Genomic DNA, 135,479 nt, shown 5'->3' on the forward strand with positions numbered 1-135,479 from the left:
TCCTTTTTCTGAAGCATTCTTTAATTTCTCCTCTTGTAGGGTTTGCTCCCCCTTAATGAAGCAACTATTAACAGCAATCATAAAATGATAATACCATAAAGAGAAGATAATATTTCACAAAAGAGAATATATAACCAAAGTAAGATAATCATCATTCCAAAGGTAAAGCCATAATTGTTTCAGTACATAGATTGTAACATAAAAAGTAACATACAAAGTCAATTAGCTCATGTCAATACATGGCCCCAAAAATACAGATCCTAGAGAGGACTAAACACTAAGACCTAGGATCTAGAAATGATCAATGATCAGAATCATCAGAAATGTGATAAGGATCAGATGGATCTGGATCTGAGATGCGTCCTCGACCCCGTCTGCCTCTGGCACGAGAGGAAGAACTGGCACGAGCAGGCGAACGGGAGGAACTGGGTGGCTGAGAACGCTGAGAAGCTAGGGACTGAACTGAAAGGGTAAGTCTGATGGAGTCAAGTACAGTCAGTGCCCTGGAGACAGCCTGGAGAAGTGCAGTGAACTGAGTAGTAGCTTGCTCACTTGATCCTCTGATCTCCTTCCTCAGTAACTCATAACCGCCCTCAAGAGCTCCTCTGAGTCTGCCGGCCTCTGCAGTGAGATCAGTGACCTCAATCGTAGACTCCTGAGGCTGAGGGTGTGCCAAATTGAAGACCTGCCCCTGTAACTCGAGAACTCTGCCAGTCAGTCTCAGTACAGTGTCCTCAAGCTGCTGAATCCTCATGGACTGATCTGCCATCATCTGATATACTGTGGAGATGTGGGGAGTCAAAGTCTGATCAGTAGAAGTAGCCCCTGGTACAAATGAAGTACTGCTCATCTGACTCGACATCAAAGAGACCATACGCTGTGCAATCCGCTCAATCTGATAATCGGACAGTGTGAACTCTGGCGGAGGTGCTCTGCTCTCTGGCTGATGCACAGGTGTGGGTATCCTGGTAAACTCAGAAGGGCCAGCCTCTGGATCCGGAAAGAACTGTATATCTGGTGAAGCTGCCCTGATGTCATGAACAGGAGATGATGGACCTTCTTCTTCTTCAGCTCTGACTTCTGCTGTATCCTCAGCTCTTTCTTCTGCTCTCTCTTCTGCTCTTTCTTCTGTTCTTTCCTCAGCTCCCCTGATCCAACCACCACCACTTTTTGTGAACCCCATTCGATGCAAGGTGTGTAGGTTGAAGGTATCAACATGAGACAGTTTGGTGGGAGCCTCCCCCTCACAACTAACTCCAAACCTCCTAAAAATTCTAGTCAGGGCCATACCATAAGGCAAATGTGCCTTAGATCTGTTCAGAGTTTCTCTCATGGCCTCAATCATAAGTGCCGGGAGGTTTAGGGGGGTTTCTGTGATAATGTGAAACATAATGCATATGTCCCTGCCTGACAGAAGATCGTGCCTACCACTCCTAGGGAAGAAAAGTTTTGTGACCATTTGATGTAAGATTCTCATTTCTATAGGTAAAATCTTGGCCTCTAGTTTATTCAAATTCCCTTGGTAGGTTCCTCCAAGTATAACACTTATACCTTCTTCTTTCACGGGGAGTTCCATGTATGCATAACCTTCACTAGGTAAGTGTAAAATCTCCCCTAAAATGACAGGATCCAGACAGATATCAATCCCTTTCACAGTTGAAGTTACTGACCCATTTCCATAAATAAGATTCTGATAAAACTCCCTAACAAGGTCAACAAAGGTGACTTCTTTGAGTGAACAGTAAAAGCTCCATCCCTGATTTTTGATCTTACTTGCTAAAGAAAATCCCTCACTTTCAAAAAATCGGAAGTCAATGTTTTTCCCAGTTTCTACTTTTCTATCTGAGAGAGGGTTCTTACTGGGAGTTTGAGAAGACTGTGAAGGACCTTGAACTGAAGCTGGAACGGGAGCAGAGGAGGACTGTGCCGCTTGGCTTTTCCTTCTGACACTTTCTTCAAGTTCCCGGATAGACTTTCTCCTTTGGGGAAGTTTCATTTTTGGTGCCATACCCTCTTCAATAGCAGGCGAGGAGACTTGAGGAGCAAGTGAGAGAGTGGAGGAAGGATCACAAGAGAGTGATTTGAGGTTTTGGAGAAGAGAATGAGTGGATTTGAGAGGGACGGTGGAGTGCTAGGGCACGCTCCAACCGTGAAGAACAAGGGAAGAGGTCACAAAAGAACCTTTCCCGGAGTGGCTATTTGCGGTGGAGAGGAGGCGGGAGGAGTTCCACTAGCTCAAGCCTTGGAAATGGAGCAAATGGGAGAAGGGAGAATGGATTTAGGAAGGAGGAAGACGAGCGTGAGGGTCGGCTCACGAACAGTAATTCAAGATATAAACCCTTCAGCCCGTTGGAAGTTGCTGGGAATTACAAGTTTGCCATTGAGTCGACTCATGAGTCGACTCATGAAGTTCAGAAAATCAGGAAAAATGTGAATAAATTCCAGAAAAATTTGAAATTTGGGGAGAAAGAGTTTAGCTCTAAGATGAGTTTTTAGAATGAAAAACTTGAGCTTTTGGGACCAAGAAAGGTGTTGGAAATTGAGCTCTTAGGAAATTTTGATCATAAATCATTGGAATTTGAAAATTAATTCAGGCAAATGGATCAAGAATTTCTAGATTTCTCCTAATTTCACAGAATCTATCCTCACTAAGGGCCTTTGTAAAGATATCAGCTAATTGATTTTCGGTGCAAACATATTCAAGAATTATATTTTTGTTTTGAACATGTTCTCTTATGAAGTGATGTCTTATTTCAATATGTTTGGATCTTGAGTGTTGAATAGGATTTTTAGATAGATTTATGGCACTTGTGTTGTCACATCTTATTGGTGTTTCATTAAGTTTAATTCCAAAGTCTTCGAGTTGTTGCTTAATCCACAAGATTTGAGCACAACAACTTCCGACTGCAATGTATTCGGCCTCAGCCGTAGACAGTGCTACCGAATTTTGTTTCTTGCTAAACCATGAGATTAGGTTAACTCCAAGAAATTGACAAGTTCCACTTGTGCTTTTTCTATCTAGTTTACATCCAGCAAAGTCAGCATCAGAATATCCTAATAAATCTATTTGTGAGTCCTTAGAATACCATAACCCTAAAGTTTGAGTACCATTTAAGTATCTAAGGATTCTTTTAACAGCATTCAAATGAGATTCTTTAGGATTAGATTGATATCTAGCACATAAACAAACACTAAACATGATATCAGGCCTACTTGCAGTTAAATATAATAATGATCCAATCATACCTCTATAGTATTTTAAGTCTACACATTTACCTTCATCATCCTTGTCAAGCTTACATGAGGGACTCATTGGTGTGCCAATGGGTTTGGAGTTCTCCATTCCAAATCTTTTGAGTAGTTCCTTGGTGTACTTGCTTTGGGTGATGGAGATTTCCTCTTCTGATTGTTTGATCTGGAGTCCGAGGAAGAAGGTGAGTTCTCCCATCATGCTCATCTCGAACTCCCCCTGCATAAGCTTAGCAAAGTCTTGACAAAGGGATTCATTAGTAGACCCAAAAATTATGTCATCAACATAAATTTGTATAACTAACATATCATTTTGATTTCTTTTGATAAAGAGGGTTGTATCTACATTACCTCTTGAAAAACTATTATTTAGTAAAAATTTGCTTAGTCTATCATACCATGCTCTAGGTGCTTGTTTTAATCCATATAAAGCCTTATTTAATTTAAAAACATGATTAGGAAAGGCATGATTTTCAAATCCAGGGGATTGTTCTACATAAACTTCTTCAGCAATAAATCTATTTAAAAATGCACTTTTAACATCCATTTGAAACAATTTGAATTTCATAAAGCAAGCATATGCAAGTAGAAGTCTAATGGCTTCTAATCTAACTACTGGTGCAAAGGTTTCATCAAAATCAATCCCTTCTTCTTGATTATATCCTTTAGCAACCAATCTTGCTTTATTTCTAATAACATTACCATGCTCATCTAATTTATTTCTAAAGACCCATTTTGTGCCAATTATTGAACAGTTTTTAGGTCTTGAAACCAAAGTCCAAACATTATTTATTTCAAATTGATTAAGTTCCTCTTGCATTGCATTAATCCAATTATGATCTTTTTCAGCTTCTTCAATAGTTTTAGGTTCAAAATGAGATACAAAAGCACAATGATTAAACACATCTCTAAGTGAAGAGCGAGTTTTTACACCATGCATAGGATCACCAATAATTAACTCCTTAGGGTGGTTGTGAACATACCTCCATTCCTTGGGTAGGTCATTTGTACCTTGAGGTTGTTCTTGAATTTCCTCACCTATCTCATCTTGTTTGTCTTCTTGTTCCTTGTCCTCTGGAGTGGCTGAATCTTTCAGAGTTATCTCCTTCATACTTTCTATTAATGGATCTGCATCATCAACACCCTCATTCTTCCTTGAAGGAAGATCGTTAGATTCATCAAAGACAACATGAATGGACTCCTCAACTACTAAAGTTCTTTTATTAAAAACTCTAAAAGCTTTACTAGTAGAGGAGTAACCCAGAAAGATTGCTTCATCTGATTTTGCATCAAATTTACCAAGTCTTTCCTTGCCATTATTTAATACAAAACATCGGCAACCAAAAACATGAAAATATGCAATATTTGGTTTTCTTCCTTTCCAAAGTTCATAGGGGGTTTTCTTAAAAAATTGTCTAATTAAAGCACGATTTAGAATGTAACATGCTGTGTTAATAGCTTCCACCCAAAAATATCTTGGAAGGTTGCTTTCACAAAGCATGGTACGGGCCATTTCTTCTAAGGTTCTGTTTTTCCTTTCAACTACCCCATTTTGTTGGGGTGTTCTAGGAGCAGAGAAGTTATGGCCGATTCCATTCTCATCACAAAATTTTTCAAAGTCTTGATTTTCAAATTCAGTTCCATGGTCACTTCTAATATTTTGAATTGAAAATCCTTTTTCATTAGTGACTTTTCGATGAAATTTAGTGAAAATATGAAAAGTTTCATCTTTGTGTGCCAAAAAGAAAATCCAAGTAAAACGTGAATAATCATCTATTATTACAAAACCATATCATTTTTCTCCTAGACTTGTGGTTCTAGTTGGTCCAAATAAATCCATATGCAAAAGCTCTAATGGTCTAGAAGTTGAAACAATGTTTTTGGATTTAAATGAAACTCTAGTTTGCTTACCTAGTTGACATGCATCACAAATCCTATCTTTTTCAAAATTCAGTTTAGGCAAGCCATGAACTAATTCTTTCTTAATTAATTTTGAAAGAGAATGCATGCTAATGTGAGCAAGTCTACGATGCCAAAGCCAACTAGTCTCATTAACTTTAGCATTTAAGGATACTAGGCATTGCATGTCTAATTTGGCTAAATCATTTAGATCTACCATATAAACATTGCCATGTCTATGTCCTATAAATTTGATGCCATCATTAATAGGACTAGTCACAATACAAACAGATGATTCAAAAACTACTTTATACCCTTTATCACAAAATTGACTAATGCTAAGTAAGTTATGCTTTAAACCTTTAACTAACAAAATATTTTCAATATATTTGGAGGGAGTGATACCAATGTTACCTATCCCGATGATCTTTCCTTTGCCATTATCTCCAAAGGTGACCATCCCTCCATCCTTAGCATCAAGCGTGATGAATTGTGATTCATCACCAGTCATGTGTCTCGAGCATCCACTGTCCAGATACCATTTCCTGTTTTCTCCATGGGATGCTAGACACACCTGCAAACAAATATCAAGTTTTTATTTTAGGTACCCAAGCTTTCTTTGGTCCTTTTTGGTTAGTCAAGATGGTTCCTTTTGGAACCCATATTTTCTTTACAGTTATGTTTGCACAAGTGTAAGATTTATGTCCTATTCTACCACATTTAAAACAAGTAGTATTGGTAGGCTTGTTACTTGAATAATTTACATAAATATTTTTCAGAAATTTTTGTTTCTTTAAGGGGTTATAGCCAAGTCCGGCCTTATCATATACGGCCTTTTGATTTTCAAGAATCATATTTAGTTTGTTTGAACTTAAGGTGAATTTATCTACTATAGGTTTCAGCTTATTAATATCATTCTTTAGGCTTTGGTTCTCTTGAAGCAAAGTAGATTTTTCAATTGAAAGATTTTCTGCTTGTTTTACTAAAGACTGATTTTTCAATTTTAGTTCTTTGTTTTTCATTCCTAGTTTCTTCAATTCATCAATTAAATCATTGAAGGCTTCATGCAATTCTTCAAAGGTAAATTCACTAGGGGTTTCAGAAATTACCTCATTTTCGTGTGCCATAAGGCACAGGTTGGCTTGTTCTGTTGAGGTCTCCTCATCGGAGCTTAAGTCGTCGCTCGCACTCCATGTGGCCATCATTGCCTTCTTTTTGAACTTTTTGGGACCTTTCTTCAATTGTGGACATTCGGATTTGAAATGCCCCGGCTTCTTGCACTCATAGCATATAAGGGGTTGATCTTTTTCTTTTTCTTTGTTTTGTTCCCCTTTTGTGAAAGGTCTCTTTCTCATCCCTTGTTTCCTCTTTCTTAGGAACTTCTTGAATCTTCGGGTGATGAGTGCCATTTCTTCATCCTTTTCTTCATCTTCTGTATCGTCAGTTTCTTCATCAGGAGAGGCTGTGGATTTGAGGGCAATGGTTCTCTTCTTTTTGACTTCATCCTCTTGATGTTGCTTCATGCTAAGCTCGTGAGTCATCAAGGATCCAAGAAGCTCTTCTAGAGGTAGAGTGTTCAAGTCCTTTGCTTCTTGGATAGCAGTCACCTTGGCTTCCCAGGTTCTTGGCAATGACCTGAGAATCTTCCTTACAAGTTCACTGTTAGTATAAGATTTGCCAAGACTCTTCAAACCATTAATTATATCAGTAAAGCGAGTAAACATAGCAGTTATGGACTCATCATGCTCCATTTTAAATAACTCATATTTATGTACAAGCATGTTTATTTTAGACTCCTTTACTTGATTTGTTCCCTCATGGGTTACTTCTAACCTATCCCATATTTCTTTAGCAGATGCACTGGTAGAAATGCGATTAAATTCATTTGCATCAAGTGAACAGTAAAGAACATTCATAGCTTTAGCATTTAACTGTGCCAATTTCTTATCAACCTCATCCCATTCTCTTTCGGGTTTGGTTGACTCCTCACCATCTATTATCTTGGTGGGTGTGTGTGGACCGTTCACTATGATACTCCACATATCATAGTCTAGTGCTTGTATGAAAATCTTCATCCGAGCTTTCCAATAGGTGTAGTTAGACCCATTGAAAAGTGGAGGTCGGTTGGTAGATTGCCCCTCGGCTAGAGAAGTGCCGATGTGGGTTGCCATAGATCTTTGGCTCTTTGATTGTTAGATCAAAGAAGGGCTAGAGCACCGGGCTCTGATACCACTTGTTGCCCAGCTATGCAACCCAAGAGGGGGGGTGAATTGGGTTTTAAAAATTTTAGGCTTAACTAATTACTTGTAAAAATTATATATCAAAAGCTTGATGAATGAGGAGAGAGACTTTAGTTTGAGATTAATTACTTAAAACAAGAATGCAAGGATATAATGGAGAATTAAAGAGAAACAATAAAGCATGCCACAAACAAAATGATTTATAGTGGTTCGGTGCCAACCTTGCACCTACATCCACTCCCCAAGCTCCTACTTGGAAATTCCAATCCACTATACTTTGTATTCAACCCGAATACAACCGTCGGAAACTCTGACACTAGCTATCCCAAGCTAGTCCACTTGTTTCTCGGGTACAAGCCGACCCAAATACACTCCGATTTCAGGTTCGGATCAACCTTTCCTTGTTTTGGAAACCCTCCAAAACAAAAACAATTACTCACAAGATAAAATCAGTTTAGAGCACAAATAAGTACAAGAAAAGCTCCTTAAGTGAGCGAATATAACAATAAATACGCTTTACTCAAATGAAGAAGCCCCTCTTGGATTTCCTCAAAGTGGATGAGAGATGAAGTAAATGCTTGAGGAGTTGGTGAGCTTGATTGAAGGCTTCTTGAAGGCTTTAAATGAGCTCTTGAATGAGGTTGAGAAGTTGGCTTGAGAAACTCTCTCTTGAATGCACTTGAATGCCCTCTTGAATGCTCTTGCTTTTCTCTTTTCAAATCACTTGAATGCCTCTTGGATATTTTGATCTCTCTCCTTTTTGTTTTCCACCTTTTGAAACCTTTTATAGCCTTAAGAGACAAGGAAAAACAAACTAGGCAGAAAAAAGAGCCGTTAGAGCACAAAAAGCAGCATTAAAAAGCAACCAAATCTGACCAAAAACTAGCCGTTACAGGCAAATCCCGTTATATGAGTCGACTCATGAGTCGACTCATGCCTCAGGGGTCGACTCATGAGTCGACCTCTGTTGCAAAGTCCAGAGATTGGGTTTCTGGATTTTCTTGGCTCAAAACAGCAGAGGTCGACTCATGAGTCGACTCACAGGTCGTGCCAAGCCAGAAAACTAGCGTGCCATGGCTAATCTTTGCGTGCCAATCAGCTCATAGTTTCATGAGTTGACTCATGAGTCGACTCATGAACTTCAAACCTTCATAACTCCAAAAATATAAGTCCAAAAACCATGAAACTTTCACCAATAGATTACATATCATTTGTTCTACACGATGATGCTATCAAATCAGAGTTTTGATGAAATTACGATTTTGCCCCTGTAGAGCATAAGGTCTTTTTCACATAAAAATTATTTGTATCCCTTCCAACTGTTTTGTAGTCATCAAAATCAATCTAGGAGCAACAAATTTCAAAAAAGATCATCTTCCGATAGGCCATGAAATTTTATCTTCGAAGAGGGATTGTTCGACAACCCCTCAAAAAAGAAAACGTATGAGTAGGATTCTAAATGTTTCAGCGATGGAATCCATTATGTACACCATGACATGTACGAGATCGGATGTTTTCTACTTACTAGAGGTAGTGAGTAGGTATCAGTCTGATCCAGAGGAGAACCACTAAAAGGTTGTGAAAATCATCTTTAAGTATTTGAGAAGTACTAAAGACCAGTGGCTCGTCTATGAAAAATCTGACTTGAAACTTATGGGGTTTACAAACTTCAACTTTCAGTCAGACCACGATGATAGCAAGAGCATGTCAAAATTTGTATTTATCCTAAATGATAGAGCATTCTATTGATAAAATTTTAAGCAGCACACTATGACTGACTCAATTTGTGAGGTGGAGTATATCGCGGCATCCAATACTGTGAATGAAGCTGTATGGTTGAGAAAGTTTATCAACGAGCTCGGAGTGGCACCCTCCATCGATGGTTCGATCCTACTGTACTGCGACAGTACTGGCACCATTGCTCAAGCGAAGGAGTCGAAGTCTCATCAATGCACCAAGCACATACTGCATCGCTACTACCTAATCTGGGAGATCATGGATCAAGATGATGTCGAGCTTCAAAAAATCGATGGAAAGAAGAACCTAACCGACCCATTTATTAAAGTCCTCAGTGTCAAAGAGTTCAATGATCATAAATTGAAGATGGGTATACGATACTGTACTGATTCACTTTAGTCCAAATGAGAGTTGTTGAAAATTATGTCCCAAAGTCAATCGTCAGTCAGTCGACGGTTGTGCTCATTTTATAATTGTATATAAATTATTCAATAAAAATTATTTAGCTTATTCATCATAAAATTGTGTACATCTTCTTTAATGAACTCTTGTGTTATGATGAAGTCCTTAAGATTATTTTAAATTGATAAATAAGAATTTATCATTTAGTCCTTAAACTTGTTTACGATCAAATGATATACTATTATCAGAACGATAGCTATATCAAGTATAGTTCATTGTGTACCATATGGATTAGTTATCTTCTTAATCAAAGAGTGTAGAGATACTGGTATGACATACAGATGAGACGTAAGAATACATCTTACTGAATGTGACCAACTATGTAGCACTCTACTGTCAAAAGTAGCTCATGAAGGGTATGGGTATAAGTATCCTTCCGATCTAAGATACCACGGTGACTTGTAAGTAACTCACTATGCTTTGGTGTCAGACTATCTGAATTTTTAATTTAGTGATGGAAGATTTCTAGTTACAGTCAAGTACTTGTTAAGTCGGTATGTAACTCAAGGTAGGATTGACCCCTCTAGATTATAGGAGTTAATGCATCACTGTATTTTAATTTAGTAAAATCTAAGTCTAGATAATCTATGTGATAGATTTGAAAGATTGAAATACAATATGGATGACTATTTCAGGATTGATAGTTAAACCCCAGGTTACCTTGAGCATTAGGATCAAAGAGATAAATTATACGATAACCATATATCAGTAGGTTCTTGAATATTACTTTTCAATCATTCGATCTATCCAGACATCGAGTTCCATTACTAGATGGTCATATCGATTAGTACAGAAAGTTATTTTCGTGTTATCGGCTTAGGTTCAAACCTATAGGGTCACACTCAAAAGAAGTTTCTATCTGATCGAGTGGTTGATCGACGATTGAGAATCATTCAAGGGTGTAGTAGTCAATACATTTGATGGTTAACCTGATGCAAAAATTATAATGAATTAATTTACTAAGGATTAATGAATTATAGGAGAATTGATATGCAATTGGATGGTTAATTAGCTCAATTTGATTAAGCAATGTGGTTTGATTCAAATCTAATTGAATTAGATTCAATTAGGTTTAACCCAATTAGGTTATGAGATGACCTAATTGTCAAGGGTGATTGATTTTTTATTTGACCAGAACTTGAACTTGATTAAATTTTAATTTGATTAGCATTTAATCTAATTGGTTTCGTATCTAATTAGATTGGGTTTGAGTTATCTAACTGGGTTTAACCTAATGTGATTAGGATGAAGGCCTAATAGATAAACCCTAGAGTCCAAATCAAATTGGACTCTACCTAGCCAACACCCTTGCTCATGCCCACAAAGTTCTCAATGCAAATTTTGATCTGTGTGAGAAATTTTCACGCATAAAGATATTTTGTCACCCCACCACAACGCCCGAAAGGATAAGATAAAATCTGATTTAAGTAGATTTCAAATTGGATTTGAAGTTAACTTCAAACCTGACTCTTATCTAAGTTCGAATTTGATTTGAACTTGATCCTTATCTCTCCATCCACACTATCTATAAAGAGTCCTAATTTTTATGCGACAAAGATCAGATTAATTCCACTGTGAGTTAGGATTTTTCCTTGGGCGCGAGGTCTTGGGGTGGGCGGCCTTTCTAGGCATGAGAGATCAGAGGAGATCTTCCTCCTCTTGGATGAGTGAAAACCTAGATCTGATCTAGGGTTTTGGGTGGATCTAGGGTTTTGGGTGAAGGAAAAATAAAAGAGAGAAGAGGATCTTCTTCCTTCCTTCTATCACCAGATCCACCTTGTCCATCTTCATATTCTGAAGGAGTCCGTAAGATCCAAAGAAGGATGTAAATCCATCATCAGAAGATCATTGTACGAGCTAGCACTTTCGGGATGATCGATCAGTGCAGAACTTCAAGTAGACCAACCATAAAAGCCAAATACCCTGTGCAACTGTGAGCAACCAACGAGATCTCAAGTCTTAATGACACAGATGCAATGATCTGCTACCCGCGCTAAGGTATTGAGTTCTGAACTTGATATTAATATAGATATGATCTATATTGTAGATATGATCTACGGATGCATGTTTAATATGATCATACATGTATGCAGATTTAGTTTTTAGATCTTATGCATGCATGATATCATGTTATGAATTTTAGGATAGGACTTTAGATTTGATCTAGAAGCATGTTTATTAGATTAAAGTGTTTAATCTGATCTATTTCACATAAAATTTTTGAAATTGCCTGCTTGAAGCCCTACCAATTTTCCAACAGAAAGAGACCAAGTAGATAGCCGTATCATGAAAACAACACAAGGCCCTTCATGTATGGTAAAGTACTACAAAGGATATTTTACAGATGACTTCAACTTTTATATATAACTACAATAAGAAAAAGATACAATAAACAGTGGTGTTTGTGTGAAAGAAAGTTGCTATAATGACTATGAACGTGACTACTATGATATGTTGGTTGAGATATTAGAGCTGGAGTATTTTGATATTGAAAATAAGGTTGTTTTATTCAAATATAATTGGTATGATATAGAAAAGAGGTTAAAAGTACATCCTCATTATAGTCTAGTCAAAATTAAATATAAATCTAGACTATCTATAAGTGAGCCATTTGTATTGGACCAACAAGCTCAATAAGTATACTATATGAGTTATCCATCAAAAAATAGAGAGACGAGAGATTGGTGGGTAGTGTGCAAAACTAAAGCTAGGAGTAGAGTTAATCTTTCTTTAAGTAAAATATAAGACGAAGATATGATTTTCACAGTTGAAGCGGTCACCAAGAAGATGATATGTCTAGTTCAAAGTCAGTTGTACCAATAATTGACCTTGATAATCCAAATATTCTCATTGATAGGGATCATCTAGATATTGTAGATGAAGAGAAAGAGCATAATTTGGCACAACCTATGGAGGAAGAAGAAGAATTTGAGGAGCTTGAAGATAAGCTTGAAGAAGACAACGGCGAGACTCAATTTTCTAGCACCGATGATGACATGCATAATTGACTAGTTTATACTTTTCTTGTAACTTTTTTGTATTCATAGAATGGATTTGGATTATGATTATATTGTGTATCTATCACATTGCCCGCATGTAGCATTTTATCTAGCATATATTTTATTTATTTGCTTATTTGGCTACTATATGTTGTAATTGGTGCTTCATAGAATGGATTTGGATTATGATTATATTATATATCTATCACATTGCCTGCATGTGGCTTTTTGTCTAGAATTTATTTTATTCATTTGCTCATTTGGCTACTATATGTTGTAATTGGTGCTCTGCTTTTTATTAATGCTAGATTATTTCATCATGAAGTAGTTTACTATCTTACTATGAATATTATCTCTTCATGCATATAACTAAGAATTTTGGACTTTAAGATAAAATAAAAATCCACTAACATATTATACAAATTTTATTTTAAATTGCAGGTATAATGGTTAGAGGTGGTGCTAATAAATGAAAGTCAACAAGAAGTAGAATGACAAGTTCAGAATCATAAGAGGGACATGAAGAGGGATCCTCAAACTCATCACTGACACTATCTATACGGTTGCATATAGAGACGGCCATTTCTCTATATCAACATGGGGAACACATTAATGATGATAATGTTCCATCGATCTTGTCTAGGATGAAAGGTATGAATCAGAAGAACCAAGTACATGTCAATCTTGTAAATCGACAATTATTAGAAATGATGAATGGAAAGTATTTTTGAAATTTGATTTTATATATATGTGTGTGTATTATATTAATATATAAATTTATATATTTTAAATTATATTTTATAATTTACTTGATTTCTCATGGCTTTGTTGATCCTTCGATAACTCATGCCATTATTGTGACGATGAAGTAGTACTTCTCACAACCTTAGAAGAAATAGATGATGGTGCCAATAGAGGTTCATGAATTTTTGTGGAACAAATTTTAGATAATTTTTTATAGCTCAAAAGCAAAAGAAGTAGAAAAAGAAATGAAAAAATATTGATGTAATTTGGCAATATCTCTAAATAATTATGTGTAATTAGGAGAAGTCTTTCATTTTAATTTGAAAGATGATCCATGTGATGAGAATGTGTAATATTTAGGATGTGAATACATAATCTTTGAGTTTGTGAAATTTTGTTGTGTTTGAGAAATTGGTTAGAAAGTATTATGTTAATTATAATACAAGTTTAAAATTTAGTAGATGTTCATATTTTAGAGGAGGTTCTACTAGAATTTCATGAAATAATGGATTACTTAGTCAATTTATATTTAGATAAAGTAATTATTTAGTTTCTTTCATGATATTTTTTTTAAAGTTAAATCTTTTGAGTTTTGTCAGGAGAAATACACATGACTTGAGAACCAAACTTCTGAGGTTAAGCATGTATGGGAGCAGACTTCTGAAGAGATGATTCTCTAGCATGCTTAACCAAGCAAGGAAGAATGCCTTAAAGAAGGCTGGAGACAAAGAGGATATTTTTGAGGCCAAAGGCTATGGACCCATTTGGATTGCACCAGATATTTGAAATAAATTAATTGATATATGAAATTCTCCAAAGTAGAAGGGTAAATCAGAAGCTGCACATAAGAACCAGATGATAGAGAGAAAGATGGTAGAATCACCAAACATACGGATGGTTCAATCACATTTTTTACACATAAAAAAAGAATGATACATTAAACTATATGTTCTTTACATTATAATATTTATCATTCAGTTATTTATTTATTTATCTGCACTTTCTCATAATTTTATTATTTCTCCTTTTTAGACTATGGAGTTGGGTAGGCCATCAACACAACTTGAGATATTTAAGCGAATCCACATACAAAAAAGAAGTTCGGATGACTTTGTCGACAACAAGTCCAAAAAAGTTTCAATCAGTTTACTTATTCTACTTAATGTGAATTTGTTATTTATCAATATATTGCAATGAGTATTAAGTTAATGCATTTTTAATGATTTCAGGAAGAATATTCTACTACTCTCACTGCTAAGTATGGGTTTGATGTTTTATCTCAATCTGAGTTTGATTAAGATGCATGGGTCCAAGCAACTGGAGGTCCAAAGAAGAAAAGATTATACGGATTTGGGCATAAAGAAGATCCTAAGCTATTATTGAGATTTGTGGCTAATTCCTATTCAACAATATCGAGATATCCTAGTTCTTCAATGCAGCACTCCATTGATAAGCAAGTTCAATACTTGATTATACAACAACATGACCAATGATGAGAAAAGATACGTCAGGAGGTACATTAGAAGCTGCAGCAGGAGATGGTTCAAATATGAAAAACAATGATCATGACTATTCAAATGTATGACTTATTTTGGATTGTAAACTGTTTTATTATGAGATATTTTTAAAAAAAATTAATGTAATATTTTGCTACTATGGGATATTTTAATTTTTATCTTAATGTTTGGAGTTTTTGAGATAAATATGATGTTATGAATGATTGAATTTATTATGAATTAATATTTGCATTATATTTATTGTGAGTTAGTTTTATATTTATCATGAATTCATAATTACTAAATGAATTAGTTGTATACAATGAGTGGTTTATTGGATATTTTAGGATTATGTTTAGAAAAATAAATTTTAATGGTGAATCAATGATGGATTTGTGATAAAATTTTGTGATGGATTTGTGACAGATTTGTTTTGAATATGGTGATAGATTTGTAACAGATCCGTGATGAAATTTTATGACAGATTTGTGATGGCTTTGTGATGGATTTGTTTTGAATATTATGATAGATCAGTGATAGAATGTTGTGACAAAAAATCAGTCACAAATTTTCATCACTGATCCAACATAAATTTCTATCACAAATCAGTCGTACATCTGTCACAAATTTTTGTCACAACTCCATCATAAATCCGTCATAATTTGTGATAGATTTTGTTTTGAATATTGTTTACTATTTGTGCTGGAATTTGTGACGAAAATTTCAGTCATAAAATTTTGTGACGGAAATTTTCGTCACAAATTTTTTTGGTGACTAGGATTTTAGTGATAAATTTTTTCATCATAAAATCTATCATAAAAATTATTTGTGATGAATTTTTAGGCTTTAGTAACGAAAAAATCTATCACTAAAGCCTTGTTTTCTTGTAGTGACCAAAAAATTTCCTATTCACCATCCCTTGTTTTGGCTAAATTTCTATTCTTTTTTCCGACCATCGCCTCCATTGTTCTCCATTGATGAGTCTCAGATCGAGCTCCTCAATATCCCTACCTTCCTCCATGGTGGAGTCATGGCCGCTGATAAGTAGCCAACAGCCAAATATAAGAAAAGACCCCGATTCTCCTATTTTTTGGATTCCTTTTTCCATGATTTCTCACCCATCAATCATTATCACCGACTGTCTACCACCAACCATGCCCCCTAGCATAGTCTCTGATGATCCCAACCTCCCTTTCTTCTTCTAGGACAGACAAAGACTCTCTCTCTTCTTTATCTTTCTCTCTTTCTTGGTTTCTCTCTCTTATTTTCTTCTCTTATTTCTCTCTTTTCCCTCTCTTTCTCTCCCTAAGAAGATCCATCGACCCTAGTGCTGAGTCTCATCTCTCTATCTTATGGATTCGAATTAACTCCAACAAAGAGGCCTTAAACTATGCTGGTGCTTGGGCAGCCTATCGGACCAATCATCCCAACCTTGTTGGGTATCTTTGACATCCATTTTTGATGAATCCTATTGAACGAACTTGGCTTTAATCGAGTAATTACTAGAATGATTCATTAATCAAGTCACTTAGATCTAATCCACCTAAAGCCATCGAATGCTATCACATAATAAATCATCCTCTTTTGTTGTTATTTTAATTCTATTAAAATCATCAAATAGAAATTAATTTTATTTTTATTGTTTTAAATAGGTTTAGCAGATTAGCTTAGTAAGTTTGAAGGTCTAAAGTGGAAGAAGTAAGTAAATCTTATACTTCTTATTAATTTTTAAATTATTATAATTTTTCATGCAGATGATTTGTCATTGATGATATCATATTTTTCTTAAAATAAAGGATCGGTATGTGATATGAAAAATTATGTTTTATTATGAAAAATAATTTTAAAATTATTTTTAATGAAAAGAACATATTTATGAAGCAGAAACTTTATCATATCATTTAATATTTTCTATCTATTTATGTATATATTTTTTAAAAAAAGATATAAATATTTTAAAGAATTTTAGATAGCTATGTATGACCTAGGGGTGGCAATCGGGTCGGATCAGGTTGGGTATAAATAGGTTGGGTCAGATACAGGTCGAGTGAAAAAACTTTGAACCCGAATCTAACTTATTTATTAAATAGGTTAGGTTTTAAAATTCGAATCCGATCTATTTAATAAATAGTTTACCCAATTCAATTTGTTTATGTTCCATTTATAACATAGTTTAAAAAAAATAGAACCTGACCCGTTTATGATCCTTTTCAAAAAAATAAAGAGAAAATTAAAAATCTACAAAAATACTTGCCGCCTCTCCAATCTCTACCATCGTCGCATCTCTATCCAACCCACCTCTCTGCCCTTGCTATGCTCATAACCACCTCTTTGCCAATCTATGCTCTCGCTATCTCTGGCTCCGCCTGACTGGAGCTCTCAGCTGCCTCCAGCTCTATCCTTGACCACACTCTTGGTCACCTCCACCCCACTAAGAGCTCTCAGTGGCCTCTAGCTCCATCCTTGACCAAACTCTCTAGAGAATAACCGATTTACCTAATCAAATCTGACCCAATTAAAAAACAAAGAAAGAAAGAAAAATAGGGATAAAAATTATCGAAGAAGGGGGTAGGCCTTTATCGGTGAGTACTCACTGCTCCGAGATGAATCCCGTAACTACCTAACCTCCACCACGTCTATCCTCCTTCCTCTCAACTTTCGCCATCCGGTCGTCATCAACTCGGAGGTCCTCATCTACAGCAGCTGCCCTAGAGACTCCTTCAACCTCTCCGCCCTCAAGATCTTCATCCCCATCGTCCATAGCTATGGCTGCCTCATCATTGGTAAGCCCAATGCCACCTAGTGCATGGAGCAGATGCCAATGCCACGCACCACAGGCAACATGCTACTACTGCCCAACATCAAAATGCTCATCATCAACGATGCTGCCAAGGGCTCCGCAAGATGGTGGCAGGCAAAGGACCCGGTGCTCACACCACTGCTCTACCACCCGAAGCTTATGGGAACCAACCGGTTCCGTGTGCTAGCCCCCTCCACCACCCCACGCATGTACCACTTCTCCACTACCACAGTCCTACCGATTGACGGTGCCGAGCAAGGGAGTCTAGGTTAAACTCCACTAAATCATGGTGCCATCATCATGCGCCGCTCCTCCGGCTCCATCTAGGCCTTCTCCAATAGGGCGCCACTCCTCTGATTGGATCTCAAGCTGTCTCCAACTCAGTCCTGTTGATGTCATCATCCCTCCAATACCTTCAAAACCCTAACCAACAAAAAAAATAAAGAACGAGAGAGACTGATGACTCTCAAAGATCTCCCGAGCCGTGGATTAAAATCACAAGCCACGACTCTCGAGCCGTGGACCACGTGCGCATCGATATGCATGTTGGTTTCAAATTTTATACAGGATTCAGAGCGCAATAGGCTTTAGGACCTTAGGAGGGCTTTATATGAATTTTTTTATAATTTATTTTAGATGGATCATGGATATCTAATTTGGTCCCACTCATTTAATAAATAGGTTAGACAAGTTAAATAGGTTAGAAAATAAAAATTTAAATCTGATCCGAATAATCATACAGATTAAACAGGTTAACCCATTTACAACCTGAACCCATTTGAGCCAAACCCAAACCTACTAAAAATGGATCGAATGTGGATCAGATCATATTTTGCCAACTCTAGTATAACTCTTAGAATTGGATAAGATCGACATTTGGAGCTAGCATCTATACAAAAAACGATCTTATCAGAGGATGGTTGGCATATAAAATATAATACTTTATCAATTATGAAATATTACCCTATCATAGGTGTAAGTGACCATGAATATCTATGAGCATTGCTTTGAATTATGATATGGATAAATGACAAAAATATAATTTATGAATTTATTTACAATATAAACTTGAAACTATGTTTATGAAATATGAATGATCTGTCCATGCATGATTTACTTTATAATTTGCTCTATCATATTATACTAAGAAATGTTTTATTTTTGTAATATCTATTATTTTCTTTAAATGATGCATTGTCATCGAAAAATCTATATTTGATCTGAGAAGATAGTGTAAGTTTACTTACTAAGTGTGTACCTCACATCTTTATTTTTATTTAAAGATGACCATGGTCATTAGGAATGAAGGATGTTACAGATTTGGAGTTCGTGCTAGCAAACTTTGGTGATTTTGTAGCATAATTTTAATTATTTAATTAATTGACAATAAATTTATAGTTAATAACTATTGTGGGGAGAAGGACATCTTTAGTCTTATATCGATTGTGAGTCAAAAGGGTGTATAGCTTATATGGATTGAAACATTCTTTCTCATGTGAGGTACCTTTTAAAGGATAAAATCATGAGGCTTCAAATGACCATAGACCCATTGAAGTCTAAAGATGGTTAGAGTTAAAGTGGACAATACCTCATATATGCGGGTGCGGAGGCATAAGCCAACCATCTGAGCCATTCAATCCCTTGACCCTTGACCACAATATTGATGTCATCTATGGGAATGCCTCCTGTCCACACATACTTCTTCTTGACTAGGGGCTATGTTGTAGGGGGAAAGACATCTTTAGTCCCACATAGATTGTGAGTCAAAAGAGAGTATGATTTATATGGATTGAAATCTTCTCTCCCATGTGAGGCATCTTTTAAAGGATAAAATTGTGAGCTCCAAATGGCCATAGACCTACTGAAGCTCAAAGATAGTTAGAGCTAAAGCGGACAATACCTCACATATGTGGGCGTGGAGGCATAAGCCAATCATTTGAGCCATTCAACCTCTTGACCCTTAACCACAATAATAACTTTCTGAATTTTGAGATAATAGATTTTGGTATTTAAATTTGGATTTAATCATTCTCAATTAGTGTTTATTTAATTATTTACTAGGTGATGGATTTAATTCTTTGATTTTTATTTAAGATTATGACTGCTGACTTTTATCATGGATTGTATCTCTCAATAGCATGGTGCTATTATATCTTGGATTTGGAGCATAGAGAAATTCTTTATGCACCGCTCCTGGTGGAGAAAGATACACCGTCCATTCACACTGGGCCACATAGCATAATTAATAATAGAACAGATATTTAATACTATTCAATTTTTTTTCTAAAATTTTTTCTAATAAAAATATCTTTTCCCTCAATAAAATAAAAAAAGAACATTATTATTGCTTCCTGATGTCTTATATGACTTTTCATGAGTATATATGATATCTTGAATAATATATATGACTTTTTGTTATATGATATCTTATTAGTTATTACAATTTTTTATTGTCTTATATAACTTCCTAATATGTTATATGATTTTCTGAATAATATGTAACTTCTTATGAATATATATGACATCGTGAATAATATATATAATTTTTATCTTTATATGATATCCTATTAATTATTATAACTAATAAAAAATCATATAAAGCATCAGGAAGTCATAATAACTATGATAAGTCATATATATTGTTCAAAAAATCATATATATGATTCAGAATGTCGTATATATTCACAGAAAGTCATATATATTACTCAGAATATCATATATATTCACAAAAAGTCATATAAGGCATCAGAAAGTAATATATATTGTTCATGATGCTATATATATTCACAAGAAGTAATATATATTATTTAGGATATCATATATACTTGCAAGTAGTCAGATAAGATATCAGAAAGTCATATATATTATTTAGGATATCATATATATTTATAAAAATTATATATATTATTCAGGATATCATATATATTCACAGAAAGTCATAAAAGACATCAGAAAGTCATAATAACCAACATGATATCATATAAAGACACAAAAAGTCATATATTGTTTAAGATATCATATATATGTATAAAAAATCATATAAGGTATCAGAAAATAATGATACTGTTCTTTCTTTATTTCAAAAAAAATATATTTTCATCAAAAAAATTTATAAAATAAATTAAATAATATTAAATATCTATTTCATTATTAATTGCATCCGTAGCTCAATATGTTTGGATCGTATATTTTTGTTCTTCATCGAAAATGATGGACCAAGAATTACCTTGCAGAGTTGCAGCATAACAGCTGACATGTGAACATGGATAGAATAAAAATTTTTTATTTTTATTTGAGATAAAATTATCAAAAGTAAAAGTATAAAGTGAGGTCACTATTCCACTTACCTTAGCTAACGGCCGCTATGATAACAGCAAGAAGACCGGTTCTTAAATTTACAACCACCTCAATGATAACTAATGAGGGCGTTGCTAGGACCAGCTAACGTTTCCTTCCATGTAATGATGCCAACTCCGCAGCCGTCGTCCGGGTTTGTCCTATCTGGCCGAGTACAAACAAAAGGTACCTGACGACACGTGGCGAAGTCGGCGGCTTTCCTTAGTGCGATGCTGCTGTGGGCCCCGCATCGTCTCTGGATCCTACTACTGAGCCCATCTTGTGGTCCCTGATCTGTTGGGCCTAGACCTGGGGCCTGCCCAGCCAACATCAGTCCCACTCTATGGACCAGCCAGGCCATTTGATATCTTCTAGCATCACAAAACTTGGTCCTTCCTCTTCCACAGCCACCATTCCCTCTATATTTTACAGGTGGATGCTTGTGTTGTGTCAGCATCTGATCAATCGATCAAGACTGTCCGTATCATGGCCCACCATGCCGGATGATCGTAGTCATCCAATGGCAATATGATCGCCGCTTGTGTCCATCTAATTTTGACTGGATCATAATGTTTAGATTTTCGGTTAGGCTTAGCATTATGGTTAGGGTTTGGGTTTGGGACCATCCTAACTTCCATTTGGTCCATGCATCTGAATCTATCCTTGTCCTTGAGCCATTAGTGCATGGTCATGTGTTCCATATTAGATAAGGTCCATCAAAAAAGAAAGATTTTTTTTTTTTTATTATTTTTTAGTGTATCCATAGATTAGGATCATCCGGTTTGGGTTCATCTCTAACATGATATGTCATCAGAAGTCTTTCAGGTGCATTATTGGAATCAACAATTAATCACTGTCGAGAAAAAAGAAGTATACAAATGCTGTTACAAGATCTAGTCATGCATTAAAGATGGAATCATAAAATTTGCATAAATTATAGTGAGCTTTGACAAATAATCAATCATACATCAACTGACTACCGCTTTCGATCTTTCATATCCATCATGTTGGACTAACTGTTGTAAAATTAGCCTTGAATAAATTAAACATGCATTTACTCTTAACAAAATGTACATATTTATCTATATCCATTTATGTGTTTGTGCCAGCATGTATTTGTCTTAGGAAAGTTGGATCTTCACAAACTGGATTATAACCCAATATTTGCATTCATCCTTCATCATCGGAAAAGAAAAGAAAAAAAAAAAAAAGAAGATCGTGAACTTCAAATCATTTTAAAAAGAATCAAAAGTTAGAAGGCAAGTGTTCTGGCTAGTCACCAAATAAGCAGAGTGATCAATATATTACCTAGGTGTTGCTACGCCCTTTCTTTTGGAAGAGGCTATGGATTTGAACCTTAGGGGCGTTTCTCCAAATATTACCGAGATAATCAAATATCATTTTTCTGAAATGATTAATTGGCGATCACCTACTATCATTCTCAAGGAAACATAAAGCAAGCCTTAGATGGTTGCAGAATTAATTAGCATTTAGCTAGTCTGGGATGATAAATCGAAAGCACGTACCAATGCTTATGTCCTAAGCATTTAGTATACAATTCATGATGCACTAATTCTAGATATGTCCTCCTTGATAGAATATGGCTTCTGACGGATTGAACCAACAAAACCAGCATGAGCCGATTACCATTTGAGAGATGGAGTTGAAGGTCCAAAAACGCGTGAGATGCTCAGAATGGTGCAACATTTGGGTGCTTGGACCTAACCTTTTGTGCTGGATGCTACTTTACAGACTTGCAATATATCGCACATGCATGCATCTAATATTATGTGTGACTTCATTCTCTACCAGAATCTCCTCTTGCATATCCATATTTCAATCATGCCACATTTGGAAAATGTTGGATATTTTCAAAATAAAAGAAATAAAATTTTATTTTAAATCAAAAGCAACCATCTGTTGTCATGATTGGTTGGAATTTTGGAGAAAAAAATCAAATAAATTCTTTTAAATTTTAAGACTCACAATTCTAACTTGTATTTCTGCATCTCTTCGGAAAAAACTTGCTAATCATATCAACTTGATGATTCTTTGGGCAATAATTTTAGGATCCAAGGACAGTGGCAGTGCTATATGTCTTAAAGAAGATTTTCAAATTTTTCCTACTTGCTCCAACAAATAGAGACAGGATTTAACATAGATGTATCCTCCATATCGAATGGAGACATTGTCTAGGCTAACCCACGATTATCATATTTGGTATAATGATAGATATTAAAGATAATTATAAGCAGACCATTTCTCGAAAAAATTAAATTCATAGAAATAAAATGGATTCAAGTGAAATTAGTATTGAAAATTTTATTTTGTGAATCAAGAGCTTCTTCTTGTTAAAAAGAATGCAGCTAGATATTTGACAAGGAATTCAAGGAAGTAGGATATATCCAAACACATATATTCTGAGATTGGCTTCTCTGAAGGGTCCCATTTGCTGGAGATAATTATAAAAGCCAAAAACAGAGTTGGATGGAATTATTTTCTAAAGGGGGAAAAAAAATCAGGATTGGAGCACCATGCACCCCACGTCATGCTCCTAGTGTATTTTGTCTCCTAGTTTTTGCCCCTCCCTACTATGAAACTGATATATCTTGAAGATGATGGTGGCGCATCTTGTTTTATTCCTCTATCTCTACATGAAAATTGTGAATCTATCATACTCCCTGCTTCTTTTTTCCCTATTTAGTCGTTCTCTCAAGTAATAGCTTTCAGTAAGAAACTCCATTATAAAATGCAAAATATTAGAATAAGAAGGAATATTCAATTAAATCATTCCAGATTTTAGGATTGAAGGCCATGTTGGTTAAGCAAGAAGTCTTGATAAATTTTAGTTAAACAAGAACAAATCAACCAGTAACAGCACTGTTTTGTACATTTCAAACCAGGAGTCATGTAGATAAAATGATTCAATGTAACCTCACAGGAACCTTACGGGAAATAGTCGAGGATCATGCAAATGAAAAACAAGTGGTCAAAAGTTCCATGATGAGAACGATGCTGACAATTTAGGGCGACTTGGGCTATGAAAACTAAATGAATTTAGTAGCAACTATATTCCAGAACTCTAAAATTTATTTGCTAATCCTCGCACCATGTAGAACTTATGAGATATGAAAGAAAGAAAGAAATAGCTCAAACTTTGTTAGTAATTATGAAACAAATTAAAAAGCCTTCAAAGAGATAATGACGACGTAACATCATTTTTACAGGTCAGCTTATATCAATTACCTTTACAGATTCAAGTGTTTTTAATCTGACAAATATAAACGGATATTTTTTCTATTAAAAAGTGTTTCTACCAACCCTCCAAGACCATTTAAATAGAAATCCGACAATTTTGTACATCACTCCTTTACTGTTATACACTGAGGAATAACAATTGGGAAAAGTAGTTCCTAATTCCCCAACTCAACCATGTAGAGAGTTGAAGGTCTGAGTTAATAGCAGTAATATTTCTGCCTCCACTGATAGCATGTACGTTCAAAACACACAATCATCGTTGGACCATCGCTTTCACAATAGAGAACGGATGTATAAGGTGATGGTAATATATTTACGTGCACTCAAAATTGGAATCAAAATTGGTTAGTATTTAAATTAAACTAATTAAAATTTTTTGAAATATTTGATTCATGATCGGAATTAAAATCAAAATAAATATTTAATTTTTTTAAAAAAATAAAAAATAAATTTTAAATAAATTTTTATTCTATCTCAAAATCAAAATTAAAATAAAATTTTTTCTGACCAAATATCGTTTACCGCTGTGAAGCAATTCCTTATTTCCAGTCAAATGCCTTTCTATTGGGAATTCGCTGATATGTTAACAGAGACCACTGGGCCGACTGGGCGACGTACACTGTGTAGGACTTGCAGTACAAATTGTGTACACTAATAAGCGTGGGAGTTGAATATTTGTCCCATGCAACGGAAAACTCGTTGTCCTTTCCGTTCCGTTGTCATCCACCTTGAGACTAAAACTTTCTGGTCATGGTTCCATTCATTCCCTGCCATGTATATGTCTCCTGGATATCATATCATAAGGACAGCTGCTCATCCAGGCTAGTGGATGGAGGGTTCCTCTTCCTTTCCCCCTTTGCCATTCCTTTACTAGCCTTCCCCCTCTCTCTTTTGGCTGCCAAGTCCCTTTTGAGATGAGCCCCCATTCCATGTGCGCCCATCACCCTCACTCATGGTGGTGGATCACTTCACATGAAAGACAAAAAAAAATGAAACAAAAAAGTGATGGTGAAAAGCATTTGAGTGAGGGAGAGAGTGGTAGCATGTCACACTTAAAAAGACTTGGATAAGAAAGGTTCCACAACAACACAAAAGCTTGTCCAAGCGTGACAAAGACAAAGCGATGTGCCATAGAGAAAGAGAGAAAAAAAGAAGGGAGAGAAGGGAAGGATCTAGAGGAGAAGGCTTTTGTCCACATAGTTATCTGCTCTCTTTTCCCCTTCCTTTCTCCCTTTAGCAAAGCTAAGCCAAAATCATTAACAAGGTTGGGATCCTTCAATTTGGGCCACATAAAGGTTGTGGCAAATGGGCTCTGCTTTGTTGCTTTATTGGCAAAGTCCCTTGGGAGAGCACAAAGGAACCACAAACACACCATGTGATGCCTCCCTATTATATGCAAAAGTCAAAACAATGGAATCTTTGGCATGAGCTCCTCTTTAATTGCTTCTCAAAAGAGCCCCATGTCAGCTCACTAATCTCTCATCAACTTCTAACTCACTTGAAATAATGAAGGTGATGTGGTGACCAGAGACCAACCTTGAGGGTTGAAGGCATCTTGCAGCTATAGTGATGAACTTTTGGTATTCGTGCCTCATCTCTAAGTGATATCTGGATGCTCAATATATATACGTACACATGGCATAAAAGTTTGTCAACCAAATATTCAGCTGAAATGATGTGTTTGGATGCCTAATTATGATGTTTGGATCTCGGTCTCTCCACCTACATCCATACACAGATCACCCAAATAGCATTTGATGCCTGTGTCATCTGGTTCCTCCTGCCTTAGCCTTACCCGGTAGGATAGCTATATATTTATTCACCTTAACAATGAATATAATTCCTACTCCCTAGTCCTGAAAAAAATGATGGGATGTATGACTTTTTCTAGGGAGGATGCAACAAGCTTCTGGGCTGAATCTTCTACTCTCCACCTGTTTAATTACTTGATCAAATTGAAACCTGTGGTGGCTTGTCACCTTTTGGATCATACAAGCACACGCATGCACATAAGCGCACACAGATATTGTTGAAAGTTAATTGGATATCCTCGGCCTCCACCTCATTTGCATCCCTTATTCTGTGTACTATATCCTTTGATTTGAAATATGAAGCAAAACAACCCAGCCTTCAGAAGTTCAACACCCATATGAACTTTTTGCTTCTCACTTGGGCTAATGAGGGCCACTGGAGTACAAGAATCAAGGTCATACCTATCAGCACAACCAATATAAGAGGATGGAGTCTGCGGAGTGACCATTATCTAGCCAAACAGAGCCTCAATAGAGGCTAATGTGGAATTCCATTCAGTATCCAGTGGCTAGCTAGTTTGTGGTCCATACCTTTGATTGCATTCCTTCAGCCCTCTCTACCAAGTGGGCTTAGAAGGCATATTACAATCACAATTTGTTGGTTTAGAAAATATTCAGGGCAATCTGAGCAAACTCGACCGGAGTGTTGAAGATGTCAATCCTAACTAAATATATATACACCTAAGTGAACCCAAATTCTGTGCATCAATGAACCTACTTTGTTCAAATCCTAGCCTTAAACCACTCCGTGTCGGGTTCCTTATTGCAGTCAAATTTGCCTACAAGGTGCCAACAGGACTTGACTCAGCTGGTCCAACCCCTCTTCATGCAGGAGAGGTTCCAAATACAAACCTAGATACCAGCATCCCTGTTGTGTGTTCGGCCTTAAAAGAACTGCTTACTGGATGCGAACTAGGTTTGTGATATCCTGGTAATTTCATTTGGGCCTCCACAATTGCATACGGCCTAGTTCGTGCAGCTCGCTAGTATCTGTCACTTCTACAATTAATACTTTGAATTGCCAACCAGCTAATGTCAAAGATCTACTAGGTCATCCAAAACATTACATATGAGACTTGGGGCTCAAATTAAAAGGTTAAAATGCCCGAATATTGGTGTTCTTTATGAATGCTGCTAAATTGGAGCTTGAAAACTTTTGCCAATGTATAGTTTTTTTTTTAATTTTGGACCAATCATAGAATGGTGTAGGGCTAAAAGCCCATTTGTGGCAGCAGCGGGTCCCATCTCTGTATTGACGGAAAGCAATTAAAACCTGCTTAGCTTTGGATCATTGGACCTAGACTTTTGTTTTGGCGGTAAGCAGAATGCGGTTATTTTGGTGCTTTACATACCAAAATTTAAGATTCCAACATGGAGCGTAACATAAAATCTCCTATCAGTAGAGCATGATTTTGTGTGATATTTGACTTGTTTAGAAGACCTAAACCAACACCGCTTAATTTGATAATGTACGGGATTGAACAAAAATTGTTAGTTATTAGGGACAAGGTCATATCTTTCGAGCGAAAGAAGAATTCATTTTCCTGCATGTGAATTCACCATTGGATCGCACGATGGTAGCTTCCAAAGCTAAGCAAGTCGATGAATGAAATAACTCGAGTGCTTTGAGAGCTGTGTATAGCACAATTCAAATGTCAACGTCGCGAAAGAAGATCAATCATTCTTTCACACGAAAGATACAATAAACCCCAATTATTAATATACGCGACATAAATCAAAAATGTCATAATATGATATAATCCAACTGCCATCATCAAGAAGATCAATCATTCTTTCACAGGAAAGATACAACGGACCAGTTATTGCTATACACTACATAAATCAGAAATGTTATAACACCAGTGTGTCGGTTAGCCCATCGTTTACCGTTATTTAGAATCAATGGTTTAATTCGTTACCCTGGAAAAAAAAAAAAAAAAAAAGTTGAACTGGACTTCCAATTCCTTACTATAAATAAAAGATTAAGCACTCACCGGTAAATGCTGGCAATAACACTGCTAGAGAGCCTAAGAAAAACTACCTTGACCCGACCTTCCCTCCCTACCGTCAGCCTCCAAACTATCTCCCTTCCCTTCCCAACAACAAAACAAGATCAGAGAACACCAAAGCCAACAACCTCCTCTTCCCATTCCCTAAAACCATCCTCCTCCTCTCCCTTCCATCTTCCCCCATAACACTCCAAAATGCTGACCAACATGATAACGAACCACATCTAGCAATACCACAACCATGACACCACCAAGGCCATGGTGGCGTCGTGCCGTCGCAACTCTCAAGGACCACCGCAGCCTGTGTGCTACGAAAATGACCGTGCCATGGCGCCACTCCGGCGGCGACAGCAACCTTGAGGCTGCTGTCATCCGGGCGACGAGCCACGACGAGCGGTCCGCAAACCAGAAGCAAGCAGGCCGGCTCTTTGCATGGGCCCACAGCTCCCCGACCAGCTTTGACCTCATCATGCAGGCCATCACCCGCCGGGTGTCACGAACGCGCAGCTGGCCGGTCGCCCTCAAGGCCCTCATGCTCGCTCATGGCCTCCTCCTGTGCTGCTCTGCCTCTGCCGCCACCAGCAGCCGCCTTGGTCTCCCATTCGACCTCTCAGGCTTCTGCGACCGCTCCGCCAAGCCTCCCAAGGCCGAGCGGTTCTCTGCCTTCATCCGGGCCTACTTTTACTTCCTCAATTACCGGTATACCTTGCCGGAGGAGCAACAACAAGGAGGATCGGATTGTTATAGTTTAGAGAGGTTGGAGACCATGCAAAGGCTTTTGGACCTCATGATGCAGATCAAACCGACACCGGAGATCAAGATGGAACTGGTTTTGGAAGCCATGGACTGCGTGCTGGTCGAAATCTTCGAGGTCTACAGCAGCATTTGCAGTGGAATTGCTAGTTTCCTTGTGGGAATTGTTGGGCTTTCTTCGCGAAGGAGAGGGGGAGAGCAGGAAAGGAGGAGAGCCTTGCAAGGGATAAGAGTGCTGAGGAAGGCAGGGGAGCAGTGCTCCCAGCTCTCTGCCTACTTTGAGATGTGCAGGGAGCTGGGAATTTTGAATACTGCCGAGTTCCCGCCAGTGGAGAGGATTCAAGAAGAGGACATCAAGGAGTTGGAGAAGATGGTAATGGGCAGCATTCCAAAAGGTGACTTGGAGGCTTTGGGTGGGAGAAGAGATGGAGGGGTCAGAGAAGAAGAGAAGAGGTGTTTGACTGGGCGTTCAAAGACAATAGTTACAGAGAAATGGGAGGTGTTTGAGGATGACAGGGGGGTGGAGGAGGAGTATCATGGGAACCCTTTTGTGGGCTCCTCATGGGAGGTGGTGCCATTAGTGAGCAAGAACTCAATAGAGGGGTTATGAGAGAGTACAACTGCTGCCTCTCCATGTATGCAATTCCAGCTTTAGCTCAGCACCTGCCTGCCTCCTGAGGTGGAGGTTACGTGCTTGTTTCCCCATGAGGCGGCTTCAGAGAAACTTGAAAAGACCATGTTGACGTGGGTGGAAGCATGATGAGAGCATGATCGACCAAATGTCAATAGGGATGCAGCCAGCCACAATTTTTGGTTGATCCATGCCCACTGGGGCTCGCCCGCACCACACCCACGGCGATAGGTGGGATATGGAAACTGGTTGAACTATGTCGCAATGAGCCCGAGAGGGTCCATATGTAAACAGAAAAGGATTAAAAATAAAGGAACAGTTATAAATAGCTTCCCTGAGGCGCAAGTTGAGCATGTTCTACAATTCTGTCCAACTTGAGTGCTTAGCATTCATTTACCACTTGGGACTGAACTACTTATCTCGATGTGTACTTTTGGTATCTGATCATTGTGATCACTTGGATAAGCTTCAAAATATCCCTATGGTCCTCGAACCTTGGCAGTGGCAATAACAAGGAACACTGTATGGGCTAAATCTACGGCTGAAGCAGCACAAACACACTGCATCATCTAGGAATGTTGTTTACCACAAAAAATTCTCGAGTACCATAAATGAATGCCATAATTTTGACCCCAGAACCTTCCTTCGATTGGACTTTGGAGGAACTTGCCAGCTGAAAGAACCTTTGCTACTTAATGGAAGAGTTCAATGGCTTTTCAATTGCGTTTAACAGTCAGATGCTTCACATAAGAGTCGGAAGGGAAAATAAACCGCAAGCAGAGAGCCAGAATGAGCAACCTGTGCTACATGAATAGCTAGCATAATCCAAACTACAGCCATTACTGATTTGCCATGGTAAACAAGCAGCAGTCAGAAAAAGAGGGGGGAAAAAGGATAGATTAGAACTAAGCACGAACAGATCAAGCGCACTAGCACAGAAACAGGCTACTCCAGTCCCGGCTAATATCTGTGACAAGTGGTGATGAGTAGGTATCTACAAAGCACCATATACTGTAAGCTTCACTACACTGTAAGCTTCACTACAGAAACTTGTAGAGACATGTCAAAGAAAACCCTCCACATCATTAACCAGAGCTCTCCATTCTAGTTAACAAATCTGTTTATAATCCATCATAACTATCATCAAAATATTGACTTGTAAACTGTCTACAATACATACACTAGTACGGACTTGAAATACAAGCACAATCATCATAGAAATCCTTCCAATAGAGCAAATCCCAAAACAATCATATATTAGAATACTGTGCTGCAAAATTTTCACCGGAGAATGTCTTATATTTATCAACTGAGTGCTGTCAAGCAGGGTATCATTCGAAAAGTAAGCCATAATCAATGGGTATCCTGATGGATTTACAAAAATTCTCGATTTCAACTTCTGTGCAAGAAATAGGTTGTGAGCAATTTAAAGTAGGGGCAGGGCTATTGGAAAAACGAAGCTCGGTACTAGAAAATTTTGGGCAGGAATAGACTAGGAATATTGCATAAAAACCAGACATTTGATTTCACAGTTATTATCGTAAAAACAAGACCAACAGCTCGTGTTTTCAGAGCCACCATTGTCTCGTAGTCTATTTAACAGTTCTTTCCCCAACAGCATCACCACCATTTCATTATCTGAGACTCATAAATCCTCCAACATACTTATTAAACAGTTTCCTTAGACGGCACATGAAATCTGTGAAACGAACATCATGCGACATATTTAACAATACATAATAGCAAAACTCTACATCCAAAATAACAATCTAGTTCATATCAAACAATCAGTATATAACTCCACAAAATCACAGAAAGTTATATATCATTGCCATATAATTTCCACTCTTTGTTTTTGCTCTGCATTTTCTTGATAGAATCTAAAGACTTATATATCTCCATGGAATCTTGATAAAACCAGAAAACAAATCCACTCCTGCTTCTCTATACTTACATCACCTTATCTGACCTTCCAAGAAAAACCAGAGAGCATCACAAAAACACCAGGTCTTCTTATAATTTTCCATTTAAATTTTTACAAATCTGAAGCTACAATTCTCATTTCAATCATATCTCCATGTTTGTGTGGATAATGAACATTGGAATATGTGAAAGCTTTTTTCTATTTTCACTTTTGAAATCACAACACAGTTCCTGCATTTTCTTCTAAAGATCCCGCAGACTTTACAATATCAACATATTGCATTAATCATTAGAAGATAGCTGATATGTATAATAGTGTTGTACATAATCCAGGTCATAAATAATTGCGATAAAATGATTCTAAGATACATAAAAGTCATCTAATGGTTTCTTGACTCTTGAATCAATCTGCAAGTGTACTCAGTTTTTCACTGTTGGTTTACACCCAAAACATGAACAATCAACCATCTCTTGTTTTTGTTGGTAAAGTTGACAAGACATGCTCTCATAATTAATCATGAAATTGATCGTGCCAATGTTGCTAATTGGTATGCAAACTACTCTTCAAATTGAATTCAAAAATTATACTCCCTTTCCACATATCGCTGTCCAATATTAAAATTTGTTTTGCCCTTTAGATAATGATAACCAAGCCTATCTCAAAAACATGTCATGATATTTCACTTTATATAATTAGAACTACCATCAGTGATTCTTGCTCATAAAACATAACCCCTGTAAACTTTCTAATATCAATTAGCATAATATCCTAGTGAGTAGAAAGCATGCCATAATGGCCCATAAGTAAGCATTTGGGGCTTAATATATGGAAAAGGTTTAGGTCACTGCACCTGGCGACTGCAAATGTTGATAGGCCCCTGAATTGCATTCAGAACGGTGCAATACATGTGGTCCATCAGATCTTATCCCGTGCACCCCATCCACCATTCTCCCACCTGCCGTATTCACCACGCGAGCCGGTTGGTGGGGGGTGGGGGGATGTGTTGGGGGTGGGGGGTAGTGTGTGGGGAGGGAAGGGGGCAAGGGTGGGGGGGGCAGTGGGGGAGGACGGACATTAACCAGTTCCCTTATAAACCAGATGAATTTCTCAAGTATAAACAGATTGGAGACCAGATCAATTACCATCCTACTTCAACATCACCAAAACCAACCTAATGTCAGTACAATGCAGCAGAGTTTAGGCATCAGAAGTGTAGGAAACACTCTGATGATCAATAATTTGAATTTGTTGAATATGCAGATCATATTAATAGAAGAACCTGGAAGTACCAAAAGGCCGAGCAGAAGGACTCTGACCCAACAAAACAGAAGGAATGGTGATTGCTAGCAGCTACTTATAATGGCAGAAAGCAAGGGAAATACAGTTCCAAGAGTATTGCTGCTCTATCAAAAAAATTAGTATATGAAATGCCCAACCCACTATAAAGAAATGAGATAGACATATCTATAGATTGTTGCATGGTTCGCTTGTGAAAAATGGTAACATAAGATCAATCTTATATGTGACAAGCTTAGCAATTTCCAATAAACAATACTGCATGTCACTCAGAGTGAGAAGGAGCACAAATAGAAAAGTAACAGATACATCATTTTCTGAACTCCATCTTTCGCAAGTTGGTCCACCATTTTATTAAAAATATGCCACACTAGTAAGCTTCATACAATCAACTTGTAAGACAATGTAGGCATATTACAACCCACTAACACCAATAATACTCCTGGAATCACGTTGACTATAGGAAATGGCCTGATACAATTTTCATAAAATTAAGACTACTCTTTGGAGCAAAAAACATCATATTCCATCAATGATCAATAAACAATGGTTCAACCTACGAAAGGACAGACTGCCAACTGGCATCCTTACACATACTGCAACTGACAATTCCTATAGAGTATCAAACAAACTTGCAAAAAGACTTGGTTCATTCATCCAACTACAAAATGGCAATGACATTCTCTGAACATGCAAATAACATATGCTAAGAAACTCAGCTTCCATGGAAGAAGGAAAAAAAAAGGGAATCCCTAGGATATGCTGGTACTAATATTATTTATATTAGTATTCTTTATAACTAGCATAATGGCCGGACGATACCCAGATCTATTGATTTTGCAAATACAAAAGAATAACCAACACAATAATAGATTTCAACATAAAGCAAACTTACAATTTAATTGGAGCAAACAGGAAAATAAATCAAGCATTCATGCGCAGGATACAATTTAAACCCAAGCCACCCATCCGATTAAAAAGGCTAAAGACGAAAAAAATAGAGAAAATATGCTCCAGAAAAAACCATGGATTTGGTATCACATACACATTATCATGATTTGGTATCATATTCATATTATCATGAGAACAAAAATCCAAAAATTGAAAATTTTGTAGCCAAAGAAAGATCTTTTGGATCAATAATCCCCAAACCCTACAAAATATCATGCTTCTACCAAGATTAAGCCCTCAAAACATCAAGGGACCAACTCACACCCCCACATCTCGCAGAAAATCCCATATACTTCAAAAAAACCTCAAACGGTTATCATGAGAATAGAAATCCATAAACTGAAAATTTTGTAGGCAAAGAAGAATCCTTTCGATCAAAAATCCCCAAACCCTACGGGATATCATGCTTCTGCCAAGATTAAGCTCTCAAAACCTCAAGGGACAAACTCACACTGCAAAATATCATGAGAACAAAAATCCATAAATTGAAAATTTGGTAGCCAAAGAAGGATCTTTTCGATCAAAAATCCTCAGACCCTACAAAATATCATGCTTCTACCAAGATTAAGCTCTCAAAACCTCAAGGGACCAACTCACACCGCCACACCTCGCAGAAAATCCCATATGCTCTGGAAAAAACCCCAAACGGTTATCATGAGAATAGAAATCCATAAATTGAAAATTTTGTTGGCAAAGAAGAACCCTTTCGATCAAAAATCCCCAAACCCTACAAAATATCATGCTTCTACCAAGATTAAGCTCTCAAAACCTCAAGAGACCAACTCACACTGCCACACCTCGCAGAAAATCCCATATGCTCTAGCAAAAACCCCAATCTGAACCTAATTTTGAATGTTGAAAAATAAAGAAACCGAGGAACACTGAACATACTGCAAGTGCCGCTGCATTTCTTTCAAACAGTGAACATGAATGGTGTGGCCACATTGCAAGACACTGATATCATTTGTCAATTCAAACAACCAAATATTTGAACCTTGTCTCAACATCATCCATCGCACCACACTTGCCATCCATGTTGATAAGAGCATTGCCCATGTATACATTCCAAACAAATCCTTTCTTCAAGACAAAACCATGCAGACCCTTGCCCAAGTCCGGTGCACTCAGCCCAGCACTTGATTTCAAGACCACAGGAAAGACGAAGAACTCCAACCCAACTCCCTCAATCAGCAATTCCTTAAATAGAAAAAAGGCTTCCTCAAAGAGCCCATAATCCACATATACAGTCAAGAAGCTAGCCCATGAGTATATGCTTCTTAGAGGCATTCTCTCAAACAGTTGGAGAGCAGGTTCCACCCCATTGCAGCGGCCGTACGTACAAGAGAAGCAACCTTGTCTCAAGGAACTCACAGCAGCCACAGATGTCTCGAATGAGGGCGTGGGCATGGATCTGCAGGCCCAGCCTGGGGCAGCAGCAGGAATCAATGCCAAGGGAGTAATCAGTCGAGTCTGGGGAGCAGTCCTCCTGAAGAAGTGCTTGAAAGGTGTTGTGCAGGTGGGGAGATGTTCTGCCTGAGTGTTGGGGGATGGGATTTTGTTTGGGGGGCTTTGGTGGTGACAAGGAGGATTCTATGGTGAGGTGGTGTTTAGACGATAGTGTGTTCAGCTTGTGCTGTCCAATTGATGTGTGAAGCGAAGGGGATCGCTGATGGTGAAAAAGAGGTGACACAATAGCAAGGGCTATTGTGGCGGCCATCGTGCAGCCAGCAGCAACGTAATCGTAGAGTCGAGCCTTTAAAAATAACAGCCATTGCAACGGCTCCAGGAAGCGGTTCTTGTGGTTGTGATTCCACATTCGCCACTTCGGATCCTCCATCAGGTCTCCTATCCCCCTCATGGGCCTCGTCTTCTCCGTCCCCCTCACCATCTTCCCCAAAGTTGAGACTTTTAAGGAAGAGATCTTCTGAGGGGTCCAACACAAAACCCCAACCATCGTCTGAGCTTCCATTATGGGCTCGTCGTGGTTCCACATTCGCCGCTCTAGATCCTCCATCGGGTCTCCTCCCCCCCTCGAAGGCCTCATCTTCTCCACCCCCCTAACCATCTTCCCCAAAGTTGAGACTAAAAAGATCTTCTGAGGGGTCCAACACAAAACCCCAACCATCGTCCAAGTTTTCCTTACGGGCGCTTCAAGCCTCCCATCCGATTGAGACTCCTCGTCCCAACACGTGGCATACTTAAAAAATATTCTAAAATCCTATGTGTCAACACGGAGATGCTCGTGTATTGCTTTATTATTATTATATAGATCTTCGAAACTACAAGCAACATATCCAGTCTATCTATAATGCAAAAAGGTGATATTTTAGTTTTACATCTTATCTACTCATGAGACCTGAAGAGCATTTTAAAATAACACTCAGGAAGACTCAGTACATGGCTGTTTAAGCACATATCCAGGTCTATCTGTAATGGAAAAAGGTGATATTCTAGTTTTACATCTTATCTACACACGAGATCTGAAGAGCATTTTAAAATAACACTTAGGAAGACTCAGTACATGGCTGCTTGGTAATGAAAATCGTCCACCTTCAAGCATGAAAATCCATTATAAACCATTGAAAAATTGCTAAATCAATACCAAGTACCAAGTTTCTGAAGAAATCTTTAAAATGAAATTAATGATACTGCTAGCAACTTAGGTTCATATAATGTATGCATAGGTAGGATTATATTTGGGACCAACTTAGGGTGAAAAAAATACACTGTCGTACCCCTTGATACTGATCAATCATCATGAATTTAAAATCTAGACCACGCACTATGGGACATTCAGTGCATCCATGAATGCTTCCATGCATATTACATGCACTTTCAAACCCAGTATTTCTTGAATCCACACAGCATATGGGTCTCTGTCTCCATTCAACATCTCAAAATGTGGATACATCACTAGACAAACCAAATTTATGGGGTTAGCTAATTAGCATAGATGTTGTATATGTTTCTTAAACTTATATCAATCTGATATAAGTTAGCTTACTGATTATGCTATTGCATTATCTCATTCTCTTCCTCTTATCTCAAGCAAAATCCTAGTTATTTCAAATAACTAAGACAGATTTAAATGTCGTCAACCTTCATCATCTAAAATATCTAAATGTGCATCTTCACTTTTCGCAGTGCATTTTTTGTCTATATAATTTATGGCACCACAGAGCGGGTCATATTCCCAGTCATGAATAAGGGCTTTCATATCAATCAGGTATTGTAGGTGCTTGATATACTTTCTACTTAGCATGGTTCTAGGGGTTGCTATACAGTTGGCAAAATACTTGGTCATACTTTTCCATCTAGTTAAACAACTTTTGGATTTTAACTTAGTTAGTTTGCACCAGTACTCAAAGACTGATACCATCACATAATCTATGTTTCAGCCAAAACTCCAAACACGAAACTGGAACATTTCAGTCTTGTGTTTAAGGAGATTTCAAACTTAGAAGGTTACCTCAAAAGAAATTCTTGTGTTTGGTATGCACTGGTTTGCTTCTTTGTTGAAGAATGATTAGTCTTCTCATTTCCAATAAAGGATTGAAGTATTGCATCCTAGTAATGTGCTGGCCTGCCACTGGCTTGGTATGTACCACGCCAGTGTTTGGCATGCATTGGTACCGTAGGACTGCAACAGGTAAGGCACTAGCACATTGAATATCAGTAACGTGCTTGTTGAGTGGTGCTTCAGGTTGAATGGCTTGTTACTTTGAATCCTAAATTACATTATTTCCATGCCCAATCTACACAAGTTGTATTTTGATCTAGTTTGGCAGTCTCAATTGTTTACCACTTTCTCATACTCCTGACTGGAATGACCATCCCAAACCATTACCGAACCATTCATCCATGCCACCTATAACAGGAAACCTTCTCTTCTAAGGTTTATGAACTCAAGTAGAAAACTTAAAGGGGTTTGTGAACACAAATATGGGCAATTTTGGAATGCAGAATGTGATGGCTTGATCATATTTATAAGCAAGAGGAGAATAGTACGAGGACATGGACACATACAGGTAACACAGGAATAAAGGATAAGTGTATGATTGCATAGCCTAGAAGGTCATGAAAAGCCTAGAGAGACCGAATAAAACCATGACAATTGCTCTGCCCATCACTAAAAACTTACTGAATCCCAACACCCGATGAACGACCAGCCACAAAAACTGAACTCCTTGTATGATACTGAAAAAAGGTTTTCTAGGCTGATTCAAGCCGAAGTCCCAAACAACTCAAAGATGATCAATCAGTGAGATGACTGAATCATAGCAATGCTCCAAGGGCTGGTTCCAACAAGGCAGAATGAAGCCTCAATTGGGGGGAAAATAACTTCTATATACAGTCATATGCAACAGTTAAACATGATACATCAAAAACCAATATATATCACTAAAAGCATCAAAACTCTGAAATATAAGTTATTTGAATTATTTCACTTCAATCAGCATGACTTCCCATAATAAACCATCATTAAATCCTCAAAGGCTTCTACTTATAGATCCATTTCATAAAAACCTTATGATATTCCTCAAGGTGACTAACAGATGTTTTGGTAACAAGCATGATGGCTAGAAAAGATCTTCATCTCCTTTAGATTTTTTTTTGCCAAATAATATCACAGATTGCAACGAAACAGTCTGTGCACTTCTTGGTTGTGCTAATTTTGTCTATTTTTGGAACAGAATGGCTGCATCACTTAACCCATAACTAAAGGCCGTCTATATTTAAAAAAAATAAAAAATAAAACTATCGAGTGGTGAGACTCAACCATATTATAGTCTCACATAGTGTATCCAACTTAGACCATTTTTGACTACATAACAGACAAGTTGGAATTAAATATCAATCTTGGTCTAATTTGAGTAAACAATGAAGCAATGATCATTGAACCGACCCAAACTAGGCAGTTTGGCCCTTACCAAATCAAACCGACACCAACTCAGGACAGTTCAGCAATGTCGATAGGTCCAGGTTATAAACCCCCTCAGGTGCAAACCATCGAGCGGTTAGGAGCCTTTGAAAACTCTCCCCTCCCGTCCATCGGATGCTCGCTCAAAGTAAGCCTTCCTCCTCTCCATCGAACACTCACTCGAGATAAACCTCCCCTCCCTTTCCCCTCTCTCCACTCGACGCTTGCTCAAGGTAACCCCCCCTATCTCCATTAGATACTAGCTCGAGGTAAGGCTCCCCTCGCCCCACCCCCCCACAACGCACCTCCCTCCCTTCCTCTCCCTCTCTCCTCTTTCCTCTTTCCTCTTCTTCTCCCTCTCCCTCCCCATGGTTCGGCACATCCTAGCTCGGTAAGGTATATACCGGCACCATACTAAACCAATCACGAGCCTTAGTACTGGTCTGGCAGATCTTGCATTGAAGCACTAGTCCTAAGTGACCTCTATTACCTAACAGGATGCTCTAAGAAAACGTCAAGACATCATCCACAACTTAGTGACTCCGATATAACTCAACCAAAACATCAAAATCAGGGAAAAAGAAAAAGGAAGAAGAAAGTGAATAGACTTATCCATAAGGAGAGGGGATCCATCAAACAACAGAAGCTAAAGATGATACTAAGTGCAAGACTCTCATAAAGAGATATTATTCTCAAACTTTAGCTACTTTTCTTCTCACCTCATCAACATGATTGTCAAGACTTCCACCCACAATGTCAGTTAAATCTGATTAGTACAGCAGTTAATATTCTTGATGACAGTTAATACTCAAGAATGATTGAAATTTTTTAAACTATATTATTCATATACTATGTAAACACACTGGCTCTTGATTAAAAGCAACACATGTAATCAGCATGACTCATTAGTCAATGGCAAAACCAGAAAATGTTGCCCATAACAGGTAATTATCATAACCATATTGGGTTTTAAAACAATGATGGTTCAGAAATGCAGTTGATATCCTAGCAATAAACACTACTCAATCTGTCACTGACTATATAAGGGGGGAAACAAAATTCAAGATAGAATCATATGGAGGATTCAAAAATATAACATAAACACTGAAATGACATGAAACTAACTGGTTATACCATCATGACTAGAAGAGCCTCTCATCGCAACTTTATTAAGACATATACAATAAAACACTTCAGGGTGTGAAGCCACAAAGAATTAAAACACGATCATAAAACCCTTTACAGAATCTTCCCATCAAAAGTAAGACCTTAATTCAAGGAGTGAAAAGAAGGGAAGAAAAATTTTTCTATCCATTCATTGAAAAGCCATCTAAATTAGACAGCACTGTCTCTTAAACCTACAAGCTGTAAAGAGCAAGGAAGACACCAACATGTCCATATAACTCCAACATCTGAACCTCAAAAAGCATGTAAATATGGATGATAAAGAAAACTGGCTACAAGCTATCCAGAGTGCCTCTGCAAAAGGACACAGATATATATACACAGGAGAAGCAGACCAAAAGCAGAGGTGAGGCCTCAAAAAGCCAGACAGTGTACATCTTTACCTGATAGTCACAAACTTATTGGTACCATGCTTGGCCCAGAAAGTCCTTAAGTCAATTGGATTAGAAAGATTATACCCTTCTCCAGCAAGCTTCTCCAGCACCTTCTTAAACGCACCCTGGCTCATCTTCCGGCCAGCAATGCGTGCCCCTCGCCTTTTGGTGCTCATTGGGAGGGGGTAACATGAGATGCTAGTGGTGCAGCACGCTGATTGCCAGCCTCCCACACCCCACCGATAGCACTGTTGCAGTTTGCCTGTGCAAGAGCATACCGGAGTAGGAATTCCCGAGATGTCCAGATCAATCCCGTTAATAACCAACCCAGTGCTCTTCTTCCCGGCCTTGCCACGTGAAACTGAACCATTGGTGGCCTCATCTCTAGGAGCAGAGACTTTCTTTGGCTTCTTAGGCTTCGGAGATTTGAGTGGACGACCCTGAGATTTCTTCTTCAAAGGAGTCTCATTTCTAACTCCAGGGTCCTCCATCACCGGGACCTTGTCATCCTTTGGTGGCTCGGGCGGCTGCAGCATATGGAGGGTGTGGGAGCCCGGGGGGTCAGGGAGCATACCATAATTGGGGTGGTGATGGCTCATCGGCAGCACATGGAGGATCTTGTTGTCCCTATTGTGGTGGATCCACCCATCCCTCACGAAGTCCATCGGCACCGACGGCTCAGCGATGCTGCATTCCCGATGGAGGAACCCCCCGTTTGATAGCAAGGGCTTCGTCGCATCACGCTCCACCATCGAGGACATAAGCTGCAGCCCTAGGTTCCCCTTTGACGGCTGCTCATAGTAACCCCAATTCCGAATACCCAACCCCCCATCATCATCCATACCAGCCGAGTCGAAAGAAGCACCCGGAGATTCAATAAAAAACCCCAAAAAGATCAATATTTTCCACCGATTTCAATCAGTCCATCTACCACATTGCCTTCTCCACGCCACTACTAGAAAACCGATCATGCAGAACGAATAAAAGATCAGAGAAAACGAAGAAAATCAAAAGAGAAAAAAAAAAACCCAAAAGGAGCCATCTTGGAAGAAACCCTAATTCCAAAAACCGATCAGCAAAACGAGAAAAGGGTTGGAACAAGAATCCAATGCCCGCTGAAAGAAACCCTAAATGTCCACATTCTCGCGCGCAAGATAAACAATTGCGACTTTTAGGGTTTCAAGGGGATCTTTGCGTCCGAAGAGAAGAAACGCCAGAAAACGCAGCAGAAAAACCACAAAAAAAAAAAAAAAAAAGGCAAAAATGGAGATTGGGAAGGATTTTTGATCATTTTCAGTGGTAAAAGGAGGAGAGGAGAAGAAGAGGATAAAGGGAACAGAGATAGCTTACCTTGAAGAGAGTTGCCTCTAGGGTTCTTTGCCGCGGTGTGATGGAGAGAGAGACAGAGCGAGGAGAAGAAAAAGGAGATCTTTTTCTATATATAAGCTTGTAATAAATTAATATTTTGTAATTTATTAACCTTTTAGAGCGGCGTCAGGGGTTTTGTATCTATTTGAAAAAAGAGATGCTTTTTAAAAAAATAAAAAATAAATAAAAGGCTAAAAATCAGGATGGAATACTTGTTTCTGAATAATATTAATTTAATAAAATTATAAAAATAATATTTTTTAAAAAATATTTATTAAAATAATATTCAAAATAAAATCATCTTATGATAGGATGATTTTTTATACTGACTCACCATCATTTATGTTGTATAGAAGATGGAGCCAGCAACTAGTAAGTCGTCCTAAAATAGAATGGTCCAATAAATCATTCTATCATAGAGTGGCTTTGTGCTTTTTCCAACAAGCTCCCACGATCCAACCAGTACAGATTTTTTTTCCTTGCATGCGATCATAGCAAATCACATCTTCAAAATTTTATATCTTAACATTACTTTCTATATTTACTATTTGATCAAATATTTTTTTATATCTCATATTTAATTTTTTTAAAATAATTAATTTTTTTTTTTATCCATAAGTGTCAAAAAAATAATCCAGATGGAACTACAATCCTTTCAATCATCTATATCTCTTCATTTTACAAAGAAGATTTATCCAAATATAAAAATATTTTCTTATTGCATTGCAAAGGTGGGGACAAAGTAAGAAATCTTTTCTTATCCTCCCCTCCCTTCCCCTTTCTCAATACTAGAATTAACAATCAATGCTACTCTTCTTCTTATCCCATAGAGGAGTCCCCACACCTTTGGATTATTAAGAGAAGCTGCTGAGGCCTCCTTGATCGAGATGGGAGGGCGAGAGGAGGAAGAGCAGGGGAGTGGGGAAGGCGACAGAGATAGTTGGATCGCAGAGGCTTATGGTTGGAAAAAGTACAAAATCGTTCTATCATAGGGCAGCTTTATAAGTCACTCTACAATAGAATGACTTATATAGTCGCTCTATTTTAAGACGATTTACTAATTGCTGACTCCACCTTTTATATGAGGTGAATTGTGGTGAGTCAGCATATAAAATTACTTTATGATAGAACGATTTTATTTTGAACCATATTTTAATAAATATTTAAAAAAATATTTTTTTAATAATTTTTTAAAAATTAATATTATTTAAATAAAATAGTTGCACATTTGGTGTTTTTTTTTTTTCTTTTTTTTATCCTCCCTTGATTTAAGGGAACTTTTGTCCCTTCCATGGGCCAAGTTCGGGTGCACTTGTTAGTGTTTGAACCTTTTTCCCCCGCACATGACAATCCTAAGAAAGGGTAGCATGGAATATCAAGATCTTTTCTTATATGTCAAATGCCAAGAAGATTAATTCCAGTGCAAAAAATATTAGGTTGTGAAACCATGTCACATCTGTCACCTTTCAAATAATATATTTTATGTTAGGCCTTGTAATTCCACATCAAAACCTTTCGTGTGACATGCTAGCAATAGAACTAATCCAAGTAACTTACTTGTATCATTCCATATATTAAATCAGCTCATATTTTTTTGGTCATTAATTGATTAAAAGTTGTATGGTTAGCATCTTGCTATCCTAAACTTGTTGGTAAAAGCAGCATGTATGCTTCTTAAGTATATACTAAAAAAGTTTTATAAAATAATTTGTCTGGAGACTTTAATGAGAGATTATCATGTTCTTACATATTCAGATAACGATCACTCATGTCAGCAAATCTAGAAGGATTCAAGAAAAGATAATAGAAGGTACAGCATTATCTTATATAAAGACACGTGGATATAAATTCTTCATGCCACATGGCATAAGGGGGATAATCGTAAAACTTGTAAATTAACATGACATATCTAGATGCATCTAAAGTTATCACACCCACAAAAATGAACCAAATAAGTCTTTTATGTGCACATAACCAGCGTCTCCCGTAGCACTTCCTCTTTTTTTTTTTTTCAACTACAAGTGTGACATAGGATGTTTTACACCAAAATATGAGTCATTGCAATGCTGACAACTTTCAGTGGTGAGTAAACCAAAATATTAATAACTAGTATAGATTACTAATGTTAATTGGTCCAGTATTTTTAATAGTGAGTTTCAGAGGCGGCTCAACATATTTAGAAGTCTAAAGTTAAATATTAAAATATAATTTTTTTAAATAAAATTTATATAAATTTTTTATTAAAATTTTATTTTTCTAATTTTTTGAGATGCAAAATTTTTAGTTAAATTTTTATAATCAATTTTTTCTAACATTTCTTTTTCAATTGATAATATAGCCAATCCATTTAATCTTTCTTGAGACATTGTTGATCTTAAGTAAGATTTTATTAATTTTAATTTTGAAAAACTTCTTTCTGCTGAAGCAACACTTACTGAAATTATTAATATTGTTCTAAAAGTAATATATGCATTTGAAAAAGAGTCGAGTCATTTTATATGATTGAGTATGTCCATTGGATTGTTATCTTCTACTTGTATAATTTTTTTAAAAGTTTTTAGCTCTAAAAATAAATTTAAACTATCAATATCAAAGTAGTTATTATATTTTAAAAAATATTCAAGATTAAGATAATATTCTTTCAAACTATCATTGTCTAACGACTTCAATTTTTACCACTAAATAGAAAATCAAAAATATTTTTATATATCTTAAATTGTTCAAATATATTTAGAGTGAAAAAATTGCTTGATGTACTATATATAAGAAATAATCAATTCTAAATGATTCTTCAAAAGATTTTGTTATTTCATTGTCAACATCCTCATCAAATTATTTCTTTCTATATGCTTATCATAAAATTTAGGTTCTATTTTCACTTCAGATGCAATTTCTTTAGAAAAAATTATAGCAGATACAAATTCATCTTCTTTATATTTTTCAAAAAAAAAAGAAGACCTTTTAATTCTTCTATAGCAACATCAATATGCATATCTTTTGATTGTAAACTTTTGCTAACTAAGTTAGCAGCAAATAATATATCATACCAAATAGTCATATCCAATAAAAATTTAAATTTTTTAAGCTCATATGTTGCTAAGCAATTAGCTTCACTTTTAGTTTTAGGATCTTCATTAACTTCTGCTAATTTTAATAAAGCATCTCTTATTTGTGGAGCTTAAAATCTTATTACTTTAATACTTTCAATACGACTTTTCTAAAATATTTGTGATAATGGTTTAAGAGTTAGACCGAAAATATTATCTTATAAAATTTTTTATCATTTAATAGAAGAAAAAAATAGTGAATATATACATTGTACCACTCCAAAAAATGATATAGCTTTAGTACAAGAACTAGCCATGTCACAAAGTACTAAATTTAAACTATGATAATCACATAGTGTACAAAAGGATCTAGAATTTATATCTAAAATTTTTTTTACATTCCTTGCTGTTTGCCCTTCATATTAGATCCATTATCATATCTCTGTTCTCTTAAATTATTAATATCAAGTCTAATATATTTTATTTCATCCATAATGACATCAAAAAGATCTTTTTCGATTGTATCATCTATTTTTAAGATTTTTAAAAAATATTTTATAATTTTGATTAGATTTGATAAAATATCTACACATCATAATATAAAAGATATTTGCTCTTGATGACTTGCATCTGGAATGCAATCAAGTATTATTGAAAAATATTTTACTTCTATAATTTTTTTAATAATTTTATTTTTAATTTTACTTGCTAACAAATTTAACAATTTATTTTGTATATTATGTCCAAGGTAATGAATATGAATTTTATTATCTTTAATACGTCAAATATGTTCTTGCATCATCGGATCAAATTTTGCAATCATTCCAATTAGACTTAAAAAATTTTCATTATTTTCTTGATAGATCTTTTCATTTTTTTCATAAAAAGCCAAATTATTTTTTTCAAGAGTTTTTACTACAGAAAGAATTCTTAATAATATCTTTTTTCTATGTTCTTCATCTCTATTTATTTGTTCTTGAATACTTTTATCAATTATTTTATTTTTTAATAATTTTATTTCTAAATCAATCCATGAACTCATATTAATAATATACTCATTACTCATCTCATGACTCTTAAGCTTAGCACTAAGATTTCTCCAATCTCTAATACCAACATTAGCTAGTTTACTTATATTAAAAACAGAATTAAATAATTTATAATAAAAATAAAATACTCTGTCTAAATTTTTTGAATAAACTAGCCATCTTCTTTCATGCTTCTCTATATTTGTCAACTTTTGAATATAGTATGTAGTAGAAAAATATCTTGAGAATTTGTCTTTAAAAAAATCTATATCATCAATTCTAATTGGACCTTTTTCTACTAATAAATCTCTCAAATTTGTATCAATATTTATCTATTGACTTGGATCATAAATATTTTTAAGAATGTAATTATTTAAATTAACAGATTAGTTCTCTTCACCATGACTTTGAGGATCATTTTGAATCTCTTCATTGACTTCTTCTTGTTCTAATATTTTATTATCATCTAACTCTAAAAAAATATTAACTTGTTCATTTAAGAAACATTCATCAATATTTTTTGATTTATTATTTTTATTACTTGTAAAAAATTTATCAAGAGCTTCTTTTTGAGATTATATTAAACTTTCAATTTTTTTTCCTTTTGGAAGCTTTGAATAATCAGATTCATATTTTTGAGTTGACATATTTAAATTCTTGTTACAAATTATCAAAAAAAATTAACTATTATAATTATCTTATTTTTTTAAATAGCTAATACAAGATCAACAATCAAAATTTTTAATTCAATGAATCAAGTATTAAATAAAATAGAGACAAAAATATAATAATATAATATAAATTTTAAATTAAATAAAAAATATATAAAAATTAAAATAATAGTATCCGATTATTGAATACTGATTGCAAATGAGATGACTAATCAACTAATTTATAGTATCCGATTGTTGAATGCTGTTGTACGAGAGCGCAAATTACAGAAAATATGAGTTAGAGTTATTATCAAGAAAGAGAGTAAAAAAATAATAAAAAAAATTAAAAAATATATATTATAAATTAAAAAAACTTTTTTTATAAAAAAAGAGAACTGTATTAATTTAGAGAAAAAATAAATAATTCTGTTAAACTTATAAATATAGAATAATTCAAACTACAAAACAGCAAATACTTCCCAGTCCTAATCAATTTTGAGAATTTACAAACCTTCTGAAGAAGTACAAAATCAGATAACAAAAAAAAAATTCAAAAACTAAACAAGATTCTATACTTTTATGGAGCTATATATGCCATGTAAAATATGAATCATTAACAATATTTTTATCGAAATATAAAAAAAATAAAAAACAATCTATTTTTATAGAAGAAATGATCACCAAATGATCGTTGGTGCTAGCCGGTAATTGATCAAATTTAATGATACTAAATAACCGTTGGCACTAATCGATAATTATCCAAAATTAATGAAGCAGGCCGCCCAATGACTACCTTTTTTTTTTTTCCCACGCTGCCACGCACAGTAACCACAGTCCGCCACATATTCCTGAGAAATGCAAAAAAAAGGGGCGACTGACCTTTCATCTTCTACTCTATCGATGACCGATCGATCGACCATCGGCGATCACTCAGTCGCTAAGGGCCTCCGGTGAGCGCCTGAGCGACGCCGTTCATTTTCTCGCAGGCCGAGCAGGGGGGAGGACCTGGGGGCGGGGGTCTTCCAAAAAAACAAAAAAAAAATCATCCGTCGTTGCGCCGCTCGTGGAGAACTTCGCGCAGTACCGACGCATCTTCTCGCGAGCCAAGGGGGGGAGGGGGCCCTAGGGGAGGGGCTTTTCGGAAAACAAAAAAAAAAAAGGGATCGTCCGTGGTGATCGGCCGATCATGCGCTCGCGGAGACCTTCGATTTCGTGACCCGTCGTTCTCGCCACTGGTGATCGGCCGACCGCGCGGTCAGCTATTCTTCCTTGCCATGGCATCGTTCATCTTCGGGCCGAGCGGGGTATCAGGGCCGCTTGGGGGCTGGGGGCAGCTGGGCGGAGGCCTCCTGTCGTTCATTTTCTCGAGGGCTGAGCAGAGAGCCTGGGGGCAGAGCCGTAGAGGAAGATCTTGTCGGGATGGAGGCCGTGAGGGGGAGGTAGTGGAAGGTCTGTGGGTGGAGTCCTAAGACAAGAACTTCGGTAGTCTTGCCCTTCAGTCGCCTTGATGGGTTATTGAGTACTTTATCAATAGAATAAAAAGAAGAGAGAAGAACCGTTGTTGAGTTATGATAGTATCAACAACCAATTATTCTGGATGACATGACATTATTTGGCTAACAATCTATAGAAACTCGATGCATGTTCCTCCAGTCATTCCTTGACATCATTTGGTCCGCTTATGAACCAAAATTTAATATTGATGCTTCTAATTTTAAATTTATGTGCATGGGAATATTCCCAGAAGGTGATGCAAAGTTATTACCAACTTCTACGGGAAACACCTTAAAAAATCTCACAAAAGAAACTAATATATATAGTGCTCATGGAAGGAAATATTAAATTAAAAGCCCCACCCAAAACCGAGCGGCATTGGTGCTCATTCTTCCTTATAGGACTTCTTATCCAGTTCTATCGATTAGCTTGTATATTTGGTTGCAGTAAGACCTGCACTGGGCCATATTACAAAACTTTAGGTCTAAACTTGGGATCAATACTTAATCCATGACACCATGTCAAAGCAAATGTTGCTCCAAAACCAAATAGGAGAGTTTGAAGTTCGTTGAATTTTATTTTTATTAAGACGATTCAGCTGACTCCCCGATTCCAACTTTCAATCGGCCTGATAAGCATGACCTGTCAACTATCAATCGGTTAGCCGACTGACAGTCAGCTATCCTCAAATTTGACAAATTTCAACTATGACGACTCAACTGATTTCAGACCGATGACCGTTGACATATCAAAATTACCGATCGATGCTCATTCGGACTTCCATAACTACCAACATACAATTGACATATTTTGATTACCAATATATAATCGGCTTACCAGAAACTGCAAGTACAGAAAGTGCATAATAGCCAGAACATAATCAGTGACGGATATAACCATCCATCCCACAATCACATAATATCGGAACAAACGAGACCCACGTGTCTAATCGTTACAGAAGACGGTTACCAACTACTCATTTATAAAAAAAGATAAATGAACAGCATTTGGTAAGATCTCTTAAGAGCTAAAATTTTACCTCTTTGAATATTCATCTGTTGTTCACCATTCTCCACTGACTTAAGCATCAAAAGATCTCTATCGGACATAATTTCGATCAGTATGGACTTCATTTTGCAAGTGCTCTTCACCGACAACGGACGCAACATGAGATTGATCGCCACAGATTGGCGCATCAGGTAGGGGGAGATACGAGCAGTCATGGCAAAGTCTAGAGCTCAAAATTCTACAGGATCCGTGAGGTAATCTTCTCGTCGGGAAGATCCCCCTCCTCCTCCATTGACAGAGCTCAGCTCTTCGCGTCCAGTAATTACTACGACGCATAAATTACTACTCTAATGCAGCAAATGAAGATGTTGACGGAGACGGTCCACAGCCTTCAACAACAACAAACACAACAACAGCAGCAACCTCCGGTGAAAGAGCCAGTGGCTCACTTAGTGCCATCCAGGCACAGCCGCCGTCCTCCATGGCACTCATCCTCTTCATCTCCAGAACGATGACAGTCTTGACGCTCTCATCGAGTCGAGCAACCGTATTCTCCGTATTCCCATCATGCCGCTGATCCTTCACGGTGATCTCTCTCTCCTTCCCATGTACATAGTATCAAGAAAGAGAAGAGGCTGCATGTACCTTCTGCTTCTCTATCTTCGAGTTCTTCAGAAGATTCTTTCCCTGAATTTTTTCAGCAATGATGGCTCAATGATTACGAGCGCAAGTTCAAAGAGATCGACCACCAACTTATCCGACTTTAACTGGAAGGTCGGAAGTCCTCCAACGACTACAACTTCCACACTGTCCAACCTCTTTCTCAGTGTATCTTGGATGAGCCGATCCCATCTCGGTTCAAGATACTGTAGATGGAGCCATACGACGGCTCCACCGATCCAATTGATCATTTGGAGAGCTATAAGGCTCTCATGATGATCTAAGGAGCAACCGACGTTCTCTTATATATTAACTTTTCGACAACTATTTAGAAGGCTGCTCGAGTCTGGTATTCTGGACTTCAGTCGGAGAGTATAAATTCTTTCGAGCAGCTCGAGTATTCTTTCGTAGCTCATTTTAACACTAGTCGAAAGATACCACGGACATCAGACGGTCTCTTCTCCATCAAGAAAGGTGAGACAGAGACATTGAGAGATTTCGTGGCTCGCTTCAACGTGACCATACTTGAGGTCAGGGACCTCAATGAAGATATGGCCATATCGGCCATAAAGAAAGATCTGAAGAGATCCAGATTCACTTATTCTCTGGATAAAACTCTCTTCTGAACCTATGCTGAACTCTTGGAGCGTGCATACAAGTATATTTGTGTAGATGAAGGTGCTTCTGACCGACATCAGACAGAAGAAAAAAGATCAAAAAAAGAAACAAAAGAAAACTGAAGCTCTTACCAGACTAAATCGGCCGACTACCAATAAGCGACCTTCACCTCTTCAATGGAGTCCAAGATTGAATAATTTTGGCAATAGGTATGACTTCTATACTCATCTTTTTACTCCTCATGCATAAATCTTAATGGAGATTGAAGAAAAGGAGTATCTTCGACATCCCTCACTGATGAAAGCACCATCGAAGAGTCGCAACAAGAAGAAGTACTGTCAGTTTCATCGTGATCACGATCACGATACCGAACAGTGTATTCACTTAGGGACGAAATAGAATTCCAGATCCGATGTGGCTACCTCAAAAAATTTCAACGAGATCGCCTGACTCAACCTCCCACCGACCAATAGCCTCAGCCACAAATTGAGAAAACGATCAACAATCGACCATCGGCAAGAGTGATCAATATGATCTCTGGGCGATCGAAGGACTAGAGGGCAACTTTCAAAGAAGAGTCTGCAAAGAAACGATAACTTGATAATATAATTTTTTTTTCGAAAGATGATGTTAGGAGAATACAAACTTTCCATGATGATGCTGTCATCGTTTCGACGATGATAACAAACTATGATGTTAAAAGAATTCTAGTAGATAATGGAAGCTTCACTAATGTTCTCTTTTATTCGATTTTCTTCTGAATACGGCTACCGACTAACCGACTCAAAAAATTTTTGACGTCATTAGTCAATTTTACTGGAGATGTAGTTATCATGGAAGAAACAAATACTCTCTCATTAACTACAAAAATAGATCTACAATAAAGCACTGTTCTCCTGATATTCACAGTCATCCGAGTTTCATCGACCTAAAATATCATACTTGGACGATTTGGACTTAATGCCCTGAGAGTAGTAGTTTCAATATATCATTTATTGATCCGATTTTCAATAAAAAATAAAGTCGGAGAAAAATGTAAAGATCAACAACTTGCTCGACGTTGCTTCATAGTCTCTGCAAAGAATAATCAATCTGAAGGCTCTTTGTCCATTGATAAATTGGACCAAAGAGAAAATGAAAAAAGGGATAAACTAGTCGAGCAACTAATTTCTATCCCATTAAAAGAAGAAGATCCTGAGAAGACGGTCCAAATTGGATCGTAATTATCTGATCCGGAGCGGCAACAACTGGTGAATCTACTAAGAGTAAATGTCGATATTTTTATTTGGTCAGCAACTGATATGTCAGAAATTTTTATAGAAGTAATAACCCACCGACTGAATATTGATCCTAAAATTAGACCGATGAGACAGAAAAAAAGATATTTTGCTCCTGAAAGATAAAAGTTCATCGACGAAGAAGACGATAAGCTCTTTGCGGCTGGCTTCATCAGAGAAGCTAATTATCTTGATTGGCTCGTCAATGTAGTGATGGTGAGAAAAGTCAATAAAAAATAAAAAATCTGCATCGACTATACAAATTTAAATAAAGCTTATTTGAATGACAGTTTTTTCTTATCAAAAATTAATCAATTAGTTGATGCAACTTCGAGACATCGATTTTTGAGCTTTATGGACGTCTTTGCATACTACAATCAGATTTGGATGGCATTTGAAGATGAGGAGCACACTGCCTTCATAACCGACAAAGGCATCTACTGTTATAAAATAATGTCATTCAGTTTAAAGAATACTGGAGTCACTTATCAACGGCTAGTTAATAAACAGTTCAAAGTACAAATTGGACAAAACATGGAAGTCTACATTGATGATATACTGGTGAAAATTTTTTAAATTTTTTATTATGTTCGAGACTTGGAAGAAGCCTTTGAGATACTTCGACAACATCAGATGAAATTGAATTCGACTAAGTGTGTAGTCGGAGTAACTTCCGAAAATTTTTTTGGATTTCTTATGTCACAACAAAGAATTGAAGCTAATTTCGAGAAAATAAAGGCTATCATCAATATGAAGCATCCAAGCTCTAAGAAAGAGATATAATAACTTAATAGAAGGATTGCCGCACTCAGTCGATTCATCTCAAAGTCGGTAGAAAGATGTTTATCCTTCTTCAAAATCTTGAGACAAGCAAAAGATTTTTTATGATCAAATGAGTGCTGATAATTCTTCGAAGATTTAAAAGGATATCTGACATCTCCATCATTACTTACAAAATCAAAGATGGGAGAAATTTTATATCTCTATCTAGCGACTTCGATCGAAAAAGTTAGTTCGGTACTCGTCCAGGAGGATAAAAATTGAATTCAACGATCAATTTATTACACCAGCAAGATGCTTCATAATACTGAAATAAGATATTCAATAATGAAAAAGATAATCTACACTCTAAATCATATCATCACAGTGACTTTGTCCATAGTTCTAAGCATATCTTATAGTCGTCTTGATAGATCAGCCATTAAAGATAATTCTATACCGACCTGATACTTCAGATCTAATGACGAAATGGGTAATAAAACTTAGTGAGTTTGATATTCAATATCACCTACAACCGTCAATGAAAGCACAAGTTTTGATCAATTTTATCATCGAGTGTACCATATCTGACAATAATCATGAGGATGGATCCAATGACAAATTAAAGCAAGTTGCAACTCCTGAGGTCGACTTAGCATCGGTGTGAGTGCTACATACTGATGGAACATCTAACGCACAAGACAGTGGAGCCGGTCTCATCCTCATCAATTTCAAAGGGATTGTAACCGAATATGCCCTTCGATTTAATTTTAAAACTTTAAATAATTAAGTCGAGTATGAAGCTCTCCTAGCCGGCTTGAAGATTGCTAAAGAGCTTAACATTGACAACTTGAAGGTCTTCATAGACTCACAATTAATCACTAAGCAAGTCAAGGGCGAGTTTGAAGCTCGAGACCCTGTTATGATGAAGTACCTTCAGAAAGTGAACGATCTTATATCAACTTTAAAATATTTTGAGATCCCTCATATTCTAAGAGCTAAGAATTCTTGAGCCAACACACTTTTCTGACTCACAACTATTTTTTTTAGCTCGCTTGGTCGAACGTTCATCGAATGTCTTGAATAACCGAGCATTGATGAAGTCGAAGAGTGCTACAAATTAATGACGGCCAAGCTGGATGGACTAGATCATCCAATACTTGACTGATGGAACTCTACCTGTAAATTTTTCAAAAGCCAAACGACTACGATGGATGGCCTCGTAGTATATTTTAATGAATGGACAACTTTATAAAAGGTCATTCTCTTTTTCTTTACTAAAATACTTGAGACCAATGGATATTGACTATACACTTCGAGAAGTTCATGAAAGAATTTATGAAAATCACTTGGAGGGTAAATCTTTAACTTATAAAGTTTTACGACAAGGATATTAGTGGCCCATCATGAAGAAAGATGCAGCTGAACTTATCCAAAGATGTGAACCATATCAGAAGGATGCTAACATACAACATCAACCGGCCAGCCAGCTGACATCAATTGTTCCACCATGGCCCTTCTCACAATGAAGAATCAACATACTTAGTCCTTTTCCTCCGGCATCCAATCAGAAAAAATTTATAGTAGTTGCCATTGATCACTTCACCAAATGGATAGAAGCTGAATCCTTGACACAAATCACTGAAAGTAAGATGGAAGATTTTATTCAAAAATCAATCATATGTAGATTCGATGTGCCACATACCATTATCACTGATAATGGTCGATAATTCGACAATCAAAATTTCAAAGAATTTTGTATAAATTTCATATTACGCACAAACTCATATCAGTCGGCTATCTATAATTCAATAGTGAAGTGAAACTAACAAATCGAACAATCCTACATGATCTCAAGATCAGACTGAATGAAGCTAAAGATCTCTGGATGGAAGAATTATATCCAATCTTATGGACATATCGAATAACTCCTCGTATATCGATAGGAGAATCATCATTCAATCTAATCTATGAGACGGAGGCGATGATTCCACTTGAGATCGGATTACTATCAGCAAGAGTGAAATAATATAATAAGTTGAGTAATTCTGAATGCCAGAGAGCCGACTTAGACTTACTTTCGAAAGTCCGACAGTAAGCTCAAGTTTGGATGGCAGCATATCGACAAAGAATAGACCGGTATTACAATGCAAAAGTCAAGACAAAGGTCTTTTATCTAAGAGATCTGGTCTTAAAAAAAGCAGAAGTTTCAAAGCCTCTGGATCAGAAAAAATTATTTCCAAACTAAGAAGAACCCTACAAAATAATCGAGATACTTCGACTGGATGCATATCGGCTAGAAACTATCGATGGAACGACTATTTTTCGAACTTGAAATGCCGATAATTTGAAGCTATACTATCAATAAAGTTGTTCACACGCACGATGTTTGGAATGAAATATTGGAATTCAAAATCGTGAAAGCTTTAATCAACTACAAGTTATCTACAAAATGATATTAGATCGATAAATAATTGATCAATTTTTACTGACTATATCTCAATTTTTCATTGTAAAAATCGACTTAAGTCGAATGACTACTCATACCGACTTAGTTCTAGTTAAGCAGAATATTATGCCAACTCAACTCTGATCGAGTAGAAAATATACCAACTTGACTACGGTCAGTCAAAAGATATTCGACTTATCACCGTTTATCAAATACCTAAAGTATACAAGCTAAGTCGGCTGACACCCGACTAGCGGACAAACTCTACTACAACTATTGGTCGATATTCAATTCATTGATGGATGATCGAAAATTAGATTGTTATTCAACAACATTGACAGTACAAGTATAAAAAGAGATTCCTTAGAAATTTTTATTTCATTTATTAAAGAAAGATTACAAAATTGGATCCAAGGTCCGATTACAAAAAGAAAAATAAAAAAGTATTACACCGGTCACCAGTCGGCTTCTTCTTCACCTTACTTCGGTACAACTTCGATGTTTGGAGCAGGTTCTGGTGCAGTCGGTGCATTTCCTTCAGTCAGCACGGTGGCCTCCTCAGCAATCTCTTCTCCTGAACTAGGGGAGATGATGCTGCTTAGGTCCAGATTCGGATACAATTTTTCGATTGCATCTCTACCATCCTTGTATCCGATGCAGTAAGAGGTGAATCCACCTTCAAGAATTTCATCTTTGAATTCTTATGAATCTTTGAAATTCTCGATGGCCAGACTCAGAGCACCTCTCACCGACTCAGCTTCTTCCTTGATGGAGGCCGACTCTACATCGGTCAGTGTCAACCTCTCCATGGTGGCCTGATGCCTTTCGCGCTTCGCTTCAAGCTCCTCTATGCATCTATCTCTCTCTCTGGAGCCGACTGATGGAATGCTTCTTGCTTTTGATCTGAGATTCGAAAGATGCGATATTCTGTTGCACTGACTCTAGTTCGGCTCTAGAAGACTGCAGTTCAGTCGTCACGCAGGAGATCTCTTCTTGGAGCATCTTCTCCCATTCGACTGTCGCCTGAAGTTGTTCAACAGCAGCAGCTTTCTCGGCATTGGTGACCGCTACTTTATCCATCCATGCCCGATCAAGCTCGATGATTTTCAGATATCCGCTCTCTAGAACGTACATATCGTGTGCCTACTGAAAGAAAAGGACAAGTCAAGTCAGATCAAAACAAAAGGAAGGGGGAGAGAAAATATCGTTAACTTACCCCAAGCATCGTCGGATAAAATGAAAAAAATATTTTGGACACTGTCTGATCTCTCCTGTTCTCCCTGTCAGTCGAGAGAAGTGCACCTTTGATAAGTCATTTGGCCAATGATGGATTGGCCAAGGCCAACTCACTGACAGAGATTCAGATATCAAAAAGAGTAGGGAGACCCGCCAACGACCCATTGTCGGTTGAGGTAGCTAGCACCTTTCCTCGCTCTGCAGTCGGCGGTCATTTGCTTGAAATTGTCATAAAATCAGTGCTCAACTGTGCCCAAGATCGAGCTACTTGCAGAATAGCTTGCGCAGTAGTAGATAGTTCTGGTTTGGCTGTAGATTCGGCCTGAACTCCCGCAGATGGTGCCGCTGATGGTTCTGGTGTGGCGTCTTCACCTCTTGCCGTCTCAACTCTAACCGACAGCACTTCAACAGAAGGAAGCATTGTCAGAGCTGACAATGCAATAACCGGCTCATTGCTGAAAACTGTTACCGATGGAATGTCGGCCTCCCTTGTCGGTACCGACTAAATATCACTCCGACTTCTCTTCGATGGTCGGGATGGTCCAGCATCAGTCGTTGCTCTCTTCTTAACAGCATGAAGATAGATGTCAGCAGCTGAGATACGCACCGTCGACCACATGGCTGCAATCAAAAAACAATGTTCAGTATAAAGTTCAGAAGCAAACAAAAAAAAAAGCGATCGATTATGTTATACCTAAAGAGGTTACCAAACTAAATTTGGCATCATAAAGAGCCTGCCCTATTATCAGCTCTCGTTGTATTGAAACTTCCATATTTTTTAGTCAGAGAAAGTCTTCCTGATCGATGGTGTCAATTCGACTATGCTCATTGGGGCCAGTTCTCGGATCGCCCTAGTATAAAGAAAAACCCTAAGGAGATGAAAAAAAATGAAGAAAAATTAATTCTTCCATCCATGAATGAACGATGGAAGACTAGAAATGAAAGAAAGATCATTCCTCGGATTGAAAAACCACCAACCCTTGATCTTGGGATGAGGACAAAAAATAAAAAAAGTCCGAAAAAGAGAAGGGCGAGGGTTGGTCGGGATAAGAGGACACAACAGGGCAAAGCTGATAATCAATCAAATAGAATTCAGAGCCAGTTGAGCAGGACAAAGATGATAATAATCAAAAAAATTTCGGACAAACTCCGGAATCGAAAATCGAAAATCGGTCCGAAGGTCCTCGACATAAAAAGCAACCTGATCTAGAAGAGGAGAGTTCACCTGACCATCCAGATCAGGAGCAGAGAGCTAATATTGCTCCGGGATACGGTATCGTTTCTGGAGCCGTTCGACATTGAGCCTGGATAAGGAAGAGACTTCCATCCTCGGATCCGAAAGAGAATCGTCGATCGGATTCTCCAACCGACTATCTCGAGAAGTTGAGGCCTTCGCCTTGTTACCTCTACTTGCCATTGAAAATGAAAGAACCTAGAAGAAGAAGAAAAGAAAAACCTAGAAGAGAAAAATGAGAACTCGACCTGAAGAACTAGGAGATGATGTGAACAAGGAAAACTCTCAGCACCTAGAGGATAGAGCCTTCTGTTGTAGAGAAAAATGACTAATGCAAAAGTGGAAAGTCCAAATGAAAGGGACACTAGATATATACGACCCCTCAACGGTCCGGATGAAGTTATTCAAATCAGGGCTCCCCCAGACTTCGACACGTGACTACATCAAAACCGACCACTGATCAGATAGTTTGACGCACCTACCCTCAGATCACGTCACCTCATCACTATTCGCGTGAACGACACAGAGCTAATGATATCTAGACACGTGGTCGAAATCGATTAGTCAAAATCGAATCGTCCGGATTCATCGAACATCGGACTATCTTCTCGAAGCAACACCTCAATGATGATTTCGCAGTTATCAAAATGACAAAACGGCTAGAGACCCTTCGTATTTCAAAAAATCTTTAATGTCGAATCAGGGCTCGAGACAACACATGACAACTCCCTTCATTCAATGTGACAGACCACGTGACAACATGCATATCAGACTATTTTGAACTTAAGAATGGGGGGCAACTGTTGGGGCGATTCAGCCGACTCTCTGATTTCAAGTTTTGATCGACCTGATAAGCATGATCTGCCGACTATCAATCGGTTAGCCGACTGACAGTCGGCTATCCTCAAATTTGACAAACTCGAACTATGACAGCTCGACTGATTTCAGATCGATGACTGTCAGCATATCAAAGTTACCGACCGATGCTCATTTAGACTTCCACAACTACCGACATATGATCGACATATTTTGATTACTGACATATAGTCGGCTTACCAGAAACTGCAAGCGCAGAAAGCGCATAATGGCCAGAGCATGATCAGTGGTAGTTATAACCATCCATCCCACGATCACATAATGCTGGAACAAGCGGGATCCATGTGTCTAACCGTTACAGATGGTTGTCAACTACTCATCTATAAAAGGAGGTAAATGAATAGCATTTGATAAGGTCTCTTGAGAGCTGAAACTCAGCTTCTTTGAATATTTATCTGCTGTTCATCACTCCCCACTGACTTAAGCATCGGAAGGTCCCTGCCGGACACAATTTCGGTTAGTGTGGACTTCATTTTGTAGGTGTTCTTCATTGGTAATAGACGCAACAGAAAATTGACCGCAATAATTTTATTTAACAAAAAAAGTTCACCAAATCCCTTCAACCCCTATTTGTTTTACTGGACCTGCATGGGCTGCAATGAAGGCATAAAAATAACAAGCCAAACTTGTCTGGATCTCGACTTAATAACTCTCAGCAAGTATCCAAATTTATGGAAACCAAATAGTTCATCATCACTCATGATCCAGAGTCCACAACAATAATTTCCACTGTCATGCAAAAACCAACTTTGCTTGATTTGAAGATTCCGATCTACTATTAACAAAGACAATATTAGAAAATCATTTTTAGCGACGAGAAAACTTTGAGGACATCTATATCATGCTATCTCTAACTCACACATAGCAAAGGGAATAAACAGATGTTGTTTAACCTATAATTCTCTTCTTTCTTGGTCACAACTCATCTAATGATCCAAAGACAGCACAAATATGAGGAGAGTGATGAAATCAATGGGTAACAACTCAAAAAAAAAGTCAAATTAATAATACGTTGTCCAACAGCAAATCAACGCCATTAATAAATCATATGTGAACACCTCTTGCTTTTTTTATTTATTTATTTATTTTTATTTTGAACTGCTGTATGTGATTCAATGAAAGAAGAGTGCATTGATCAACATAAGTATCAGCTATATATATATTATATTTGTCCCCCTAAACTGGATCACTAATTTTAGCCTCACTCTGATGTGCAGCTTTGACTCCTCATTCTTTTTCCATTTTAGAAATACTTAGAATTTGAATTCTGGATGTTCTAAGGGAGAAGCTGTTGGAGAGGAGATGCCAATCAACTGTGCTACCAATTGTTGGGATCAATTAATTTTTCTTAAACTGTACTTTTGGTAGCTGAAAGAAAAATCTTTGACAAAATTTTGATTTTTATCGCTTAAGTAAGGTGCATTTCATAAACATAACTGATCAAGTGCTCTAGCATACTTCCAATAGCAATGGACATATTTATGGCATCACTCCATATGGTTGATTCTGACAAAGCTGCTTTAACAAAACATTGTGATCTACTGCAATCTACTATAGATGGTATAAGATCAGTATACCCCAAAGCAATTATCACATGAGCTCGGCCCCCTGCAGAACAATTCTCATGGTAACATTTTTCATAATCGTGTTGATGCTCTCAGCATTCTGCTTTGTAATTATTTCTCATCACTTGAAATGAATCCATGGGGGAAACCCATGCTTCCTATCAAAAATATATTTCATAACCAACTAGAGCCTAGGGAGGAGACAATCCCTTTCTTGACAAAGTCTCCAAACATTTTCTGAAAGGACGATTTATTTTTGAATTTCCTCATAAAAGCATGCAAACGCTCCAACATCTCTATCCATTGAGTGTCCAGCGAGCGTTTTTTATATGTAGATCCTCATATCTTCTAAAGGATTCATGGAAAAGAATGCCACATGCCAAGAGTTGATAGAGTCTGGATTTTGCAAGCACTGACCATATAACCCCTACTTCCAGTTCAATTCCAATTGTATGTGTTTTATATAAGAGTATACAAACTGCCCAAAATAGCAGTTTGCTTATGGAAAAAGTAGGATTATTGTACAAAATTCCATTGCTTTTATTCACATTAGAAAATATAAAACTTCACAAAGCTTTGAGTGACATAATTTTGTAAATGAATGAAAACAAAGTGAACTAGTAGAGTATGCCAGGTCACAAAAATAAGTAGGAAGATCATAATGCATGATCATGCTCAAATTAGAAAAACACCATCAAAAATATCTCTTATTCATTATTGTGAATCATCATTTAAAGCAATTCTTGCTTCATTCCTGCAATCTCTGCTCCATGTCCACTGCATGCCACCCTGGCAGCGACAAGCATCCGGATCTACTTACATGCATCATGGATATCAAGAACATTATACATGCCCATTCATAATGCATTTCTCGATGTCATAAGTTTTAAGAGGTAATAGTTTCCTAGCATTAGAAAATGAAATAGTTGCAGAGGTGCAACAAAGGTTGAAGGCTCCTAGGAGATTTGATGAAAACATATTTGAAAAATTAATATTAAAGAACAATTCAGTTAAGGTGATTTTAGAAAGTTGAAACGTGAAAATTCAATAAAATGTTAGAAAATGTTTTATGAATCACAAGACTGCAAAAAAATCCACAGGAATAATATACAAGTTTGAATTGCTGAATTAATTCACAAATGTAAGAATTACAAAGAATTTATTAGTTTCTTGCCAAAGTTGTATATATATAAAAATAATCTTAGTTTGTACAAGTACATTCATAACTAATAAACATGCAAGTAGGGCAGAAAGAACTAATACTATCATCACCTAAACATTGTTCCTGAATTACATGTGAACAGGTCATGGGAATAGTTTGCGAAGTTCATGACCAGTGAGAAGGCCATAGTTATCTCTTTTTCCTCACTTTTCCTTTTGAGAATAGAAGGGGGAGTGCTGCATATTACAATCACCTTGTTCGAATACCTGCAAAACAACATCACAAAGCTTCAAAGCAACTACCACCTCCCATGAGGAGTGCAGCCTCCCATGAAAGCCCAATTTGCTACCAAAACTTTCTTTTCCTTTTTCTTTGCAATCCAAGATTTCTGATTTTTTACTGGATAATTTAATAATTAACATGACAAGTTTACAACCCGAATCCCTTGGCAGAGAAAAAGAAAACGAATAACTATAGATTTTCCAATATTTGAATTTTGTAACCGTGCCTGCAAGATGCTTGGATTAATTAACTTTACCAAAAAAAAATCTCTTGTAGCAGATGTGAAGCAAATTTTCAAATTGAAAACAATTTTGTATGCAAGAACAGAGGAAAAAAACAAATGAAAAACCTTAAACATTTTGTTATAGCTTTTTTTTGGGTGTGTGTGTTTTGCCAGTTTACAGCTATTAAAACAATCGGAAAGTAATTTATATTTATTTTATGCTTATATCTCAAGAAATAAATATTGTGTATCAAATAAAAAATACAACAATTCAAACTAAACTAACTGGTGAAAATTAAAAATCTAAAGAAGTTATAACAGCAAGATGACTCTCAGCAGGAAAAGAAACAAAAGCATTGAAGTTGGCAGTGTAATTAAAGCTAGCACAGTTTCATTTTTGCGAAACAAATTTAACAAGGACCTAGATTCCAAGACCAGAAATAATGCACAGTTAAATGGCATGCCCCATTTCAAGAGTACAGGTTTTCTCATTCATTTGACACTATTATAGGACCGCACTATCATTGAAGTCCCAGATCAACAGCTTCATCAAATTTTAGCACATGCTTAGTTGCCAAATAAGTTGGAGGATATCCTTTCATCCAGGAGATGTCCTTGCCAGTCGCCAAAAAAGGTTGTGAATAGAGGCTTATACCATATGGGAATATAGGTAGACCCACACTATATAATTCTAGTCCACCAACTTGGTGGAGAACTTGCACTGCAACCCTGTTTCCTCCGATTATCATTTTATCCTCTTTCACTCTCTAAACACATTAAAAATTGCAAGGCAATTTTATTTTTACGATAAAATCGATAATATCTTGATTTTTTTTTTTGAGTGGAAAAAATGTCTCGAAATTCCATACGCATTAATGCATATTATTATTTCCAAATATTCTCTGCAGTTATTCCTCCAACCAAACATCAAAACCCTCCTATTCTGCTGAATAGGCCTATTCCTCAAAACAGAACAAGAGATATCTTTTCCGAAATCTATTCCATAACCAAATATTGCCTTAGGGAACAATAGCAAACTCAATGTTTTCTGTTACCACAGCTCAAGCTAAAGAACCAGAGAATGCAAATAACACCAAGGTAATAAAAAAGATAGTCTCTTTATCATTTAATCTCTTTTCAAAAGTAAATTCTTATGAGAAATGTTCATCAACAGAAGTCAATACCCAAACCACTACCCCTTGCTGCATGAAAGAAGTTCAGAATGGAACTAAAGGAGGTAAGAAGCGAAACAGACCAAACAAAGAACCTGAAGACCAAGCAATAGTCATAACAGCACAGGATGAGCAGCAGCAATGGTGCGTTCTTGACTCCTCTGTTAAAGACTTATTGATCAAAGGCTGACTGATTACTGTAAAAACTTTTTTGTATTGCAGCTGGCAGCAGCAGCATTATTTGAAATTCAAGTTCAAGCTTTGGTTGGCGGCGTTCAAGGCCAACCAACAGAAAGAAAGCAAAAAGAATTAGCCAAGTAAATCCCCTCTTGAATGCCCACTTCGAGGGGCTTCCAAGCTCATCAGATGTGCTGCAGTTAAGGAGGATGGTGGTGGGTGAAAGTGAAAACGGATTGCATTCTTTTCAACTATCAGATACTGGGACAGTTCAAGGAAACTTTTATTTGCTGCACTGTGGCATTGATTAATTGAGTGATGGTTGTCACTGTCTCAATATCCAGTTTGGCAGAGGGCGAGCTGCTTACAAGGAGTTGAAATAACACAGTGACCAGTGAACCTGAGGCAACTCCCATAGGATTTGAGCTGGTAGAGGCCCCTTCCCCATTGGGTTGTCCATCGGGCAATATCGCGAAGCCAGATGGCAGAAGTGGTATTTTTGATGGGTCTACGCCACTCATCACCATATCGAGGGATGGTAGATCGACGGTAGCATAGGCTGTGAGTGAGACAGATGCATCAATGCAGCTCTCTTGGAGTATCAACATGTTGCTCTGGCTAGAATTGAGAGTCTGCATCATTCACCATTGTAAAGAAGATAGCATCAATACCATCATGACTCAGGGCACTGCTATTTAGAACCAGATCAAATTTGTGATATGGATGCTTATGATAAAATTAATGGTGGGATTTATTAAAAATAATATATGGTGGGTATAAAATGAATAATAAGATTAATACTTACATAGGTAGTATCTGGCTTCGTGCATTATTATTTATATAACAGAGATCCAAATCTGAAAATCTAAGATTTGAGGACAAGGAGGGTGCAAAAAACATTCAAGTAACTTACACGAAGCATAGAAATGCAGTTCCCTTGATGCGAACCATTTGTGATACGTGCAACCTCCTGCACTGAATTGCCATTGGAGAGAACATCCCACTAAAAAAGAATTCATATAAACAAGGATTTATAATTCTTTTTAAAAAAAAATGGTAAGAAAAATGGTGGAAGAACCGCCAACCATTTTATAAAAGTAATGGGAGAATCGCCTCTCCCAATACTTGGAACTTAGGTCCTCCTCCAAATGGAGGGGTGCATCCCCTGGGCTGCTGCCCACTTTACACAATTTTAGAAGTACAAAATTTTTGAAGTTGAGTAATACCATCAATACTCTGACCAATACATCTTAAGAAGGTAGGCACAAACCTCAGCTCGAGTTTTTGCATCTTTGATGTAACTGAAGACCCTCTGTGATGGTAGAGGTAACCATATAGAGGTTGTTGCACTAAGGATGAGGCCACTTGGGTAGTCGGAAGGACCTGGACTTCTGTAAACGGTGAGACGGATGCCAACATCAGTGAATCCTGAGGGATTGGTCCATACGTGTCCGTGGTTGTTGGATGCAGTAATACGGGCACAGAAATTGTTCACCATTCTCTGGGCAAGCGTCATCATGCTCCTTTTCCCGTCAGGTCCAGGAATCACTGGTTGCCATAGTTGAAATCACAGTCAAACATCAGTTCCACAAACTCACTAAAGTTTCTCATATAATACTTCTAGTAGTTAATGCATTACCTCCTTCAAGGTCTCTACTTGAAATTCCAGTCACCCTTAAGCATGCAAACCTCTCGCACATCCTCTGTAGGGTGGAGAGCCAACGCTGCGCTCCAAATGCCATTCCACTATGTACTAGATTCCTATAAAGTTGATGGATCCGGTTCTTCGCATCAACCTCCATGTGTTCGACCCAATTTACCTATGCCACCATTAACCAATGACATCCTAATCAGTAAAGGTAGACTTCAAATCTATTAACTAAGATCTTTTCATGCATATGACACTATGAATCACCTTAGAGCAGCCATTGGGCATGCCCTGAATCAAGCAGCCAGAAGGAAGCCTCCACGATTGAGAGGCCAGCTGATTCTCTCCAGGGTAGTCCACCGAAACATCAACAATTGCCCACAGACCCTCTTGAATTTGATGGCAGTAGCGCAGGAAGCAGAATTCACGGGTAGGAATGACTGGTGAAAGAACCTGTAGTTCCTCGTACATCTGCTTGGAATTTGAATTACAAAAAAAATAAAAATAATAATAAAAAAAAGGAGAAGTTCAAGAGAATCACAACAAGAAGGAAATGAAATGTGTAAGTACCAGAACCAATGTTCCACTCTTACTGCCTGCAATTCCAGTCGCAAGTACTTCGATGTTCTTTGCATTAGAAACAATAGTAGGAAATAGCTCTGCCCACTTGCTCTACAGCCAAATCAACCTCAACTCACTCCAAACATGAATTAGTGAAAGGGTATTGATCAAACGATTAAGGAATAAAACTCACCGCATCGGTGAACATATCGACCAATGATGTGGAATTCATAGTCACCACACCAGAATCCCTTGAGGCCTCAGAATGGAAATCGAGGTACTTGAACTGCTGGCCAGGCCTTGGGAAGATCCTTTCATAGGTTTCCAGATGAAGTACCTCCCTCCCATCATGCCCAACCTTCACCCAGAGGGGTTCATCTGTCTGCACTAACTTGATCAATTCTTCCATCGCCCTGGTCGCCAAATCCAGCATAACAGGTTTCTCAATCTCTGAAACTGCTGCAGGAAAAGGAAATGGAATGACAGTAGATGAACTTCCAGAGAGAAGATCAAGATGAACGGAGGAGCTAGGCCCGTGATTACTGTAACCCCGCATTGACAGATCTGGTGGAGACATTGCCAATGGCTGGTCCAAAGGAAGTTGGGTAATAGGCCTTCCTAGATATTTAGATGCAAAGCTTGAGACACGATCAAGCTGCAAGATGCTACCACAGGGTAATGGTAAGAACAGGATAATGTTGATTTCTTCCCTCTCTAAATTGAGTGAAAAGAACATCAGAAACAGGTTAACAATACACAGATAATGCAAAAGTGACAATTCGACACTCAAATCTTGACGCCAAAACTGCTGCTACAAAAACAAATTCCTCTACAATGAGATGTAATCTTCAACAACCAGCAATTCTACTATAGTATTAATATCAAGAATGAAGCAAACAAACATCAAATAAGAGTAGCCTAAGCTAGAACAATCTCCTATTCATGTGAGCTATAACAATATTAAGTATTAACAATAGCATCACCAGACAACAAAAAATAATAATAATAAATAAAAGCGGGCGTATATGTTTACTCTTTCGATAAAGTTTTAATCCATTATCATATTTAATTTAACCAGTGACTGCTATGCACTCTAATGTTGAAAATGAAATTTGCCACTATAATAACTACTTCCTTGAACCTATGTTTAGATATATATCTTAAAGATGTGATCTAGCTATAATGGTGTCAGTACCAAGAAATGAAGCGAACACTAGTTTTTATAGTTGAAATTGCTCTAATGACAATTACTTCCTTGATTCTACATTTAGATGCAATCATCCAAACTTGATCAAGAAATAATATTTTTTTTCTAAGGGAGAATGCAACATCACTAATATTGGGAAAAGTGAAGAAATATTATCGACTAAACCAGAAAAATTATTCCTTCTATTCATAAGGAGCTGTAGCAGCATTAAAAATAGCATGATCAGAAAGCTCAGTCATCAAAGACTACTTTCTATATAGTTTTTACTTTTAATCCATCATTGATTTTAATCTTGACTACTTTGCAAAGAAAACATTGATGTTATAACAACTATTTACCAAAATCCATAGTTTGATATAGTCCTTGAGATATGCTCATTCTGCAGTGGCATTAATATCAGGAAATGAAGAGAAAAAAATAATAAATTGAATTAACCAAACCCAGAACAACCTCTCCCTTCTGTTCATATGTAGCTATAGGATTATAAGATATGGCACAAGCAGACAAAATTATTGAATCAAAAGAGGACATAAATGCTTAGACTTAAAAGATAACAATTATAAATCTTGACTTTAATTGATTGTCATTTTTAACAAACAACTTTGGCACTCTAATTCTGGAAACCAAAATTGCAGCTACAATGATTACTTTCTTGAATTCATATCTAGATATAATCATTAAAACATGATGAAGTGGAAATGACATTAATATTGAGAAATGAAGCAAAAATATATTAAATCAAATCAGTCGAAGCTAGAACAACCTCTCCATTCTAGTCACCATGTACTACAGAGCTACAGCAATATTAAAAATAGCATTATCAGATGAAAATGTTGCATCAAATAAAGAGGGTATAATGCTTATTCTTGAAGACTACTGCTACATAGTTTTGTTTTAATCCATCATCAAATTTTAAATAGTGATTGTACTGCTTTCTAAATTTTAAGGTGGACATTGCTGCTAAACTACTTTCTTGAATCTACATTTAGATATGGTCCTTAGGACATGATCATGCTACAATGGCATCAATTCTAGGAAATGAAGCAAATTTATATCCAATCAAACTAACCGATGTTAGAAGAACCTCTTCCTTCTACCTCTAGGGATATTAGCAAAATTAAAAGCAGTGTGATCAGATGAAAATATTGAAACAAAAGAGGGCATAAACGCTTAGTCTTAAAAAGATGATAAACATTAAAGGTCTATTTCCAATCCATCATTAGCTTTCGTCACTGACTGTTTCCCATTCTATATATATCAATAAAATCCTTAAGAGTTGATTAAGCTGCAATGTCATTAATGACTCAGAAATGAAGTGAGCACATAGTAAATCAAATTAACAGAAGCTAGAATTACCTCTTCCTCTCTTTATATGAAAACTGAAGAGAGTGCATGAGACAAGTACATTGATCAAAAGAGGGGATAAATGCCTGGTCTAGAAAATTAGTACTACTGTGAAGTATTGATATTAAGCCATCATTAAACTTTTAACAATGAGCTCTAATTTTAACTGCAGCAATCAATGCTCCAAGGATCACTTCCTTGAACCGACATTCAAAAACATGATCAAGCTGCCATGCCATTTGCATTAGGAAATAAAGCAACCAGAAATTCAATCAAATTAACTGAAGATGGATAATCTCTTATGTTTTTATGGAAATATAGAAATATTAGTTATGTCATGACTAACAGAATGAATCGAAAGAGGATGTCAGTGCCTGGTCTCAATATACTACTTTAAATAACCTAATGTTGAAACATAAAAATTGCTGATATAACAACTACTTCCTTTCACCTGTACTAGATATAATCCTACAGTAATGATCTAGCTTCAATGGCAGTAATGCAGGGGAATGAATTGAATAAATGATTAATCAAATTAACGAAAGCTATAACAGTTTGTTGTTCCGTCCAAGAGCTATAATAACAACTAAAAAGGTAATATGACCAGAAATGCATACTGAAATGGAAAAAGGATATAGCAGTCTTGTATTAAAATACATTCACTGCAAAGTATAAATTTCAATCTATCATCATTTCAAATCTGAGAATGTTTTAAACGTGTCTTGAAAGTTAAAATTCTGCAACGACAACTCTTGAAAATCAAACTTGACACCCAATTAAGCTGCAATAACATTAAGATAGGGTTACAGGATAGATGAAAATCTCTAATTGGATTAATCATGACTATAACAAACACATTTTACCTATCTAAACAGAGGTACAGATATTGGCTGATTACCCAAACAGATTGCATTGAGGGAAGACATGCATCAGTCTTGATAGATTGTTACATTTTTTTTCAAAAAGAAAATTGCCTTTCCTTCTTCTCAATAGCAAAATCTAGAATATATATAAACTATTTTTAAAGTTAACTGCAATGAAATTTTCTAACAAAAGGACATGAATTTAAATGCCGCCTTAGGCACTACCATCACCTCTATATGCAGATGAAATGCAGAAAAGGGAGTGGCACCGAAGACAACTTTACCTCTTCCTTCAATCGGGCGTTCTCCATCCGAAGCTCCTGCTCAATGACAGAGGAGTCTTCATTGGTCGGTGGCCCGCCGCAGGATGGGCAGATGGCGTTCTTGAGAACCTCCTTCATCGCAATGTTCTCACAACGAACCTTGTCATTCTCGGCACGGAGAGTGCAATTATCGGTCCTCTCGTGGTGTGCCTGCACGCCTCTCAGATCGATCAGACATGCCAAAAGGTGCCTCCTTTCCGGCACCACCAGCTTCAAAATCAAATCTTTCCATCAAAAACACAAAGAACCCAACAAGAACAAAGAGAAGAGGTGCTTGCCTTCATCTGAGTCCTCTTGTTCTGGAACCAGAACTTGATCTGCCGTGGCTCCAGCCCCAAATCCTGGCTTAGCTGCATCCTCTGCTTCTCATCCGGGTGAGGGCATATCTTAAACATCCTAAAACAACCCAAAAAAACACAACCGTTTCTTTCTCAGATTCCACCATAAAACCCCCCCTAAAACCCCAAAGGAAAACCAGACAGAGAGAGAGAAGAACAGAGCATACGCTTCCAGCTCTTGAATCTGTTTCGGCGTGTGCCGTTGGCATCGTCTTTTGCCTCCCTGCTGCTCGGGCATCTCTGGCTCGTCCCCGCAATCCATTCCCTTGGCCTCCTCCGCCTCGAAAAATCGGCCCTTTTCCTAGAAGGGCACCCCACTACAGTCCCAAAACATTCTAGAGGGCGTCCTCGAGGACCCATCCAGCCTTATATACATGGGCGAATCCGGTGTCAAGGCAGCGGCGCTGCTGCCCAGCGAGAGGCTCGGGGCAGTGGCACCACTCTCGTTGGGCAGCTTTGTCGTTATCGATCTTATTCCTCCCTCCTTCCCCGGTCTCGCTGGGAGCTTATCTGGGTTCGGGCTCTGGGAGAGCCCAAATTTGGCAACCGGCGCTGCTGGCACCGGAAATATCGCCAGCAATCCCTGTGGATTCCCCCCGGACCATCCCCCGTATTAATTGTCGAGGTCCAGATTAAAAGCTCCCTCCTTTCCTCTCTTTTTGCTCTCGCTCGAGCCTTCAAAGCCTTCCTACTGAGAGAGAGCAATAAAGGACCGGATTCAAAGGCGGAGATTGGATTGGCATTTCTCCTTACTTCTCCATCTTCGGTGCGCTTCGGCTTCGGTTTTGTTTTTCGCCTTGGTTTCTCTGTCTTTCTGTGGGCTGTCGTCGCTGACAGGGCAGGGTACAGCTTTGAGAATTTAAGAAGGTATCGGAGAAGCGGGATGGAACTCTCTCTCTCTACTTGTACCTGGTCACCAGCCACTGGAAGACGACGATAACAATAATTATTATACAATAGATTATATATGGGTATATGGTTACCGCTAAAAATTGATTAAATCTGATTTTTTTTATATTTTTTTAATGGGAGAGGGGATGAACGGCTTGGTTGGAAATTTAGCTTAATTATCTAATTAAAATTATCTTTATTTATTGTATTGATATCTTAATTATTAAAGAGAACCGATGCAATCCTTCAATCATAAACCTATACATAGAATGTTTGTAACCAATGACAAATATCAATAATCGATGACATGATAGTTATATAAAATTGAACAAAATTTTTAATAATAATCATGATGTATTATTAAATGTTATTGACTAACTAGTTTGTAAGAATATAGTTTCCACTATGTAGCTGAATTTATTTGTCATGGTATTGATTATATCTGAAGATGAAATATGACTAACTGCTATATTTCTTGTGTAAGCAACGCTATAAAGCCCAACCATGATATCCAAAAAAAAGTTCAATGTATGGTAACCATTCTCCTCAAAATATACAATAATGGAATTCTCTTTGATACTAGGGTTGGACCCTAAAGCATTCTTCATCTTATAATAATCACCATTATAAGATGTGGTGCTTGTACTTTGACTAATTTAATATAAGAACTCTTTATTAATACACTTAGGTTGCGTTTAGTAGCTGGCAATCTATCTTGATCACTGATAATTTAAAGGAGTCCCATTAGATTATCACGTTTGATATACTTTTTGGATTGATAATCCAAATTACCTCCAATGAGGTAATATAAACGAGGAGTGGCTATCCAGATTACCACTACTTTGATAATCTTATAATAAAATTTCTGAACGAAACTATCCTCCTCCCCTCTCCCCTCTTCGTGCGGCGCCACCTGTCGCTCATCCGTGCCTCGCCCCCAACCCCCCTCCGCGACTTCACCGCCCGTTGCTACTCTGCCACTAGCAATGGAGGAGAAGGAGAAAACAATGATGAGAACGGCGAGAAAAAAAAGTATGAAGAAGAGGAGAAAGAGGAAGGAGCAAGGAAGGGCGGCGGTGACTCTCCGTCAGAGAGGGAGAAGGTACAGAGCCTCTTCCGCCGACTATCGAGTGGTCTGATGAGGCTTCGGGTCCATGATGTGGTGATCAAGGGGAACACCAAGACCAAGGACTCCGTGATTGAGGCCGAGGTGCTTGACACCTTCTGGTTGGCATCCATGATGCAGGAGCTCCTCCAGGCCGTCGATGTCGCCAACAAGTGGCTCCGTTGGCTGGACATCTTCGATTCGGTCAGCATCACACTCGACGCCAGCCCCCCAAAACTTCTGAGCACCTTCAATGTCATCATCGACGTGGTGGAGGCTGCTGCCTCATGTCGTGGTGCAAGAGGCGCGATGGGGTGCAGTGCCGGAGGTGCGACAAGCGGGGGCCCCCAGGGGTTGGGGTGCGGGGGACTAGCGGTGCGGGTGAGGGCGTGGCCGGAGATGCATGGGCGGACGGCCGAGGATAGAGCAGTCGGGGGTTTGGGGGGGTTGTGGCGTACGGGGAAGGAAAAAGAAGAAAAATAAATAATAATAATAATAATAATAATATATTATATTATATTATATATTATATATATAATATAATATAATATAATATATTTTTGTTCTTTTATTCTGAAAAATTTAAAATTTTGTGCATGGGTGTGATTTTTAATAAATTTGATTTAAAAATTTTAAAAATTTGATATTACATTACCAGTAATCTGATTGCCATATCAAACATGTCAATCAAGATTTTCAATAATTTTACTATAATATTATCTGCATGTACCAAATATATAATTAATATTACTGGTAATCTATCCAAATTATAGGTAATTCATATTACTAAGTAATTCAGATTATCACTGTCTGGCAATGCACTAAATGCAACCTTAAATTCTTTCAAAAAAATTTAAATGAGTATGTATATAAAAAACAAGAGCCTATGACTTATTGATATCAACCCCTAAATGACTCCTTTTAAAGATATACTTTGTAATGTGCTAAGTGATTCAATGATTGTGGTCAACTAGTTTTCATTCTCTAATTGAATTGCATGAAATGCTAGATGAGGGCTAATTCTATAGATAATGATACACAAATCCTCAAGAGATATATTGCTTAAAATAAAATATTGATATTCAAATCTTCTTTAATTGCTTAAGTGTAAAATTTGCTATTCCTTATCTTTAACTCTTCCCTCGATCCTTTGCTCTCTTTTAATATTTCATTGGTGCAGGAAGCTTGCTCTCACCTCTCATTTCTTTCAAATAAAAAAAAAAATATTGATATTCACGACTAGAATAATAATTGTTGCTATTTATGTCGACTGAGGTTGGAAGGAGAATAATTGGACCTTGCGCAATGGTGCTGGACTGACTTGCAAAATAAAGTTCGGACTAGAGGTTTTCACTCCGACGAAGACTTTCTGATATTCAAGTCAGGAATCAAAGAATAATGGAAGCAGCAACTAGTTCTCTGAGAGGAGTTACTTACGTAGGTCCTCAGGACTTTAATTATTTACAGAGGATATAACTGAACAATCGTAGAAACGTGTTGTTCTAAGGTTGTCGGACCGTTGGACGTGTTGTTAGTGGGCGAGATATTCTAGTTCTTATCTACTTTCATGAGATATGGAGAGTTAGTTACATCCGAATTTATCAACTTAAGATGAACAGCTACTGCACGTGTTAGAAAATTGACTGTCCGAGATAATGGAGGAAGCTCATGTGCTACATGGACCGCTCATCAGACTGAATACAAATAGCTCAGTTCCACATACCTCAGCTCGGTGCTTGGGACTGCAATCATGATGATAGCTCACTGGTTTGGAGTATTCCATGATAACACACTGATCCGAGGTATTCACAATACAACCATAACAACTACCCCCTACTTCTGAGTCTGAGAATCAAGTGAAACGAGTACCTCTAAAGTCGTACCTCGAATCTGGAGATGCACGCTCTCACGCTTTCATATATGTCCTCAGCATTTAAAATTGATGACGTCAATCTGACGAGCAAGGCTTGTTGCGAATGATCGTGATTGATGGGACCACTCATATGGTGGTTCTTTCGAGAATTTTATTTTTTCAGCGGCGTCTCTCTGTCTTCTCCTTCATCCTCTTTTAAATCTACTTTTTGGGTGCATTGAGAAGACAACTACAATCTCCTTCACTTCTGATTCTTGTTGTAATTCTCAGGGATAGGATGAACCCAGAGCTCTTGAGGAAGATTAAACTGGCATCGGCCTGAAAAAGATAGGCCAAAATTCCATCCGCTGATCCTCCAGCCCCAGTGGGTGGTGATGTAGAGGTTCCGACCACTAAATCAACTACCGTAGTCGTGGGAGATGAAAATCCTCTTTTGATTGCTAAGTCTACGATTTTTCTATTGGAAACTGTGACCCCACTAGAGGAGGTTCCGACAAAGGAGACTCCGATGGAGAAGACACAAGCGACGGATGCAGGCAATCATCCAGAAGAAGCTCTGACGGTGGCGGTGAAGACTGGGGAGCCTTTGGAGCAGATGGCTCCTATCAAATACCTTCCCTTGATCTTTTCTCAAGCAAATCCTTCACGACCAGCACCTTCTGCTCCGTCTGCAGTGGAGAATCTCAAGATCGCGATGGAGTTTCTGAGAAATTTTCTATCTCCTACTAAAAAATAATACCTGGACGAACAAGGGGCTCAACAGTAGATGGGGTGCCTTTAGATCTCTTGTTCAAGTAAGGAGTCTTTGAATCTTTCTCTTTGATCTCCTGGAGCTTACTGTAGTTAATAGCTTTGGTATATAGGTTGGGCATTTTCTAGCCAGCTTCGTCGGCTCCACCTCTGAAGCTTCAATATTAGAGCTTACAGCAGCGAAGGAAGAAATAGACTGGCTAAAGTATCTTTTGAAGGAGGAACAATCGGCCACCGCTGAGTTGACCAAAGAAGTCAACTCTTCTGAGGATGCCCTCCGAGAAGTCCGAGAAATGATCGATCATCGAAATGATGAGTTAAAGAGGGTTGAGAAGAAGATTGAAGATCTCGAAAGACAAAGATCTGAGACTGAGAGAGACTACTACCGAGCCCGCAACGATATAGAGCACCTAAGAAAGATGCTCGAAGAAAGAAGGGGTCGAGACTCTACCCCTCTTGAGGTTCATTCCTAAAGGAGCCTTAGTAGGAGCTCGGCTAAAAAGGTTAGAACCTTGGATAGAGCAAGCCGCAAAGGAAAAATACCTCAGAGGGATGAAGGCTCCACCTCCAAAAGGATTCGGATAACTCAAGAGCCGTCTGCACCTCGGAGCAAACTTCAAGAGGTCCTGACAAATGTAGAGTGCCTGAAGGAGAAGCTGAAGGAGGAGAGAGAAGATCAAGCTTGCCTCCACCACCGACTCTTAGGTCAGGAGCTTCTAACTGCGAATGCTCTCAAGAAGATAGATCGATAGGTGAGAAGAGAGGTCGAGATTATAAACCAGATCTGTAAGACAGTATTCTCCATAGATTTCAAGAGGTGTAAGATAATGACTCAGGCACATCTTCCTGCTAACAGTGTTGAGCTTCTACAAGCCAGCGATCTTTTCTGTTTGGATGAAACAACTGGCAGCAACAATAATAATATTCAAATATAAATATATATATATGATCTAAGATCATGTCAAAAAGCATTATCAATTATTTGGTTCAATAGTGGATATTGATCATGTATAATATAGAGATTTTATGTTCAAAATCATGTGGTGATAGATTTAAAATATGAGAGACATCTCACTTCTATATCGGACTCAGTGTGTAATAGCTTGTGCCTCATTGGGTCGCCTCCAGTTTTAAATGCATCTCCAATAATTGACTATGGGTCAGCAAACCTTCTTCTTCTATCACCAAATTGAAAGCGATATCTTCGTATCTATCTATTTTATTATCTTCTATCATCCTTATAGAATAGCTTGAAAACTAGATGTAAAATTTTGCTTATCTTTATTCTTACTCTATTTCTTCTTCTCTGTGCATATTTTTTGATTTACAATAAAAATCAGGTGACCGCTTTCTTAGTCTCTCATATCATCAGAAAAAAAAAAAAAAAAAACTAAAAACTTTTGCATACAACTTAAAGAGTAAAGTGTCCCTTGGTGCAAGAATTAGTGTCAATTTAGGAGGTTTTTTTTTCTCCCAAAAATAGGCTATAAGAACCCAAAGGGTGGGGAAGGGCAGTTTTTGGTGACCTAAAGGCTTGGATACTTCGTGAGTATTAGCTTTTCTCTTTGAACTACCCATTATAGTGAATAAAGAGAAAAATACATGGAAAACCGTCAGCTCGAGAGGGGACGAGGTAATCTTTCCAAGAGTGACCTGATCTCAGCTGAATGTCCCAGCTAAGCTTGGCCAACTTTCTTCATGCCTTCTGTCTCCCGAAATATTGAAGAAGGTCAAAGTCTGCAAGTCTTCAAAGTTTTTATGGTAGACTTAAAAGTGGGACGGTATAGTTTGCAAGGCGATATAAACAGATTATTCTTAGTCCTCCAAACCATTAAATAATTAATAAAATTAAACGTCCTTACCCACGGATCAACTAGAAAGCGGTGGACTCTCGCCTCTGGAAATCGTGCCGACTCTCCCGTGTGCCATCCTTCTTGTCCCACCTCCCAAAATCTAATCCCAATCTATCCCTCTTTAGCTTTTTCAAAGCATCTATATATATATTAGTCTTCATCTTTGTACTTTCCAAACGCGAGTGAATTTAGAAATGGTTGAAAAATGGTCTAAAAAGGTACTATCGCTATCGCGTCCGTACGATGTCGACTAACTTGTCTTTTAGTGACGATCGGACGAGGGTTCGGTGGCTTATGTCGCGTCAGAATAGATGCTTTATTTTCTTCCCATTATACCCTCCCATTTGTTATACTTTCCCGATCATGACCGTTGTTCGATGCATCAGACGGCTCACGCGTCCCCACGTGGGGCTAGAAAGGAAGACGTACGAGGTGGACACCCGCACGCGTCAGCGCGAAACCCGGGGATGGGATCCAAAAGGTTGGAAGCAGGATGAAGGGCGAGGGATCTGGACGATCCCTGACCGGATGAGCATCTCAGTTGCTTCCTTCCACGACCTCGACCTTCGCAAAGATCAATGCATCCCGACTCTTGATGGCACTGGAAGGTCTGGGAGGTCATCGAGGCCGACAACGGGATGTTGTTTTGGGTTCTACGCGACAAGGTGATGGAATTGGAGCAATGGCTGGGCGAAGGGATGGGATTATATTGGAGATGGAGAAAGCGACGGAGGATGGAGAGTTTAAGGATATTTAAAAAAAAAAACAAAAAACAAAGGAAAAAAAAAAAAAAAGGCAGCCACTTGACTACCAATAGGTTGCCTATTATTTTACTTGAAGTTGCAAAGCACTGATCATGATTTATTCAATTATTCTTGTATTACATATAAATTCTATGATTTATTGATAAATTATATTTTTATTAATTTTTTTTTTTATATGTTACAAATTAATGATACCACATATTATGGCTGGAGTTGATTTTTTTTTTTTTGTTTGCTACCATTTATTGCTTTTACCTCTTTTATATAGATAAATCTATAAAAATTATAAACAGTCACATTTTTTAAAATTTATTATTTTTGATTTTTATTATCTAATTTTTGAGTTTTTATTTTTTAAATTTTGAATCAACATATCTAGCTGAATTGATAGTGAAATCTGGACTTGTGATATGCTATGCTTTTGAACCAAAATCCTCCCCCTTTTTTTGTCACTTTTTTTAGAATTTTTTTTTATCAGAAAGGACAGTCATGAGAATGAAATGATTTAGACTGTCTCGCTATAGGCAAGAAAGGGCACCAAGTAAAGAGGGTTAGGGCAGCACCAATAACCAGAATAACGATGCATATACTTCGTAAATTCACTAAATAAGAAGTCCTTTACAATGAGGTATTGCCCATTCTTTTGGGTATCGTCTAAAAAACTGATATTTTCATAGACCAGCCAACAAGCAGCCATGTACTAAGCAAAAACAACCAAGGAATGTGATGTTTGCCTCAGTTTTCTTACACACGCACGCACGCACACACGCACGCACGCAGAATTATTGGATAAACCATTAAACCATCCCGCAATAGCTCTCCTGCTTTTGTCTTTTTTTTTTTTTTTTTTTTGGATAAGAAAAAAGATTGAGAAATTCTTTGTGGACTGCACGCGGTATAAAAAATCTAATATGGAGCATATTATCTTGTCCGATTGATCCACGTAGTCACCACTTTTCAATATATATTTAATACCTTCAGTTTTATTTTTTCGTTTAAAATTTTGAATGATGAAAATATCCCTATTTTTTGAAAAAATTATGATATCTTATGTCCATATTATGACATCTTGCATCCAAAAAATCATATTTTTGCCCACTGAATGTGACAATATAATGCAGAATGTCATAATATACACAAGATGTCATAATTTTTTTAAAGAACATGAGTATTTTTGTTATTCAAAAATTTCAAATGAAAAAATAAAATTACAAGCATTAAATGTGCATTGAAAAGTAGTTAGACAAAAATATCAATTCCATATTATGATATCAAAGACCATCTTATAATATCCTGAGCCATATTATCACATTCTGCATACAGAAAGTCATAATTGGATACAGGATGTCATAATTTTTTGGACCATATTATTACATCCTGCATATAAAAAATCATAATATGTCATAGGATATCTTAATTTTTTAAAAAAAAAATAAAAATATTTTTATCACATAAAATTTTTAAATAAAAAAATAAAATTATAAATATTAAATATATATTAAAAATAATAATTATATAAAATAATTATATAAAATGATGTGTCAGATTTTCTACGCGCTTGCAGTGCACAAAAAATTTCTCAAAACATTTTATCCACCCATTGTATTATTCCACGGACCATAAGCGTGGGTTCCAGCGCATCTTCCAATAGTATAGTCACCTTACCCATTGTGACATTTACTAAAATGCCACAAATTTAAGCACCAAGAGTTCGTCAGCTTCCCCCGGTAACTTTTTTCTAGTATAACCAAATTTGGTGTTCTCATTAATGATGCAAAAGTGACTTCCTAATATTGGTGGTTGTATTTTGATCGTGTAGGGATCACCAAAAGCATTTTGTTAAAAAGTGTAAAAGAGTTGAGGAACATACAAGTTAACATATTCATATCATCTAACTAAGACTGACTATTAGATGAATGTAATTTTAATATAATCATCAAGAAAATATATGCCCTGTACTATTAAACTCTCAAAAAAACTAGACTAGAGAAAGAGTTTAAATTGATTTAAATGAAGGTTGATGAAACAAATTAAGCTAACTATTTAAAACATTTTGTTTAGATGCTAATAAGGAAAAATGTTTTGAGTAAATAGAGTAGTATAGAGTGGAGTTATAGCAACTATAGCTTTTGTTGTTGAATGTCACCAATTGTCCTTAAATTATTGCAATTGGGTGGACTATATATCTTAATCCTTGATAATGTTGTAATATATTGAACTAATTGTTTGAATGTAAACAACATATAATTTTAGCCTTACAAATAAGGTAGTACATCAAAGAAGTAACAATCATGACTCTTGGACTTGGCCGTGATTAATTAAATTGCATCTAACCAAATATCTATTTTACTACATGAATTCTAGAATGGAGAATTTTTCTACACTATATTTCCATGCCTATATATAGTAAGTGCCATGCTGCATTAATACTTTCATTTGATATATTGAAAAGATATGAAAATATATTGGAAAGGATTAAATGAACCATTGATACCAATATTTTGTTAACTTAGCAATAATTCTTAGTGTTATTTATGTATATTTGCAATGCAAAGTTCTCATCATCATTTTATGTTTCTCACTAGTTTCAAATATCATTTCCAACAATCGTATCTCAAAGCGTAATTATGATTTCTATCATCTTCTGAGACTATATATTTATTATACCATTATATAGGAATAAAACAATGTATCGAGTATTCGAACTTTCTAGATCGAGTAGTTTTCAAAACTGGCATTAACTGCCCATAGTTTTCATATGGTGCGAATCTCAGAGATATCCTTTCATAATTTTATCTTTCTACTTTTACCTTAGGTGATAATATACTTGAAAATATCCTAATTTCGTAACATTTACTTATTTAGAAAAATTCACTCAGGTGGTTCAATTATTGTGAGTCAACATCTATACACATAATATACCTTCCAAGACATGACAAGAGTGCTCGCTAGCACTGTAAATAAGCTTATCCCAACATCATCCTCAAGCAAGTTATATCTTATAAGATTTTCAGACTAGCCCTACATGCATTGATACCATCACCCTCCAAGGATACATAGGAAAACCCCTAATCCGGCCTCAAAAAAAGACTCTGATCAAACCCTAAGCAGCCCACCCACAAATCGCAGTGGCACTACCGTAAATAACCTGAAAATACATGACCAGAATTGTCACCAAGTTCATTATAAATCGCCCCCATCCCCCGAGACGAGCATGAGCAACCCAAGGGCTGAGAGAGAGAGGAAGAGAGATTCCCATTGTGAGAGATGGAACCCGCAAGAATGAAGGAGATCTACAGAGAGTGTATGAGGAACCATGCCGCCCGGCTGGGGACGTACGCCTGCGACGGGTGCTGCGAGTACAGCTCGGACACCCTGCGTCCTAACGTGTTGTTCTGCACCGCCTGCGGGTGTCACCGGAACTTTCACCGCAAGGTGGCGCCGAACAGCGCGTCCGCCGCCATCAACGTCCGGGTGGGAACAACTGTGGATATCGTCCGGGCAAGGCGACGTAAGAGGAGCAAGTTTACCGCGGAGCAAAAGGCTCAGATGCGGGCCTTCGCAGCCCGGCTCGGCTGGAAGGTCCGGAAGCAGGAGGAGGCGGGCGGTGAAGACGAGGTGTCGAGTTTCTGCAAGGACATTGGGATCACCCGCCAGGTGTTTAAGATCTGGATTCACAATCACAAGGGCACTGCCGCTGCGGCCACCTCCACGACCAATACCAATGCTGCACCGGGTGATGCCGAGGGAGAGGGAGATGGAGGCTGCGAGGGGGCAGAAGGGGAGGAGGAGGTCAAGGGGAGTGCCTCCATGGAGGAGGAAAAGTAGGGAGGGAGGGAGGGTCTTGTCCCTTTACTTGTCCTTGTTGCATGCGTCCATAGTCTCTGTTGTTGTTGTCCACTTTTACTGTTCCTTTGGCTTGCTTTCTTTTTATAGCATGTTACCGTAGTCGTCTTCTTCCCCTCTCTTAGAAAGAGAGGTAGAGAGAGAGAGAGAGAGAGAGAGAGAGAGAGAGAGGATGGAGTTGTCTATCTGCATGCATTACATCTGGTCCATTCATTTTGTAATATAAATAAAAATGTATGAAAGACTAGTTTTATGTTTAGTAATGTGGTGGCCTCGTGGATGCTCTTGTTACAAAGTCTTCTGATGGCTTATCATATTATTCCCTTTCCTTTTAGCTTCTGCTGGGATTGAGTACTACGATTCCATTTGATGTGGGCCTGCTGGATTCCAAGTGCTAAGAAAGATGAATGCTATAAAAAGTCTTTGCCACAAGTGACTGGATTTGGATGGAAACAGATGAAAAATGCGGATCCATTTGGTGAATTTGGGTCCTCTACACGCTTAGACTGGATCATCTGGTGGATGGAAACAGATTAAAAATGATGCATTCCTCTCTTGCCTCTACTTGCTAGTTGTGTATCTGATTTGGTTGGCGGACCACTGCACTCAAAGCCATACAACCAGGGTGACAGCGTTATGCTTTTCGCCTCGTTCAATTGGTGCCATGCGCATTATGTTTTTACGCTTGTTCGATTGTTGCCACGTGCGTAAGAGTCATTATTGATGTGACACACGTGTTAATCATTATTCTAAATGAAGAACAGAGTTGGCAGCCAGCTTTCATTAAGATACGTGTCATGCGTTGATGGCACATCTAATTTACGTGGCACGGTTCGGCAAGGGTGGCAATAACAAAGGCAGATGTAATTTACCTCACCGTTTTGTGTTAGAAGGTGTAGATTTTAGTTAGGCAAGGCTCTTGCTCACGTCTGGCCATAGGTTTACTGGTTCTATCTTCATCTCATGCATGACGGATAAAATTGCTATAGCCGGACTGACCTAAGAAAATATTATAGTCAGATATATTTTGAGAATGTCCATTAAAAAATGGACAGCTGTGCGCGCTCACGCATCCGTTCTTCTTTTGATAGATATTTCAATATATACACATGACCATTTGACTATAATTTTTTTTATAATCGATTCGATTATAGAAGCTTTATCCATATGTGGCGACAAAAATATTTGACTTGATCATTTTATTAATTTGTTGACCGGATACTGAATTATTTTTTTCTAAAAATTAACCGATTATGATTTCATTCATACACTGAACTTGTTTCTTTCCTCTATAGGTTGGCCTTTAAACTCTTCTTATTTCTTAATTTTCTTAAAATTTTCTTCCTTCTTTGGCATTAATTGTTTCATTTGTCAACTTTAAAATAGTCTTGAATTGAAGGCAAACTGATAATAATGTTACAAGTGTTGAGCAAACGAGTTAAATTTTGTGACTCCAGATGATTTTGGTTAATCGATCCATTAAGCAAACTTTATGATCGAATAATTAGTTTTGAGATGACAAATGAAACCCTAATTAGGTTGCGGCAAAATATCACAGCTGCCAACATGATTCCTAGAAAAACTCTGAATTTCCTGAGATTTGGGGAACTCATTATGAAGACACCAATGATTTGAGGGTATTGCGTATGAAAAATGAAATCTGAGCACCCTTCATAATTTCTCTGACAAGCAAGTCATTTCAAGGGTCAAACATATGGAGCAATTTGGAGGCTTGAGCCTTGAAAGATTGATGCGAAGACTTTAGAACCAAACCCTGGCACCAAATGCAACTTGACACCAACATACATATTCACAAACACACACACATACATATGCTACCAAAACTAGAATTAAGCATCCCCTGAATGCAACCAAATTATCCAAGTCGAACAACTGTATGACACTAGCTCTTCTAGCATCATATCTCACTAAAATTTGACTACTCTGACAACGAGTACAATTTTTTGTCAAGCTATAATTATTTGGCATTGTTTTCATTGGACCAGTCTACCAACAAGTGCCCATATACCTCCAAATCTGATTCCTAATCCTAAAAAGCACTGTAGAACCTGTCTGACAAATAGGAAATACAAAATGATTATAAAACAAAACTAAAAGAAATCCATAACAAATGACACGACAATAGTTTAAAATTTTGCTGAAATAGATTCACCAATTTGAGAGACCAATGCCAAATGCTGGTTGTAAGCAAAGCCTGCGCCACTATGACTGGTCCTCATTAACTTTGAAAAAGGTGTATGACAGGATTAGGTTGTTTATGCCAACCATCTTTGGATCTGTCTCAAATTCGGGGTCGATATAGAAAAAAACCTGCAGATGACCAATGGATTTGTTAATCAGATGACCAGAGCATGAAATCATTCATCAGTCCCTGTATCAGTGAGAAATGAGAAAAGAAGGTGCTTACCGGCATGTCAATCTGCTCGCCTGGAAGGAGCCGCTGCTCCTCAAAGCAGAAACACTGTATTTTATTGAAGTAAACAGCAGCCTGCAGAACATAAATTTTATCAAAAACATTGTATACTTGTCCAATACAAGTTTTGAGTGAGGTCAAAGACCCGAGTTCACATATGTAGAGAGTAAAAAGTGCAAAGGTGCAATAACTCTAAAACCTTGACATGCCTTCATGAACAGAGAAAGATAACAGTTAAACAACTAAAAAGATATTCTAGTTCATTTAATCTCCTTGACAAATGGTAAAGCTACTTGGCCAGCTAGTTGAAAGAAATTCTGCAAAACTATGTTGTTGAGTTTGTTAGTGGAAATAAAGGTTGCATATGTTTCAAACAGAAGCAAATCTGGTGGTGTACAAGCTCACCTATTGGGTTAGAACTTAGAACCCAGACAAAAACAAAGAATTCACAACCATGTTATCCTAGCATGAGAGCGCGTGAGCGCATGTGCACACACACACACACACAGATTCCCTTGACAGCACCCTATTAAGTTTATTAAGAAAAACCTGCAGGTCAATGTTGCTGGAAATTCCACTAGAAGTCAAGAGAGTTGCCAAAATGGGAGGCTATGCCTGTAAATTACTGCCTTGACAAACTTTACGAAAGAACTAAGCAGTAGCAAATGCACTGAACGTATAAATGATTTATCAGCACTTTCACACAGCCCTAGAAATGATTATTGACGTACCCATTTTTAAGGCCTAGAAAAATTTCATAATTTAAACAAATTAAAAATCAAAAGAAGTTTGCATCACATTTAAATTATAGATAATTATGGATCTAGAGCTCCATACCTTCATTGGTGTTACATTATATGTAGAAACACCAGTTATTGGAGTTGAGCTGCGATTTTCTGCAGTGTAAAATGCAAGTGCACTTTCACCTGGTTTAACCCTTACCTACAAATACCAAGAGCATGAAGATGAGAATACAATTGCAACAAGAAATATTTTTCAGATACAAAATCCCTAGTAAAAGCAACCTCTCTTTGTGTAGGAGTGAATTTCCATGGCATCCCATCAGCAACATCTGCGTTGAATTGAACAACAATCTCCCTGCAAATATGAAAGTAAGATATCCAGGTAATTTGTCCTTTACTAAGTCATGCTTACAATGGAGAAAATATGGATTTCTGCATAGCACTCAGCAACATGAAGATATCTTCTAAAGTAGAAATATGTCACTCCTTGGGAATAAAGCACCTGTTTCTCCATTGATAAAAAGTCCAGGGGTAGGACCTTCAGATAGATATTCAATCCTGCGGTTGAACTGTGACTGATGTTTCTACCCATTGAATTATGATTGATGTTTCTAACTATTTCTTAGTAATTGGGAAATACCAGTACCTAGCAGAAGAAAGTCAAAACTCAAGTTGATGCATGATGAAATTGTGTGTAAAAAGGCTGCATAAACAACTTCCCTTTCCACACCCCCCCCCTTCTTTTCTCCCCACTTCCTCCTCTTTTATACAAAAAAATGACATATTTCTTTCAGAGTCACCTGATTTGTCTTTTCTTCTGAGTCTAAACCAAGCTTTAGCATATGCTTCATGCAATAGAGACAAATTGCTCTTGAAAAGGTTGGTATTTTTATTTGCATTTCTGGATACATTTCTTGATGATTTAGGAAAATAAAACACATTGTTTGTAGTTAGTCCAGGTAAGGAGTGCAAAGTCGTGTGCATATAGGGAAGTGAATTGCTTGTTGCAGGAGTCTAGTCAAACTCTGTTGAAATATCCTAACATCATCCTATATAGACTAAGAACCCTGATTAGAATTAAGAAACATGACATTATTTATGGTGTTCTAGATTTGGTTTTTCAGATTTCTCTAGATAGGGGATTATGGAGAGTCATGAACTTCATAAGAATTTAAAACGAAATAGATTTTGAGTTTTATGAAGGATTCCCAAACCACAAATTGGTTTGCATCTATGAGGCATCCTTAAGTGAAACTATGAGAATAAAGGATCTTTTCCATTGCAAGCCTTGTGAGGATTAACTTTGCATCAGGTCTAAATGTTCCCCGAACTTTCCTTCATCTTCACATGTAGGTCAAATATCACCTTGAATTGCTCATTCATTAATACTTTGAGCATGTCAATCTGTTGCTCCACGAGCTCCATACCTGAAACTTCATGCTTAGGTCCTTTGCACTTGTTAATTGAACAAAGGAGAAGGTGAAGAAGAGGGATCTTAGCTCCGATAGATTTGATGCAGTCCAATTACATATAATTATGAAGAGAGAAGATCATAAGTTGAACAATACAACAGATAATGGTGAAGGCCTTCACATACATAAAATTAAAATAAAATTTTTAAATGTTTCAATAAGAACACAGTAAGATCTTCTAAGCAGGCATCAAAACCGAAAATTGTAACCTAGTGACACCTAAAACATTTATGGCTTGGTAGATACACCCTTGTATAACTGACCAATTCAACCAAAAAGATTCGGCTCCCTATCAGAATAAGCTCACTTTGCTTCCCCATCATAATCTTAACCTTTATGGAGTTGGTCTAGATCTCTGGCTAGAGCAACATGTGGTAAAAAAAGAGTAGGCTATACCCTTAAGGCCAGTTTGCAAGTATGAAGACCTATGTTACTACTTATTGCACAATATAAGTTCATCCGACTGTGGGCAACCCAACAAGGTTTTCCAAGACTTGAAGGTTTAGGCAGAGCAAAAAGAAGAAAGATTCTACATAGGGAAACACATTTAGTGATGAATCACAATTATAAGCGAAAGTGCCAAACCAAAATACAACACCTAACTGACCATAAATCATTTCGTTGTCACATTTGTAAAATCATATTGTGATTCAAATAGATGATTTTAAAGAGTATGAATTATGAAATAACTCATAGTTATCAGATTGAAACTCCGTTATGAGAAAAAATAATAATAAATAACAATGAGAAACTGTTATTTTACAAACCCGAATGAAAAGCCATTATTACCTTGAAGTGGTGGTCCCTTCGCGAGCATGCCGGGCGATCTTCTCCTCCACACTCTGCAGAGACTCATTCCTTGTCACAAGCCATGAACCCATTCATTATTGCCAACCAAATTCCCAAACTAATAGCATCAAATTTCTCCAAAAAAAAAGAGTAATTTTGAACCAAAAATTGATGATCTCATCTCAAAAATTGTCCCCAATCGAAACCAATTCGAAGAGAAACGCGCAACAGACGACAACAAATTACCTCTCGGCGCTGAACGGTGCCGCCGTAACCAGTGGCCTGGCAGAAACGGCGGTAGAGTGGGACGGCGGCGTAGGAGGCGCCCACCATGGCGGTGACCACGGCGAGGAGGTACATGAGAATGTTCCGTGAGCTCCGATCCCGGGCGGCAGCGGCTGCGGAGGCGGCGCCGCCGGAGACGCACCGGAACTGGCCGCCGAGGTGGGAGAAGGCGCCGGGAGGGATCGATGCGGGGATTGGAGGAGGGCGGCGTCGAACCGTGGGAGGAGGGAACCGGGGCGCGTGGGGAAGGGAGCGAAAGCGGTAACGGCGCTGAAGCCCAGAGCCGAGAACGAAGGATCGGGAGGCGAAAGAACGCCGGAGAAGGGAAAAAGGAAGAGATTTCGGGAATGGGAGCATTTCGGGATTTGGAAGAAATTACACTGCACGAAGACTCTTTCTAGGGTTTCGATTTGTCTGAGAGTATTGTTGTTCTTCCTCCTGTGGTAGCCTTCTCAACACAAGAGGGTGCCCATTTCTGTGGGTACTGGATCGACCTGCGCGTGCGTGCAGCACACATCAAACCTACAAACTTTCACAACCGGCCCAAAATCTACTAAAAGAGATCTGGCCCAAAAAGCCTATTGAAAAAAGAGAAATATACATGTATGTATGTGTGTGTGTGTAAATGGAAATGGCGGTGGGATGCTAGTTGTGTGTGTGTGTGTAAATGGAAATGGTGGTGGGATGCTAGTCAAGGTGGGCTCTTGGATGAAGAAATGGGTATCTTATGTGCCTGATTTGGGGCCAGATGTTTTTTTCAAGAGAAATATTTTGTGCACCGCTGGTGGTGCAGCTCCGCACACAAAGCTGTACTATCCATGGTGATTGGCTCGGGGCCAATGAAAAAAAATATATATTTTTTTCATACTGCATCCGGCTCCGTGAACCAATCACCGCGGACGAATTGCTAAGAAGCCTAATTGCATAGATTTAAGGGTGTCACTGTTGATTGCTAAGAAGCCTTTAGGAAAAGTAGTCAAGTGGTTTTTTAAATTATTGCACTGGTAATGAGAGGAAAGTTATTAGCGCAAGAAGTGGAAGTGCATGGTGAAGATCCAAGTCTAGAGAAAAGGGCAAGGTACAGTATTGTTATTATAAGACATACGATACATTAGATAGGTATGTTTGAATCATGACAAAACTAGACGGAAGAATTGTTATGGTTTTTTAGAGGCAGCTGCAGTATCCGATCTTATTGGTCATGGTGAATTTGGAGTTCTCAACGTGTCCAGAGGCATGGGCACTTATTAAGAGATTGAATCAACTCTTTAAGACAAAGGAAAGCATTATTCGAATAGTTGTGAGATCAATGATAGGACAATAAATATCCAAATATTTGACAGAGCAGATGTCTTCTAAGAATGTGGTATGTCTCAAGATGCGTAGGAATTTGATTTCATCGTGTATTCTTGACTCTAGAAGATATGGACATCCGATGTGATGTAGAGTTCTGAAAGTGGTATATGGGATCATGATGTTTCAATGAAGGGCTAGAAGTGCTGCAACACATATTAGTTGATAGGAGGTAGTTGTAAGTAGCATTTCAATGGAGTCTAAAGCACGATAGAGCCATGATGCTGGGAATGGTACAGTTTCAGATAAATGATCGTTTAGAGTAACTTTTGCCATGGGATAATGCACTTCTCCTGAGAAATCTCAAGCCATGCAAAGTTGTAGATGGTAGGATAAGCAGATTTGAGCAGGACTCAAGTTCTTGCCAAGCTAGCTAGGAGTTGAGCTAGGTATTGCCCTAAAGAACGGGGGGGTATTATGTGAGATATTGTTGTCCGGGGCTTCTATTGATTCTGTTGATTGGCCCTGCAAAGGAAGCCGAAAGGTGGAGAATGTTGGACCATAGCTTTCCATTGCCACTAGAATACCCCAGGTCCATATCATAATCTAGACTTGACCCCGCAGGATTGGAAAGAGGTTGATGCCTCTCTTCTGTTATAAAGTGGAGTGTCGCAATGGAGTTTTGTTTATCCTTCTGTAGTGTGAGGCAAGGTTCCGCGAGAGAGATAAAAAGAGCGAAAGAGAAGGAAAAAAATAAAGGGAAAACAAAAAAAGAAAAAAATAATTTGTTTTTGATACGTCACTTGACTTTTGATTATTTGACAATTTCTTGATGTGTTTTTCTATGACTCATCATATTTTTTTCTCCTCTTATATTAAACTCTTAACAGTTTATTTTCTATTGGTGAACGCTAGAAAGAATCGAAAGAATTGCTAGAGAGAGAGAGCCTCCCCAGACGTCAAGCATGTTTATTAGAAGACGAACATGAGTCACATAGTCAGAGGTGGTGATTATTCTTGCTGTCTCCATGACATTTTATTTTTTTAATTTTGTTGAATCTATGCATACTAGACGTGCGTGAACATTCCATTTTATAAAAAAAAAAAAAAAAAAGAAAAGAAAAAAGAAAAAAACACGCTAGAAGGAACCTTTATAAGACGTAGCCAGGTCTTTAAACGGAACTTGCTGAATCTCTATAATCTTTGGTCATGTTGTAACAAAAACAGCAATCATCCATATTGAAGAAAATAATAATACAACTATCTGAGCTTTAACATGGTATTATATAATTTTGTTTGCGATTTTGCGTTTAGAATAATAATTCAAGCCTGGCCTCTCGCTGTGCTAAGGTTGTGCACCCCGGACGAACGGGCATGATCGAGGGCCAGGACTTGCCCAACCCAGCGGAGAAAAGACCGATCCTTTATTAACCGGGCTATCAAAGGCAAAAACCACGTCCGGGTCAGGAGCGCAGACAGTATCTGCCCCAAAAGACGTGTTTCGGGTTTAGATTTTTCCAAAAAATTCTCCTCGTTTCCTTTTTCGATTTTTTTTTTTTTTCTCACATGATATTACAGAACACTTTTTTCTCAGAAAATATTTACTTCAAAAAATTATAAAAAAACATATTCTTTAAGCAACACAGGACAGGTTTTACGACCCTACATCCATTTTATTGTAAATAAGGTATTTATTGTAAATAACGTAAGGTTGCAGATTCAATCAAAAAGAATCAAAGAAGAAAGAGTTTCCACGATGCTAGGTTAGTGATAGGAAGATTACAACAAAATGATCTCAAAATATATAAGCCGTCCTGCTTGAAATCTAATGCTGCTTGACATCATATGTCGCATGAGCCCAGAGTACAATGCAACTAGAAAAAACACCCACATGCAAATCAGTAACATGAGGAATCACCATTTCGGACATCTACTTATAAAAAGGCTAATCATATCAGAAGCAAGTAATTCTGCAACCTTAAAGCTATCAAACATAGAAAATCACTGAGAGGTAAGGTACTTATATCACGCTAAAGGAGTCATTCACATAAATAATCTCATCGACACTGAACTCCTGAGGTAGGGGCTTAGCAGCTAAAAGAAATGAAAAAACCACAAAAGCTCATTCGGCAAATATATGAAAGGTGGATAACGGGGAATGCTGATACGTATAACAAGACTTCAAAGTATAGTTAGAATGCCCTCCATGGAAACGATGGGGCACTCACTTGGCCAACATCATTCTCACAAACTCCTCATAGTTCACTTGCCCATCACCATCAATATCTGCTTCTCGTATCATCTCATCCACTTCCTCATCTGTTAGCTTCTCTCCGAGGTTCGTCATCACGTGGCGGAGCTAGACATCAAAAAGAACCAAGGTTTTGGCAATCAATAGAACTTATGATATAGAAGTCTCACTAGCTTCTTTGGAAAGGCAATAAAGTACGGGAAAACAACTGATGATGGTAATAAGCCCACTTCTTCAAGACATCTAATATGATCAAACTTTGAAAAGAGGATAGGAAGCTCACCTCTGCAGCAGATATAAAACCATTCTGATCCTTGTCAAACACTTTGAATGCTTCCTTAAGCTCTTCCTCAGAATCAGTGTCCTTCAAATATTGAAGCTCCATACATTAGAAAAACTTGAACAAATGGATGCAGAAGTCATTTGCTTTCTGTTCATGCACATGACGCTAAAAGAGAACTTTCATATGGATGGGCAAAAATTTCTGTGCGTAACAACATACCAAATTCATGGAACCATAAATTCAAGAATGTAAAAACCAAAAGAAAATAATGTGTTCGCATGAAAAAACAAGACCAAGTAGTCTAGCAACAAAACAAAGAAGTCTAGCAACAAGGCAGGAGGAATTACAGCTTAATTCAGATGCTTCCTTACAACAATGTGCCCAGAAAAAAAAAAAGAGCAGACTAAATTTATCAGAAAGGCACAAGCAAAATATTGTTATCAAAAAGAAAGTAGACACCTAATACTGAGTAACACATTCTACTTATTGACCTGGAATAAATTACCAACAACAGCTTGTGGAAAACTCAAATCCTATCTTCGTTAACCCAAGAATCAAGACAGTCAACTGGACATGAATGATCCATAGGATGCTAGAAATAAAGATGCACTAACACTGAAGTAATTGTTACTTTGAAAATTGCAGGTACAGTTCTTTGTATGCACAAGCCAACTTAAGATTAGTACCTTTTCCTTGACAGAATTCCTGAAACATATTTTGGATCTCTAAATTTCTCTTTAAGCAAATAGACACAGAAGAAATGTAAATTACACAAAGTTATGCAATTCCCAAATCCTACCTCGCTTTCTGCCTTATGACTGAACAAACAATCACTAACAGCTTACCAACAGAGACAAAGTATTATTTCTCAAAGCTGCCGACCATTTCCAGTAAGATATTTGATACAAATGGAGCACCCAATTGACAAATAAGGATCAAGGAGAAAACCTGAATAAGTCTGGAACATTAAGCAATTTATGTGGCAACATAACCATAAAGCAAAAGCATTATTCCATCCATTTAAGATTAATTTTATAAATCTTTCTTTGCTTTATCACCGGGTAAACAGTCCAAAAACAAATATATTTGAACTTCTCCCACATTCCCACAGATTCTCTTAGACAGGAAGTAAAACCCTTCTCCTAACAAGGTTCTTCTCTGCTCTATCGTACATGCGTCTCAGTTGGTTCTGCATCTCTTTAGCATCAAGTGCGACTCTGATGCTTCATCTAGTTTGTTCTTATTGAACTTTCCTACTGCCGGGAGCATACCCATCTCTGCATTGACATCTATATGGCTGGAATCCCATAATCTTGTGTATTTAAAACTGGCTTGTGGTCCAATGTTTTTGCCCACGCATAACTCTCAGCCTGCTTTCATACTGCAATTTACCCTTCTCTTAAGGCATTTAATGATCAAATAAAACTTCATAAACACCTTGACTTCACCTAGACCACTACAATCTAAAACTGGAAGTTCTAGTCTACCTCTCCATTCATCAGTGTAAAATGCACAAGATAATCCATAGTTATCACATCAACATTTTTATAGTTACTGGGGACTCATTTTCGTTTGCTTTTCTCCACCAAAAGTACATAAATTTCATGATATAGACTAGGCTACTAAAAGCCAAAATCTAGTTGTCATAATTGAGATATGCTGTGACTGACAAAAGCATAACCAGAATCCAGGTAATTGCAGGCGGGCATATATAACAGGATACAGCATGTATCAGGAATTTGCAAGATCTACCGTGAGGACTGATTTCCACATATTTATCCTTCAGCCAGTTCTTGTTATCACAAAAATCAGTGATAAATATAATTTACAATTTACCCACACAAGAGATACATCTAAGTCAACCTTACAGTTTCCAATTATACAGTCGTCACATGGGCCTCAGAGTTCTCAGTTGACCTAGGCCTCAAACTTGGTCCTACTTCCCAAAACTCAATTCAATAAAATGAGTATGATTGCAACAAAATTTATGATCCGCATACAGTAGAACATATATCCAATTATACTAGAACATACCAAAATAACAGATATCTAACTTGCAGGATACAGAGAATGGACTTCAAACACTAATTAAATGCAACTTCCCCCACCATCCCTGCTAAAACTGCAGCGAGATGCTTTCACAACTTAAAAGCTCCAAAACAACAAAAACATCACTTTTTACCATCCAATAATTTTACCAGACTTACATGGCTTAAGTAAACAAAAAAAAAGAAAAAAAAAAAAGAAATATAAACAACAGTTCAGAGTCAGAAAGGACATAGATCTGCAGCACCACAGTGACAGATAATATCACACTGGTGTGGATAGGGATCCTTGTGACGCTAGAAATCTTAGGTAAGAGCATAGTAAGTCATTCGATGTAATAAGATTTGACTAAAGTATCACAAATTAAGACCTACACAAAGCCAAAATTCAATATCAAGTACCAGGATCATAGATAGAGACCACGATCAGGATTAGGTTAGACTGGTCAAAGTCAACACTGTGTATTTATGCTATTTTCTCCATTCCGGATACTGACGTAGGCTACCAAGTCAATTCAGATAGTGTCTCAATAACAATAAGATCGACGCAAGGGCTACATACGTACATCAGCCACATGTGTATGGTGCTGTTAGCTGGTGGGGGCAGCACTGTAGTTCTTAGTCTCTCTTAGCAGTGAGCCTACTGAGTTCCGGAGGACAGACTGATACAGCCCACGGGGCTTGCATGGCGCAGCAGCCTAACCCCAACCCCAGGGTAGAAACTCTTAGGAGCCGGTCACTAAGATTGGTAAACTCAGGATGCCGTACTTGTTCCTTTGTCCATCCCCTCTCTCTATAGGGCTGAGGACATAGTTCTTTCTTTCGGGAGGAGGGGAGCAACTGACATTTATTTACCCGGAGGGCAAGCCAACCAACGAAGAGCAGGCTTACGGAGCTTACTCATCAAGGGGCGAAGGGGGGTTCATGCATCGGCATCACGTAGGATTTCCTTCAACAAGAAATGATTGCTGTTGTGAGTGATCACGCACGATAGAGAATGAGCTCTTTGCACCCTACAGCTGCATAGGTTCTTTATCTTTCCCCTGATATCCTCTAAACTGCCCCAACTATCCTATCAATAGGTCAGTCAATATCAGTAGTGGAAGAAGCAGAGTAGTCCCCTGATCATCAGTTAGTAGTTGAATAATCCCAGTCGCGGTCCTCTTGCCTAGCGGAGTCAGCCCTTAATTGACAATGATAGGCAGACCAAAGATTTCACATCGCAGTCTAAGCGTGCTTGCTTTGCACACCGGCACAGCAGAATGAGAATCCACTGGCTCAAATGAGTGGCTCTTGGCTCACTTCCTTGAGAAGGACTTTCTAGAACTAAGAAATGAGAATTATTGACCCATATGATCTCAGGCTCAAAAAGAGGAGGCTCAAAAAGAGGAAACTGACAATTTCACACTTAAAGATTGAGCTCGTCAGTGATCTTTTCCATGGTGTCTAGAGAAACAGCTTTGAACATGACATTCATACCCAAGAAAAAAAGTTTTGACAGGCATTACTGTGATCTTGAAGCCCTTGCTAGGAGCTACTCGGTACGGCTCACTACTAAAGAAGGTTCAGGTATGCTTCGACTTAGCCCTGTGATCCGCTAATTCATCTTTTGATCTGGTATTCCATAAAGGAGGTGGATAGGGTCAGCAAAAGAAGTGGCGAGGACAGAAGAAAGAGTTTTCAATTCAAGGTTCCCGCTCCTGGAAATGGGTATTAAACAAAGGATATAGTGGGTTAGGTAAAACCGCATCTAAGAGGAAAGATCTATCAAAGCAGAAAGTCCAGAGATAAAGGATTGGTTGTAAAGCCAATGCGTATGCTTTAAAAGTCAGACTTGGAACTACTATAACCCTTATCTGTACTTTATTAATGGGATGGAAATTCGTAGTGAGATGTTCTTTTTATAGATCCTTCAAGCGAGAAAGGTGCTGCGCCTTACTGGGGCCTTTGACCCTCAAGGTCATCCGGAGCCACTTTAAGGTAGTTTATTGACCGTAGCAATGCAATGTTCAATAGTAGGGCAAAGCACTAGCAAGAAGCTTCCCTTGGGATTCTTTTCCCAGGTAGTTTTCCTGCACATAGATAGTAAGACCAATCCTTCTTTCCACGCTCCCTGAAAAGTTCTTCTGGTAGGTTATTCTTTAGTAAGCATTGGTGCCTGACCCTTGCAATCCACTTTCATAGGTATACTTTGACGCATCTCTGAACAAGCAAATCTCAATGCTTCTGCTGCTCCCGCCCACCCCTGGTCGTTTTTATGGTCTCTGAAATCGCTTTTAAAGCAGATTTCGTCTTCCTTTTGCTTTCCATTGAGTGTAAAGTTTCGGATAATCACCTGTGCGGGATTGATTTAGCTCAGAAGCACCCTCTCTTTCACAACCGAGTACACATCGATGAGCTTAAGTAAGCATTTTTGACCACTACACTTTGTTGATGAAACGAACTCTTTCTATTCCACAAGCAGACACCTTTCGAGAGAGTCTTCCGCTTGCTCCTTTGATCTACCTTGAGAAGGTAAATTCCTACGAGATGATTAATGAATGTAGGTCAGGTCTCTCTAATTCGCAGTAGGTGTGTATGCTTCCCTAAGGCGAGAGCATTTGCTTCTTCAAACTTGAGTGCTTATGGAACTTCTGCTTCGCTAACTGCAGGATTGAGATCTCTTCCTATGTCTGTTGATATCTCTTTGGAATGAGAATTTTCTTTTCAAATAGAGCCGACAAATTAGTTTGAAAAAGATCTCTTGTTAGTCGGTAAGCCCAAATCTTCCCTCAGCTTGAAAACAACACTTTGGGTGGAGAATTTCCTACATATGAATTGTCCCGATCCATCACCAGAGTCAATTCATACAACTAATTTGTAGTATAAAAGGTGTCGTTTCAAACACCCCCTTCCCGTAATGAAAAGTCCCCATTCGACTAGTCTCGTAGGTCTGACCAGAGGCTCAGTTCAACCATTCTTGCTAAGGACAACCTCACTCCCAACGAAAGATCAAACGTCAAGTGTGAAGCAACTTCATGATCCAATGAATTCCCTCAAATCGGATGACACAAGGCGAACTAGAATAGGCTGATTGATCCAGGTAGCAACAGGCTCCAATCGAAAGGAACTGCGCATATGCTAGAAAGACATATAGGCAAGCCTTTCTTTTTTATAATATGGATTGCTTTTCGTTACTTTTCTTTCCATAGGCGTACATTGCAGTCTACCCTGCTTTCTAACTTTAAAGAACCAAGAAGAAGTCTTTTGATCCTCCTCGAGCCTGCTCTCATCTTTCAAATTAAGCTTCCGATTTAGTTGGTGCACACGTTGAAGGATCAGCTGACACTAGATAGAAAAGGCTTTCGATCGAAGCTCTCAAACCTGTTCCGAAGTCAGTTTAGGATTCGATTTCCGATCTGGTTGGTGTTCTGACATCCCGAATCGAGGTGGCTCTAAACTTAGGTTTGCCTACCTCTCTAGTTACAGAGAGAGGAGAGGGGCTTCGAAGCCTTAATTCAAGCTAGAAATAGCACCAGAAAACTAGCCATATCGATCTACGTAAGTGGTGACAACGAAAAGGCATTTTTTTAAGCCTGAGGAGCGGGGTAGGATAAAATTCAAAAGAATAGTATTTGAACCAGGGCGGGCTTAGGATGCCCAATTTAGTCTTTCTTTTCATGGGTGGTGCGCAGGGAATAAAGCCATTCATTACACCTTTCGAAACTAGAGACGAGGAGTCGTTTAAAGACCTTTTCAAAGACCACTTTGTAGAGGGCGCATATCACGCTCAATAGAACCATGTTTTGCTATGTCAATAGGAGAGAGAAAAAAAGAGGACAGCAAGAGGAGGCCTTGTTATATATTTCGAAAATCGAATCATCATGCACTTTAGGCCCTTCTAAAAGCCATGACGTAGGGTGAGTAACGAAAGACTGAACTTGCTCATGCTCTCATGCTTCACACCAACCCAGGCTAGGAAGCTTTAAAGCCATATCATCATATGGATTGGTAAACTCCGATCAAAAGACCAAACCATAAAGGATCAGGAATAAGGTTCGCCGTCTCGATACTGTAGACCGTTTCGACCAACCGACGGTATGGTTCAGTATGGTTCCGTATTGTACCAAACCGGCAGTGAATCGACAAAGACATCGGACCCGAACTGGAAGAAGAAAAAAAGAGAAAAAGAGAAATAGAAAGAGGGAGGAAGAAAGAAAAGGAGAAAGGGGGCGGGGCAGTTGGACGGCCACCGGCAGGCCATCGTGGCCACCGAACAGCACAGACCACACGCGCGGCGCCGCAGGCGTGAAACAGGAGCGTCGTCCCTTTTTCATGATTTTTTAAAAAAATCGAAACTTAAGTGAAACCGGCAAATGATTTGCCAGCTTCATTGATTTTAATTTTTTTAAAAAAATCTTTTAAACAGTGAAGTCAACAAATAGTTTGCCGACTTCACTGTTGATCTTCGTTTTTAAAAAAGGGATCGCGTGAACAGAGGCAATAGCCCCTGTTCCACGATCACGACGCCGCCCGCACCATTTCTGCTACCCCCTCCCCCGACCTCGGTGAAGCCCGCATCCCCTGTTTCGCGATCGCGACGCCGCCCGCACCGCTTCCGCCACCCCCTCCCCCAGCCTCGATGAAGCCCGCATCTGTGACTGCGATGCCGTCCGCTCCCATCTCTAGTGATCTCCCCCTTGTCTCTCTTTCTCGCTTGTTTCAAAGCCCTATCGGGCGAATCGACAAGCCGCGAATGCTGTCACGGCCCTCCGATGGCCAAGCGGGCCACCGCCAGCCTCCAACGGCTCCAACCTCCCTCCCTCTCCTCTCTCTCTTTCTCACTTTCCCTCCATTTTCCTCCCTCCTCCGCCAGTATACCGTTTGAACTGACCGAACCGTATCGGTTCTCCGTCGGTCTGGCTCGGTACAGGATGTACCGACCGGTTCGATACGGTACAGCATTCCCAGTGGTCTAAATGTATGGCTTCCAAGGCCAAAGATCGATCCTGCACAATTGACTTGCTTCGTACCAGCTAGTATCTGACTTAATGCACTCATAAGCATTCGCATCGCTGCCCTAGCTTCGTGTTAAGAGCACAACAAAAAAAACTACTTACTCTATTGACATAATATTTATTCATAGTGGCCAAGCGGGCCGTTCCATTATCAGGCTTAAACCATAGTATTTGAGGAAAATAAAAAAACTCCTTCCTGTGAGACTGAGGATCTACCTCCCAACGACGTTCTCGCGAAGAGAAAACAAAACTCTTGAAGTGGGAAGAAAAACCAATGGATTGCTTTGGTTTCATAAGGCACTCACCCCTATTTGAGGGGGTGCACCTAAGTAGCCCCTACTTTTGAAACTGCAAAACATTTCTTATGAAAATAGAATGATAGTATATATTATATTAATATTATGTAATATCATAATAGGAGGGATGATATGATTCTTAGATCAGATTGAACCTTGGGATTAGACTCAAACCCATAGCTTGGGCTCCCTTAGCACCATTCAACCTGTCCCCTACACTGAGTGTGGTCACTGATGTCATTCGTATGATGGGTGTAGTCGAAAAGTTTGGAGGAACCATATATCTGACCCATATCCAGATGTCCATAAGATCTGCTAATGTAGAAATAGGGAGGTTCAAAGCACCATCTTGTATGAGTGAACAGCCCCTCATCTTTCTAGCGAATCCCAAGTCATAAATAACCTGCTCACCAAAAATGTCAAGCAGCCTGCCTTGGTCTAGCCAGATATCACTCCAAACATTGGTATCCGAACCATCTCCAATAATGATTTTGTCCTTCAACTGATCCCTGCAAGAGACCGAAATAATCTTTTCAGTTCCGGTCCTGCCCAGAAAAAGCGGTTGAAGATTCTCTCGATGCATTTCATAGTTCGCTTAGGCAATATCCGCTTGCTTATTACCTATCCTAGATAAGAATATGTATGTGGTTGGAGCACTTCAAAAAGTTGTCCACAATTAGCTTTCCAGGCTGTTCTTTCTCATCCCTTGTTTTTGAAATATTCTCCATAGGAATATCCATCTTGAAAGCCTATCTTCAAACCACTTAATATTCGGCTATGTTGGTCGAGAAGTCTAACTAGAATTCTCATGGCCCCATGGGTAAATAAAAAGCTATGCCGACTCCAGAACCACGGCTCATGTATGAACCATCAAAAAATAAAAAGCTATCCTAAAATACTTTTTTTCCTGCTGCTCATATCACTTTTTTTTCCTTTCCTCTCGAAAACCTTAAAGCAGAGGGTTTCACAACCCAAGTATGGTATCAGAGTTGACTGGCCACACCCGGCCTGAGATAAGGCTCTCGTCTATTCCATTCTTTGGTCTATAAAATCCCTACTCTTCTTTTTTCTTAGCCTGCTACAAATCAGTTGCGAGTCTGGTTATGAATTTATTATATACACCGGTCAGGTGATTATAAAAATGGGGCATGTGCTCTCTTCAACCGGAATCCTCGAATAGCAACAACCTTAGTGGCCGACCTCTTTTCTTTCCACTCGTCGAGCGGTCTGCGACCCTCTACCTTCCATGCATGGGAAAAAGGCGTAAAGCCGAAATAGGTAAGCATTCTCCAAACCAAAAGCAGCCCCACCCGAACGTACCGTCAAGGGCTTCAAAATATGAGGCCCCATCTGCATTCCTTCTTTTTTGCATTAGAGGCCACCACAAAAGGCCTTTCCAATCCCATATCCACAGCGGCGTCGAAACAGCAGATCCTTTTTCTCTTTTTCCACAGGTCGTTTCATCCACACCTGCACTTGCAAAGGCAGACACATCCATAGGATCGTCGTCTTCGTACGGATAGATACATGTCCTAGAATCTCTATAAACGCTCCCACACACCCATCTCTATCGGCACTCCCATACACATTAGCATCTCCATACACATGTCCACCTGCATAAGCCAAGTCTAACTCTTCTTGAGTAGTCAAACCTCCTCCTAAGGTAAAGACTGGGATGCTTGAGCAGGGGTAAAAGATGGTGTGACTATAAGCGAGCACTTTCCTTGGTCCACTTGTTCATTCAGAGGATCGACCAAGAGCACTCGGTGTGATCTAGCCCTTGTCCAACGGGATCCAAAGTCTACCCATAAAAATATCCGTTTTTCGTACCTCACAGGTGATTCACCCTAAAACAATTCTCGTGCATTTTGAGGGCCAGAATCAACCTTTGAATCGATTTACCTAATAGCGACATGAACAGTCCCTCCCTTATCAAGGGAAGTCGGGTTCCTTCTCTTCTTTCTACCCACCCACAGCCCGTTCCCCGGAAGTGCTCCACTCAGCAACCTCTAAAACCTTAGGCAGGGAGATAGCACAGTACTTCAGACTTAATGTCAACAACCAGAGTGAATATTGATATAATCCACATATTCTACAAAGCAAGACATGGCAAATAGTTAAACATCAAGCACATGTAAAATACAATTAACAAATTGATATGACAGATGAACCATGGTTCCATTTTGAAGACAGTAATCAATCAGTCAGTCGGTTTAAAACTAATGAGTTAGACTTCCCTTCACAGTAGTCTTGCTGAAGCTGCTGCTCTTAAACTATAATGTCTCAGTGGATCACAAGGTGGACTTTTACTTTACCTAGACATAAGTTATTAAACAAATGTATAGATGCAATGGTTGTCATTAAGACAGCGGACTATCATCTAGTTAACAGCATTTCAAATCAAGAAGAACACCTAGAAGGTACAGATTATCAGTTGAATCCATCAAGAAAATTCTAGACTGATGTAGCCATGGACGAAAGATGATTCCAAAGTCCAGGGGAAAAACCAATGATCACAAAATTGTTATCAATTACAAGGAGAAATCAGAGCACAGTTTAAGTCTTGACTGATTAAGGATATTCCTTATTCTTCAAATATAACAACAAATATCTACTGCTGAGAACAAGTTTGCAACAAGACAATCAGAAAGGAACATCAAAAAGCAATTTTACCAAGTCTAGAATATTAAGCCATAACTTAATAAGCTTTAAGCTGCAAAATGGACCCTGGAAGAAGATATACAGCTTACTTTCATTTTGCGTGCCATCAAATTCAAGAACTCAGAAAAATCAATGGTTCCATTTTGATCGGCATCAACTTCATTGATCATATCCTGCAGTTCAGCTTCAGTGGGATTCTGTCCCAAGGATCTCATCACAGTGCTCAGTTCCTTGGTAGTTATGCAGCCTACATAGGAGAAGATCAAAAGCAAATTAATACCTAGTAATGACCTCACTAGCCTTCTTGTTCAAAGGCAAAAATATGTAACAATTCCAGATTGTTATCCAATTTATTTTTTAGAATACATAACCAAGCCAATATGAAGTTATTATACTGGATCAATTTTTGTCTAACTCAAGAAAATACAATTGGACATTATTATATACCTGCATACATGATACAACTAATTTATGATCTTAAATGCAACTCTACATTTGGATGCGCAAATACAAAGAGAGAACCAGGGAGGTGTTGAACTCAACTTGGAAATAGAGGAAATGAAGAGGATGTCAATAAAACTGACTGTGGCAAGGCCAAAACCCCACTATGGGATGTACAACACACAATGTCCAGAGCCTAAATGGCAGCAACAGCAAATCTATGTGGCTGTTATATACAGATGGCTATGAATGGTTGTTGGAGGGAGAGGCACAGCAGGTCTTGCTTTTCCAAGGCCAAATCACCACCTTGGTAGGCCACTCTAAGGATGCCGCTCTCACATGCTCACTCAAAACTTAAGAATCCACCAAAGAAAGGGAAGAGGTACAGAGATAAAACGACGGACGAATAATCCTAAAAAAATTATTCGCTATTCAGTAAACTCAAGGATGTTGTCTAGTAGGAACCCAAGGGCGCATTTATAGTAATACAATAGGAACCCTTTCTTCCACTTTCCACCATGGGATCTCCCAATTTTAATAAAACTCTAATTATTAAAAGAACAAATAACTAATATTAAGAACCCTACTAACATCAAAGCTTCACTACTAACTAAATAAATGAATTAGCGATAAAACTTAGACGCTTCTGGCATCATACTTCTCAGGTTGGACAAGACCCGCCATCAAGTCTTGGTCTTCTTGGTCTTCATGGTCGGGAAGAGATCAGCTGTTGAAGGTTGCACACATGTCACAATCTCTAGGAAGTTCAATCTTGTAAACATTGTCATTGTCATAAACTTGGCATTCATGGAAGGAAAACACTCTTTCCTCAAGTATACTCAAACAAGGTCACCAACTTTGAAGATGGCAGGTTTTCTATGATCATTGGCATGACACTAGTAATTTGTCGCTTGTCTAATTATTCTCTCTTGTACCTCTTCATGTAGCTTCTTCATCTTCTTAGCACACTTGTCAGCATCTCCACTGGATTGGCATTTTGTTGCTAGTGGCATAAGGTCTAATGGGCTCAAAGAATGTCTTCCATAGATGATTTCAAACAGACATCTCTGCGTTGCTTGGCTCATTGAATTATTGTAGACAAACTCGACTTCCGCCAACAAAGGATCCCATTGTCACATATGTTTGCCAAAACAGCTCTTCAATAGATTTCCTAAGCTTTGATGCACAGACTTAGCCTATCTGTTAGTCAGTGGATGGCCAGCGGAGTTGAATTGAAGTTGAGGGCCCATCTCCCTCTGCAAGGTGGGTTAGAAATGACACAAACTTCACATCTCGATCAGAGGTAATCATCTTAGGAATACCTTAAAGGCGGCCAATTTCATGAAAGTAGAACTCCATGATGTGAGAGGCCTCATGCGTCTTGTGCATGGCACAAAGTGCACCATTTTGGAGATTCGATCAATGACCACCATGATTGAATCCTTATTGTGTTATGTGTCAGCCTAAATGAATCCACACTTGCATCCGTCGATGGTGCTTGTGGAACTAGCAATCGCAAATGTAGCCCCATATTCTGACCTCTAGATTTGGCAATATGGAAAACTCAATATCATTCAATATGGCACATTGCATCTTTTTCCATACTTCGCCACTAAAAATTTTTCTTAGTAAGCACCAATGTCTTGTATGAAATGGCCAGCAAGTTCACCATCATGGAATTCAAAGACAATAGCTTGGCGCAACAAGCATTGAGGCATGCAAAGCTGGTTGCTCTTGAAAAGGAACCCTACTTGGCAATGGAAATTGCCGACATGGACACTCAACACTCAGCTTCCAAATCTCTTCAAAATCTGGATATTGCTCATACAACTTCTTTACGACTACGAACCCATCAACTTTCAATTGCATGTTGGAAAGAAGTGCATGTGTTGGCAAAGGATCTGCTACTTGATTATGGGTGCCAAACTTGTGCTCAAGGTGGAACAAAAAAAGGCTGAAGGACTTCACAAACGTATGTCAGTGACTACGCTTATATTGGAAGTTCAAGTCCTTATGCAATAAATAATGGCTCCAATGATCCAAGACGTGAACTACAGCATAGAACCCCAAGTCATACATCGTATACTTAAGCTTCGTTCTCACTAAAAAAAGGCAATAGAGCAGCCTTCTGGAAGGCTGAGGACAACACTAATGCCAATGTTGGAAACATCACAATCAGCTTTAAAGACTAAGTCGAAGTTTGGTAGTGCCAACACTAGTGCTTCAGTAATTCTCCTCTTCAATTCTTTGAAGCTTCTTTGAGCTTTGTCAGTCCATTCAAACCGATCTCCCTTCATACACTCAATTATCAATGCAACGATGGAACTAAAATTCTTGATAAATCACCAATGAAAGCTAAGCCATAAAAGTGGCTCATCTCATCAAGCGACTTTTGCATAGGCCAACTAATGATGGCATCAACTTTGCTAGGATCCACCTTGTGAGGAATTAGGACTTCTTCAACATTGGTAAATAGCTTCTGCTCTCTCAAGACTTGAAACACTTGTTGGAGGTGTACCATGTGCTCTTCCTTGCCCTCACTATAGATAAGGATGTCGTCAAAATAGATAACAAATCGTCTAATGAATGGCCTAAAGACTTGATTCATTAAGCGCATAAATATGCTTGAGGCATTGAAAAGACTGAAAGGCTTGACCGTCCACTCATACAAACCATCTCAACTCTTGAAGGTGACCTTCCACTCATTACTAGGGCGCATTTGAATTTGGTGATAGCTGCTTCATAGGTCGATCTTCGAGAAAATAGTCACGCCATGTAGTTAATCAAGAAATTCATCAAGTTAAAGAAAGGAAAATCAATACTTGACCATAATCTTGTCAATAGTATGATTTTCTATACACATACACCATGACCCATCCTTCTTGGGTACTAGTAGTGCTGACACAACTCATTGACACTCTCCTTGACTAGTTCTTTCTCCATGAGCTCTTTCACTTGTCACTGAACCTCTTCATGTTCTTTGAGGCTCGTATGATAAGTGAGCTTGTCCAGGATGATGGCACTGGGTATAACATCGATGCAATGTTGGATATCACACATAAGTAGTAGTCCAATTGGAATTTTATTTGAAATGACATCGACAAACTCTTTAAGTGGTGATCGCCCTAGTTAGCTCAAATGACTCATTATTCTCTTCTAACACCACCAACACACACGCAACATGAGTCTCCTTATACTCCTTGACAAGTCCAAAATTAGAGGTGAAGGTGCTGGTTTCCGCTAGAGGCTTGGGATGGTTATTGATATTCAATGCTATTAGAATTATCTTTACACCATCCTTCTTAAAAGAATAAATGTTCTTGAATCCATCATAGATAGCTTGAGGGTCATGCTACCATGCACATCCTAATAATATGTGATAGGCATCCAAATGGATAATATCGCACCATGCTTCATCTTGATATCATCTCCCCAATGGAAAACTGGAGCAGATAGCATTTTGTAACCTTCAATTTGTTGCCTTTCCTTAACCACTGCAGCTTATAGGAATAGGGGTGATCCTTGGTGGGCAATTTCGATTTGTCGACCAACAATGCAGCAATGACGTTTTCACAACTCCCTCTACCATTAATGGCATCACACACCTTGCCACATGAAATGCATTTAGTGTGGAGAATGTTGTGGTGCAACCAGTCCTCTTCATCAACTACCATGGTGGTGCTAAGGCTTCAATACACTACTAGCGGTTCCCCTTGATCAGCATATACCACCTCTCCTTGTTCATCATCCCATTCAACCGGCTGCTCTTCTTCTCCTTCCTCCTCACAAGCTTCCTCCTCTACAAAAGATATGATATTGTGGTTTGGACAGCCAAGTGCAATATGTCTAAACCCTTGGCAATTGAAGTACTTGCAAGTATTGAAGGAGGTAGTGTTGGAATGGCTTGAATTGATGTCCTTCACCTTCTTCACAATCAACTTGGAAGAGCTTGCATTTATAGATGAAGATGACTTCGATGTGGAACCTCCCCAGCAAGATGCACCATCTCTATCCTTTCAGAAGTGTGAGCTACTTCCTTTCAATTCCTGCTTCTCAAACTTCGACACCAACTGGATCATGTCATTCAATGTCCAATTAGGTTGGAGCTACATAATTTGCTTAACATTAGGCTTTAGTCCACCAGGGTATCGCACACTATGGTCTACACGTCAGGCTCTTTGATGTCACACATCATAAGTTATCCAAATTCCATCGCATTCTTCTCTACATTTATGTGGCACTATGGAAAGTTGTGGAGCTTACGAAACTTACCTTAGTCAACAACAATGGTTCTTATTCCTTCGGATAGGCAACGTTAGGCAGCTAGTCCCAACCAAATAATCTTCAGAGAAGAACTTTAGCTTGAGCTCATAGTGCATCTTACCCCAACTCCTAATCTGGCTTTGCCTTCACGCTCATGTCATTGCTTCAGATTTTCCCACCAATATTGACACATGCTCTTGAGCTTGATGTTGATAATCTTAACGCCTCAATCATTAAGAACTTCATTAAGCTCGAAAATTCATTCCATGGTATAAAGCCAGTCTATGAACTCATCTAGTTGCATTCAACCCTCAAAGTTGAAGATGTCTATTTTGATGCGAAGGTTGTGATGGCTATGCTGCAGTTTTCATTTGCACAGGCGACCGATTTCTTCTACACTTGATGAGGACTATCTTTCATGGTGGAAAAGATTTAGATCTTCAGCTTCTTTACTAAAAGAAGTAGGCATTCACCCTGCTCCCAACATTTCCAAAGCTACCAATTTTCTTGTTAGAGTTGTTCAAGCTAGCAGTGTAGTTCTTCCAATTTGATGTCATGCCGATCTTGCACACATTCAACATGCTCTTCGATGTTGCAGCAGCATGGAGGCATTTTCGAGCATGTGCTCTATACCAATTGATGCCTGGAGGTGTTCAACTTGACTTGAATAGAGGAAACGAGGAGGATGTCAACAGAATTGATTGTGGTGGGGCTGAAACCCTAATATGGGATGTACGATGCATGATGTCCAGAACCTAAATGGCAGCAGCAGCAAATCCATGCGCCCATCATCCATAGATGGCTACGGATGGTTGTTGGAGGAAGAGGCGCAGCAGATCTTGCTCTTCCAAGGCCAAATCATTCCCATGATACCACTCTAAGGATACATCTCTCACACGCATACTCACCAACCGTAGGAATCCACCAAATGAAAAGGATAGAGTATCGAGAGAAAACAAGGGAAGAATAATTCCTAAAAAATTATTCACTATTCAATACACTCAAGGATGTTGATTGGAAGGAGCCCAAGGTGGTATCTATAAATAATAGAATAGGAACCCTTTTCTTCCCCTTTCCAGTATAGGATCTCCCAATTTTAATAAAACTCTAATCATTAAAGAACAAATAACTTATATTAAGAATCCTACTAACATCAAAACTTCAATACTAACTAAATAAATGAATTAGTGATACAACTTAGACACCTCCAGTGTCAGAACTCTCTTATGCATATTTCAGATTTGTGGAGTTGCCATGTTTGACATCTAGCTAGCCATGCCTATACTACAATGCAATTCTCTTGTCTTCTCTAGACAGACTACAAGCACACTGTCTCAAATAGTCACCCTCTCTGAGTCCTAAAAGATGCATACTTGCTTGCAAGACACCCAAGCACCTAATTAATATATGGAAGAAATATCACTTCTCTTGAAGATAATGACAAATGTCAATGATAAGAACCCAATTCAAAAAGATTGTCACCCTTTTTAGATTATTAGAGATTCAAGCACTTCTACTACAGGACATGCATTAGGTGATGCACAGAAAGCAACAACAAGACACAAACTCCAAACCCATCTTATCTTTATTTCCATGGAACCCAAGACAATACTGGGACCACCAGGACTACAATCCTTGGGAAAACCATTTCCCTCTAACCACAATTATTACCTGGACCACAGATCCTCTCCTGCAACCAAACCATTATTTACCTTTCATAATACTTTAACCAAAAAAAAAAAAAAAAGACAAACAAACAAACAAACAACAACAAACTTGCTGGCTGGCCAAAGCAAGCGAGCAACCTTGCAGCCACGTGTCAAATTTCAACGAAAACGGACAGCGATAGCTCAAAACCAACAGCAAAAGATCAAGACAAAATCCTCGACCCCCGTTCAAACATAATAAACAAAATATCCAAAAGAAAAAAAAAAAGGGAAACACAGTCCAATTCAACATCTCTGAGATTCAAAGAGCAGTACCGAAACCACCCAAAAATTCCGCAACAACCAAGATTCTTATTCACCTACCCATTCCGTCACGCAGATCTTTCCTAATGCCAAGCGCATCACTCCAGATCTTTTGTACGATAACAAAACTACACAAGAAATCAAACCGAGCAATTTCAGATCCTAACCTGTCCGGAATACAAATACTCTACCGCGCAAACCGATCTAAAGAGACCAGATCTCACAGATGAACAGCAAATAACTTCCAGCTAAAAGCCTTCCGTCAACACAAAGAAAGCAAGAAATCACCAAACCTATCAAAAATTCCCAAATAATCCTATCACCCGAAACCAAGAAAACATGATATAAACTCATCTAAACACAGTACCGCATCAGAAACGAAGAATAAGACGTCATCAACCAAGATCTAGTGCTAGGGTGCCGAGAAAAGAACAAGAAAAGATGCATCGAGAGGGGCAAAACGGACGATACCATCTCCGTCCTTGTCGAAGAGGCTGAAGGCCTCCTTGAACTCCGCGATCTGCTCCTCCGTCAGCTGCTCCGCCATTTATTCCGATTCCAAGCTAGTAGACCACGACGACCTCTTGCTCTCGCTTCGTCTCTCGCACCCCCTTTTGCCCTCTTTATAGTTTTTTTGTTTTTTTTTTTTTCTTTTCTTTTTCCCTCTCGGTCTTACGGAGAGGGTTTCTTTGTCAAAGAGGGAAACAGCTTGGAAGGCTGGGGAGTCTGTTATTTTAAAATAGGATGAGATTTCCCATTTGCAGGTCTTCACGGAATTAGGTAGTCGGACACGTGTCTAGAACGAGAACTTGCAGCTAGGCATGTCACGGCTGAGTAAGCATCCGCGTTTAAAAATGCATAGATTTTATATGCGGGAACTCAAATCAGCCGTCCAGTTTTCCCCGAGTGAATCGCTTTTTCGTCTTGGAAAGCTTGGACGGTATGCGGATGTTCGTATAGACTACATTGTCAAAAAGACCAAAACCGTAGACGTAAGTCGCCAAAAGAAAAGTCATGACATAAGGATAGAAAGAAGTGGCAGTCGGTGGAGCGGACCAGATCGGACACATAATGGATTAAAATCCTGCTAACCTAACTAAATTTATTTATTAAATAAATAAAAAATATAGATTTGAATCTGATCATTTTGTTAAATAAATAATTCAACTCAATTTATAATAAATTGAAATAAATTAAATGAATTAAAAGATTAAGCATTGCCATTTCTAGATAGAAAGTGGCATAACATTATAAAAAGACTCATATGTACTTGATAGAAAGCCTTATCATAATTAAAATCTTTAGATCTTTGCTTACTGGTTACAGTTACAGCTTTGTGAAGCAATTGTTTGGGTGCTTAGAGGCAGCAGTTCCCTTGATCTCGATTATTTGTTTCTTTAAATATTACCGTCCTTTGTAAATAATACTCTGACTTAAATGAAATTATCATAAAAAGAGGGCTTGATGTAAAATAATTAGTCAATTGGTCTCCTTTCTTTTGCTCTAAATTCAATGAAAATATCAATGCAAATTGGGATATTATTTCTTTATTGCCAGAGCTTTAAAATATCTTTTCACTTTTTTCAGTTTACCTATAGGATCCTAAGGACAAAATCAAACTTTTAATTTTAGAAAATAAATAAATTTCACCTAATTACAATTATCATGAAACTATATATTTTGGGCATCAGAGAAGTAGAGAAGGCTTTCTTTTAGACATTCAATCAAGCATCAGGAAGGTGCCTGGCCTGCCTCCTCAGCTCCTCATTCGTCTATCATAGAGAAATGATGCCATTCGCTTCCATCCCCTTTATTCGCTAGTTGCAGGCCATAGTCACCTTTGCTAAGAATGGTGATAGAGCTCTTAATGATGGACTCAAGCTAGGAAAAATATAGGGATGGTGGTGAAGATGGAGGTTTTGTCCACCACTGATGAGTGATAGGTGGAGGGAATCAGAAAGGGGAGGAGAGCAGCAAAGAAGAGGGAGAGGCTGATGAAGCCAAGTTCCTAGGCATAGATTTTATGGTTATTTGTATAGGGATGGAAATTTAGCCTATACCATCTAGTATCCGATCCGAACAAAGTGGATTTTACTTGATTTGATTAGAACTCCGGCTAGATATAGGTGCTAGAAGTCGATAGTTTCATGTATGTAGTTCAAAAAATTTTAGATCAAACATGCAGAGGAATAAATTTAGATTAAATTTTTTAATCTAACATGCATCGGATTTGATCTAAAAACTACCTAATCATGGATCTTATGATATACATGCAATCTGAAAATAAAACATGTAGATCACATCTACTAGCAGATCATATCTACTATACGATTGAGATCAGATCTAATATTTGTACAAGCTGAAACACACTGCAATCGATGATCCATGGATTTGACAAGATTCCTCGAGTCATGCAAGCGTCCAGTCTCTACAGGTATCCACATGAGGTGCTTTATCCAATCAAAAATTGTCGAAGTTATCGGGTGCTAGCTCTCTTGCAGACTTCTTCTCTTGATAGCTGATCTAAAGTCTTCTTCGGATCTCTCGGACCCCTCCAGAGAAGAGGAAGATTTTTAGAAGGAAGAAGAGGTTATGAAAGAAGATGTAGAGGAGAAAATAATTTTCTCTTTATTCTCTCTTCCCAAAAATCCCCAACACCCAAGCCCTAGAAACCCTCGGGCATTCTATATACGCCAAATAGGAATCGCACACCCCTAGAACCCATGCCCCAATATGTTTTCACGCACAACCAGATTTCACCGTGACTTTCAGATGTTTCTCACGATAATCTTATTCCTTTTTGTTGCACAAAAAAAAGAGGCATTATATGGTTGGCATCCATAAGAAAAAGGATGAGGTCAAACTTTATCCCGATAAGGAATTAAATTCAAATCAGATTTGAACCTACCTTATCAACTATTTTTATCCCATATTAGGCGTGGAATATGAGGGGCGGCAATCCTTCATATTAGTGTGAAAACATTCACTCAAAAATAAAATGGCGTTAAGAAAAGTCGGCATCTTCTAGGGTGTGGCGCAAAGGGAGAAAGAGTCCCAACTAATTTGGACTCTTTCTCATTCAATTTGATTTCAAACCAAATCAAATTTGATTTGATCCAAAGAAATAAGAGAACCTAATCTAATTAAAAATTTAATCCCTTCAATTAAATCTTAATCTAATCATAAATTAATTAAGTCCAAGTCCTGATCAAAATAGAAATTAGTTTCTCTTGCAATCAGGCTTGATCCAATCAAACCCAATCTAAGTTAAACTGAATTCAATTCAATTAGATTTGATCCAAACCTCATTGCTCAATCAAATTTAATAAATTAGTAATTTAATTACTAATTAATCCTCCTATAATTCATTAACTCTTAGCGAATTACTTAAGTGCAGCTTTAACATAAGGTTAATCATCAATCATATTGACGATTATATCCATCAACGATTCATAATCATTAATCAGCCATCTGATCAGACAAGAACTTCTTTTGTGTGTGACCCTGTAGGTTCTATTCTATCTAGTAGTAAGATATATTATGATCTCTATCATAATATTATCGAAATTTTTTTCGACGGATTGAAATAATTTCAATACTGCCCTTTGAGGGTCATCGATCATCAAGACGATACTCGATGAGTCTCACAATCCACCAGTGACACCTAACAGTATATAGTGATAATCCAACAGAATAAAAATATTGAACCTTTATGTACAATTAATGTATAATTTAGTCCTTTTATCATGAGTTTCAACTAAATGGAGGTCATGAAAAATTCGTCAAACCCCATTGTCAGTCATATGTATGATTGGCTTGACTCGAGTTCACTTGTAAATCTCATAGAAACTCTTTTCCACCATTCACACTTGCTTTGACCAAAGATTTTCTAAAATCAATCTTGCAAATCGTATAGGACTATTCTTTTTCTACCAAAATCGATAGAATCCATCTAACTGCATCTTACTCCAAACAGCGAATCTGAACCTACTGTAGCCAACATACACAGTAAGAATTCAAATAGCTAGGGACCAAGAGAACATATAGTCAAACTCAGTAGCCTCACTGTGAATAATCAATATACCGTAGGTCGACGGACCACTCACACCACTGCAGCATCGAAAAGACCACTGACGAATGAGTAGATATTCAAGTGGTTTTTCGTATTGGTTATGTTTAGTGCAAGTTGTTCTCTAATAACTACTTGCACTCTCATCCCAATACCTTATACTACAGACTCGAGACTCATCTGTCTAGAAGAAAGGTGATTCATGTATCAATTTTAAATGGATTGATCACTATGCTCCATGATGATCCTTCGATCGAAAGTATTTAGAAACTAACCACTAATAATATATATCTCAAATTATCAACACCTTGATAATATATAAAAAAATTTTTATTAATTTTTAGGATAAATCATGGATACATAAATATGATTGAAATAAAATAGCTCTTTATTAATAATAAATATATTATAAGTACAGAGTTAAGTCTTAAAATTACAAAATGTGTCAGTCAATAATTGACTTCTAGGACACTCATCTAATAAAATCTCATTTGACCTAAAATCAATTGGCCATATACCTAAGACCCATCTTCTTAAGGTGAGCTTCGATTTTCTGCTGGCTGAGAGACTTGGTTAGTGAATCCATCATATTCTACGTGGAGTCGACTCTCTGCACTTTGACGAACTTCTTCTCGAGATATTCGCATATGATGTGGAACCACTGCTCTATATGCTTGGACTCCTTGTGAGACCTGGGCTCCTTAGCAAAGGCTATAGCACCATTGTTGTCGTAGTAAAATACAATGACATCCGATGGCATCACATCCAGCTCTGCAACAAACTTTTTTGAACCAGTATGCTTCCTTAGTAGCTTCAGAGATGACGATATACTCGACTTCTATGGTCAAATCTGTAATAATCGGTTGTTTGAAATTTTTTCAATAATCGATCTACCATTACATCGAAAAATATATCCTGATACAGACTTTCTATGATCGACATCAGGTATGAAGTCTGAATCGATGTATCCTTCTATTTTTAGCTCCGATCCTCCACCAATGATCAAAGATAAATTCTTAGTCATTCTCAAGTACTTAAGGATGTTCTTAACTACAATTCAGTACTTCTCACCTAGATTCGACTGATATCTGCTCGTGACACTCATGGTAAGGGCTATATCAGATTAAGTACACAGCATGACATACATGAGACTCCCTATTGTCAAAGTATAAGAAATCTTGCTCATGCATTGGATCTTTTCAAATATGTTAGGATACATCTTCTTGGAGAGATGAATGTCATACCTAAGAGACAAGAGACTCCTCTTGAAGTTTTTCATGCTGAACCTTTTCAGCACCTCCTCAATGTATATATACTGTGAGAGTCCTATCATTCTCTTAAATCTATCCCTTTAGATCTTTATACTAAGAATGTAGGAAGCTTCTCCTAAATCTTTCATGGCGAACTCCTTTGGCAACCATATTTTGACCAATATCAGTATGAAAATATCATTCTTAATCAGGAGGATGTCATCTACATACAATACGAGGAATGTGACAGTGCTCCTACTGATTTTTTTATACACACATAGTTTCTTCTCAATTTTGATGAAATCAAATGTTTTGATCATATCATTAAAGTGAATGTTCTAACTTCGAGAAGCTTGCTTGAGTCCATGGATCTTTGCAGCTTGAGTCCATGGATCTTTGCAGCTTGCAGACTTTGTGATCACTATCACTGGATGTGAAATCGATAGACTGCTTCATATAGATATCTTTCTCAAGATATCCATTTAGGAAGGTAGTTTTCATATTCATTTGTTAGATTTTATAATCATGAAAAGCCGCAACTGCAAGCAGAGTCTAAATGGATTTCAGCATGGCCATGGGCGAAAAGATTTTTTGATAGTCAAGACCTTCATATTGACTATAATCTTTTGCAATCAATCTTACCTTATAGGTCTCTATCTTACCATCCGATCTATTTTTTTTATAGGTCTATTTATACCAAATAGGTACAATACCTTCAGGTGGATCTATTAAGATTCAAACCTGATTGAAATACATGGAGTCAATTTCTGATTTCATCTCTTACTTCTATTTCTCGGAGTCTACATCTAACATCGCCTCATCGTTGGTTTTGGGATCATTCCTAATATCCCTATCTCCGACAAAGAATGCCTCCTCTAAATTTTCTGTAAGTATACCTAAGTACCTTTTAGGAGGACGGGAGATCCTATTTGATCTATGAGGTGGAAGAGGTGCCACATCTACTGGCTCATAACTGAATTCAGATTCTTGGACTCGATACTTTTCAGAAATCTTTTCTTCGAGCTCAATCTTCCTCCCACTGTCTCCATTTTGGATAAACTTCTTTTTCAAGAAGACCACATGATGGCTTACAATCACATTGTGATTCTCAGAAAGATAAAAATAGTATCCCATAGATTCCATGGGATACCTTATAAAAGGAGCCCTAATTGATCTAGTCTCTAACTTATCCGTCTATTATCGTTTGACATGGGTCGGACATTCTCAAAACTTGAGATAGCCAAGACTTGATTTCTTACCATGCCATAACTCGTATGGTATGGTAAGAATGGATTTAGAGAAAATCCTATTCAAATGATGAATAGCAGAAAGTAACACATATTCTCAGAGAAAAATGGGAAAGGCTATGAAGCTCATCATAGACCGAATCATATCCAATAGGATTCAATTCCTCCTTTCGAATACTCAGTTCAGCTGAGACGTCCTTGGAGGTGTCCACTATGAGACTATATCATTATCCTAAAGATAGGTTCAAAATTTTTTACTAAGATATTTTTCTCCTTGATCTGATCAAAAAATCTTTATAGGCTTTCTAATTTATTTCTCCACTTCATGTCTAAACTCTTTGAACTTTTTAAAAGTCTCAGACTTATGATGCATCAAATACATAAATCTATACCATAAGTAACTATCGATAAAGATTATGAAGTAGAGATAGCCATTCCTGGTCTGTACATCGAATGGACTGCACATGTCAGTGTGCACCAGGGCTAATATCTCAGTAGTTTTTTCTCCTTATCCTATAAAGGATAACTTAGCTATTTTTCTTGAAGACATGACTCACAAACTAGATAAGATTCGAAAGTCAATAGTCCGAGAAAGCCATCTTGCTCCAATTTGTTAAGTCTATTTTCTTCAATATTGCCTAGCCTAAGGTGCCATAGATATTTTTGAGTAATCCTATCTCTAGATCTTTTAGACCCTACGGTATTCACTATTTGCTCGTTAACATTAACATTCACATCCACATGCAAATAATAAAAATCGTCTATCAAATAGATAGGTGCAATACATTTATTTTCAAAATAAATTATGCACAAGTCTTTATTAAAATAAAAATTATAATTATCCTGTACCAGCATAGATACAAAAATTAAATTTTTACTGGCTACATGTACATAATAACAATCCTTTAATATTAAACTAAATCTCGATGGTAATTACAAAGAGTAGATCTCGATGGCTACAGCAACAACTCTTGTCCCATTGCTGACTCGAAGAGTAACTTCATCTTCTCTCAGCCTTCTAACTTCCTCTAGACCCTGTATAGAAGTGCACTGTGCACTTGAACCAAAATCTAGAACCCAACTGGAAGAAGAAGAAACCATTAGATTAGTTTCTATTATGAGCTAATCAGACGTGCCTTTAGAAAGTGCATCTTGGGTGAAGACATGAAATAATTTTTTAGAACTAAGATCTAATCTCAAGTTTCTGAGCTAGTCATTATGATTAGTCTCGATCAACCTATTGATGTCAAGGATTTAGGCTAGAGGATTAGAACTTGACATGCTTATGTGCAAAGAAAATAATTTTTAATTAGATATTTATACTTGATAAATATTTATTTTAAAGATTTTAAAAATAAATAAGGCTTCCACTATTTTTTTGAATCTTTCACACTCCTCGGGTGGAAAAATAAAAATCTATATGCAATTAATTTCTAGTGGGTACTACGCTCCCACTAATCTATGCATACCTCACCTAACAGTTATTGGTAACGTACAAATTAATGAGTAGACAACACCTTATCCATTATTTCACTAAGCAAGATGGAGCAAGTTCGATCTTTAAGTCTTGTGGCCTCACCTAATAGTTATTGGTATATTTCTTACTTAAGTCAGACCCACAATTCACCAATGGCTGTAGAGCCGTCATTGGATCTCTCACCTAATAGTTATTGAGCTCAACTTCATCTCTATCTCAGAGCATCAAATGCCAATAAAGTGGTTGTGGCTCTCCAATATAACCAAATCACTGTAACCAGTCAAGAACGATCAATGCGATGATGGCATCCGCATCTGTACAATAATAAAAGATCACTAGACTTAATATTTGACTGAGAAGATTTAGGTTCAGATCTCATCCTTAATTAGTCATAATGGTTATAACTAACCTAGTGACATGGGCTAGTTCGAGTCAACAAGGAACCTAATTCAAAACATAATCTCCCAAAATGATCAGGTAAGTTATGATGTGTGGGGGTCCCCCTGTTTCTTTTCTTAGACACTAACAAATAGACCATATTAGACAACGAAACTAATTAAAGAATCACCATCTAAGTACTTACCTTAGACACCAAATTGGTTGATTAGAATCGATCAGGTTAGCTTATTGATCTGAGCTCGATCCACTGAGCCAAATTAGATCTTAAGTTGATCGATAGCATATAGCTGTTAATCGATCTGATCAAACTACAATTAATTGGATTGATCATGAGCATATTTGACCCAATTCTAATCAACATTTGATTCGGTTTGATCAATCGCTCAAACTAGACCTAATTGAGCTATCCACACCTTTAACCCCATGTTTTATGCAATTGGAATTTGGATCTTAAATTCATAATTTTAGATCTTTTAATTTTAAGTCTTAATTCTTAATTAAGTACATTATGGATATAAATTTAGTTTAGATATCAAAATAATTTTTAATCTAAATTAATTTGTATTATATCACATATAATTTTGCTATCTTCAGACTCGAGTCGACTCATCCTGAAACTCGGATCGACTCATCTGTGACGAATAGAAACTATAAGCCCACACCTGTAGGATTGAGTCGACTCATATGCAAATGAGCCGACTCATCAGGATCTGGAATCTAATCCAATAAGGATGAGTCGACTCGGTAAGGACTCAAGTCGACTCGTATTGAATCCGAGTCGACTCGACAGGCATGCCGACCATAAATTTCATATTTTCAGATTTTCTCTGTATCATTTAAAGTTATAATTTATATGTGAAATAATTTTCAAATCTAAACAATTTTACTATGCAACCAAAACAACAAATCCTAGGATTTTAGATTTAGAATTTTGCAGAAAATTAAGTTTTAGGTCATGGGTATGCAAACTATGTATCATACATCATTTTCTGATCTAGAACCAATCAAAAAATGCATATCAATATATGCATAAAAATAAAATCTAGATCTAAAATATACATCTGATACACCTAGGATCTTCTGCTCGTAGTTTTTCTTTATGGAAGATCATCACAAGCGGCACCCCTATACGTCATAAGAGAATCCATTAATTAGGCAAGTGAAGGGCTTTAACTCTTGCTTCCTCTAATGACCGGATGGCCATGGTGATGCACTTAGTCCAAGTACTAGGCTACTAAGACATTAATTCTAACATATTACATATGTATCTAATTAAATTTCAGATCTAAACATGCATACACATATCTCATATATGAACATCATATAGAATTTTCATATTCTGATTCAAAAATAGATCTGATTTCAGATCTGAAAATGAATTCAGATCTGAACAAAAGAAGATATGTGATCTTTAGATCTGAATCTGAATTTAGATCTGAATAAGAATAAATTTATTTCAAATTTGAAATAAATTTTAGATTTGAAATAATTGCAATATATCAAACATGAGATACAGAAATTTTCAGATCTACTAAACTATGATGTTCTACATCGTTTTAGGACAACCTTTCAGCATAACCGAGTTATGCCAGGACAATCTTATTTCAAAATGATGTCAAACTCATGAAAATAAGTTGCATCTGATTTTTACAAATCAGATTTTTGATTCATGCGTGTCAAGATTAAACTAGTGACTCTGATATCATTGTTAGAAATCGATAGTTTCATGCATGTAGTTCCAAAATTTTTTGATCAAACACGCAGCGGAACAGGTCTAGATTAAACTTTTTAATCTAACATGCATTAGATCAAATTTAAGAACTACCTAATCATAGATCTTATGACATGCATGCAATCTGAAAATAAAATATGCAGATCGCATTTATTAGCAAATCATATATACTATATGATTAAGATCAGATCTCACCTTTACGCAGGTCAAAATACATCACAATTGATGATCCATGGATTTGACGAGATTTCTCGAGCCGTATAAGCACCCGACCTTCATAGGTATCCACACGAGGTATTTTGCCCGATCAGAGGTTGTCGAAGTCACCAGGGTGCTAGCTCCCTTGCAGACTTCTTCTCTTGATGGTTGATCTGAAGTCTTCTTCGGATCTTTTGAACTCCTCCAGAGAAGAAAAAGACTTTTAGGAGGAAGAAGAGGTTATGGAATAAGATATAAAAAAGAAAATAATTTTCTCTCTATTCTTTCTTCCTAAAAATCCCCAACACCCAAGCCCTAGAAACCCTAGGGCTTTTTATACATGCCAAATAGGAATTGCACACCCCTAGAACCCATGCCCCAATATGTTTTCATGCACAACCAAATTTCATCATAACTTTCAAATGTTTCTCATGGTAATCTTATTCTCTTTTGTTGCACAAAAAAAAGAAGCATTATATGGTTGGCATCCATAAGAAACAAGATGAGGTCAAACTTTATCTTGATAAGGAATTAAATTCAAATCAGATTTGAACCTATCTTATCAACTATTTTTATCCCATATTAGGCATGGAATAAGAGGGTGACAATCCTTTAGATTAACGTAAAAACACTCATGCAAAAATAAAATGGCATTAAGAAAAGTCGACGTCTTCTAGGGTGTGGCACAAAGGGAGGAAGAGTCTCAACTAATTTGGACTCTTTCTCATTCAATTTTATTCCAAACCAAATCAAATTTGGTTTGACCCAAAAAGATAAGAGAACCTAATCTAATTAAAAATTTAATTTTTTTTAATTAAATCTTAATCTAAAAAAAATTAATTGAGTCCAAATCCTGATCAAAATAGGAATTAGTCTCTCTTGCAATTAGGCTTGATCCAATCAAATCCAATCCAAACCAAACTGAATCCAATTTAATTAGACTTAATTTAAACCTCATTGTTCAATCAAATTAAATAAATTAATAACCTAATTACTAATTAATTCTCTTATAATTCACTAACTCTTAGTAAATTACTTAATTATAATTTTTGCTTAAGGTTAATCATTAATCACATTGATGATTATACCCATCAATGATTCATAATCATCAATCAGCCATCTGATCAGATAAGAAACTCTTTTGTATATAATTTCATAGATTCTATTTTATATGGTAGTGAGATATATTATGATATCTATCACAATATCATCGAAACTCTTTTCGATGGATTGAAACAATTCTAATTCTGTTCTTCGAGGATCATCGATCATCAAGATAATGCTCGACGAGTCTCACAACCATCAGTGATATCTAACAGTATGTAGTGACAATCTAGCAGAATAAAAATACTGAATCTTTAGGTACAGTTAATATATGATTTAGTCATTCTATCATGAGTTCTGACTAGACGGAAGTCTTGGAGAACTCGTCAAACCCATCGTTAGTCATATGCATAACTGGCTTGACTCGAGTTCACTTGTGAATCCCATGAAAACTCTTTTTCATCATTCATACTTACTTTGGCTAAAATTTTTCTAAACTCAATCTCGCGAATCATATAGGACTACTCCTTTTTTATCAAGATCAATAGATTCCATCTAAGTACATCCTACTCCAAACAGTAAATCTGAACATACTATAGCCAACATATAGCAAGAATCTGAATGACTAAGAACCAAGAGAATATGCAGTCGAACTCAATAGCTTCACTGTGAATAGCCAATATACTGCAGATCAAAGGATCATTCACACCACTGCAGTATCGAGAAGATTACTGATGAGTGAGTAGACATCCAAGTAGTTTCTCATATTGATCACGCTCAATGCAAATTATTCTCTAACAACCATCTGCACTCTCACCCCAGTATCCCTATATCGTAGATTCGAAACTCATCTGTCTAGAAGAAAGATGATCCATGCACCGATCTTAAATAGATTAATTACTATCTTCCGTGACGATCCTTCGATCAGGAGCATTTAGAAACCAATGATTAATAATATATATTTCAAATTCTTAACACTTTGAAATATACAAAATTATCTTTATTAATTTTTAGGATAAATTATGGATACATAAAAATAATTAGAATAAAATTATTCTTTATTAATAATAAATATATTATAAGTATAAAGTTAAGTTTTAAAATTATAAAATGTGTCAGTCAATAATTGACTTCTAGGACACTCATCTAATAATAGATTGTAGAAAAAATATTTCAAAATATATTTGGATCAAGTATGAGGAATGGTATGCCCTACCCCGAATGCAATCTGATATAATTTTAAACTATATCTTTCTTTCAAAATTATAATTATTTTATAATGTTTATATGTATCTGATCTAATTCGATCCAATCCCTCTTATCTATCTGATCCAACCTGATTCGCACCTCTACTTAACTTGATTTGATCCAATGTAGGTATGAGATAGATTTGAATATGAGGTTGTTAATTATGGGATGGGTAAAGATATTGACCAATACGATCCATACCCGATTCGTTGCCATCCCTATATCTCTATATGTAACATTGTGTGGCTTTATTTTCGCATAGACATTCTTTGCATATGTCTATACAAGGTCTTCATATCTGTTTGCTTATATGTATACAAATATGTACATATTTATTTCTGTACAGATTATCATTTGTATAAAAAAATGTATGCATGTGTCCGCAGGTAAGCTTGCATCCAACCACTCCAAACATTTGCATATGACGTCATGTGTAGAAGTCTGCATATTTATTTGTATGCATATTTAGTTATGTATGGAAATTTTTTGCCACATGCATCTTCTCACAACCTATCTGGTTCCAAATCAAGTGATGAATCTGGATTAAATACCCATTTGACTTAAGGAACTAAAGAAGAGATGGCGACTTTACCATGGTAGTAGAGTAGATTCAAGGTTAGGGGAGAGCTATTGCTAGCCATTTGTTCTTGTATGACATTTGGAGGTTGTTGCAGGAGTGCATCTCATTTGCATCTGAGCACATTTATCATGAGGTGGATAGTGCAATTGATTGAGTCGCCTCTTTCATTGATAAGTAATTTGAAAAGGTGATGTAAATGCATATAGGGATGGCTCCACTGCGATTTCGTGATCTTTTGATTTCTAACTCTTTTGGCCATATTCATATATGACTTGTATGAGTGCTTTCTCTTATAAAAAAAAAGAGAGAGAAATAGCAAGAGGCTGTCAACATCTCTCTAGCCACATAAAACTCCACTCTTTCTAGGTACTACCTTGTTCTTTCACTCCTTTGTCTTCTTTTCCATTCTATATTTCTATTCCTTTGCAATGTTTACTTGATTCTTTTGATTAAGGTTCTGCTCTTTCTCCATGAGATTGGGTAAATATACTTCAAAGATTTGTTCACATTATATCCTATGATGGTTCCTCCTGTGTTTGGTTGTGAATTATATGATAGAAAGGAGGGTGAGATCGGTGGTGAAATGCATTCCCATGATGATATGGATGCATAAGGAAGTGTTGTAGTGGGCTTCGGTTCTGAATTCAAGCCAATCGACTATCTGTCTCAGTCCAGTATGAATAAGCTCATTGAATATCCAAACCTCAAACATGAGTTATTAAGAATTTTAGAAATAGGTGGCATAGAAGCATGCCCAAGAAGTTGATGTCAAATAAATTAAAAAATACTAGTTGAAGTAGCATATATAACAGAAGCTTTCTTGATGATACTCTCAGATGAGAAACAGTAAACTCTAATATGTCCTTAAGGAGGGTTTGAGTGAAGATGAGGTCCTTCATACAAAAATATTCAGGATGAAACTCAAAATAATAGGAACTATTATGTGTAAATTGAGATATAGATAAATTTTTTTTAGTGATTTAAGGGATATGTAAAACATTATTAAGTTGGAAAGGATAAGTAGAAATGTGTAAAAGAGAGTGACTAATGATTTGTATAGCCAAATTTGAACCATCTTCTATGATAACTTGATTAGAATCATTGTAGTTGGAGCCAGGATGAAGATTGCATAAATCTAGAGTCATGTGATGAGAGGTATATATACCTGTATATCATGTGGAATCATTCATGATAGCAAGATTTGCTTATAGAGAAGTAGCTTCTCCTTGATATGATTGATCAAAACAACTGTAATACTTCAAAACTATGTGGCCATATTTACAGCAAACTTAACAACATATCTTATTTTGAGTTCCTCCATTAATAGTATTTGGAGGTCTTAAGTCATGGCACTTCTGATGGTAAGATCCACGTGGAAAAAAGATAGATGCTTTATCATTAGAGAAATTACATATTAATTGTAGGATATGTTGCGGTGGACCTCGTTGGCTGCCTTTTTGTATATAATTTGTAGTGGATGGAATTCCATCCATAGCCAAATAAGTTCTAAAACTTTAGAGTCTCAATCGGATATCATATTGGAGGAGGATGCCATAGAGATAGGTTCTGATATCATATAAAGAAGAAGAATATACGAAAAATGAATATTATAGAAAACTTTTCTCACATCAATCTTGTGAGATGGTCATCTATATTTATAATTGAAAATATACAAAAAAAGTATGATCATGATCATATAAAGATAGAAACAAATAATAAATTGATTATGTTCGTGTAAAGATAGAAAGAAATAATAACGGATCATGATTATACAAATATACACAAATATAGAAAAAAATAACAAATAGATCCCTAAGATCTTTTCGATATTCAAAATTCAAATTCAAATTCTTCAAACTATGGATCCTTGATATGAGGTCAAGATGAAGATACTGCAAGGTAATACATCTGGGCTTCTCAAATACACTAATGATGCCTATTAACTTATTTGAGTGTTGGTCACTTATCTACTCCAAGAATTAACAGACCAATGAGGCTTAAGATTGCTGACAAGTTGTTACTTGTTTGCCTTGTGAGAGAAGAAGAATTCTATTTGAAACTGATTCCCAACAATCTGCACCATTAGATGCTGTATACATTGTCAATTAGGAACCATATACACAGTTGCATTTCTATTGCATTTCTAGGTATTGTTAGTGTGGACATAGATGAAATTGAAACATAGCATCCATCAAAATGACCAATCTTATTTGCAATTGATGCACAAGCAAAATATCTCAAAAATAAATAATTTTTTGCATCCATCAAAATTACCAATCTTATTTGCAATTGATGCACAAGTAAAATATCTTAAAAATAAATAATTTTTTGATCCTAGCCATTTCCATTATCTTGGATTATAATTGACATTGTTGATTTTCATTTTTGAAAGATCCTTCATTATTTTTGATAGGGAGAGTTTGAAATTAAATGCTCCTATAAATACCTATATTAATATGCATGCATGCATACATACGTGGATATTTGCATGCATACATGCATATCAAGGAAACTGGTTATCCGTCCATTGGTTTCTAAAATGTCCCCACTTCTTATCCGAATCATTTTGAAGTGCAAATCCTCAATAACCAAGATGTAAAATATAACCTATCCCATTTGTCACACCTCTTTTCTTTGCAACAAAAAATTCTATGTTCAATTTTTGGTAGTCCATATCGAAAAATACTTGGATAATAATACTAGGATGTGTCTTGCTCATTTTTCTCTTAAAAAAGTCTCAATGGCCAAAAATATGCGGCAGATTTCTATCACCATGCAATTTGGGCGTGCATTAATCACACAAGATGGTTAATTTTAAAAGAAAAGAAAATCTTCTCAAAATTTTTAATTGGATTTCAATATAAAAGATAAGGAAAAAAATAATTGCAAAACGCTCGACTCAGTTAGATAGGAATTAAAAAAAAAAAAAATCAATCTCATTCAACTTAATTTTCACAATTGTAAGATCATTATAAAAGTTGCATATCTGACACAGAGAGGAAAAAAAATCGATTCAGAGGATGATTATCCTTTAAAAAACCCCCTGCCGCCTGCCTCGCAAGTCATACTTTATATCATATTAATCTAAATAATTAACAAAGAAGTCACTGAAAAGGAGGTAATCTAGTTTCATTCCTATATGCCCCAAAAATCCTCCCGCAGACTCTTTGATCTTCTAGAACCCTCCAAGCATTACTAGAACCTTCTCCCCCTTCTCCACCTCTCCCAAACCTCCATAGTTATACCCATTCCGTTCTACCCACACCTCCTCCATCACTCCTTCCAATCCATCCCACATCAGAAACAAACAAAGCAGCCAGGGTTGGATAACAGAGAAGAAGAAACCAAGAGTAGAAAAATGTTTGGGGTGGTCTTCCCCGACCGCAGCTACCCCATGGATCCCTCCTCCTTCGCCCAGATCGACCCCCTCCATTGGCTCCTCGATATGAAAACCTTCGTCGGTAATCTCACCGCCGCCCTTCTCTTCCTTTTTTTCTTCTTCCTTTATGCTCCCCTCCTTCTTAGTTTAATCTGGTCCGCAGGCGAAGCTTACCACGAGGTCAAGGAGCTCTGTATCTTCCTTCTAAACGCCGGTGTTCTTCCGCCGGAGAAGGCCCTCGCCGTCTATTGCCAGGCCCCTGGCCGCCCCTTCGTGTTCTGCGGTGCCGTCCACGCCGCCCGCCCTTCCGCCGTCCTCTCCCTCCCCTGGCCTGACCCCGCCGACGACGCCACCGCGGGGCCCCTCCAGGTGGCCGTCCCCGATGCGGCGTCGGCCAAGATCGGGGTCTCGGTGGAGGACCTGGCGGCGCTGCCGCTGGTGCTCGACGCCGGGGCGGAGCGGCGGGTGGAGCGCCTCGCGCTCCGGGTAGGGGAGAACCTGTTCAATTTTATGCAGTCCTTCTGTGGCGTCGATGGGAGCCGGCTGGTGGTGCCGATGGATATTTTGGACCGGTGGTTCAAGAAATTCCAGGAGAAGGCCAAGAAGGACCCCAGTTATCTCAAGGGTTTCGCATTGTGAGGGGGCTAAGGGGGGAAAGGTACGAGCTTTCTGGATGTTTGTTCTTTTGAAGAATTTTTAGGGTCAAGGAGTTCTTTCCCCTTCTTTTCAAATGCAGTTTTATGCTCGTTACAAGGTAATTTATTCCATCCTCACTTTTCTAGTCATTAGAAATGTTAATTCACGCTGAAATTTTTTGTTCATTACTCTCAGGGAGAGATTGGATGAATTTGATGGGAATATGTAATTATATGGTTAAAAAGATTGATTAGAAATTATTATAGAAATTATTATCCTTTATTTTGGGAAGTATAAAAATGCTGCAAAGAAGTGGATTTCATTTCTTTCACTGATAAAGCTGATTCTACCTGCGTCTTTGATTATAGGGATGACGGTTGCTTAGCTGTAACAGAAGTGTTTGAGCTTGAACCTTATTAGGATTCAATGAAAAGATTGATCTTTTTTCAGATTTTGCTAGGAGAAATGTAAGAGAGTTTGTTGCCTGCACAAGCAACATCTTTTGAGCTGGGATACTCTTATAGGTAGGATGGGGTATTGGTGCATTATTGGAGTGGAGACTTCTTTTTGCTGATGAGAGTTCTCATCTTCCAAAAGATAGCAGTGGTGTTTTGGAAGCTTGGGATCAAAGGATAAGAGGAAAAATGCGATCCTCTTGCAAGAACTCTGTTACGAAACGAAGAGGCCAACAATCCAACAAAAACTTTGATTGGGAAATCTTGAAACATGCTGAGGGATCGTATTCAACTTTGTGGGAGTATCAAGGGGATACTTCTTACCTGTGTTTTGGAGGACGAATATTTGGTCACTAATTTTGCATTTTATCATCTGGTTATATGCTTTTCTTTTGCCTCTTGGATGGATGATTGATGGCGTTTTCAAGGTGAGGCCAAACTTTACAGTTGATGCTTGCCCTTGACCTCCCGCCTCCAACCATTTGCTACTAAATAACTAGCCAAGAAATAGAGGGCAGGAGACCAGAGATACCAACTGTTTGAGTGTAGATCAATTTGGAGGTTGTCAGGATACATGAGCACCCAATCCTTGGAGTTCGCATTATATATAAAGAGAAGTAGATGTAGATGATATATGTAGCCATGTATAGCTATATATAATGTGTTTATGTATGTAGATATGCGTATAATAATCATAGACACATGTAGCTATCTCCAACATGTGTTTGCGTATGTAGATATCTTTACAGTAGTTGGCACATGCAATGCATATACTATGAAGACCATGATATTCATTCTATTTAATTAAGGAACCTGATAAATACACTTCCAGTTTTCAATACTGCATTTCTTTTGTTTCTAATAGGAGTACTAGAACTAAACCAGGGAAAATGTATGTATATTAAGGATAGGGGTAACTAGAATTTTGGAGATAAATAAAATCAAAGACTTCTTTGGCCACCTACATTAGGTCTTCAATCTCCCCTTAGAAGAAAAAGACAACTTTTTGGGATTTGTTTATATAGCTGATATGGTAAAAGCATATGATCATGACCAATGTTCTTAAGATTGGGACTGAGTTGTAAATTGTAGAGGGAGCTAGATCATATCAGAGTGGATCGTCAATTGGATCATAGATTGTACGATTTTTTTTCCTGATTTTTTTGATATTTTCTAAATATAAAAGAAAAGTGAAACATTAAATACAAGTTAACTATAAAGTGGACAAATCATGTGAAAAATTAAATACAAGTCAACTCTAAAGTGGATAATGGAGCATAAAAGACATGCATGCAATAAGTCTAGTTTTCATCAACTCATGCCTTTACGTTGTATTTCTAATGAAACAAACACTATGATTTGTTATTCATTGATGTTTATATATATCTGTCAATTTAATTATCCTTTTATGTAGAATGCTTTGGAATAAACGAGGATAAGTCTTTAACATATGGCTGTTAAAAAACAAAATCTTGCAACTTATTTTTAACTCTATGAACTCCAATAACAGACTTGCTAGTTTTACTATTCAAGATTTATTAGTGATAAGAATTTTACTATTTGAGAATTATTGGTGACAAGTAATTTGACGACCACATAGTCAACAAAATCATAACAAATGACATATACATGAGTTTGTGTGTGTGTGCATGTATGTGCATGTGTATGAGTTTTTGTGTGCGTGTGTGCAGGTGTGGGCGCGCGTCCGTCCACGTGCGTGCACGTGCGTGTGTGAATTGTGATATTTTAACAACAATGATCATGAAAAATGGAATTTTCTTCTATATGCAGTGAAAAGAATGAGTTATAATAGAAAGTGGGATTTGGTGGTTCCATATTTGTAAGTCTTCTTTTAAATATATTCAATGAGCCTCAAGTTTGTTTAAGGGGGTTACACCTAGGACACCCTAATTTTCCTGTCCTAGGATTTTAAAGTTCTCAGCAAAACAAAGTTCATGATTACAAAAGCTAACTTTGTTACAACATCATATGCAGGGTTTTGGATGAACCTGTCCACCACTTTGATGTACTTTGCAACATTTTATTACTTCGAGGGTTTCTTATTTGTAGGTGGTAGGATGGGCTTGATTTTGCAACCTTTTGAATCAGTCTTTTAATGAACACAAATGGTGTTGAACCATCCATTCTTCATATGAACTCTGACAAAGCATTTGAGAATGTGGCAACACCATATTCTATTACTTTTTTTTTTCCTTTTCTGGAGGTAAAAGTGGTTGATAATGTGATATATTGAAGTGATAGTGAATGCATTGAAAATCTGAAGAAATGTCAGCTGCCAAATCAGCTTTTCTATGTATAACAGAATCTCATATATCATATTCTGTAGGTATTTTCAGTCAGTCTGTATAGGCTTTAAGTAATCTGGTGTACTTATGAGCATCCTTTGATTGTTGAGGAGAACTCTAGATATAGGAGTGCTATATTCAAGATATGTACATATTCAAATCGAGGAATTTTCTTATCCAAAGTTGCAAATTATATCGGGTCTAAAGTTGATCTGTGATAAGGCATTGGATATTCTGCATATATGGGAGGTAATCTGGGCACTTGAGATTGCAAGAGACTGTTGGGGTGAGGTCAGTACAGAGACATACATATAGACCGAGCTGATATGGTTGAAATGCTTTGATGAAGATAAAGATGATGATTGAAGGAATACTGTGCTTTCACTGTAATGACTCCATTTCCAGACAATCTTTTGTTTAGTGATAGAAGGAAGCCAATCTGATTGGATTGACACTTAGTCAGGGAGATGACTGAATGAAAATAGCTGGAAGAAATCAGGTCACTTACCGTTGTTCCAGGTCTGCAAGCTTCCATATGCAAGTCTAGCTTTAAAGGGAGTGCTGAAGGATGGATCATGCTTGCATCAAGTTATGTAACTTGGTCTCAAAAACAAGATCTTGGACCTATTTAAGAGGCGTAATTAAGTATGATTAACTAGTTGATGAAGGAATTTGTTTATTTCTTCCTCTTCTTTCTTGCTTCCTTCTTCTCTTCTGTTTGATAGTTTTCAGTTTTTTTGCTTTGAGCGACCCTCTGATCAGTAGATTTGTGGACAGCCTGTATGCAGTGGACCAATCATAGCATTTAAAGCTTCTTTGGTCGGATGTGTTCTGGCCTAGAGATTTTGGGTCAAACAAAGCTTAGGAAATGCATCAATAGTGAGAAAATGATAGCAACATGATTGATATGGTTTTCTTCCTTGTAATAATGATCAGAGAAAGCTGCCATCTGGAGGTCATGTATTTCTATTGAAAGATTTTAATGCCAGTGGAAACGAAGCTTTATGTGATTGATGATATTGTTCAACATACAAGTAAATTAAAAGCTGTCAAAAATTTAAGGATGTTCGTTGACTATGCTCATGCTCATCTACTATGATTTTGCAGAAAATGAAAATCCAACTTTGATATGAGTCTGATCCAGTTAGATGTCTATTTTGTTGGTTTTGGAGGAAAATTGAAAACTCAAAATTTCTTCCATCTATTTCCAACCAAACCTCTAGCTTTCACGAAGTTTAGTCCCACATTAGAAAAAGGAAAAATGGAAAAGGAGTTTATTTTGAAGACTCTTCTTTTGGGCCTGTGAACATGCGCGCGCAGCTCAGCCTGGCCCGGCTCGCACGCACGTGATCGCATCGCACCCGCATCTGCGGCATGGCAGGGCTTACATTTTGTTTCTTCGATCTTTATTTTCTGTTTTATCTTTTTTCCGAACATTGTGTTTTGCCTGTTGCGATCGGTTAAATTGTTTCCGCCCGTTTTGCGATCGGTTAAATTGTTTCCGCCCGTTTTGCGATCGATTAAGTTGTTTCCATTCATTTTACGATTTATTAAATTGTTTCCATCCGTTTAGATTGGATAGTTACGAGATTATCATTGGACTAGCTAGTCCGTGGGCCTATAAAATGGCCCTATGGTGGAGGGGTTTAGTAGTAGAAAATACTTGCTCCCTCTCATCTGATCTCGTTTCATCTTCACCGCCAGTGTTTTTCTTTTTCAAAATCTTTTTTCGACCCTTTGATCGTTCATCTGTTGGTCGAAGTTCTGTCATCCTCTCCATAGTCATGCTCGTAGGGGAGGTCTTCGATTGTATCTTGAGGCAGATTTCTCGAGGTTGATCCCGCATAAGGGTCGAAAATTGTCTTAGGACAGGACATTGCACGTCTTCGATCTGTAAGCTTTAGATTGATTTAATATTAATTTTATATTTGTTTTAGATTAATTTAATATTAATATTTTTTTGTTAGTTAGATTGCAATCGGCTCTTGTGGGAAACAAGATTCCTAACAATCTAAGGTGACTTGTGTTCCAATTGGGATTTAATTGCTAGCGGTCTATCAAATTTCTTGGTATAATAATTATTTGATCTTGTATAGTTAGTTCTATTAGTGATAGTGTAATAGTTATTTTTCTCATCTTGATATAATAAGTTTGAGTTAGTAATAGTATATAACTAGTGTTTATTTTTCTGCTAATAGCTTATTGAAAATTTAATTGTTCGTGCAAAAAAAAAATTAAATTTCTATTTATCAGTTCTATTCTGCATTAAAATTTATTTAAATTTTTTCTTATCAGTTATGTTCTACATTAAAATTTGTTAAAATTTCTGTTTATCAGTTCTATTCTGTATTAAAATTTATTTCTTATTGTTAGTAGAAAATAATAAAATTTTACAGATAAATCAATGATATGGAATCACTAAAATATTTCAATATATATTTTTTGCAACTCTTTTCTCTTATAGTCTTGTTCTTTAGTTTTCTTTTGAGATTTTTTTCTATGGGTTTTGAAGATTCATCTAGTCTCAAACTTGATAGGTTCAATGGAAAAGATTTTCTTAGGTGGCAAGAACAATTAGAAGTCTGGTTGATATCTTTAGGTTTGCTGTTTGCTCTAAGAAAATCACTATCATTTGAATCATCCTCCTCTTGCAAAGACTCTAAATCCTCTGAAGAGATTTATCACTGTAGGTTTAGAATTCTAGGTTTAGAATTCTAAGTTGCATATCTGATGCACTATATGAAATTTATAGAAAATATAAAACCTCTAAAGATCTTTGGCAAGCTTTAGAAGAAAACTATATTCGAGATAATGAGGGGGCTATAAGGTTTACCATTTTTGACTTCCACAGTTTTAAATGATGGACAATATACCTACCAATGACCAAATTTATCAATTTCAAAATCTAGTCTAAGAGATTCATAGAGGGGGATCTACTCTGGATGAAAACTATCAGATATCATGCTTGATAAACAAGCTTTCATCCTTTTGGTCTCAATTTGCCCTTGATCTTAGAAGATCACAGTCTTCCCTCAATCTTAGGATTGTTCTTCAATTTATTAGGATAAAAGATCAATTTAGAATTAGAGAGATTCAGAAAAATCAAGAAAACTAACTTCAAATTAAGGTTAATCTAACTGAATCTCAAAATCCAAATCCAAATCTTATAGGTCAAACTTATAGAGGTCAAAACTTAAATTTGAAAGCTAAAGGAAAGAATTTTAAAGGAAAGGATAAAGCTAGGTTTCAAAATCAAAAGTCTAGGTCTAACAATCAATTCCAAAAACTTAAGGAACAAAGTGATGAAAGGTTCTGCTTTGTCTGTGGTCGGGACAACCATTTGGCATCTAAATATTTCTACCGGAAAAAATAGATTTTCTATAAAAAAAAGAATATGAAGAACCAAAATCAAATTAAATCTTAGGTCAACATGATAAAAGGAGAATTGTCTTCTTTTAGGTCAGTCTCTTTTTCTCCATTTGTCAATTTAACCTACTTAGATTTAGAGTGGTGATTAGATATCGGAGCCAACATTCATGTCTGTTTTGATATATCTTATTTTTTATCATATCAGGGATCAAGTAGAGGAAGTGTAACTATAGGTGATGGGACAGCTGTCAAAGTTCTTGGAAGTAGAATATTTAATCTGAAGTTTACTTCAGAAAAAAATTTAACTCTTCGAAATGTGCAGCTTGTACCTGTCATAAAAAGAAATTTGTTAAGTGGTTCTCTATTTGTTAAATTAGATTTTAAGTTTGTTTTAGAGTCTAATAAAGTTGTAATTTCTAAGGGAGATGTATATATTGGAAAAGGCTCTGTGTTCGAAGGGTTGTTCAAGTTAAATGTATTCTCTCCTTCCAAAATTAATAAAAGTTCAGTTAGTTCTTTATCTCTTGTGCTAGATTATGAATCTTGTGAAACATGGCATGGAAGATTAGGACATGTCAATCTTAGATCAATCAAAAGAATGTCTTGTCTTAATCTGATTTCAAAATTCAGTATTGACCAAAATTCAAAATGTGAAGTTTGTGTTCAGGACAAACATTCTAGAAAATTTTTTAAGTCTGTAGCTTTTAGAGATACTCAAATTTTCGAACTTATAACGATGTCTGTGATTTTAATAGAGGTCCAATCTGTGGAGGTAATTGTTATTTTGTAACTTTTCTTGATGATTTTTTCCAATTTTGCTATACGTGTCTTTTAAAGACCAAAGATGCAATCTTAAATAAGTTTAAAGTTTATAAAGCAGAAGCTGAAAATCAACTTGAAAAAAGAATTAAAATCTTAAGATCTGATCATGGAGGTGAATATACATCAAACAAATTGATCCTATTCTACGGAGAAAATGGGGTAATTCATAAGTCACTGCTCACTCTCCTCAATCGAATAGCGTGGTTGAGCGAAAGAATCGAATCCTACTAGATATGGTTAATGTCATGATTATAAGTTCGATGTATCTCAAAACTTATGATGAGAGGCTCTTTTATCAGTCTGCTATATCCTAAATAGAATTCCTCCTAAAGATACAGAAAAGACATCCTTTGAACTTTGGAAAGGATATCTTCTTAGGTTTAGTTACTTTCGAGTTTGGGGGTGCTTGGCTAAAGTTGGAATTTCTAAACCAAAAAGAGTTAAGATAGGACCTAAAACTATTGATGCTGTTTTTGTTGGCTATTTTTTAGATGGTAATACTTATAGGTTCTTTGTTGTTAACTCTGAAATATCTTCAATATCAAACAATATCATTATTGAATCGAGAGATGCAACCTTTTTCGAAAAAATCTTTTCTTTTAAAATTCGAATTTCTAGATCAACAAGATCAACCATTCTTTTAAGATTTATCACCATTATCATTACCTATTTCTACTCCAGCAGGATTAACTTTTGAACATGAGCTTAGGAGAAGTAAGAGAACTAGGATTGAAAAATATTTGGTGATGGCTTCTTTATTTTTTTCATATAAGATATCCCAACCTCTTTTCAAGAAGCCATGAACTCTCCTGATGCTTCATTCTAGAAAGAGATAATAAACAGTGAAATCAAATCTATTATTGAAAACAACACTTGGATTCTCACTGATTTATCTTTTGAAAATAAACCTTTAGGGTGCAAGTGAATTTTCAAAAAGAAATTGAGGACTGATTGTACAATTGAAAAATACAAGGCAAGGCTTGTTGCTCAAGATTTTGGACAAAAAATCGATATTGACTTTTTCGATGCCTATTCGTCTGTGGCTCACGTTACTACTATCCGAGTTCTACTTATTTTAGTTTCTATCCATAAACTTATTGTTTATCAAATGGATGTTAAGACTGTCTTTCTGCATGGAGATCTTAAAGAAGAGATTTACATGCATCAGTTTGAAGGTTTTTTGTGCTAAACTAGGAGTATAAAGTTTGTAGACTTTTTCATTCTATCTATGGATTAAAGCAAATTCCTAAGCAATGGCATGAAAAGTTTGATCAAATTATCTTTTCCTATTATTTCAAATCAATGAATCAGATAATTGTCTTTATTATAAACAATTTGATGACTGATTCATTCTTTTTTGTCTTTATGTTGATAATATTTTGATTCTTGCTCTTGATATTGACTTAATCAATAACATTAAAAATTTTCTATCACATCATTTTGATATGAAAGATTTAGGTGAAGCTGATACAATTCTTGGTACGAAGATCATTCATACTTCTGATTCAATTTGTCTATCTTAATCTTACTATATTTAAATGGTTATTAATAAATTTGGATATTCTGATTCTACTTCTGTATCTACTCTTTATGATCCATCCATCCACCTCTTGAAGAATACAGAAAAATCCGTGAACCAAGAAAATATGCTCAAATTATTGTTTCATTAATGTATCAAATCGGACTTGACTTGATATTGCTTATATTGTTTTTAGACTCTGCAGATATACCAGTAATTCTAGTCTAGTTTATTGGATTGCTTTAAAGAGTTTCAATATCTTAAAGGTACTACAGATTATTACTTACATTTTGTAGGTTATCCAGATATATTTGAAGGTTATAGTGATTCAAATTGGATTTCTGACATATTAGATGTTAAATCAACTTTTGACTGTGTTTCTTTTAGGAGGAAGTATTGTTTCTTGGTAATCTTCTAAATAAACAATTTTAGTTAGAAGTACTATGGAAGCTGAACTCGTTGCCCTTGATTTCATGTGTTCTGAAACTGAATGGCTAAAAAAATTTTTATATGAGATTTCTTTAGTATCTTCTCCTATTCCTTCAATATCAGTTTTTTGTGATTCAAGAGCTGCAAGAGATTTTTGTAAAGAGAAACTTGTGAATACTAAAATAAACAGACATATTAAACTGAGATAAAAGTCTGTAAAAAGAAAAGAGAAATTTCAAATAAATTTTTGAATCATGTTGCAACTAATTTTAATTTAGCAGATTGCCTTACAAAAAACTTAAATAGGACTAAGGTCCTATAGTCATCAAGGGGGATGGGGCTTTGCCTACAAAGAATCTTTCAATAGTGGGAACCCAACCTCTATGATAGGAGATCTCTTGAAGGAGGTTCAATGTAGTAATAATAAGCTGATTGGTTGGTCAGAGAACACATGTGATTTATTTGATACAGGAGTCGTAGACTCCAGCCCATCTCTATGGTGATTAGTGTTCTTATGTAGTGGTTAGGAAGAGTTTATCTTTGAATGAGATCTGAGAGGTATTCTTCAAGATCTGATACTACACACATCTCTGGAGGGGCTCACATATGTGAGAGTATTCATAGTTGGCCGCGGCTAGAGATATGGGCAATCTCTAGAAACTCACGAAATAATCAAGATATCTGCACATGGCCATTAATGTGTAAACCTGCGATATGAGCTTCTGTATTGTGTGTAATAGTAAAAATCTGAATCAAAGGAACGTAGTTCAAGATTTAGTTTACTTCGCTTCCTTCAGATTGATACTATTAACACTAAATGAAGTTAAGTCATGAAAGATATTTCGTCAATTGCGCAATATTTATACCTAGCATAAAATTATTTCACATTATTAATTTTAATTATATTAGAAATTTTGAGTTTTGAGGAGGATTGTTGGTTTTAGAGGAAAATTGAAAACTCAAAATTTTCTCCATCTATTTCCAACCAAACCTTTAGCTTTCATGAAGTTTAGTCCTACGTTGGAAAAAGAAAAAAATGGGAAAAGGGTTTATTTTGAGGACCCTTCTTTTCGGCTTATGAACACGCGCGTGCGGCCTGGCCCGGCTCGCACGCACACAATTGCGCTGCGCTCGCGTATGCCCCACCTACATTTTGTTTCTCCGATCTTTATTTTTTCTGTTTTATCTTTTTTTCTAAATATTATGTTTTGTCTGTTGAGATTTGTTAAGTAGTTTTCATCCGTTTTGCAATTGGTTAAGTTGTTTCTGTCCGTTTTACGATCGGTTAAGTTGTTTCTCTCCGTTTTGCGATTTGTTAAGTTGTTTCCTTTCATTTAAATTGAATAGTTACGAGATTATCATTGGACTAGCTAGTTCTTGGGCCTATAAAATGGCCATGTGGTGGAGGGGTTTAGTAGTAGAAAATATTCGCTCCCTTTCTTCTGATCTCGTTTCATCTTCTCTGCCATTGTTTTTCTTCTTCAAAATCCTTTCTTGATCCTTTGATTGTTTATCTGCTGGTCGAAGTCCGTAGGGGCGGTCTTCGGTTGTATCTTGGGGTGGATTTCTCGAGTCTGATCCCGCACGAGGGTCGGGAATTGCTTTAGGACAGTGCATTGTACGCCTCAGGTTGTAAGCTTTAGATTGATTTAATATTAATTTAATATTTATTTTTAAATTAATTTAATGTTAATATTTGTTTGTTAGTTTAATTAGATTGCAATCGGTTTTTATGCGATACAAGATTTGTGGGCAATCCTGAATATATATTCATTGTTTTCTAGGAGGATGTAAGCTACCCACACATGCTGTTCCTAACATTGAGTTGGCACTGTCTTGCAAGGGAAGGGAGTTCCATATGCGGGGGCTTTTACTGGGAGCTGCTCACGTATAGCTGCAAGCTTGTTCGAGCAAGGTGATTTCATGGATTTCAGATAGTGGGATTGGTGAGAAACGTGATATCATCCTATACTCGATCTGTGGCAGCTTGGCAGATGGTGACCAATCCTTTCAGATGTATTCAGATGGGTGAAGATTTCTTGTGGATGGTAGCGTCCAGTCAGAGCCTCTCTTTGTTAATTCAGGCATATCCGCACATGGTATCGCTTGTGGCTTTCTTAGAAGAATGTATCAGGGTTTACCTCCTTATTTGTCCGCCCCCCCCCCCCAAAAAAAAAAGAAAGAAGCTTTTGTGCTCAGTGTGCAGTCACTTGTTATGAATACCTGAAAAGAGTTTGTAAGTCGTGAGTTACTATAGCGGAGCGTTATTTCCAAATGCGTTCTAGAATTTTTTTGAGTCTCATGTTTGTTATATTGTTTCAGAAAAATATATAAATTGAGTGACGCATTTTCTACATCATGAGAATGGCTTAAAGGGAGTTTTTTTTTTTTTTTTTAAATAATGTTTCACTTGAAGCTGATATTTGAGAGATGCTATGGCTATTCCGATGCCAATGTTCAATACTGATCATGGGAGATTTGTTTATTGTCCATATTCTTCTACTCCAGTACTTGGCTTAAAAACCGAGGCAATAGAAATATGGATCACGGATGATGAATGGTTGACTAAGCTAAACTCGGTGGTTAGAGTTATTTGTTGTTATACACAGAACCATCTAAGATGTTTATGATAGGATGTAAACTAAAAATTTAGTAGTTTGATGTCTCATTGATACTATTTCTGGACTTTTATATCTCATTTCAGAGCAATCAGTTTAAATTCTGGAGGTCTTTTCAAAAACAAAAAAAAATCTAGATGTTTGTATATTTTTTCCTTTTTGCCATTTTCGGATAGGGAGGGCGAGGATCACCAAATTATCTCTGAAAGTTTCTTGACTTCCACTGAGGGATTATTTTTGTTACCATTTGAGCGCGCTAACTGACCAATGAGTACTAAATATGTCCATTCGATTTCTTGAACTATTGAAGCTTGTAACTACCGTAGATCTGTTCGTAAAGAATCCCAGTTGATATTAAACGTGGCTTCAAATTTAAGTTTGTGCCTTTGCTGAAGGATAAAGCTAGTATGATCTGCTGAATGGCTTGGATTCATGCTGGTGGGTTATACTAACTACTCTGTTGAAAGGCTGACATTATTTGTGCCTGTCACATACAATCGTTTATGGAAATTGTGAACCTGATCCGAACCGTTTGTTCGGAGTTCTGCAGGTAGATCGGTGCTAACTCCATTTGTTTGGCTTGGAAACGGGGTTGATTCGAGCTTTCCTCGAGCTGCACCTCATCCTAATGCAAGCTGCTCGGTTCCTCTAACAGCCCTAGTTATCAGTACCGTCTGAATGTTAAATTTGTTTTCTTTTATAATGTTCATGCACTTGTCTATTCTTCTTTGAGAATTCTTTGTGCACCAT

At 37.4% G+C, this 135,479-nt stretch overlaps 7 protein-coding genes across 21 annotated transcripts; 3 read left to right on the forward strand and 4 right to left on the reverse strand.

The window, feature by feature from the left end:
• The first annotated feature begins 27,876 nt into the window (after window positions 1-27,876).
• Window positions 27,877-30,062, forward strand: LOC105056410 (putative clathrin assembly protein At1g25240). The gene has a single exon (XM_010938598.4). It carries the CDS (start codon window positions 28,282-28,284, stop codon window positions 29,401-29,403), a length of 1,122 nt encoding a protein of 373 aa, XP_010936900.1. The 5' UTR covers window positions 27,877-28,281; the 3' UTR covers window positions 29,404-30,062.
• A 9,747-nt stretch (window positions 30,063-39,809) lies between these two features.
• LOC105056372 (protein Barley B recombinant) lies at window positions 39,810-41,527 on the reverse strand. 2 transcript variants are annotated; one of them, XM_010938541.4, is made up of 2 exons: window positions 41,426-41,527; window positions 39,810-41,030 (listed from the first exon to the last, which is right to left on the reverse strand). In XM_010938541.4, exon 2 carries the CDS (start codon window positions 40,915-40,917, stop codon window positions 40,081-40,083), a length of 837 nt encoding a protein of 278 aa, XP_010936843.1. In that variant the 5' UTR covers window positions 40,918-41,030; window positions 41,426-41,527; the 3' UTR covers window positions 39,810-40,080. The 2 variants fall into 2 exon arrangements, with proteins under 2 accessions (XP_010936843.1, XP_010936844.1); XM_010938542.4 differs by having other exon boundaries at window positions 39,810-41,027; window positions 41,426-41,513.
• Window positions 41,528-60,487: 18,960 nt separating this feature from the next.
• Window positions 60,488-69,574, reverse strand: LOC105056373 (homeobox-leucine zipper protein ROC8). 4 transcript variants are annotated; one of them, XR_012136309.1, is made up of 11 exons: window positions 68,815-69,573; window positions 68,588-68,705; window positions 68,271-68,459; window positions 64,766-65,227; window positions 64,582-64,683; window positions 64,279-64,482; window positions 64,003-64,183; window positions 63,634-63,911; window positions 63,277-63,366; window positions 62,270-62,995; window positions 60,488-60,775 (listed from the first exon to the last, which is right to left on the reverse strand). XR_012136309.1 is itself a non-coding variant. In XM_029267932.2 (10 exons), exons 1-10 carry the CDS (start codon window positions 68,907-68,909, stop codon window positions 62,618-62,620), a joined length of 2,064 nt encoding a protein of 687 aa, XP_029123765.1. In that variant the 5' UTR covers window positions 68,910-69,574; the 3' UTR covers window positions 62,114-62,617. The 4 variants fall into 4 exon arrangements, 3 of the variants coding, with proteins under 3 accessions (XP_029123765.1, XP_029123764.1, XP_029123766.1); XM_029267932.2 differs by lacking the exon at window positions 60,488-60,775 and having other exon boundaries at window positions 62,114-62,995; window positions 63,277-63,333; window positions 68,815-69,574; XM_029267931.2 differs by lacking the exon at window positions 60,488-60,775 and having other exon boundaries at window positions 62,114-62,995.
• A 9,515-nt stretch (window positions 69,575-79,089) lies between these two features.
• On the forward strand, window positions 79,090-79,711 carry LOC105056375 (zinc-finger homeodomain protein 11-like). The gene has a single exon (XM_010938546.4). It carries the CDS (start codon window positions 79,151-79,153, stop codon window positions 79,709-79,711), a length of 561 nt encoding a protein of 186 aa, XP_010936848.1. The 5' UTR covers window positions 79,090-79,150.
• A 1,845-nt stretch (window positions 79,712-81,556) lies between these two features.
• Window positions 81,557-85,991, reverse strand: LOC105056376 (cytochrome c oxidase assembly protein COX11, mitochondrial). 3 transcript variants are annotated; one of them, XR_833832.3, is made up of 7 exons: window positions 85,414-85,991; window positions 85,168-85,220; window positions 83,189-83,261; window positions 83,001-83,105; window positions 82,158-82,238; window positions 81,903-82,060; window positions 81,557-81,798 (listed from the first exon to the last, which is right to left on the reverse strand). XR_833832.3 is itself a non-coding variant. In XM_010938547.3 (6 exons), exons 1-6 carry the CDS (start codon window positions 85,807-85,809, stop codon window positions 81,953-81,955), a joined length of 816 nt encoding a protein of 271 aa, XP_010936849.1. In that variant the 5' UTR covers window positions 85,810-85,989; the 3' UTR covers window positions 81,557-81,952. The 3 variants fall into 3 exon arrangements, 1 of the variants encoding a protein (XP_010936849.1); XR_833831.3 differs by having other exon boundaries at window positions 81,557-81,802; XM_010938547.3 differs by having other exon boundaries at window positions 81,557-82,060; window positions 85,414-85,989.
• Window positions 85,992-88,750: 2,759 nt separating this feature from the next.
• On the reverse strand, window positions 88,751-106,650 carry LOC105056377 (calmodulin). The gene is made up of 4 exons (XM_010938548.4): window positions 106,424-106,650; window positions 99,368-99,525; window positions 89,280-89,360; window positions 88,751-89,104 (listed from the first exon to the last, which is right to left on the reverse strand). Exons 1-4 carry the CDS (start codon window positions 106,497-106,499, stop codon window positions 88,970-88,972), a joined length of 450 nt encoding a protein of 149 aa, XP_010936850.1. The 5' UTR covers window positions 106,500-106,650; the 3' UTR covers window positions 88,751-88,969.
• Window positions 106,651-122,351: 15,701 nt separating this feature from the next.
• Window positions 122,352-134,467, forward strand: LOC105056378 (uncharacterized). 9 transcript variants are annotated; one of them, XR_012136520.1, is made up of 4 exons: window positions 122,352-122,657; window positions 122,739-123,329; window positions 123,580-125,506; window positions 125,662-126,989. XR_012136520.1 is itself a non-coding variant. In XM_010938549.4 (3 exons), exons 1-2 carry the CDS (start codon window positions 122,555-122,557, stop codon window positions 123,212-123,214), a joined length of 579 nt encoding a protein of 192 aa, XP_010936851.1. In that variant the 5' UTR covers window positions 122,352-122,554; the 3' UTR covers window positions 123,215-123,233; window positions 133,896-134,467. The 9 variants fall into 9 exon arrangements, 4 of the variants coding, with proteins under 4 accessions (XP_010936851.1, XP_010936853.1, XP_073104266.1 ...); XR_833833.4 differs by lacking the exons at window positions 123,580-125,506; window positions 125,662-126,989 and adding an exon at window positions 133,896-134,467; XR_833836.4 differs by lacking the exons at window positions 123,580-125,506; window positions 125,662-126,989 and adding an exon at window positions 133,960-134,467.
• The last annotated feature ends 1,012 nt before the right edge of the window (window positions 134,468-135,479 follow it).

This window comes from Elaeis guineensis, chromosome 13 (assembly GCF_000442705.2).
Source record: "Elaeis guineensis isolate ETL-2024a chromosome 13, EG11, whole genome shotgun sequence".
NCBI lineage: Eukaryota > Viridiplantae > Streptophyta > Magnoliopsida > Arecales > Arecaceae > Elaeis > Elaeis guineensis.

What these genes read in the sequence shown, in the direction of transcription:
- LOC105056378 (XM_010938549.4), top strand. Translation starts at nt 122,555, where the DNA reads ATGTTTGGGGTGGTCTTCCCCGACCGCAGCTACCCCATGGATCCCTCC. An exon ending in CGATATGAAAACCTTCGTCG is followed by an intron (nt 122,658 to 122,738) that starts GTAATCTCACCG and finishes TCTGGTCCGCAG; the next exon opens with GCGAAGCTTACCACGAGGTC.
- LOC105056375 (XM_010938546.4), top strand. Translation starts at nt 79,151, where the DNA reads ATGGAACCCGCAAGAATGAAGGAGATCTACAGAGAGTGTATGAGGAAC.
- LOC105056377 (XM_010938548.4), bottom strand. Translation starts at nt 106,499, where the DNA reads ATGGCGGAGCAGCTGACGGAGGAGCAGATCGCGGAGTTCAAGGAGGCC. An exon ending in TGATGGCACGCAAAATGAAA is followed by an intron (nt 89,361 to 99,367) that starts GTAAGCTGTATA and finishes CAATATTTGAAG; the next exon opens with GACACTGATTCTGAGGAAGA. An exon ending in GTTTTATATCTGCTGCAGAG is followed by an intron (nt 89,105 to 89,279) that starts GTGAGCTTCCTA and finishes TTTGATGTCTAG; the next exon opens with CTCCGCCACGTGATGACGAA.
- LOC105056410 (XM_010938598.4), top strand. Translation starts at nt 28,282, where the DNA reads ATGACACCACCAAGGCCATGGTGGCGTCGTGCCGTCGCAACTCTCAAG.
- LOC105056373 (XM_029267931.2), bottom strand. Translation starts at nt 68,909, where the DNA reads ATGGATTGCGGGGACGAGCCAGAGATGCCCGAGCAGCAGGGAGGCAAA. An exon ending in TGCCCAATGGCTGCTCTAAG is followed by an intron (nt 64,184 to 64,278) that starts GTGATTCATAGT and finishes ATGGTGGCATAG; the next exon opens with GTAAATTGGGTCGAACACAT. An exon ending in AAGTAGAGACCTTGAAGGAG is followed by an intron (nt 63,912 to 64,002) that starts GTAATGCATTAA and finishes TATGGCAACCAG; the next exon opens with TGATTCCTGGACCTGACGGG.
- LOC105056372 (XM_010938541.4), bottom strand. Translation starts at nt 40,917, where the DNA reads ATGGATGATGATGGGGGGTTGGGTATTCGGAATTGGGGTTACTATGAG.
- LOC105056376 (XM_010938547.3), bottom strand. Translation starts at nt 85,809, where the DNA reads ATGCTCCCATTCCCGAAATCTCTTCCTTTTTCCCTTCTCCGGCGTTCT. An exon ending in GCACCGTTCAGCGCCGAGAG is followed by an intron (nt 85,221 to 85,413) that starts GTAATTTGTTGT and finishes GAGTCTCTGCAG; the next exon opens with AGTGTGGAGGAGAAGATCGC. An exon ending in GCGAGCAGATTGACATGCCG is followed by an intron (nt 82,061 to 82,157) that starts GTAAGCACCTTC and finishes GGTCATCTGCAG; the next exon opens with GTTTTTTTCTATATCGACCC.